General features: G+C 35.9%; 4 protein-coding genes, 1 long non-coding RNA gene, 1 other non-coding gene and 2 pseudogenes across 14 annotated transcripts; 4 read left to right on the top strand and 4 right to left on the bottom strand.

Moving 5' to 3' along the window:
- Nucleotides 1-1248: 1248 nt before the first annotated feature.
- Nucleotides 1249-1354, bottom strand: LOC146949630 (small nucleolar RNA R71). The gene has a single exon (XR_015029531.1). It is a non-coding gene; the product is annotated as a small nucleolar RNA R71 (small nucleolar RNA).
- Nucleotides 1355-16757: 15403 nt separating this feature from the next.
- On the bottom strand, nucleotides 16758-21238 carry LOC146949631 (uncharacterized; annotated as a pseudogene).
- A 1649-nt stretch (nucleotides 21239-22887) lies between these two features.
- LOC146949632 (uncharacterized) lies at nucleotides 22888-76552 on the top strand. 2 transcript variants are annotated; one of them, XR_015027349.1, is made up of 2 exons: nucleotides 22888-23284; nucleotides 23683-24372. XR_015027349.1 is itself a non-coding variant. In XM_085745574.1 (2 exons), the coding sequence occupies exons 1-2, from the start codon at nucleotides 23183-23185 to the stop codon at nucleotides 76535-76537; spliced, it is 366 nt and encodes a 121-aa protein (XP_085601700.1). In that variant the 5' UTR covers nucleotides 22888-23182; the 3' UTR covers nucleotides 76538-76552. The 2 variants fall into 2 exon arrangements, 1 of the variants encoding a protein (XP_085601700.1); XM_085745574.1 differs by lacking the exon at nucleotides 23683-24372 and adding an exon at nucleotides 76274-76552.
- Nucleotides 24533-25751, bottom strand: LOC146949633 (uncharacterized). Its single transcript, XR_015027350.1, has 2 exons — nucleotides 25643-25751; nucleotides 24533-24766 (listed from the first exon to the last, which is right to left on the bottom strand). It is a non-coding gene; the product is annotated as an uncharacterized LOC146949633 (long non-coding RNA).
- Nucleotides 76553-96429: 19877 nt separating the features above from the next.
- LOC146949634 (PKS-NRPS hybrid synthetase cheA-like) lies at nucleotides 96430-100210 on the top strand (annotated as a pseudogene). Its single transcript, XR_015027351.1, has one exon. The product of XR_015027351.1 is annotated as a PKS-NRPS hybrid synthetase cheA-like (transcript).
- A 418-nt stretch (nucleotides 100211-100628) lies between these two features.
- LOC146949635 (transcription factor TCP4-like) lies at nucleotides 100629-102298 on the top strand. Its single transcript, XM_085745583.1, has one exon. The coding sequence runs from the start codon at nucleotides 100996-100998 to the stop codon at nucleotides 101896-101898; it is 903 nt and encodes a 300-aa protein (XP_085601709.1). The 5' UTR covers nucleotides 100629-100995; the 3' UTR covers nucleotides 101899-102298.
- A 2114-nt stretch (nucleotides 102299-104412) lies between these two features.
- Nucleotides 104413-108065, bottom strand: IQD10 (IQ-domain 10). Of its 7 annotated transcripts, none has more exons than XM_085745578.1 (7): nucleotides 108030-108065; nucleotides 107627-107690; nucleotides 107307-107408; nucleotides 106658-106813; nucleotides 105267-105494; nucleotides 105049-105162; nucleotides 104413-104972 (listed from the first exon to the last, which is right to left on the bottom strand). In XM_085745578.1, the coding sequence occupies exons 2-7, from the start codon at nucleotides 107627-107629 to the stop codon at nucleotides 104628-104630; spliced, it is 948 nt and encodes a 315-aa protein (XP_085601704.1). In that variant the 5' UTR covers nucleotides 107630-107690; nucleotides 108030-108065; the 3' UTR covers nucleotides 104413-104627. The 7 variants fall into 7 exon arrangements, with proteins under 7 accessions (XP_085601704.1, XP_085601705.1, XP_085601702.1 ...); XM_085745579.1 differs by having other exon boundaries at nucleotides 107627-107703; XM_085745576.1 differs by having other exon boundaries at nucleotides 107966-108065.
- Nucleotides 108066-123431: 15366 nt separating this feature from the next.
- LOC146949637 (uncharacterized) lies at nucleotides 123432-126711 on the top strand. The gene is made up of 5 exons (XM_085745584.1): nucleotides 123432-124594; nucleotides 124705-124818; nucleotides 125528-125691; nucleotides 125785-125947; nucleotides 126256-126711. The coding sequence occupies exons 1-5, from the start codon at nucleotides 123923-123925 to the stop codon at nucleotides 126424-126426; spliced, it is 1284 nt and encodes a 427-aa protein (XP_085601710.1). The 5' UTR covers nucleotides 123432-123922; the 3' UTR covers nucleotides 126427-126711.
- The last annotated feature ends 6440 nt before the right edge of the window (nucleotides 126712-133151 follow it).

A 133151-nucleotide genomic window follows, 5' to 3' on the forward strand; every position in this document is an offset into this window, starting at 1 on the left:
CATATAACTTGATTTTGTGAGAACGAATGACCACTGACCATGGCTTTCGACTTAGACCTAATTGAATTGTTCTAATAAACAGGGTTAGTCTAGGAATAGATAATCGTTTGTTAGTGATAATAGGTTAACGTTCGGTAAAACCTTCAAGAATTATTAGACCACCTAAGGAATTAGGGGTTGTAGTTTAAGAAGAGGGTCCTAACTCAAGGGACTGATTAGGGCTATTTTGTTAATCATCGTAAATTAGAAGAGGATTCATAACAAATAGGTGCAGTAGACCAATTAGGGGAACTTAGAGGATTCGAAGGATCTGATCTCATCTTTCTCTCATATTTTCTTAATCAAATCTTTATTTTCTGCAACTTGATTTAATTAAAATCAAACCAAATCTTCTGCCTAGTGGCAAACTAAAAATAAACTTTACACATCCTATTTCTATAACGCAATTGAATTATTGAAGTTAAAAACAATCCTCGTGGGATCGATATTTTTACTACTTCGATACTATTTGGTGCACTTGCCAAACGTCTATCAAGTTTTTGGCGCCGTTGCCGGGGACTGTTGATTTATTTCAACAAGGCAATTACGTTATAATCTAGGATTTCTGCAATTTAATTTTCTGTCTTTAATTTTTATTTTTCTGTTTCAGTATTCATTTGATTACTCTTTATCGTGCAGCGCTACTAAGGTATTTTGCTGTTTATGCGAGGTAAACAGAGCTCTGACGACTTAGAGTACGATCCGAAATTGAAAGAACTGCTAGAGCACTTCGGAAAGCTGTCCGGTCGCAAAGGTTAGCTCAGTCCGTTCCACCGGGTGTTCGAGAACAAATATCGGAGCCACTCTCAACTGAATCTAAAACCATGGGAGACCCTGCACCAAGACCAAAGCTAGGAGATTATGGGTTAGCAACTCATCGCGGTCAACTGACCCACACTTTTCAACCAGCTAACCCCATAGCTTTCGACATCAAGACAACTGTCCTCAACGGTTTGAGGGACAAGCAATTCGATGGGACTGAAGCTATGAGTCCTCATGAACACTTGAGCCGCTTTGCTGAAACTTGCGAGTTTTGTGTGCAACCAGCCACCGTGATTGAAGCACAAAAGAAACTAAGGCTATTTCCTTTCACCTTGACGGGAAGAGCAAAAGATTGGTTGCTAACAATATCAAACGGGGCTGTCCAAACATGGGAAGAGTTAGAGCTGAAGTTCTTGGAGAAATATTTCCCTATGTCTAAATATTGGGAAAAGAAGATGGAGATCTCTAACTTCAAGCAAGGAGAAGGTGAATCTTTGTATGATGCTTGGGAGCGATTCAATTTGCTTCTTAAGAGATGCCCTAATCATAAGTTCACCGAGAAACAATACCTCCAAATCTTCACTGAGGGGGTAACACCAAACACTAGAATGTTCTTAGATGCTTCCGCGGGAGGTAGTCTCAAGAGCAAAACTGATCATGAAGTCCAGGCTTTGATAGAAAACATGGCTGGAAATGAGTTTCGTGCTGAAGCTAAGAAGAAGGAAAGAGGAGTGTTTGGGGTGAGTGAACAAACTGCTATCCTTGCTAACCAAGCAGCTATGAACAAACAAATCGAGGCTCTAACTAAGGAGTTTCAAGGCTTCACTTTGGCTCACAAGCAACAACAAGTGGCTGCAATCAAATGTGATCTATGTGGTGAAGAACATCCCAATGGTGAATGTGTTCCCGAAGGGTCTAGTGAAGAAGCTAACTACATGGGAGGATATCAAAGGCAAAATCAATATTACACTTCAGGTATCAACAAGCATCCAAATCTCAGTTACTCAAATAACAACGCTTTGAACTCTCAGATGCTTGCTCCTCCACAACAACAACAAAGAAAGCCTTCAGCTCTTGAGGAAACTATGATGAACTTCATGAAGATGACTCAAGGCAACTTTGAAGAGATGAAGAAGAGTCAAGAAGCTGAAAGAAAGAACAATGAAGCTTCTAGGAAGATGCTTGAAACTCAACTGGGGAAATTAGCTAAGCAATTGGCTGAACAAAACAAAGGCAGATTCTCAGGTAACACTAAAGACAACCCTAAGAATGAGTCTTGTAATGCTATTGAATTGAGGAGCAAAAAGGTTTTGACACCTTTAGTTCCAAAAGCTCCAAAGAAGGCGGATGATGCAGTAGTTGAGGAGGAAGAAGATGCTGTAGTAGTTGAAAAGATTAATGAGGGTGTAGTCGAAAAAGAAAATGATCATGGAGTAGTTGAAAACGAAAGGAAGAAAAAAGTAGAGGGAGAAAAAAGTGAGAAGTTAATTGATGAAGATTCAATCTTGAGGAAGTCGAAGAGTCAAATCTTGAAAGATGGAGATAAACCACAAGTTGTTCCATCATATGTGAAGCTTCCATACCCTCACCTTTCCAAGAAGAAAGAAAAGGATGAAGGTCAATTCAAGAAGTTCATGCAACTTTTCTCACAACTTCAGGTGAATATTCCTTTCGGCGAAGCTCTTGATCAAATACCGTTGTATGCTAAGTTCATGAAGGATTTGTTGACTAAAAGAAGGAAGCCTAAGGATGATGAGAACATAGCACTTTCAGAGAATTGTAGTGCTATTCTTCAAAAGAAGCTGCCACCTAAGCTGAAGGATCCTGGAGCTTTCACTATCCATTGTTCAATTGGACCGGTAGACATTGGTAGCTTTATGTGACTTGGGAGCAAGTATTAACTTGATGCCTCTTTCAATGATGAAGAAGCTTAAGTGTGGGGAACCAAAACCAACAAGAATGACCATTACTTTAGCTGATCGGTCAATCTCTTATCCTTTCGGTGTGCTTGAAGATGTGCTAGTCAAGGTTAATGACTTGGTGTTTCCAGCAGATTTTGTGATCTTAGATATGGCTGAAGATGAAGAAATGCCACTCATTCTAGGAAGACCTTTCCTTGCAACTGGTCGTGCTTTGATTGACATTGAGAAAGGAGAGCTAATGTTGAGATTCCATAAGGAGCAAGTCGTGTTTAATATATTTGAGGCCATGAAGCACAAAGATGAAAATCCCAAGTGTTACCGGATTGACATTGTTGAAGAAATAGTTGAAGATGACTCTTGTGAACATCAACCAACACAACCACTTGAACGTGCAATTGTGAATTCTATAGCAAGTTGCGGTGATGATGAAGATCTTGAAGTAAGTGATTGTGTCAAGCAACTAGAAGCAAGCAAGCAAGAGTTGGGACCGGTAAGAATAGAAGAATTAATGGGTAAGTACTCTATGGATGCATCTATTGTGAGTGGAGAAGGAGAGAAAAATCCAGAATTAAAAGAACTCCCTTCTCACTTGAAGTATGTTTTTCTCACTAAAGATGCATCTAAACCAGTAATCATCAGCAATACCTTGACACCTTTGGAAGAAGAAAAATTAATGAGGGTGTTAAGAGACAATCAAGGAGCTTTGTTGTGGAACATTTCTGATTTGAAGGGTATTAGTCCAGCTTATTGCATGCACAAAATACACATGGAGGCTGAATACAAACCGGTGGTTCAACCTCAAAGGAGACTTAACCCAACAATGAAGGAAGTGGTGAAGAAAGAGGTGTTGAAGTTACTAGACGCAGGTATGATCTACCCTATCTCAAATGGCTCATGGGTAAGTCCAGTTCACGTGGTACCCAAGAAAGGAGGAATGACGGTGGTGGCAAATGAAAAAAATGAATTGATACCCACCCGCACCGTCACTGGTTGGAGAATGTGTATAGACTACCGGAGGTTGAACACCGCAACAAGAAAGGACCACTTTACATTACCATTCATGGATCAAATGATTGAGAGATTGGCTGGCCAAGCCTTTTATTACTTCTTGGATGGGTATTCGGGGTATAATCAAATTGCAGTGGCTCCGAAAGATCAAGAAAAGACTGCCTTCACTTGTCCATTTGGAGTGTTTGCTTATCGAAGGATGCCCTTTGGGTTGTGTAATGCGCCGGCGACCTTTCAAAGGTGTATGCTCTCCATCTTCTCTGATATGATAGAGAAGAACATTGAGGTATTTATGGACGACTTTTCTGTTTTTGGTAAGTCTTTTGATCAATGCTTGTTCCATTTAAATGCTGTACTTAAAAGATGCACCGAAACTAACCTTGTTTTGAATTGGGAAAAATGTCATTTTATGGTAACTGAAGGTATAGTTTTGGGGCATAAAATAAGTGCTAAAGGCATTGAGGTGGACCAAGCTAAGATAGAGGTTATAGAGAAACTTCCTCCACCAGTTAATGTTAAAGGAGGGAGGAGTTTCTTGGGGCATGTCGGTTTCTATCGGCGGTTCATAAAAGACTTTTCTAATATTTCCAAACCCCTCTGTAACCTCTTGGTCAAAGAAAACGAGTTTAATTTTGATTCTGAATGTCTAAATGTTTTTTCTTTGATTAAATACAAGTTGGTGACTGCACCAATAATCATTGCACCCGATTGGGATTTACCTTTTGAACTTATGTGTGATGCAAATGATTATGCTGTTGGTGCAGTCCTAGGCCAACGCAAGAACAAATTTTTCCATGCAATTTACTATGCAAGCAAGGTTTTAAATGAAAATCAAGTTAACTATTCCACCACTGAAAAGGAATTGCTTGCCGTAATCTTTGCATTGGAAAAATTTTGTTCTTATCTAATAGGCTCCAAAGTCATTGTTTTTACAGATCATGCAGCTCTTAAATATCTCTTAACAAAAGGGGATTCAAAGCCTCGACTGTTGAGGTGGATCCTATTATTGCAAGAATTTGATCTTGAGATTCGCGACAAGAAGGGAGTCGAGAACGTGGTAGCTGACCACCTCTCAAGCCTGGAGAATGATGAGGTGACAAAGAAGGAGAAGGCCATCAAGGCCGAGTTCCCCGATGAACAGCTGTTTGCTATTGGAGAAAGGCCTTGGTTTGCTGACATGGAAAACTTTAAGGCCGGCAACATAGTTCCTGATGATTTGACCTACCCTCAGAGGAAAAAGTTCTTCAAAGATGCAAACCACTACTTGTGGGATGACCCTTATCTGTTTAAGGTAGGTGCTGACGGTTTGATTAGACGTTGTGTTGCAGGTGAGGAAGCACATAGTATCATGTGGCACTGCCATAGCTCAGCTTATGGAGGCCACCATAGTGGAGAAAGAACAGCTGCAAAAGTTTTGCAAAGTGGATTCTGGTGGCCCACCCTTTTTAAAGATTGCCACGACTTTGTCACAAGATGTGACAGATGCCAAAGGACAAGTAACATATCAAAGAGGAATGAAATGCCCCTAAAAGGAATCATTGAAGTTAAACCATTTGACTGTTGGGGTATTGATTTTATGGGACCATTCCCTTCCTCTTACTCTTATCTCCATATTCTAGTATGTGTAGATTATGTCACAAAGTGGGTTGAAGCGATACCATGTGTTGCTAATGATGCCAAAACTGCTGTCAACTTCCTTCAGAAGAATATTTTCACTAGGTTTGGAACCCCTAGAGTATTGATTAGTGATGGGGGGAAGCATTTTTGCAATAATTTTCTTGAAAATGTGCTCAAAAAGTATAACATTAAGCACAAAGTTGCAACTCCCTATTGTTACACCCTAATTTTGGACCAAAAAATACTAACTCAATTCTTCTTTTGCATTGTAAATCATTTGAACTGTCTCTGATCAATTGCATCTTTCTCTGCGTTTTATTTCAATATTATTTGCAAAATTCATGAAAGGGTATTTTAGTCATTTCCTATGCTAAAATTTCTTTCAATCTTTGAAAAATTGTTTGAGTCTTTTCAACTGGTTTGAATAAGTCCTTTTTCAATTCTATGTCAAAATCCATTTCAAAAATTGCATTTGAAGTCATTTTAAGTCAGTTTAGCCCCTAGGGGCGTTTTAGTCTTTTCATGTGTTAAAGTCTTGTCAAATCTCTTAAAATTGTCTCTGAGTCTATTAATTTGCTTGTATAAGTTCTTGCTTTAGTTCTCTGTTAAAAAATCATTTTTAAAATTGCGTCTGAGTCATTTTGAGTCATTTTAGTCCCCAGGGGCATTTTGGTCATTTCACATAAAATTTCTGACTCATTTTAATCTGCTTTGTTGCTTTTAATCGTCTCGCTTTACGTTAATTTTCAATTTACTTTTTCAATTCAACTTTAGTTTTAATTTTCATTTTGGTCCTCGTACTTTTGTTATTTGCATTTTAATCCATTTTTAAGTTTGTTAAAGTCAAAGTCAAGGTTTGTTACAAGTCAAGTGCCACATGGCATTATTTCATTGGTCCAAGCATTCCCACATCACCTATAAATGGGTCAAAGTCATGGTCAAGGTTCACAATTAATCATTTTCACAAAAATTCCACAAAAAATCATTTTTTAATTATTTTCTCTCCCATTTTTTTCTCATCTTCAACAACCTCTAACAAATCACCCTAACTAACTTTCAACCACCACCCCTAACCACCCTAACCAACTCTCTCCACCCTCCAAACCACCACAACAACCTCCTTCTTTCACCTTCCACTACCAATTTTCAAACTCAATCACCATAACCACCATATCCATTATCAACCTTAGCAAATTCGCACTTTCACCATCAAAATCACAAGATCATCATCATCAAACCATTCATACATTCATATAAACGCCAAATTTTCACCGTGTTCTCGTATTAGCGGCTGCGAAATTGAAACCAAGCGAATCGTGAACAGAAAAAGAACGGCAAAACAGATTCGAACATGAAGCAAGAGGATTCGTGACTCACACGAAATCCAGATCGTGGAACAGAGATTCATCGGAACCGAAGCCTTCAAGTGGCGAACAGCGGCAATTTCCGGTAACGACGAAGCTGCCAAAATCGTGAAACAGAAAGAAAGTGCAAGGACGATTGAGAAAGTGCAAGGGACGATTACGGTGAAGGCTTCCGTCACAATTTGCTCACCTCCGATCTGATTGAGGTAACGTTTCCATACATTCACCGCTCAATCTGATCTTGTGTGATGAGTTGGTATCGTTTCGAGAGCTTATGTGTGAAAGTATCTTTTGATGATTCGTAGATCTAGTGTTATTGAAGTGTGTTTTTGGAAAATTAAGAACAAATTCGAACAGAGGAGAAGAGCAGGAGCGGATTGGTATAAAAAAGTTTCCGAAAAGAATTAAAAATAGCTCCGACGCGGCGGCTCTCCGACCAACCACCGCGTCGGAGCAGCTCCGACTGCCATAGGCTCTTCTTCTCCGATTTGGTCCTGTTTGCAAAGAGGAGTTTGTTTCTTAAACATGTTTTAGAAAATGAATGAAGGAAGAAAATGGGAGCAGCAGCGCTGCTGGTGTTATGCAATGCCTATTGGACCGGTTCGGTTGAACCGACCCGTTCCTGAACCGGTCCAACTTTCCTTGGTCCCATCCTGCAGCCCAAATGCTTTCTTCTTCCAGTATTCTGTTTACACCCCCCTCTTCTGTACGTTTTATTTAATTCCTTGCTAATTGCACCCCTGCATGTTCAAAAAATCCTTTAAAAATTCCTAAAAAATTCCAATGTGTTCTTGATCATTTTCTTGATATTTTTGTGATGTTGTCATGTGTTAAATCTTGATTAAAAATGTGTGGTATTTTCTTGTCGATTGTTTACTATTTTTGTTAAAAATTTGTGAAGTTTTTATATGCTTTTGTGTCTAAAAATTCTTTAAAAATTCTAAAAATTTTCGTACACATTTCTTGATAGTTTTGTGGTATTTTTGTGATGATTTTTGCATATTAAAACTTGGAAAAAATAATGTGATGTTTTTCTCGCTATTTTGTGATTGTTTCGTATTGAAAATTTGTGAAAATTTGCTTGATTCTAGTTCCAATTTCTTGATGAATGTTTGCGACCTATACCATATGATTTTGTGAGGATTTAGCTACTGTTTGTATGTGTTTCTTGCTGCATGTGAATATGTGTAATTAGTTTCTTATTTTACAAGTCATAAAAAATGTTTGTTTGTGAAGATAAAGTGTTAAAGGTGTCTAGGACATATCATGATCTTTAAGTTTGAGTACGAACTTATAATTCTCACATTGTGGCTGCAATGAAACCTATTTGAAAATCGCTATAATGTGAAAATTATAAGGCATGTGCATCTTGAGGTATTATGGTTAATCTCTAGCATATTTTGCTACTTTATCTTTATTAATTTTGCTTTTTGTTTGGTATTTTTTTTGCCTATTCTTTTCTATATTACATCTTGTTCTACTAACCATCCTTCTTCATGTTTCATAAGCATCTCATCTTGCATCTTCATCTCCTTTCTTGCCTTTAAATTTCATGCAAAGACTTAGAATGTAAAAACTTAGGAACTTTTGTACTTTACTTTCATGCAATTTTAATTTCTTGCAAGACCATAGAATGTAATTAGGGCATGGTGTAATAAGAACAATGGACTCCAATAATGTACACCGACACAAGCACCGACACATGCACACACCTCACTTTAGATGTATGCTTAGAATATGCATGTTTAGATGTATGTTTAGGATTGTATGTTTAGATGAATGCTTAGGATTTACACTTAGAAAAATCAATTTTCCAAAAAAAACTTGAATAAATTTCACTCAAATCTTTTTCCTAATAAACTTTGGGATCCAAATTCCCATTGATTTTCCCTTTCTTTTCTTAAATAAAATCTTAATGAATTTTAATCATACTTTGACTTTCTTTTGCAAAATAACTAATTCAACCTCACAATTTCACAATCTTATGCCCTTGAGGCCTCTCTCTCTCATTCTTAAAAATTCCAATTTTCAAACTTAAAATCAACCAACAAAAACAAAAACATTTTTGGAAGAGAACTACGGTGGATTTGATCCCTTAAACGGGTACGTAGGCAAGGAACAAAATTCCTTCAATTCAAATAAAATAAAAAAATCAAACATTCTTCTCCCTCCAATTCTTCACTTAGAAATTCTTACATTTAAATAAACACTTTCAAAATAGCATTTAAAAATGAAGCGCGCGCGTAGAAATTAAAGACAGTTCCTATAGGATACTATAGTCGTTATGGGTGCCTAACACCTTCCCGTAGCGAAAACAACTCCCGGACCTCGATTCTCAAGGGTTTTGCTTATTTTTTCCCTTCCCAAGAAAAAATGAGATATCAAAGGTTAAAAGGTTCAAACGTAATCAATGTTTGACACCCGAAAACCAAGATAAAACACCTATCACCCACAAACTAGTGGTCAAGTAGAGGTTTCAAACCGACAGCTGAAACAAATCCTAGAGAAAACAGTTGCGTCAAATAGGAAAGATTGGTCTAGGAAATTAGATGACGCACTGTGGGCATATAGAACAGCCTTTAAGACTCATCTTGGGTTTTCACCCTATCAGTTAGTATATGGGAAGGCATGTCATCTTCCAGTCGAGCTAGAACATAAAGCTTATTGGGCCATTAAGGCCTTGAATTTTGATCAAGTAGCCGCTGGTAAGAAAAGAATTTTGAAACTTAATGAACTTGAGGAGATGAGGCTTAGAACGTATGAAAATGCGCTCATCTATAAAGCCAGGACAAAAAGGTATCATGACAAAAACTTAGTGCCTAGGGATATTAACTGTGGACAACTAGTTTTGTTGTATAATTCCAGGTTGAAGCTGTTTCCTGGGAAGCTCAAGTCAAAATGGTCTGGACCATTCTTGGTCAAAAGCGTGTCACCATATGGAGCTGTTGAACTAGTGACACCTGAAGGAGATCGAAGTTTCAAGGTGAATCGACAAAGAGTTAAACCATACCTAGGTGGCGACCTACCAAACGAAAGGGTGAGACTCATTCTAAAGGACCTCTAAAGATCCTTAGCAGTCAAGCTAGTGACGATAAAGAAGCGCTGAGTGGGAGGCAACCCACTAGATTTACTTTGTTTTCGATTCATTTTGTTTTTATTTTCCCTTCAATGTCAAAAGTCCGTAAACAACTTATTTCCCTATTGTAATTGCTCCTGCACTTGTTTAATTAATGAATTTGTTTTGTTTCATGTAACCTATTCCAGTTTAGTAACAGTTTATTGATGAAACGGTATTCCAAAAGTTCTAAAGGAGGGGTGACTTGATTCAAAGGCGAAGTGTACGACGTTGCTAGGTAGTCACATACTCCCAGAAATCTCAGCCATAAGGTTCATTGCCAAATTTTTTTTTTCAATTTACTTATATTTAGATTAGTTTTTCATGCAACTACATTTCTAGAACTTGCATTGTTTCTCTATTATTGATTGGTCTTTGTTAATTACACACTGAGGCAAAAGTGCTTGGTCCTGTGAGCCTTTTTGAAGCCTACCCTGTTTTAATTTGTTGAATTTATTCTTTCTTAACCAATTGTGAGCCGGTAGGATTAGAACTTTTTGTTCGGTGACAAACTACATTACAAGCCTAGAGACTTTTAGGACTTGTCCCTTAATATATTTTCTGAGTTAAGGCATTGTAGAATGTTGCTAAAGATTAAGTTTGGGGTTGCTATTGGAATTTGCAACCAACTAAGTTTGGGGTGGGGGTACTAGAGAATAAGAGAATAAAAATGAATGAAATATGAAATTGTCATGCGAAATATACACAAAAATGGTGTATCAAAAAAAAAGAAATTGAATGATGAAAAAGGGACAAAACATTGAAAATCCGAGTAACTTCAAACTCGATTGTCCCTAAATGTTAAAAATATTCTCTAGTACCTTTGCATTGATTGTTATTCCACAAGGTGAATGATTGAAGGATTGAATTTTGTGCTTTAATTTCCGTAGGAATGCCTAACTCAAATTTTGTGTAGCCTACTTATCCAAATATATCCCACCTTTCACCTAAGCCCCGTTATAACCCTAAAGACCTCAAAAGTGTGTAATGATATTGACTTTGATTGATGTTTAGAAACTTTTCAAGCGTATGGTAATATGTAGACCTGCATGTCGACTGGTAGAACCCTATTTCAATTTGATGCGAGGAGTTGTGAATTGGTGGATGCGAACAAGTCAAACTAGCTCATCTTTAGCTAGAAGGAGAATGAACTTTTGGGTACTATCGTTTTGTCAGGTAACTGTTATTTTACTGTCGTTTGTCTTTGTTGCAAGCAAATTCCTTGAGGACAAGGAATGGTTTAACTTTGGGGTTGTGATGACATGCTGTCATTACGTAATTTTTAGGACTTATTGTGACATTTTGATAGAGTTATCATGCAATTTATACTGTTCTGGAGTGCAAAAAGCTGAAATATTGAAGTCTGTTTGAAGGAAATCGCGCCACGCCAATTTCAAGCCGTGCTGCCAATTTCAAGCCGTGCTGCAATTTCAAGCACGCCAATATATAGGCGCGGCGCGATTTTGACGAGTCAGGCCCATGACTTCTATAAATACTGCACTAATCCTGAAGAACAAGGGTGACGATTTTGGAGAGCAAAGTGCGATTTTGAGACATCGGAGACAGCTAGAAGGGCGATTTCTTCAACCTTTTACCAATTCATGTATGTTTTAATTATTTCATTGATTATGCTATTTGTAAACTCGATTATGAGTAGCTAAATATCTTAGAGATTAGATCCGAGATGAATCTTTGTAACCCTAATTGACACATGTTGCTGTGAAACTCTATTTTGTTTATGAATTCAATTCTAGTTTATTCAATTCAATTGATCTTAATGCTTTTTATATCTTGATCACATATAACTTGATTTTGTGAGAACGAATGACCACTGACCATGGCTTTCGACTTAGACCTAATTGAATTGTTCTAATAAACAGGGTTAGTCTAGGAATAGATAATCGTTTATTAGTGATAATAGGTTAACGTTCGGTAAAACCTTCAAGAATTATTAGACCACCTAAGGAATTAGGGGCTGTAGTTTAAGAAGAGGGTCCTAACTCAAGGGATTGATTAGGGCTATTTTGTTAATCATCGTAAATTAGAAGAGGATTCATAACAAATAGGTGCAGTAGACCAATTAGGGGAACTTAGAGGATTCGAAGGATCTGATCTCATCTTTCTCTCATATTTTCTTAATCAAATCTTTATTTTCTGCTACTTGATTTAATTAAAATCAAACCAAATCTTCTGCCTAGTGGCAAACTAAAAATAAACTTTACACATCCTATTTCTATAACGCAATTGAATTATTGAAGTTAAAAACAGTCCTCATGGGTCGATATTTTTACTACTTCGATAGTATTTGGTGCACTTGCCAAACGTCTATCACTTATTCATAAGTTGAGAAATCATAAGAGTGACTACATGCTGATATATGACACGGAGGAGCGTACAAAATCTTGAATGGTTTACACCCTCCACAGACCACAATGTACAAGTGATATTGCGCCGATAGATAAGTGGTTGACCACTCCGGATATGAGTCACATTATTGCTACTTGCTACAATAGAATAGATAAGTGTACAACAAACATTTTACTGTAATTATGATGCAGGAGGTAGCTGTATAGGAGAAGCCGCTTGTGAGCTGTATGATTTTGAAAGAACAAATATTCAAAGAAACAAAGAAACAAAGAAAAAGTGTTATGGGCAAATTTATTCTAGAAATGGAAAACATAGAGATTCTTTCCACTATTTAAAGTTGGGTTTTAAAGTTGTCCCTTTATGTTGAAACTTCTTTTTTATCATTCAAGATCAAGTACTTCTTTTTCAATCCTTGTCTAGAATAAATGCCACCGATTATTGAACAGGTGGTCGGGGGTGGTACAACAATTGAAAACAACCGAACGAGCAAATTATGTGTGGTACATGATATTTAGCATTCCATTGATTTAAATATTGAAATGATGTGTGAAGTTTAGCATTCATCATCATTAGTTTTTTTCATAGAAAATTTTCTAGTTTAATTATTTTCTAGTTTTATTATTGAGATAATACGTTCCAACTCATAAAGTCTTTCACATACATATTACTCATTTGAAGTTGTTGGCTATTGTTCCTTGTTGAGGTCAATATTTATTTAAATGTATATACGTATATATCCTTGTCCTCAAAATTTTGCTAATAAGGTTTTAGCAATGCACTACTTTGGTCTTAAATATAAGTAAAAATAAAAATCAAATAAAATTGATGTATCTCATAAAAAATTTGAGTCAAATACATCAAGTTTTTTTTTTTTTTTATATATATATATATATATATATAATAAGTAAAAATAAAAATCAAATAAAATTGATGTATCTCATAAAAAATTTGAGTCAAATACATCAAGTTTTTTATTTTATTTTATATATATATATATATATATATATATATATATAAGATCGAAGAGAATACCGATTGTAAATATTTGATTAAAAGTTCGAGTCAAATATATCAAATTTGTTTAATTCATTTGTTTATATTTGAAATCCAAGAAAATATTAGTTCAAAAGGCATGTGGTCTTTTTTAATTTGTGCATATGCTTTATCAATGTTATGCCTTATTGAAAATTGAAAAGAAGGCAAAGTTGTACTACTAGCCATAGGACGGTTTATACTGAAAAAGTCACACATATCTTTCTTTCTTTTTAGTACCAGACTTGATTAAGTTTCCAATAGGGCTAATCGAAACCGAAAGGAGGTGGAAATTAGGACTCCTTCTTGATTGGTTTATTTATTTTGATTTTTAAATCATGGGATAGGATACATAAAACAAGGAGCATTAATGGATTAAAATTACGGATTATTAGTTGTTTTAGAGTAACACGTTGTGTTTAATTTTAGAATAAATTATGATGGAATAATTTTAATAGATTAGTTTAAGAAAAATGTTAATAGGTGCTCTGGGTAGTTAAGGAAGTAAAAATATAATTTTTTTTTCATAAAATACAACAACATTTTGACTTTCTTAAAGTTGTACATTCTACTTTTCACCACTTCTCAATGCAAAAATTTTATATTAGTTTTCTTTAACTAGTGTTTCGAGGGCACTAGTTAACATTTTCCTTAGTTTAACTCTACTTTATCTTTTAGTAGCAAGTTATTTAGAAATTTTAGTGGCCATTTTGTAGTTGTTATAGATCATAAGCGTTTGCTTTGCCTCATGTTGTTTTGTGATTCGAGTGAGCTTTTGGTCATTGGATGGATGTGGTCTATTGCAAATTTCATGTACTTTGGAGTTGTATTGAGTTGTCTGATTTTTCGAGGGGCATGTGGTGTCACATTTGCTGTATAAAGTAGTGCATTTTGTCGTTGCACATAATATTAGTACAAAATTTCCGTCTCATTTAATAATGACTAATCTCCGTTAAAAAATATGTAGGGCACACAAAGTATGTTGATAGATGTTTGGCAAGTGCACCAAATACTATCGAAGTAGTAAAAATATCGATCCCACGAGGACTGTTTTTAATCTCAATAATTCAACTACGTTGTATTTTAGGATGTATAAAGGTTATTTTGATTTGCCACTAGGCAGTAGATTGGTTTGATTGCATAAAAGTAATTGCTGAAAATAAATTGGTTTTCAAGAATAAGGGAGAGATGAGTTTAGGTCTTTCGAATCATCGATGTTCCCCTAATTGTTATGTTGCACCTATTCGTATGAATGATCTTCTAATCCCACGATAGTTAACAAAATAGTCCTAATCAATCCCTTGAGTTAGGACCCTCTTCTTAAACTACAGCCCCTAATCCCTTAGGTGGTCTAATAATCTTTGAAGGTTTAAAGCACGTTAACCTAATATCACTAATAAACGATTATCCATTCCTAGACTAACCATGTTTATTAGAACAATTCAATAGGTCTAAGTAGAAAGCTATGGTCAGTAGTCATTCATTCTCACTAAATCATATTTATATTTGATCAGGATATAAAAAGCATTAAGAACAATTGAATTGAATAAAGACTAGAATATCATTCACAATAAATAGAGTTTCACAACATAATATCTCAATTAGGGTTACAACGAATCATCTCAGACCTAACCTCTAATGGATTTAGCTACTGATAATAGTGTTTACAAATAACATAATCATTAGAGGTAATAAAACATACACAAAGTGGTTGGAAGATGAAGAAATTGTCCTCCTGGTCTTCCTTGCAGTTGCAAAATCGCACTTGGCTCTCTAGAATTCGTAACCCTTGTTTTTGGAATAGACTTCAGCATAAATAGGCACACAATATCGCCCAAATCGTGTCACGTTTTAAGTAAATCGTGACACGTTTTCACCTTGTAGAGCAAGAAAACAATTAGGGTTTCTCCAAATCGTGGCACGTTTTACCAATCGTGCCACGTTTTCAAATGTCGAACCAAACCTTTCTGAAGCTTCTCAAATCGTGTCACGTTTCATCCAAATCGTGACACGTTTTCATTCTTTGCCTTTTTCTTCAGTTTTTCTGCTCTTTTGCTGCATAAATCTCCTTGTGAACTCCATTTTTGTGCTAAAATACATCTAAAATTACGTAATGACAAGATGTCATCACAACCCCAAACTTAAACCATTCCTCGTCCTCAAGGAATTTACTTGCAAAGCTGACAATCGACAGTAAAATAACAATTACCTATTCAAGCAGTAGTACCCAAAAAGTTCAACACCTTACTAGCTAAAGATGAGCTAGTGTGACTTGTACGCATCCACCAATTCACAACTCCACGCAAATAATTGAAATAGGGTTCTACCAGTCGACATGCAGGTCTACATATTACCATATGCTTGAAAAGTTTCTAAACATCAATCAAAGTCAATATCATTACACACTTTTGAGGTCTTTAGGGTTATAACGGGGCTTAGGTGAAAGGTGGGATATATTTGGATAAGTAGGCTACACAAAATTTGAGTTAGGCAGTCCTACGGAAGTTAAAGCACAAATTCAATCCTACAATCATTCACCTTATGGAATAACAATCAATGCAAAGGTACTAGAGAATATTTTTAACATTTAGGAACAATCGAGTTTGAAGTTACTCGGATTTTCAATGTTTTGTCCCTTTTTTATCATTTATTTTCAATTTTTTTTCATACACCAATTTTTGAGTGTATTTTTTGCATTTTGCATGACAATTCTTTTTCTTTTTGTTCTCTTATTCTCTAGTACCCCCACCCCAAACTTAATTGGTTGCAAATTCCAATAGCAACCCCAAACTTAATTATTAGCAACATTCTACACTGCCTAACTCAGAAAAAACAATAAGGGACAAGTCCTAAAAGTCTCTAAGCTTGTAAAGTAGTTTGTCACCGAACAAAAAGTTCTAATCCTACCGGCTCAAAGTGGCTAAGAAAAGGATAAAATTTAACAATTAAAATCAGGGTAGGCTTCAAAAGGCTCACAGGACCAAGCACTTTTGCCTCAGTGTGTAATTAACAAAGACCAATCAATAATAGAGAAACAATGCAAGTTCTAGAAATGTAGTTGCATGGAAAACTAATCTAAATATAAGTAAATTGAAAAACAAAATATGGCAATGAACCTTATGGCTGAGATTTCTGGGAGTTGTGACTACCTATCTTTACTGCCGTACACTTCGCCTTTGAAAACCAAGTCACTCCTCCTTTTGAACTTTTGGAATACCGCTTGAACAAACATTTGTTATTAAACTGTAAAAAGTCAACTAAACAAACAAATTCATCAATAATAAACAAGTGCAGGAATAATTACATAAACGGGGGGTTAAACCGAGTTAAACATCACCAAAAGCAAATAAAATTGTTCGAACATAATAGTTAAAATTACAGAACCAAAGTGCTGAAATAAAAACAGAAAAATAAGAAAAGGTGGGCCATCAGTAGCCCACTCAATCCTGCATCTGATCCTCCAGAATCCATGTGCTGGGGTTCTCTTCCTCATAGGTGTCCTCCCCAAAGTGATATCTAGACTGGGCGCCACTAGCCCTCTCCAGCAAAAGTCTGACTCTGAGGTGGTGGTTGTGGCTGATGTGGTGGTGGTGGCTGTGGCTGTCCTGCTGCTGCTGCCTCGGCAACCTGAATGGCATGTAGGCGCTCATGGTAGTCTTTGATGAAGCCATCCATATAAGTATCTGTTATGGGCTTCATCATGGCTGCACTCAAATCATTTGCGAAAAGATCGCACTCTTGCTCCTCACAAAGCCAATTGATAAGGCTTAAGTGAGGAAGCGCCTTCTTAGTACCTGAAGCAAACATGTAAATATTGTTGGCAATTAATTCACCAACATTGATGGGTGTGCCATCAAGAATAGCAGACAGCGTCAATAAGCGGGGCAGCGGAATCTCTGAAGTACAAGAGGTGCCCTCAATAGTTTGCACCACAAAAGATGCCCAAGCTTTAGCATAGGGCTTGAAGTCAGCCCTTAGCAACATGTGTGACCCTCCATGCCACTTAGCTCCCTCCACACAAATCTGCAACAACAACTCCTCCCACCTCTCTCATCATCCCAACCTTTGCACTCCTCCATCCTCCTCTTCACATCACACGCCTCTGGTGGCACTATCTCCAGCAAGTCATTGATCCTCTTCGGGCTGTAATCAATCTCCTTCCCCCTCACATAGGACACATACTTCCTCCCCATGTACCGAGCATTCGAATAAAACTCTATACCCACCGTCTTGTTGGCCTGCTCGAATATCATACTCACAAGGGACTCCCACCCTCTCTCAGTGATAACTTGGTGGAACTCGGGGTTGGAGATGAGTTTGGTGAAATCAAAACCCCTTTCGGGAATAACCCGATAGCCACGGATGTCTTTGAAACAGTCTCGGGCAGCAGTATTATAAAACCGGTGGTTAACAGATGGTGGTGGGGTTGTGTTAGGGCTAGGTTTAATGGGCTGTTTGCGTTTGGGGGCTAACTTGGCCTTTTTGGATGGTTGGGATGTGGCTTGGGACTTGCCTTTGTTCCTTGTTTCCACCATGGTTAGGGTTTGGAGAAAAATGGATATTAGGGTTAGGGTTGGAATGAAGATGATGGATATGTTGGATTTGGGTTGTTTGTGGGTGATTATGAAGGTTGATGGTGATGGTTTGATGATTGGAAGATGAAAAGATGAAGATTTTTGGTAGAAAAGGGTTAGAAAATCGTAGGTTAGGGTTCTGGGAAAATTTTGGCAGAGTTTGGCTACTTTTGGAAGTGAATGGAATGAAAATCGTGTTGGGTTTATTTATAGGCTGGGAAAATCGTGTCACGTTTGGCCAAAAACGTGTCACGATTTGGTTTTGTAACGGTTTAATTTTTGAAACTGCAAAAATCGTGTCACGTTTGGGCGAAACGTGTCACGATTGCTCATTTTTGAAAAATTTCTTGCCCAGAAATCATGTCACGTTTTGGCCAACGTGTCACGATTTCCAATTGTCGAATTGCAGCAGTTTGAGACTTAGAAAAAATTTTAGGTGCCAAAAATCGTGTCACGATTTAAGTATCGTGACACGTTTTTGAAAATGTCGAATGGGCACCTTTTAACTTAGAAAAATTTCTGAGAGGAGCTTCAGAGGGAGGCAAATCGTGTCACGTTTTGCCTTAAATGTGTCACGATTTGCACAGTACAGGTCATGAAAGTTTTCGTTCCTCTGTCTGTTTCAGCTAAAATCTTTTTGTGTTTTTGAATACTTGAAAGCAATAAAAAAGAAATAAGAAATACTACCTGAAATTTAAATGTGGGTTGCCTCCCACCAAGCGCTTCTTTACCGTCACTAGCTTGACTTCTGATGACCCCTAAGGATTATTTAAAATAAGTCCTACCCTTGCTTTCGGTAGGTCGCTCTTGTTGTTTACCAGGCTTTCTCAGCTCCATTGCCTCATCAGTAGAAGTGTTCCTTACCAACCTCTTGTCATAATACCTCCTAGCTCTCTCTATTGTGTCCGAGAAGATGGAAAGCATACACCATTGATAGGTCGCAGGCCCATTACGCATTCCAAAGGGCATTTTTCTGTAAGCGAATATACCACACTGACCATTGGAAGTAGACTTTTCTTTTCCTTTATTCAAAGTTCCCGATCCCCGATACTTGTCATCCAGGATGTCTTCAGGTGGTGGCGGTTGCACCTGTTCTTTACTTGCTTCAAGGGACTTGACACAATCATTCACCTCAAGATCTTCATCAGGCTCACAACTCTCTATAGAATTTACAATTGCTCTTTCAAGAGGTTGTGATGGTTGAGGTTCACGAGAGCTGTCTTCTACTATTTCTTCAACAACATCAACTCGGTAACACTTGGGGTTTTCCTCTCGATGTTTCATTGCTTCAAAGATATTGAACACCACTTGCTCATTATGGAACCTCAGCATAAGCTCTCCCATCTCAACATCAATTAAGGCACGACCCGTTGCAAGGAAGGGTCTTCCTAAAATAAGTGGCATATCTTCATCTTCAGCCATGTCTAAGATCACAAAGTCTGCTGGAAATACAAGATCATTCACCTTTACTAGCACATCTTCAAGCACACCAAAAGGATAAGAGATTGACCGATCAGCTAAAGTAATGGTCATTCGTGTTGGTTTTGGCTCACCACATCCAAGCTTCTTCATCATTGAAAGGGGCATCAAGTTGATACTTGCCCCTAAATCACATAAAGCTCTTCCGACGTTTACCGGTCCAATAGAACAAGGGATAGTAAAAGCACCAGGATCCTTTAGCTTAGGTGGTAACTTCTTTTGAAGAATGGCGCTACATTTCTCGGAAAGAGAAATGTTTTCATCATCTTTAGGCTTTCTTCTTACCGTTAGCAAATCTTTCATGAATTTGGCATACAAAGGCATTTGATCAAGAGCTTCACTGAAAGGAATATTCACCTGAAGTTGTGAGATAAGTTTCATGAACTTCTTGAATTGTCATTCCTCCTTTTTTTTCTTCTTCTCTAGATGAGGGTAAGGAAGCTTCACATATGATGGAATAATTTGTGGCTTGTCTCCGTCTTTCAAGATTTGACTCTTTGACTTCCTCAAGATTGAGTCTTCATCTATCAATTTCTCACTTTTATCTCCCTCTATTTTGTTCTTCTTTTCATTTTCAACTACTCCTTGATCATTCTCCTTTTCAACTACACCATTTTCAATTTCTTTTTCAACTTCACCATCTTTTTCCACCTCCACCACTACTTCATCAACTTTCTTTGGAGCTTTTGAAACTAAAGGTGTCAAAACCTTTTTGCTCCTCAATTCAATAGCATTGCAAGACTCATTCTTAGGGTTATCTTTAGTATTACCTGAGAATCCGCCTTTGTTTTGTTCAGCCAATTGCTTAGCTAATTGCCCAAGTTGAGTTTCAAGCATCTTCCTGGAGGCTTCATTGTTCTTTCTCTCGGCCTCTTGACTCTTCTTCATCTCCTCAAAGTTGCCTTGATTCATCTTCATAAAGTTTATCATAGTTTCCTCAAGAGCTGAAGGCTTTCTTTGTTGTTGTGGAGGAGCAAGCAATTGAGAGTTCAAAGCATTGTTATTTGAGTAGCTCAAGTTGGGATGCTTGTTGATACCTGAATTATAGTACTGATTTTGTCTTTGGTAGCCCCCCATGTAGTTTGCTTCCTCACTAGATCCTTCGGGAACACATTCACCATTTGGATGTTCTTCACCACATAAGTCACACTTGATTGCAGCCACTTGTTGTTGCTTATGAGCCAAAGTGAAGCCTTGAAACTCCTTAGTTAGAGCCTCGATTTGTTTTTTCATAGCTGCTTGGTTAGCAAGGATAGCAGTTTGTTCACTCACCCCAAATACTCCTCTTTCTTTCTTTTTCGCTTCAGCACGATACTCATTGCCAGCCATGTTTTCTATTAGAGCTTGGACTTCATGATCAGTTTTGCTCTTGAGACTACCTGCCGCGGAAGCATCTAAGAACATTCTAGTGTTTGGTGTCACCCCCTCAGTGAAGATTTGGAGGTATTGTTTCTCGGTGAACTCATGATTAGGGCATCTCTTAAGAAGCAAGTTGAATCGCTCGCAAGCATCATATAGCGACTCATTCTCCCCTTGCTTGAAGTTAGAGATCTCCATCTTCTTTTCCCAATACTTATACATAGGGAAATATTTCTCGAGGAACTTAAGCTCTAGCTCCTCCCAAGTTTGAACAGTCTCATTGGGTATTGTTAACAACCAATCCTTCGCTCTTCCCGTCAAGGTGAAAGGAAACAGCCTTAGTTTCATCTGTGCATCGGTCACAGTGGCTGGTTGTACACAAAACTCACATGTTTCAGCAAAGCGGCTTAAGTGTTCATGTGGGCTCATGGCTTCGGTGCCATTGAATTGCTTGTCCCTCAAACCGTTGAGGACAATTGTCTTGATGTCGAAAGTAACAGGGTTAGCTGGTTGAAAAGTATGGGTCAGTTGACCGCAATGAGTTGCTAACCCGTAATCTCCTAGCTTAGGTCTTGGTGGTACAACTCCTTCGCCTTCCATAGTTTCAGATTTAGGAGAAGCAGATGTTTCAGATTCAGTTGAGAGTGGCTCCGGTATTTGTTCACGAACACCCGGTGGAACGGACTGAGCTAACCTTTGCGACCGGACAGCTTTCCGAAGTGCTCTAGCAGTTCTTTCAATTTCCGGATCGTACTCTAAGTCGTCAGAGCTCTGTTTACCTCGCATAAACAGCAAAATACCTTAGTAGCGCTGCACGATAAAGAGTAATCAAATGAATACTGAAACCGAAAAATAAAAATTAAAGACAGAAAATTAAATTGCAGAAACCCTAAATTATAACGTAGTTGCCTTGTTGAAATAAATCAACAGTCCCCGGCAACGGCGCCAAAAACTTGATAGATGTTTGGCAAGTGCACCAAATACTATCGAAGTAGTAAAAATATCGATCCCACGAGGACTGTTTTTAATCTCAATAATTCAACTACGTTGTATTTTAGGATGTATAAAGGTTATTTTGATTTGCCACTAGGTAGTAGATTGGTTTGATTGCATAAAAATAATTGCTGAAAATAAATTGGTTTTCAAGAATAAGGGAGAGATGAGTTTAGGTCTTTCGAATCATCGATGTTCCCCTAATTGTTATGTTGCACCTATTCGTATGAATGATCTTCTAATCCCACGATAGTTAACAAAATAGTCCTAATCAATCCCTTGAGTTAGGACCCTCTTCTTAAACTACATCCCCTAATCCCTTAGGTGGTCTAATAATCTTTGAAGGTTTAAAGCACGTTAACCTAATATCACTAATAAACGATTATCCATTCCTAGACTAACCATGTTTATTAGAACAATTCAATAGGTCTAAGTAGAAAGCTATGGTCAGTAGTCATTTATTCTCACTAAATCATATTTATATTTGATCAGGATATAAAAAGCATTAAGAACAATTGAATTGAATAAAGACTAGAATATCATTCACAATAAATAGAGTTTCACAACATAATATCTCAATTAGGGTTACAACGAATCATCTCAGACCTAACCTCTAATGGATTTAGCTACTCATAATAGTGTTTACAAATAACATAATCATTAGAGGTAATAAAACATACACAAAGTGGTTGGAAGATGAAGAAATCGTCCTCCTGGTCTTCCTTGCAGTTGCAAAATCGCACTTGGCTCTCTAGAATTCGTAACCCTTGTTTTTGGAATAGACTTCAGCATAAATAGGCACAGAATATCGCCCAAATCGTGTCACGTTTTAAGTAAATCGTGACACGTTTTCACCTTGTAGAGCAAGAAAACAATTAGGGTTTCTCCAAATCGTGGCACATTTTACCAATCGTGCCACGTTTTCAAATGTCGAACCAAACCTTTCTGAAGCTTCTCAAATCGTGTCACGTTTCATCCAAATCGTGACACGTTTTCATTCTTTGTTTTTTCTTCAGTTTTTCTGCTCTTTTGCTGCATAAGTCTCATTGTGAACTCCATTTTTGTGCTAAAATACATCTAAAATTACGTAATGACAAGATGTCATCATATGTCATCTCATTTCATCAATTATTTTATACGTGAATCGAACCCTGATCACTCATTTAAAAGGTTCAAATTCCTTAACACAAAGTAGTGCATCCTTTAACTCTTCTTAATTTTCCGCATTCAATTAATGTTGTTTTGTTTGGTGGTGACATTCAATGTTGTTTAAACACAACCCATCCATTTCACTTATATATTCCACTTCTTTCATCTCAAACTTGTAACCTTGCACGCTCATTCCCTTACTCACAAACAAAACCTTAAATTGTTTTTTCTTCATTTCTTTTTCTCAATTATTTCTCATCCATCTCTTTCAAGTCTATCACAACTTCATCTATCATTTATCTCCCTCTCACCAATCTTACAAATATATTCCCTTGTGATATATGCCACAATGTGAGAGACTCACATGGTCAAGTTATTTTGCTTCAACCTTTTATCTCAAGTATGGAGGAGCCTCACGACAAGGAGAACACAACACCGTTGGAGGCAAGGTATGCAATGGCCGTCAAGGCTGCAACCTTGGGCATGGGTGGAATCGGTAAACAGGTAGTGAATCTATTTCTGCATTTTGTTCATCACTTGCTCTTGCTTTCTCTTCTTAACTTGCTATATGTTTTTCTCTTCTCTTTATTGCATACATTTCTAAATTAATACCTTCTTAACCAAACACATATAATAGAGGATCTTTTAGACATGTGCTCTTAATATAGCAATTTTAGAAAAAATAAAACGAGGCATTATTACATTAGGAATAAATACAGGAAAGACTTGATCAAAAAACTTAATTTGCATTCTTTACGCCAATAGAATTGATGTTCCACCTTTATAATTGTGTCCATCGGCAATCAAATGTGAACCTTTACAATAAACATATTTATATATCACATTTAGTTAATACACTTCAATTATTGTGCAAAGCGTAATTATAATACTAACTTTTGAAGGTCTTCAGCATATGCTAAGTTTCATCTTCTATAATCAACAATACGTCTTCTTCACCGTTCCAAATGTCAAAAAAGAAGAAGTAAGAACAACAAGAATAATAAACATCTCACTAGCTGTTGGATGTAACAATTTTGCTTCTCTTAAGTCAAATGGGACAACAATTGGTGGTTGTACATCAGTTTGTGAGGACAACTACAACAATTTCGATTTGCCTAGGGACGGTTGTGAGGGAAGATATTGTTGTGAGACTTCAGTGCTTTTGCATCTTTCAGAGTTTAATGCAAGATTACAAGGTATAAGGAAAAACAATAGTGTTAAGTGTAGCTACGCATTGATGAGTTGAAGATCGTATGGAATATGTTGAACAATTCGACATTTCAACTTCCTCCAAATTGTTACGAGTCTAATGTTACATCTTTAAGTAACAAAATCACAGGTTGTCGATGTCGTTGCTCTCAAGGTTACACCAGCAATGCCTATGTTATTGGAGGCTGCACAGGTGGAGAAGAAGTATGTTACTACTTATTATGATGGTTCTCATACAGTGAAGAGGGTATGTGATGAAGCAGCAATCACAAAGTCTGTCCTTATTTTAGGCTCTTTTTCTTATTTTAAAGATACGATTCAGGATATATTTTTGATTTTTCAGAGCGATAAATAAAAGTTTAGAATGAGACTTATTCTCACAATATATATGTCATATAGATTCCACAAATCCAAACATTGTATCTCATATATTTCCACAAATACAAACACAAAGAAAACCTATTAATCACGAATTGAGAATACAACTTATAAAATAAGAAAATAAACTTATCATAATATGGAAGTGATTACTGATTACCAAAATTGATTAAAATAATAATCAATGTTTTTATTTTTCAAAAGTCGTAAGGAGAGTGAGTAAATATTATTTGAAATGGAAAAATTATCAATTGCAACAACATATACGCCTTGGAAGATTGCCAAAACACCCGCCACCACCAAATCCCATTTTTAAGCATTTATCAATACACTTGTCTATGAAACATGATGGTGCTACGTCGCAAGACTCAAATGGAGGTAACTGATTGATTGCTCTTCCTACAATCAATAGAATGTTGTTAAAAATTCCGTGCACATCAAATTTTGAATTCATAAAGGTATGAAATAAAATGACTATTTTTTTTAATTGTCGGTAAAATAAAATGCAACATTTTTTTCTTCAATGTTAGAACAAAAGCCCAAAAGTTGGAATCTAAAAAAAGAAAAAAAAAAAAAAACATAAACACATAATTGCTAAAACTTTAACAAAGTTTCAACAATATATTTTAAGATGTTATTATCTATTCACATTTAACCAAAACAAAACATTAGTGGCGTTTTGCAGGTAATCTTAATTTTAAAATATAAAACAAAATTATTCAGATAAATATTTTTGAAAAGAGATTATGTCTCTAAGATTCCCGTTGTGATAGAAATTTCATTAGTGGCGTTTTGCAGGTAATCTTAATTTTAAAATATAAAACAAAATTATTCAGATAAATATTTTTGAAAAGAGATTATGTCTCTAAGATTCCCGTTTTTTTGCACAAACTAAAATGAGATATATTAATAGCACCGGCAATACACCCTGTACAAGACGTACAAAGAGTGAATTACCAGTAAATATTTACAGGTACAAAGTGCCAGAATACAAAAACCTCCCGTTGTGTCTCTAAGATTATGTCTCTAAGATTCCCGTTGTGATAGAAATTTTCTTTAAAACATTATCCAATATTGCTTCTTTTATGTACTGATTGTCTAATATTACTTCAAAATTTATACATGTCAAACGCATTGTGCATTTTTTTTTTTATGAAACATATATTCTCAATATTTGAACGTAATTTTCATTTCAATCCCCTTTTGTACAAATAATTACATTATAAATTATCTATAAAAATACATGGAAAAATAGGCATAGAATAAAAATGTTACCTGTACACAACACAAAAGCAATGCAAAGAATTGCACTGAAAAATTGCACGCGGTTGATACCAATTGCCATGTTATGTTCAATTCTTTTTGATCAAATGTTATGTTCAAATTTCTTACCTGAATGAACAAACAATGCCTACAAGAAGCTATTTATTAAGTTTTCTAAGTATGACTATAATAATTTTGTTTGACTGCAATAAATTTAATTCCCTCAAAAAGAGAAAATTTGTTTGACTGCAATAAATTAAAATTAGATTACCTGAATCACTGTATCAATTTTGTTTGCCCGTAAATTTGTTTGACTAGTTTTTTTCTCATGAAATTAATTAATCTTCGTATGGTTAGACTTTCTTATACAATAAAAAAATACTAGGTTACCAATAATGGTATCATTAATTATAATTAACTCACATTCTGTTACATACCATTATTGGTAACCTGTTTTTTTTTTAAATTATAAAACTTTTAGAAAAAAAAATGAAAAAAATCACCTTAAATCATGTATTATTAAATAAATACGATTTTTTTTTTGACACATTAAATAAATACGATTAGAATAATTTTCTTTTACATTCCTATAATAATAGATAATAACCGAATAATCATTCATTTGTCATTATTTAGTGTGATAACTGATAAGTTCGGGAAGGATTTGTTGCTGCATATAGCAGAACTCTTTCTTTTTATCAATATTATTGTAACAAATTGCATGAGTTTAGCTCAGATATAATCATGCATATCAATTGAACCTAAACTTTAGGGTGTACCATGTATTTTGAAGTGTTTGAAACATAATTAGGATTAACAAATAAACATAAAGATGCGACATGTACATATAAACATTTGCGCCAGACAAATTTTTTTTAATAGAAAAAAGGTAGGGCAAATAAAGTGAGATTTTAGATATTATTTATTCATATTATTATTTGGTGCTTAATGTTATTCATATTTCCATCAAATAAATCACCTATACTATAAGGGTACACTATTTTCAATTATTGTGAATCGAGATTTGAATAAGATTGTATAAAAAATTATAGAACATTCCCTCTTAGGCATTTCAGTTTTTATAAATTAAACAAATTAAACAAATAAAAGTGCATTACTTGAGATGAGAAATGTGAAGATGTCACATACTTTTCATCGTCTTTTCCTTTATGGTATTTAAATAAAAATATTTCCCTTAAAAAATTACAATTTGCAATCCCTAAAATTCAAGCAAAACGGCTCAAGAAATCTTTGGTGAAAATGAATTCAACCACTGTACAATCCAAAAACTATGGTAAGAAAGCTTTGGCGATAAAAACGATGGGAGCACAAATTAGTATAGGAACGAAGTGCAAAAAAAGATGAAAAGGAGAATTGAAGATGCATAGAAAGAAAGAAAAAAAAAAAAAAAAACTACTGCAGGTTGTAAATTGACAAAGATTATTTGCATGTTGTTGAAATTCTTTGGTAAGTTGAATGTTACTTGCTGATCTTCAAAATAAATAATAACAAGATCGATACTAGTTTTACATATACACCAGAGGTTAGGGAATAAATTTGTTCCTAGAGTTCATTGCAAACAATTTCAAATCTAAATTTCTTAACCATCTCCTAGGGAAGTTATCAAAGTTCATCCATGGTTAAGATATAAGTAATATATCAAGCCCATGCAGTAACACAAGTATTTTTAGAGCTAACATTGAAGAGGAGTTGGCCAAACCCCTTGCATTTCAAGATAAACACTTCATTTGAAAGGTTTTTGGTGATCTAACATTTCTAGATCTGGTTTGTTATGTTTCCATGTTCAAATCCAGCAATTTCCTATATGTTTTATTTTGAATTTGTTTAGGGACTAATTGAAAACCATCTGTAGAGAATTGTTAAGTTTCACAGCTCGGTTTCTTCTCTAATACCCAAAAGCCTTGCTCTAGCTTCATCATCTTTCACTGTGTTTGCCCAAGACTAATTCAAAAACTCCATGTCTTTCTGAACTCTATCAGGAGTAACTTGTTTATTACCAGTATCAATCTCTTGATCTCCATCATTTGATATATTTTCCCCCTGGATTTGTTGATCAAAGGCTCATCCTTATCAACATTTCTTGCTTCTTCAGTAATTATAGGGTCTCCTACATTCTTCCCTTGTTCCTTCTTTCCATCTCTTTTCTGCACATGTTCCATTTTTGGTTCTTTGTTGAAATTTCTTGTTGGACCAACCTTTCCTGCATATTTTCCTTGCTAACATCCTTTCATATATCCATATAATGACCTATCTTTTTACAATGAGGGCAAAAGTCATGCAAATTCTCGTTATATTGCTCCACAAAAGCAAAAACAAAACTTCCTTTCCACAAGAACCTAATATCTCGGAATCTTAGTTACATCCATATCAACCAAAACTCTCACAAATTGACCAAAGGTCCTATCCACCATAGGATTTATTGAAGCATAGCCAATGCATATTGGGGTCCCTACGCTACTAGCAATGTCAAATAAAATCTTAGAACACCAATATTCTTGGGAAAGCCTATAGATTTTAACGCAAACTTGAGTTGTGGTACTGTTTTGCAAATTAGGGTTAAAATCCTTAGACCAAGCAAATAATTTCATGATACCAGGATTTAAATTCCATGAAAATTTTGGATCTCACCCTTTTAACGTCTTCTAAGAAAGAAAATGAAAATTCATAATAAGCTTTTCCCAATAAATTACACCCCACTTACCTAGATTTTTCCACATAGTTGATAGTTTGTTTCGCATGGTAAACACTATGACGAGAGTTACACCGTTTGACCAGATTATCCTTGCATGTACATTTTGGTTGCATACTTCAACTCCAGCAAGGTAATCCTCCTCTGGAATGGTTATTGCTAGCTTGTCACCTTCGAAAATGGGTTGAGGTAGTTGCGATGATGGGATATCGCAAAGGTTTTGGCTTGTTTTGGGTCAGTCTGAGGTGGTTATTTTTGTTGAATCTAAGTTATTAGTGGTGTCTTTTATGAAAATCCATGGTTCAACTGGCCGATTTTTGTTGGTTTTGGTTATGGGTTTAGGGTTAGCTTTTTCTGGGTTTGCTTGATCTTGGTTCTTTTGTGGATCTGTTTGAGGATTTGAGTCTTGATGGCAAAGCCAAGGGAGGTGATTTGGTAAAGAAAAACTAAGGTTGGTTATCTCTTTGTCAAATTTGTAGAACTTTATATAAGATTATAAAAAAGATAAAAATCATTAAAAAAAATTAGGAAGATTGAAACGAAAAGTTGGTATATTTATAGAGACCAAAAATATATTTAACCCTTTAATTTCTCCAAAAGAATTGTTAAGAAGAACATTATCTAAAAGTATGCTTATAATTTATGTTTGTATTTTTATAGGGAAGTATGCTTATAATACGTAAAAAAATAAAAATAAATAAGTGACTGCTCTTAGCCCAAAGTGACATGGAAATTGTTGTTCACATATATGCAAAGGCTAAAACATACATATAAATGACTGAAATACCCCCGCAGCAGTTAACTGCCGAAGAAAGGAACCGGCGGCAGTTATCTGCCGAAGTTTCTTCGGCAATTAACTGATGTGTCAACAACAATTAAAAAAGAAAAACTCCATCGGCACTTAAGTACCGAGGAGTTGTTTCATACTTTTTTAATTGTTGTCACTGGTTCCTTTCCTCGGCAGTTAACTGCCGCGGGGGTATTTCAGTCATTTATATGTGTTTCAGCCTTTGCATATGTGTGAACAGCAATTTTCAAGTGACATTAACAAACAAAGTTTAGTCACACAAACCTAATAAGATACTATGATCGTACCTGATCAGAAGGAGACTGCCGGTGCTTTGAATGCGGTGGTTGTGACGGTGGTGGAATGCGTCTGAATGCTTCTTGGAGCGGATGGGGGATGTGTACCTGCAGGCACTCCGACGCTCAAGTCAGTAGAGATCAGAGAGTGAGGGTTTTAGAGGGAGATAGAGTTCTACCTTGGGGACTGCGGTGAGTCCCCTATTTATAGAGGTGGAGGGCTGCAGAGCCATTGAGGAGGCACACCTGGCTCTGGCGGTTACGAAATCGTGGGAAGTGTAACCGCCAGAGATTTTATTGCCAGAACGTGCACAACGTGCAAGAGAGACGTTGGGGTTTGTTTGAACCGGTCTCTTTGCTTTGTGCACCCCCTTCAGGCGAGGGGGTATGTTGTGAGCAATAATGCCAAACGTGGAGTTTGGGCTTTGAATGATATTGGGCCTAAGTAAATGGGCCAAGAATCTCTTTGGCCGGTCCAGAACAGTAGCCCCTAAGTCGTTGCTCATGATAAATAGTGATGACTTAAGTGCGGGCGTTTTGCTCGTCAGGAGCCGAACTCAAGGAAAATTCAGTTGGTTCGTATCCTCGTGCTAGAGGGAGAGATGGATCTCGTTTTAGCGGACTTATGCCTGCATTGACATGGAAAATCGTTTGCGAGGCAGACTGAGAATGCTGAGACTTTGGGCCAGATAGGCTCGCTTGTCTCGAAGCGTTTGTTCTCCCTCTAACGATGTAAGCTCGCCTGTCAATGTGGCGGGGTCCGGCATACGTATGTCCGGCGATGAGATCGGATGGAAAGATTCCCTCGTATGGAAGTTTGGTCGGATGTCATTCCGTAATTAATGCCAACATCTCGAGGAAGAAGTTGAGGGGACATGACCTTTGGTTTCTGAGTGACACGTGTGTAGGCTGTTAGTAGCACTTGAGTGCCTATAGTTTCCAGCGTGTTCTCGGGTTGTATTTCCGAGGTGTCATCATCACCGTTGATTGGATCCTGACGTTTGGAGAAACGTAGTGAAGGATCATAGCCCTTGGATTAAGGGGTATGATTGAATCTGGGCCGTCGAAGCAGCGTTTTAGAGGAGGAGCAGCGAGTGAGGGGATGCACCGGATAGACTTTGTGACTTTTGGGTGGTTCGTGCAACGAGTATAAATAGCTCCACTGTTGTTTTGGAGAGCCATTGTATTTTCGAATTTCTCAGAGACTTAGAGATTTCCCAAAGTTTCCAGAGGCAAAGTTCTTCCGAGTTTTCGCATCCCAACCGCAACTTCAATCTCTTCTTCCTCACAGGTAGAGTTCTGAGACTCGTTTCTTTTACTTTTGTATTTTAGTTTCTGTTTTGCTCCTAGAAACCGTAGGAATGCATGCTTCTAGGGCAGAAGTAATTTGACTCGGTGGTTTCCGCCGTAGGTTCAGGCCTTTTCCACCGTGCATCAAGAAGTTTTGTAGGTATGCTGTCTGTTTTCTTTTTAGTGTTTAGAGAAACACTGGCGACATGCTTGTGCTTCTTCCATAAGCTTTGGGTCTGTTCGCTGAGGGTAGATCCCCTCGATGCGTGAGTTGATTTTCTAGACCTCTTAGCTTCTTTGTGGTAGCGATTTGATCCCTTCCTTGCCATGGCCGACCTGATAGGTGAAGGAAGGGTGGATCTGACTGTTAGATTCACTTTTTCCTTTGCTTTTTCCAGATCTGTCATGGCTGACGAGGGAGTTGCTGCATCCGTAGTTATGAGGCCCGGAGAGGAACCCTTAGAAACTGAATCGGTGTTTGCCACTGATGGTGTGAACGAAGCACCTTTTGACCTTATCGGTGAAGGTGGAGATTAGGAGCTGATTCTGCCAAGCACGTCCAACCGGGTGTGTTCGGGGTATGAAAATTACGTATTTCCCATGTATGAAGTGATTTTCAAAGACATGGGTTTTCGGCTCCCTTTCTCTAACTTCCAGCGGGAGGTGCTTCGCTGGACCAAGTTGTCACCTACTCAAATCCATCCAAATTCTTATGCCTTTATGGGGGCTTTTGAATTGTTGTGCAACCATCTTCGCATCCATGCCTCCAAGAATGTCTTTTTCTCCTCCTTCACCGTACAGCGGGGTACGGACTGGGTTTCTTTTCGCCAGACCCAAAAGATGTTTGAGGCCTTTGCCCGGAAGATCCGGGGTTTCAAAGAGCGTTTCTTTTTGGTTCGGCCTAAGAGTGCGGCCGCCCTGGAAAATCTCTTGGAGGCTGTTAAGGAAAGCGGGCAGGAGCGTCGTCCTTACTTCCCCCTATGCTGGTCTCAGGACCATTTTGCTTATGAACTGAGGGACTTCGGTCGGACCGTTGCCACTTTGAGTGATGAAGAGAAAAGCCTTCGTCATCAACTCTGGGCTTTCATTGAGTCCCTTCCCGAAAGGGTAAAGATTGACCGACGGGGGAACCCTTTGATGAACGCGGACGGGACCCCAGTAACAGAACCCCGCTTCATCAACACTTATGAGTTGTTGACTTCTGATAATTATGATGCATGTCTTGGTAGCTTATTTTCTTGTTTTGTCTTCTTGCTGTCCTTTCGTTTTGTTTCTCCTAACTGACAAGTTTCTTTTGTCTTGTGTTTGCAGAGAAAATGAAGAAAGACTTGGGAGCTCTCGTGAATGCGGCCAACAATAAGCTCTCGGCCAAGAAAAAGCGTAAAAATGTCCAGTCTCTGGAGCATCTGATCTCTAGGTCTGGTCCTAGCTCAACCCCTGGTCCTGTGGTGGATTTGGATAAGGAGGAGCCATCCGAGGAGCTGGTGCAGGATCCTGCCAAGAGGCAAAGGGTGAGGGTATCCTCTGAGGATCCAATCACGCCAATCGAGGCCGTTCCCGTCCGTTCTGAGAAGGGAGACTTCCTCCAGTTGCCGAAGGTGTGGTCCGAGCCGAAGCTGTGCGGTCCCCAGTCGACCCTTTTCTTGGATGATTCTGAGCTGAGGATTATCCAGGATCTGGGTCCAGCTGGCCGAAGTAAGGCAATAACTGATAGGGTTATTGCCACTATGAAGGCTTTGGAAGTCGCTGCTGCTATGAACAACGCTTCTCTGGACAGTGAGGTTCGGGTAGACGCTCTGGTGCGGGAGAGGGACGTTTTGACCGCCAAGGTCGCTGCTCTTGAGAAAGATCAAAGAAGCAAAAGGTCCGTCGCTGAGGAGCGTGACCGTGAGCTTGCTTCCTTGAAGGAGCAATTGTCCGGGGCTCAGATTGCTCTGGAGCAGGCGACCGCGTCCTCTCAGAAGCTGGCTGAGGAGAAGGCTTCCTTGGAGGAGACTCTGGAGAAGGCGGACCTCCCTGGGGAGGATGAGGCAGAAGACCTTGCTGTCCTGCGGCGCGCCGGCCTTGTGGACAGGATTGGTGAGCTGGAAGGAAGCTTGGTGGAGGCCCCTCAGCTCGGCTTTGATTGGGCGGTGGCCCAGTTGAAGGTGACGAACCCTGGCTTTGAGCTGAATGTCGAAGGAATCCATCCTCTTAGTGAGGTAAAAGACGGGGTGATCGTTCCTCCTCCTGATCCTGAAGATGACGGGCATGTTGATGAAGCCCAGGCCTGATGAGGCTTTGTAATTAATATCTTCTTCAAAATCTTGTAATGACATTGTGCGCCCTTATTGGTTTTAGCACCTTGTTATACCCTAATTTTGGACCTAAAAATACTAACTCAATTTTTCTTTTCTTGTATTTCAAGTCATTTGATATGTCTCTGATCAATTACATCTTTCTTTGCATTTTATTTCAATATTATTTGCAAAATTCACATAGAAGGGTATTTTAGTCATTTCTTATGTCAAAATTTCTTTCAGTCCTTTAAAAATTTGTTTGAGCCCTTCAAATAGTTTGAATAAGTCCTTATTTCAGTTCTATGTCAAAATCCATTTCAAAAATTGCATTTGAAGTCATTTTGAGTCAGTTTAGCCCCTAGGGGCGTTTTAGTCTTTTCATGTGTTAAAACCCTGTTCAAATTCTAAAAATTGTCTCTGAGTCTTTTAATTTTGCTTGAATAAGCTCTTGCTTTAGTTCCCTGTTAAAAATCCATTTTAAAATTGCGTCTGAGTCATTTTGAGTCGTTTTAGTCCCTAAGGGCATTTTGGTCATTTCACATGAAATTTCGGCAGAGAGAGGTTACTTTAAAGTACCTCATTTAAGTAATTGGTTCGTTTTAGTCCGTTTTGTCATTTTTTTTAATCGTTTCACTTTACGTTGTTTTCAAATTACATTTTTTACCAATTTTATTTTAATTACATTTTTAGTCCTTTTTTGTCATTTTTGCATTTTAGTCCGTTTATTTCAATTAATTGCAGATTGGTCCACAAGAGTTTGTTACAAGTCCAGTGCCACGTGTCATTATTCCATTGGTCCAGTCATCATACACATCATCTATAAAAGCCCAGTCATCAGTCAAAGTCAAAACACTACTCATTTTTTTTACACATCATCACAAACACTTTCATCTTTTCTCTCTCCATCAAAACAAATCAAAATCACAAAAATCTCATGAATATTCAAGAACATTCTTGAACATTCATCACCAAACCACCACTCTAACCACCACAACAAACTTTTCCGGCCACCCTAACTAACCACAACAACCACAAAAATCATCAAATCAACAATATCATCACAAAAGAATCATCCTAAGACCCATATATAGCAATTTTCGGTACTGTTCATCACTATTCACGTCACTGTTCATCACTATTCACCGCCGGAAAAATCATTTTCGGACTCATCTCCCTCCACAAGTGCAAGGCCGATTTCGGCCACCACAAGAAGAAGAGGAGGCGCGCGGCAACCACAAGGGGAAAAAAAACTCGCGGTCGGAGCTTAACCGGAGAGGGAAGAACACTTGCGAACCGGATTCGACTTAAGGTAAGGATTTAGAAGCTTTTTACCATCTTTTTTGTCACTTTTTCTTTCAAAATTTCTCAAACTTCAAACTTAGATCTACGCTTCACCGTTGATTTTCTTGAAAAACTAAGCCCGGATTCGTGATTAGAACGAAAAAGGATTGTTAAAAAGCTAAAAAAAAATTGGATCGGGCAAAAAAAAAATTCCGACGCGGTGGTGCCGCCACGTCGCGGTGGTCGGCCACCGCGCCGGACCGGTGGAGGTTGATCGGAGAAGAAGGCTGCATTTGTAGACCTTCTCTCACTAAAAATTTGTAGAGAGAGGAAGAAGAAGGAATTATGAAGGAAATAAACCGAAATTGTCTTTTATAGGTGTAAACAAACTGGTTCGGTTCGCTTGAACCGGACCGGTTCACTTGGTTTTCTTTTTCTTGTTCCTCAACCGTTAGATCTAGCTGGATCAATCCAACGCTCCTAACGCGTTTGGATGATCCAGGATCCATTTACCTTGGGCCTGGACTTTTGTTACTACTTTCTCCTTATTTTCTTGCTGTTTACTACATTATTTCTTGCTAAGCACACCTTCACATGCCTAAAATCTCTTTGAAAAATTCCAAGAAAATTCCTATAATTTTTCTAGTATATTTTGATCAATTTTGATATATTGCATGTCAAGATTGATCAAGAAATACTAGAAAATTATTTTCCCTTGGTTTAATGCTTTTTCTTGTACTTTTTGTTGAAAAATCTTGATGAAAAGCTTGTAAAATTTGGTGAATTCTTGTTGCAATTTTTGTTGAACGATTTAGGATTGTTTCTTGTTAATTTTGTATGCTGAAAATTGTTAGAGAAAATACATGGAGAAATTGTTTGAATTTTGTGTTGTTTTGTCCAATTTTGTGGAGTTTTTGCGCGTTTTAATTCCAATTGTTTGGTTCATAATAATTGTGGCTTGTTGAATAATTTTGGAGTATTGTTTGGTGATTGATTTGGTGTTTTGGTGCTGTTTAGATATGTGATAATTGGTTGTTTAGTTAGGAAGTTACTTGTTATTTTTAACATGTGAATTAGTGCCAAATTGGCTTAGTAGTATACTACGATTCCTTGGCTCATAATTTCCTTGTAACACTCACATTGGGGCTGAACCTAAAAATACTTGAAAAAGATCAAAATGTGAGAGTTATAGGTCTTGCATTCGCCTTGGAATTTTGGTGTTCTATTAGGTGCATTTTTGCTACTTTTTCTTGCATTTTTACCATGTTTCATGCTTTATTTCCTTGCCAATTTTTCTACTATCCTATGCCTATTATTACTAACCATTTGTTCATTGTTTCATACATCATGAGCATTCCATACTTCATTTCCTCCTTCACTTTATTTCTTGCACTTTAAATTTTACCAAGAGTTAGAATGTAAAAAACTTAGAATTCTTGTACTTTACTTTCATGCAATTTTTAAATTCTTATAAGACCATAGAATGTATCTAGGGTATGATGTAATAAGGACAATGGACTCTAATAATGTACACCGACACAAGCACACACATCACCTTAGATGTATGGCTAGGATATGCATGTTTAGATGTATGTTTAGGATTGTATGTTTAGATGAATGCTTAGGCTTCACACTTAGAAAAATCATTTTCCAAAAACTTGAACAACATCACTCAAATATTTTTTCTTAATAAACCTTGGGGTCCAAACCCCATTGATTTTCTCCTTTATTTTCTTAATCAAAATTTCAATGAAAATTAATCATACTTTGACTTTCTTTTGCAAAATAACTAATTCAAGCTCACAATTTCACAATCTTATGCTCATGAAGCCTCTCAATCTCCATTCTTTCAAATTCCATTTTCAAACTTAAAATCAACCAACAAAAAACAAAAACATTTTTGGAAGAGAACTACGGTGGATTTGATCCCTTAAACGGGTACGTAGGCAAGGAATCAAAATTCCTTCAATTCAAATAAAATAAAAATTCAAACACATTCTTCTCCCTCCAATTCTTCACTTAGTAAACTCTTAGGTGTAAATATCATTTTTTAAATAGCATTTAAAAATAAAGCGCGCGCGTAGAAATTAAAGACGGTTCCTATAGGTTACTATAGTCGTTATGGGTGCCTAACACCTTTCCGTAGCGAAAACAACTCCCGGACCTCGATTCTCAAGGGTTTTGCTTATTTTTTCCCTTCCCAAGAAAAAATGAGATATCACCGGTTAAAAGGTTCAAACGTAATCAATGTTTGACACCCGAAAACTAAGATAAAACAGCTGGCAACTTCACTGGGGAGATTCGAGAGTTACGCCTAGTCTTTATTTCCACGCTTGCGCTTTGTTTTTACTTGTTTCTTTTACTTGTTTTCCTATGTGAATAAATGTTTAAATTCTTGCAAACGTGTGGGGTGAGAATATCAAAAGTCCTGCACCCGGGCTGAGTGAACTTAGGATTTAGGAGGGATATAATCGACAATTCATTCCGGGGGTTGCCTCGTGTTTTGGATTATGCGATCAATCCCACATAGCTAAGGCATTTTGGGGGTGATGTTGTCGGCGCGTGTTGTCGCGTTTAGACACTTTGCTCCTAATTGTTCTATGACGCTATGAACCGTAGATAACCAAACCCATCCATGGCCATTTTCTAGGACGTAGTGCGGAGGCTAAACCGAGTGTTGTCTCGAGTTTTAGTCGTCACGCGATACTACACTCAAGTTAGACCTTCCTACGGATAATCATGGAGCGAGTGTTGTCTCGTGACACCGTGATATACGTCGGAGAGGTTGCAACTTGGGAACCTTTTTAGAACCCGGTTACTATTATCCTAAAGCCTTAGATTCACCGGACACCGTGTCCACCCATGACTCCTCGACTTTGAACTTCAACCCACCATGTTTTCTCCGAACTTGAGCATAATCATGCATTCGTGCATACATGCATACATGCATAAACTTTTTCCATGCATTGTTATCAAAGGGCTTAGACAAGTTGAATTTGTAAACATTGTAGGAATGGGGAAGACTAAGTCCTACAAGTTCAAGGAAGTGGATTTGGCTAGTTTGAGAGATTTGGCACTCAAGATTTGTCTTTCCACGACAATCCGGAGAATTGGTCTATTTCACAGAGGATTATGGCTCTCACTCCTAATGAAGTGGTTTGGCTCACTCCAGCTTCTAGAGTTAAGGATATCATCTTTGGTGGTGGGAAGTTTCTTAATGTACCTCTTCTTGGTACCCAGGGTGGAATCAACTATAACCCGGAGCTCGCCTTGCGACAATTTGGTTTCCCGATGAAAGAAAAGCCCATCAATCTTGCTACATCTCCCTACTTCTTCCACTATTCCAATGCTCCCACAGGAATAAGAGAAGATTTCATGGAAGCTTGGACCAAGCTCCGAAAGAAAGAGGTGAAGCATATGGGTGTAAGGTCCGGTGTTGCCCATGAGGCCTATACACAGTGGGTGATAAACCAAGCTGAGGAGATTGGTATGCCTTACCCCTCTATGAGATACGTGTCCGCATCTATTCCTACCATGCCTTTGCCTCTACTCCCACCTACCCAGGAGATGTATCAGGAGCATCTAGCTATGGAGAGTCAGGAGAAACATCAGTGGAAGACTAGATATTATGAGGCTGAGAACTTGATCATGACTTTGGATGGAAAGGATGAGCAGAAGACTCATGAGGTCTTGACACTGAAGAAAGAGCTAGCTAAGGCTATGAGAGAGATTGAAGAGAAAGATAGGTTGCTTATGAGAGACTCTAAGAGGGCTAGGGGTGCCAGTGACTTCTATGCACGATACTGCAGCTATGAGTCTGAGTCTGAGGATGATGCTTCCACTTCCCATGCTTGAGGATCTCCATTTCCTGTTGTTATTTCCATTTGTTTACGTTGTTTTACATTTCAAAGTCTATCCCTTGGCTCAACATTTCAAAGGGAATCGTCTTGTAAAACTATATGTTGGTTGTTTGTTTCCCGTTTATGTTAATTGTTGTTTAGTAATGTTTATAAACTTCTAATTTGTCTAAAACCCTTCGATAACACAAAAAAAAGTCTTTTTTGCATATGCATTTAAACATTTCATGCATCATATGCATTCATTGGTCACAAAAAGCTTCTCTCGTGCTCATTGCCTCCTGGTTTTGTCCGCCGCAGTCTGAAAAGTGGCTCGTGTTCGCAAGGTTTACCAACCAGATAGAGTTCATCAAACAAGATTTCACAAGAGAAGGATTATGGCTAACTTTGAAGAAGAAAATGCTCAGCTCCGTGCCGAATTGGCTGCTATGAAAGAAGACTTGGCTAAGGCTCATGACACTATGTCTGCTCTGATGGCTGCACAAGAACAACCAGCCACATCTGTTCCAGCTTCTACTGAAGCAATTCCATCTATCCCACTGTCTACTGTGGCTACCGATGCTCGTTTTGTTATGCCCAATGGGCGTCCTTATGGATTCTCGGCTTACTATTCTCCTAATACTGCTGCTGGTATCTCTGGTTTTGCTGGTCAAGGACAGATTCCCGTATCCGCTGCTATGCCCCAAGTAACCACCGTTGTTACCGACCCTATTGTCCACACTATGCAACGGGTGATTGATGTCGATACTCCACGTGGACAAGACCCTGTAATGGAAGCTATGAAACGACAGTTAAGAGAGTTGGCTGGAGAACTCCGTGAGGTCAAAGCTAGCCGTGGAAACAACGTCTCTGCTAAGGCTCGTGATCTATGCCTAGTATCCCGATTTGAGATCCCTAAGAAGTTTAAGGTGCCAGATTTTGACAAATACAATGGATCTTCCTGTCCACATAGCCATGTCATTCGGTACGTCCGAAAGATGGCCAATTATGCAGATAATGATGCACTGATGATACACTGCTTCCAAGACAGCCTAGCAGAGGATGCGGCAGATTGGTACACTGGTTTGAGCAAAGACAATATCCATACTTTCGAGGATCTTGCTGCTGCTTTTGAAAGTCACTATGAGTTCAATACCCGCTTAAAGCCAAATAGGGACTCTCTTAAGTCCTTGTCTCAAAAATCAGATGAAACCTTCCGTGAATATGCTCAGAGATGGAGAGGGGCAGCTGCCCGTGTTTCTCCTCGACTCGATGAGGAAGAATTAACACAGACATTCCTAAAGACTCTAAGAAGGAATATAAGGAAAGAATGATATTCTCTGCTCCAAACAACTTCTCCGACATGGTTACCATGGGAACTCGTCTAGAGGAGGCTGTCAGAGAGAGTATCATTGTTCTTGAGAAGGGTGAATCTTCAGCCAGTGCACCAAAAAAGTATGGTAATGGCCACCATAAAAGGAAAGAATCCGAAGTAGGGATGGTGTCTGGTAACCCATCTACAACTGCTACACAATTACCTCTGCCCTACCAGTACATGCAGTACTCTCAACATCCTTTCTTCCCGCCATTCTACCAGCAATATCCTCTACCACCGGGTCAACCGCCAGTGCCCGTTAATGCCATTGCTCAACAAGTACAACACCAACCTCCTACTCAACAACAACAACAGCAGAAACAACAGGGTCCTCGGCCCAAGACTTATTTTCCACCAATACCAATGCGGTATGCTGAGCTGCTCCCAACTCTACTTGCTAAGGGCCACTGTGTCACTAGACCAGGCAAGCCTCCGCCTAATCCTTTACCTCCCAGGTTCCGACAGGATCTTACATGTGAATTCCATCAGGGTGCTCAAGGCCACGATGTTGAAGGTTGCTATGCTCTGAAGTATATTGTGAAAGATCTGATAGAAAAAGGACGGTTGACTTTCGAAAATAGTGTTCCTCATGTTCTTGACAATTCACTTCCAAACCATGCTGCTGTTAACATGATCGAGGCTTTCGAAAGAATCCCCGTTCCTCAAGAGGATCCCATGTTGGATGTCCGCAATGTTGTTACTCCTTTGGTGCCACTACATGTCAAACTCTGCCAGGCTTCCTTGTTCAATCACAATCATGCTTCTTGTTCAGAATGTCTGCAAAATCCCATATGGGTTGTTGTGTGGTGCAAGATGATATACAGAGTCTGATGGATGACAAACACTTGATTGTCAGTGATGTATGTGTGATTGTGCCAGTGTTTCATGATTCTCCTGTTGAAACGGTATCTCAGACAAGAAATGTTGAACCTTTGGTGATCAGGTTACCTGGTCCTGTATCTTATGCCTCTACCAAAGCAATTCCTTACAAATACAATGCAACCATGATTGAGAACGGAGTAGAAGTGCCTCTGGTATCCCCAGCTACAGTTGATAACGTTGCTAGTGAAATTACAGCTTTGAGAAGCGGGAAAGTCCGTTCACCCTTGTTCCAAAAGAAAGTGGTTACACCTATTGCCACAGTGACTCCACCAATTGCTCCTCCTGTTGACAAGAACCCCAGCCCATCAGGCCAGTCTATTGAAGAGTCAAATCTGGATGAAATTCTGAGGCTTGTTAAAAAGAGTGACTATAAGATTGTTGACCAGCTGCTGCAAACTCCATCAAAGATATCCATCTTGTCTCTACTCTTGAGCTCAAAAGCTCACAGGAAAGTGTTGATGAATGTTATACCCCAATTTTTGACCCAAGATATTACAGACACGTGTCTTTTGAACCCGATCAGTCTTTTACTTTTCAGTGAAAAATTCGGCAGAGAGGTATTTTAAAATACCTCATTTTTGGTTCCGAGTCGGGCCCTCTTCTCTCAATTTTTATTACTTTTAATTTTTATTATTATTTTTATTAGTGTTATTTTTATTATTATTATTATTATTATTATTATTATTATTATTATTATTATTATTATTATTATTATTATTATATCAAAAGTCCAAAACTTTGTCAAAAATATCGGCCAGCTATTCACAGCTCTTTCACAAACAGTGCCTTGTCCCCTCTAAACCCAAGCCAAGGCAGTATTGTTGTTGCTTTAACAAACCACATGTTTCAATTCTTCTCTATATAACCAGCAACACACAACAAGGAATAAGAGAGAAAAAAATGTCCAGCAAGCTAAAACACACAGAAGCACAATTTCAACCTGCAAAAAAAAATTCCAGCCAACACAAATCACAGCCGTAACAACAACCTCCCACAACCAAATTCATAACTATTATAAATCCGAACCGTCACAAGCAACACACACCAGTAATCATCAAACCACACAAGTCCATCGTAACAAAGCCAAAACACACAACACAACCAATTACAATTCATTTTCTAACAAATCCATTCACAAATTCCAGATGAAACCAGCAACATAACCCCCAAAAATCCATCACTGTAAACATTTTTTTTAACATCAAAATTCAATAACCAGTTCATCAACACCTGCAATCACAACACAACCAACATAGCCGTCACCACTATCACAGCAAAACAAACCAAATCACTAGTACCGCATATCGACAAATCCATTTCAAAAGGTAGTGTTTAGATTTAGTTTCTTTATAATTTCTGTTTTGATAAAAAAAAAAATCAAAAAAAAAGAGAAAGAAGAAAAGTAGGAGGGAGGGGAGCCGAAAAAAAAATGAAAAGAAAGAGAAAAAAAAAACAAGAAGAAGAATTATGAGAGAGAAGAGAGGATACGGGAGAGAAGAAGAGTGAAGAAAGAGAAAAGAAAGGGAAAAATGAAGAAAATGGGTTTACAACCCTATATATATTCCCTAACCGGTTCGGTTTCTTCTGGACCCGACCCAGGGATTGAACCGAACCGGTCCCAGCTTCCTCTAAGCCCAATCCTGCTCTTTTTATTTCCTGCACCCCCCACAATACTGCCTGCAACCCCCAGCATCTATTTTTTTATTTCTTTTTTCATGCATTTTAATTCTCTCTCGCATCTTTTATTTCCTCATGCATTTTTATTTTATTTTTGCATTACATTCTATTGTCTACTACTATTATATGCATATTTAAATTTTTTCATTAAATGCACACCTCAATCCAGAGTGTTCTGGTCCTAAGTAACTGTTAATATTATATTTCTGTCTAATTTAATTATTCTCCAGAACGATCTGGTCCTTGTTTAATTAAATTAATCCAGAGCGCTCTGGTCCTAAATCAACTGTTATTTTCTTCTCATACATTTTTATTTATTTAACTTTTTTGCTTATATAACCATTCTCCAGAGTATTCTGGTCCGTGTTAAAATAACCTTATATTTTCAGCTTAACATTATTTTTTTTTCTCTCATTCTGCTTATATAATTTTCATTCATCATTCCAAAATAACAAAAAACATGCAAATAATCAAAAATCACAAAAAATATTTTCATAAACAAACCTTGATCTTAAATCAAGCGATCGTCTTTTTATTTCATTTTCTTTAATCAAATTTCAAATCAACTTTAATCCTACTTTGAGTCTATTATCTTTCAATATAAAAAACACAAACCAATTCTCATTTGCCATTTGGCTTTTTATTTCAAACCTTTTTCAAAACCAATAAAAAGCACAAAAACAAATCAAACGTCAATTTCTACCCCGAACTACGAGGTTTTGATCCCTCACGGGTACGTAGGCAAAGGACATGTGTCCTTCCAAATCAATAAAAACATAGATAATTTAGGTCTCTAATTTTCTTTTATCATTGCTAATTCCATTTTTTAAGCAAGCAAGTTTATAGCACAAAAGTTAAATAAAATCAAGAGGTTCTCGTAGAGTACTACGAATATTTAGGGTGCTTAACACCTTCCCTAAATATAACCAACCCCCGAACCCTTAATCCCTAAAAACGTGGTATTTGAACCTTTTTCCACTTTCTTTTGAAAAGAATTAAATGTTCAGTCGTGAAATCAAAAGCGGGTCTTTGACCGTCCGAAAAATGACGCGACAGAAATGGCGACTTCACTGGGGACATTTGAGAGGGTTGAACCTAACTTGGCATTATTTAAAATTTGTGTTATAAATTTGCTAAAAAAAAATGTTTTTTAAATAAAAGATGGAAATTACGTGTATATTTGTTCTCTTTCTTCTTTCTCCTTTGTAAACGTGAGTGGTGAGATAAGTCCTACACCCGGACTTGAGGGAAATATAAGATAGGCGTGGTGAACTCATAGTGGCATACCGAGAGTATACTCGTGTCTTGGCACATGTGAGATGATCACACTTAGCGGAGGAGCTTGAAGTGATATTTGTCGGCGTGTGTTTTCACGTTTAGACTTTATTGCTCTTAAGTTTCCGTTTGCACGCTAAGGACCTTTAGTAACCCTTAACCCATCTTGGCTTTTTAGGACGTAGTGCGGTGGCTAACCGGGTGTTTTCTCGGAATTAGTCGACACGCGATACTACACTCGAACGAGACTTTCCTACGAACGTTGTTGGACCGGGTGTTTTCTCGGTATCCAATAAAATTCGGAGGGGGTTGGACTTTGGGAACTTGGTAGAACCCTTGTTACAAGTGCAAATTAAACCATAGTCCTTACCAAATGGCGTTGTTACCCTTGACTCCAAAATTATGGACTTATACTTCACCATGTTTTCACCGTTTGTGTAGCATAAATCATGCATACATGCATTCATCCATAAAATTTTTTTTTCCATCCATTAAAATATCAAAGGACTTATATAGGATTTTCTTTGTAAACATCATAGGATATGGAGGGTGTTGGAAGAAGAACTCATGGGTATAAATTCAAAAGTCCGGATGTAGAGAGTTTAAAGAGTCTGACAAAGATGTTGAAGGATCCGGATCGTTTTCAGAAACAGTTTGGTAATTTACTCGATATTCTCAGGACAAAAGTGGATGTGGTACTTCTCAATACTTTGGTCCAATTCTACGATCCGATCTACCATTGCTTCACATTCCCAGACTTTCAGCTTGTCCCTACTTTAGAGGAATACTCTCATTGGGTTGGTTTACCCGTGCTCAACGAAGTACCCTTTCATGCCTCTGGACCCACTCCTAAGATCCCTACCATCGCAAAGGCCCTTCACCTTGAGGTAGCCGATATAAAAAACGAATTCACCCCTAAAAATGGTCTCCAATGCCTACCATACAACTTTCTTCACCAAAAAGCCACCACTTGTTTTGAGAAATCCCAGACCGTTGCCTTTGAATCTATCCTCGCCCTGCTTATCTATGGTATGGTCCTCTTCCCAAATGTTGACAATTTTGTTGACACGAATGCCATTCGGATCTTCTTAACCCAAAACCCAGTTCCTGTTTTGCTAGCTGACACCTATGTTTCTATTCATGAACGCACTCATAAAGAAAAAGGGACCATCGTTTGTTGTACACCTTTACTCCACCGCTGGATTACTTCACACTTACCCCGTCCCAAGCTTAGACCAGAACGTCTCCCTTGGTCTCAAAAGCTCATGACTTGGACCCCGAAGGACATAGATTGGTTTAACCCAGTTTGTGACCCAGAGTTTGTCATTAATAGTTGTGGGGACTTCAACAACGTACCTCTTCTCGATACGCGTGGAGGAATTAGTTACAGCCCGGTTCTTGCTAGACGACAGTTTGGGTATTATATGAAGATGAATCCCGTGTACCTCATCCTAGACAGGGATTTCTTCCTCTATAAAAAGGATGATGGGAATCAAGGAGCGCAGTTCGAGAAAGCTTGGTATTCCATTGTCAGGAAGGATAGAAATCAGTTAGGAAAGAGGTCGGTTATCGCTCATGAAATTTATGTCCAATGGGTCATCGATCGAGCTAATAAATTGAAGATGCCTTACCCTCGACAGAGATTGGTGACCTCAACCATTTCAGCTATACCTTTACCTTTACCTCTCGAGTCCTTGGATGGGTATCAGAAGCAGTTGGACATCGAAAGACGTGAGAAGTCCATGTGGGAAGGGAAATACCGCGAGAGGGATCGAGAATTAGATACTGTGAAGAATCTATTAGATCAGCAGATTCGGGCTAATCGCAAGGAAAAAGATGAAAATGCTAGATTGAAAGCCTTTATCCAAGAAGACCAGGATTTGCTGGACAAGATTTGTCCTGGGAGAAAAAAGAGACGCATGGATCTCTTCGCAGGGGCACACCCAGACTTTGAGGAGTAATATGCTTCAGGGGTTCAAGAATTTCCCATTTGTTCTCTTTTCTTTCAAGCTTTCCATCATGTACTTTGGAGTCTATCCTCGGCTCGGTTTTGTTAAAAGGAAATTACCTTGTGTTTATTTCAATGAAATTTTTGAATCATGATGTTTACGGAAATTGCTGTTATAAGTCCTTCGATAAACAAAACAAAAAAAATAACATATCTGTTTTTGCATAAACATATCATGCATCATCTTGCATTTCATAAATTCAAAACTCGAGTCTCACCAAATTTTCTTGTCCAAAAGGTCAAAAGTGGTCCGATGTCTTCATCCAAATTCGGCTCGCATATGCAAACACTCGTGCAAACACATCAACTTGATCAGCTGGAGCAAGAAGTCCATGAACTTCGTGGAAAGGTAACAACACTTCGGGTCGAGGTGGAGAAATTAACTAGCCTAGTATCTTCATTGATGGCTACAAAGCAATCACCGTTTGTCAAACAAAGGCTTCAGCCACCCTATCAACCAATGTGCATACAACAACCTCGACAACAGGCTCTGCATCAGCGCACTCCTCCGAGTCCGGCCCCTCAGTCGGTTACTTCTCAGAATCAGGCTCAGGGAGTATCGCAATTCAACCCAATTCCTATCAAGTATGCGACTTTGCTTCCTATCTTGCTTAAGAAGAGACTTGTTCAAACCAGGCTACCGCCTCGTGTGCCAAACCCCTTACCATCATGGTATCGCGTTGACCACACATGTATTTTCCATCAGGGGGCGCCGGGTCATGACACGGAACAGTGCTATGCTTTGAGGGATGAAGTGCAGAAGTTAATCAAAGATGAATCATGGTCCTTTGAGGACCCAGATATAAAAGTACTACTTCAACCACATCATCTGGCTCCTCACTCTATTGCCGCTGTTAGGCCCACCATGGATGCTGTTCAAAATCTGGGTCATCAGCCCCAGTTTCAACGACATCAACAACAGCCTCGGCAACAGGCTCAGAAAGCTCCGCAATATGACCCAATCCCTATGAAGTACGCCAAGTTGCTTCCGTATTTGGTTGAGAGGAACCTTGTTCGGACAAGGCCACTTCCTCTAAAACCAAAGAAATTGCCAGCTCGATGGAGACCTGACCTCTGTTGTGCCTTTCATCAAGGGGGACTAGGTCACGACACTGAGCAGTGCTATCCTTTGAAGGAAGAAGTCCGAAAGTTGATTGAAGACGATCTCATACCTTTTGAAGAGTTTGAATTGGAATGTGCAAGTTAATCCGCTATCGGATCTTGGAACCTGATGTTGATGCATTAGCTGCAATTGGGTTTTTGTTGATGTTTATTTCTATTACTCATTTGTTCAAATAATATGTTTGTTTGTTGCTTTATGTTTTTTCAAAACAAAAAAAAAAAATCCTCCCGTCCCACCCGAAACGGAAGTGAACTTGTTTAGGGCCTTCTGCTTTATGTATTTTCATCATTAATAAAAAGTCGCTTCGATCCCGACTTTGTTTTATTTTTGTGCTTTTCTGGAAAAAATGGTAATACAAAAAACCAAAAAAATATTTTCCTTTAATCATCTCCACATATCTGCATAATCATAATGTTTATATCAATAATCAAATCATGCATTATTAAACCCGTTGAACACTTAAACCTTGTACTCTCTCTCGACTTTGAGTTCCTTATATCCAAGACTGAAGAGGAGGATGATGAAGAAATTTCCAATGAGATTTCTCGCATACTGGGGCATTTTGGTCGTCGAAGCCGCAATTATCAAGAAAGATTTGTCCAGGAGAGGACATTCATGTACAAAGACTGACACAATTTGCCTCACATGGGTATTGTACTTCAGTACACACTTCAACAGGGGCAATCCCCCTCTATCCCTCAATATACAACGTAAAGGCAGTGCTTCTCGTGGAAGTCAAAGTCCCGTCAACAGAAGTTCCAGTGATATAAAAGTGTTGCCACTGTATGTCTTGGACAGTTATGTCAAAAGGATAAAGCAAGTATGCGACAAATAAAGTTCGTCCCCGCGAATGTCAAAAAGTGACTTTGTGCTCAAAAGTGTTTTACCCAATTCCGGGGGCAAATGGATGCCAAATTACAATCCATGGTAGCAAACTTGTATGTCCAGATGCAGTCAAGAAATACTTTGTCAAAAAATGAAAGCTCGATGAGTCACAAACATGATAAAGCGACTCAGGCAAAAATGAGCGTCTCGGTGGATTGAAAACCTGAAAGGGCGGTCCAGGCAAAAATTAGAGACATAAACAAAAATGATTATCCTGATAGATTGAAAACCTAAAAAGGCGATCTATGCAAAAATTAAGGATCAAATGACAAAGTAACTACATCCAATCAATAACAATCCGCTTGGGGCATGCCTGCTATCAAAGAACATCCAATTCGAAGCTTGGGGCATTTCAGTCGTAAAAAGTCCTCCAATTTATGGCAAGATAACTGCATCAAATCAGACATGGTTCATCTGGGGCATTTTCAACTGTCAAAAGGATCTCCGCTATGAAGCATCTGCAAATCAATGACTCGGAACAGTGGAATTCAAAGTTGTCAGGGAGTATAACGGTTATTGTGTTCAACGTACCTTTCCCTTTATAATTACCATTTTCCAAATTTTTTAAAATCTGTGGAGCCACGCCTTTGGCATGCTACCACTCCATTACATTAATTTGAGCCTATGCCTATTTATTTGAAATTCTCGTTTATTTGGTGTGCAAAAGTTTTCTTCTATTTTTTGATATGAATACTTAAAGCAAAAAAAATTTTAAACTTTTTCATGTCTTTTGGAATGCATAAGCAACTTGTACGATTTCTTTGAACTTATGAGTAGAGGAAACATACATCAACATCCATCTCAAGGACATTTAAACTCTGCAAGTCTGACCAAATGTTGGATGATGCCTCTGTAAAAAAAAAAAAAAGAAAAAAAAAAGAATCAAAAAAAGAGAGAGCTCGCTGAGTCGAAAACCTGAAAAGGTGACTTAGGCAAAAATGAGCATCCCGGTGGATTGAAAACCTGAAAGGGCGATCCAGGCAAAAATTAGGGATTTTCAAAGCAAAAAGCATGACTGCTGAAGCATGCCAATGAAGGAACACTCTGCGCTGGTCTACAAATGACAACTTCTTCCAGACTTCTCGTCAGCAATGGGCTTTATCCCCAAAAGGCATCAGTTGCTACTTTGTGCCAGATTTTACACCGTCAACGGCTCTATTTGCTCACAATAGTATCATCTTCAAGGAAGTTTGCCGAGTGTTTGTACTGCGTCGTCAGTCCACCTCCCATCTTACTTGTCTTGTCTCGTTTCACCGAGTCACCTGTCATATACAGTTCATGCATGCATACATTCCTACATTCATAACAATCATATATTCATACATTAATATTTTCACATTTCATTTATTCATGCATACATAACACGTATACAACATCATTCATACATAACTACATCAGTCACCTAGAATCTCATTTCGGTCGTGTCTCCTCAGTCCGGTCTTTACTTATCATGGTGTCAAGCCGCAAGTTTCTATAAATGAACATCTTGCATTTACCTTCTTGTCATCAAAAGTGTCATCCCCAGTGTGTCTGGTCCAGAGATGTCACTCGTTATGAGCCCGTTGGATTCCGGCGAACTCTTACCAAGCCGGGTGGATTCTCGCAAATTCCAGCAGCCACACCAAAAAAAAAAAAAAAAAGAAAAAAATACATTTCATAGCAGAGATTATTATTCTAACCGCGATTTCTACGAGAACAAATCTCCATAGTCCAAGCCAGGATCAGTAACGGTAAACCAAGCAATACCGCTATTGCGACTTCAATCTCTCTTAGAAACGCCATTTCTTCATCTATTTCTTCATAATGGAAGATGTCGATGAGTAGAAGAACGAATGCAAGGAGAGTGATGACAATGAGAAGGAATATAGTCATTTTAAGAAAGAATGAGGATGGAGGTTGTGAAAAAATAAGAGATGAATGTGAAGTATTTATAGAAGGAGGGAGGAATGTAGCCGTTAGGGGGAAAGAAAAAGGGGTTACTTTTCACTATTCATGACCGTTAAAAGAGGGAATATAACCGTTTATTTAGACGCTGGAAGGCTCGAACGGTACACACAGATAAATCACCTCATGGTAATGAACAAAGATTAACACTTCACATATCAATCACGTCAGGCTGTCAGTTCACCAACGAACGCTTGAGTTTACTTTTTGTTTCAAGTCACAAAGTTCACCAACGGACGCTTGGGTTTACCTTTTTATCTTGTTTCAAGTCACCAAGTCCACCAACGGACCGATCAGGTTTACTTTCATCATGTTTCAAACGGCCAGTTCCAACTAATGAACAGTTTGGAATCACAATTCAATTTCAAAAGTGTCATCCCCAATAGGACTGATTCAAAGAGCGTCACCAATCAAATTTGTTTCAAGTGGCAGGTCCCACCAAATATTCATCTTTACCAATGTCTATCCAAATCTCCCCAGTAATTGTTCAAACCTTATCTTAAGTGTCTTTTGTTAAACACACACGTCTTTACTAATTCAAAAGTAATAGACGGTTTCATTTCTCATTATGTTCGTCTTTGCCATTTCAAAGGTAATAGACACGTCTTTACTACTTCAAAAGTAATAGATAGTTTCTCTCCTGCATTGTGGGTCTTCACCTAATTCACGGTGACAGACGCGTCTTTACTACTTCAAAGGTAATAGACAAATTTATTTCTTGTTCGTCTTTACCAGTTCAAAGGTAACAGACATTGTCCTTTACTAATTCAAAAGTAATTGACAAATCTACTTCTTGCACGTCTTTACTAATTCAAAAGTAACAGACATTGTCCTTTACTAATTCAAAAGTAATTGACAAATCTACTTCTTGCACGTCTTTACTAATTCAAAAGTAACAGACATCGTCCTTTACTAATTCAAAAGTAATTGACAAGTTTACTTCTTGCACGTCTTTACTAATTCAAAAGTAACAGACATTGTCCTTTACTAATTCAAAAGTAATTGACAAATCTACTTCTTGCACGTCTTTATTTTTTTCAAAAGTAACAGACATTGTCCTTTACTAATTCAAAAGTAATTGACATTGTTCTTTGAACTTATGAGTAGAGGAAACATACATCAACATCCATCTCAAGGACATTTAAACTCTGCAAGTCTGACCAAATGTTGGATGATGCCTCTGTAAAAAAAAAAAAAGAAAAAAAAAAGAATCAAAAAAAGAGAGAGCTCGCTGAGTCGAAAACCTGAAAAGGTGACTTAGGCAAAAATGAGCATCCCGGTGGATTGAAAACCTGAAAGGGCGATCCAGGCAAAAATTAGGGATTTTCAAAGCAAAAAGCATGACTGCTGAAGCATGCCAATGAAGGAACACTCTGCGCTGGTCTACAAATGACAACTTCTTCCAGACTTCTCGTCAGCAATGGGCTTTATCCCCAAAAGGCATCAGTTGCTACTTTGTGCCAGATTTTACACCGTCAACGGCTCTATTTGCTCACAATAGTATCATCTTCAAGGAAGTTTGCCGAGTGTTTGTACTGCGTCGTCAGTCCACCTCCCATCTTACTTGTCTTGTCTCGTTTCACCGAGTCACCTGTCATATACAGTTCATGCATGCATACATTCCTACATTCATAACAATCATATATTCATACATTAATATTTTCACATTTCATTTATTCATGCATACATAACACGTATACAACATCATTCATACATAACTACATCAGTCACCTAGAATCTCATTTCGGTCGTGTCTCCTCAGTCCGGTCTTTACTTATCATGGTGTCAAGCCGCAAGTTTCTATAAATGAACATCTTGCATTTACCTTCTTGTCATCAAAAGTGTCATCCCCAGTGTGTCTGGTCCAGAGATGTCACTCGTTATGAGCCCGTTGGATTCCGGCGAACTCTTACCAAGCCGGGTGGATTCTCGCAAATTCCAGCAGCCACACCAAAAAAAAAAAAAAAAAGAAAAAAATACATTTCATAGCAGAGATTATTATTCTAACCGCGATTTCTACGAGAACAAATCTCCATAGTCCAAGCCAGGATCAGTAACGGTAAACCAAGCAATACCGCTATTGCGACTTCAATCTCTCTTAGAAACGCCATTTCTTCATCTATTTCTTCATAATGGAAGATGTCGATGAGTAGAAGAACGAATGCAAGGAGAGTGATGACAATGAGAAGGAATATAGTCATTTTAAGAAAGAATGAGGATGGAGGTTGTGAAAAAATAAGAGATGAATGTGAAGTATTTATAGAAGGAGGGAGGAATGTAGCCGTTAGGGGGAAAGAAAAAGGGGTTACTTTTCACTATTCATGACCGTTAAAAGAGGGAATATAACCGTTTATTTAGACGCTGGAAGGCTCGAACGGTACACACAGATAAATCACCTCATGGTAATGAACAAAGATTAACACTTCACATATCAATCACGTCAGGCTGTCAGTTCACCAACGAACGCTTGAGTTTACTTTTTGTTTCAAGTCACAAAGTTCACCAACGGACGCTTGGGTTTACCTTTTTATCTTGTTTCAAGTCACCAAGTCCACCAACGGACCGATCAGGTTTACTTTCATCATGTTTCAAACGGCCAGTTCCAACTAATGAACAGTTTGGAATCACAATTCAATTTCAAAAGTGTCATCCCCAATAGGACTGATTCAAAGAGCGTCACCAATCAAATTTGTTTCAAGTGGCAGGTCCCACCAAATATTCATCTTTACCAATGTCTATCCAAATCTCCCCAGTAATTGTTCAAACCTTATCTTAAGTGTCTTTTGTTAAACACACACGTCTTTACTAATTCAAAAGTAATAGACGGTTTCATTTCTCATTATGTTCGTCTTTGCCATTTCAAAGGTAATAGACACGTCTTTACTACTTCAAAAGTAATAGATAGTTTCTCTCCTGCATTGTGGGTCTTCACCTAATTCACGGTGACAGACGCGTCTTTACTACTTCAAAGGTAATAGACAAATTTATTTCTTGTTCGTCTTTACCAGTTCAAAGGTAACAGACATTGTCCTTTACTAATTCAAAAGTAATTGACAAATCTACTTCTTGCACGTCTTTACTAATTCAAAAGTAACAGACATTGTCCTTTACTAATTCAAAAGTAATTGACAAATCTACTTCTTGCACGTCTTTACTAATTCAAAAGTAACAGACATCGTCCTTTACTAATTCAAAAGTAATTGACAAGTTTACTTCTTGCACGTCTTTACTAATTCAAAAGTAACAGACATTGTCCTTTACTAATTCAAAAGTAATTGACAAATCTACTTCTTGCACGTCTTTATTTTTTTCAAAAGTAACAGACATTGTCCTTTACTAATTCAAAAGTAATTGACAAATCTACTTCTTGCACGTCTTTACTAATTCAAAAGTAACAGACATTGTCCTTTACTAATTCAAAAGTAATTGACAAATCTACTTCTTGCACGTCTTTACTAATTCAAAAGTAACAGACATTGTCCTTTACTAATTCAAAAGTAATTGACAAATCTACTTCTTGCACGTCTTTACTAATTCAAAAAGTAACAGACATTGTCCTTTACTAATTCAAAAGTAATTGACAAATCTACTTCTTGCACGTCTTTACTAATTCAAAAGTAACAGACATCGTCCTTTACTAATTCAAAAGTAATTGACAAGTTTACTTCTTGCACGTCTTTACTAATTCAAAAGTAACAGACATTGTCCTTTACTAATTCAAAAGTAATTGACAAATCTACTTCTTGCACGTCTTTACTAATTCAAAAGTAACAGACATTGTCCTTTACTAATTCAAAAGTAATTGACAAATCTACTTCTTGCACGTCTTTACTAATTCAAAAGTAACAGACATCGTCCTTTACTAATTCAAAAGTAATTGACAAATCTACTTCTTGCACGTCTTTACTAATTCAAAAGTAACAGACATCGTCCTTTACTAATTCAAAAGTAATTGACAAGTTTACTTCTTGCACGTCTTTACTAATTCAAAAGTAATTGACAAATTCTACCATGTCCATTTTTACCAGTTCAAAGGTAACATACTTCGTCTTTACTACATCAAAAGTAATAGACGGTTTCTTTCCTCGTAATGTTCATTATTACCACTTCAAAGGTAATTGGCATTCTCTCCTCCCCAACAATCATTATCCGTTTGTCCCTCAGTCGGCATATGTTCATCTTTGTTGCATTCATAATTGCATCGCATACATACATACCATGATATTCATAAGCATTGCATTCATAACATCTTAGGTCAAAATTGGTGCACTTTCGGTATTTAAGTCTCTTCGGCCCGTCAAATCAAATATTTCATCTTCAAATCGCCGGACGAAGAAAACTTAAATAGGGGCATCTGCTATACCCCAATTTTTGACCCAAGATATTACAGACACGTGTCTTTTGAACCCGATCAGTCTTTTACTTTTCAGTGAAAAATTCGGCAGAGAGGTATTTTAAAATACCTCATTTTTGGTTCCGAGTCGGGCCCTCTTCTCTCAATTTTTATTACTTTTAATTTTTATTATTATTTTTATTAGTGTTATTTTTATTATTATTATTATTATTATTATTATTATTATTATTATTATTATTATTATTATTATTATTATTATTATTATTATTATTATTATTATTATTATTATATCAAAAGTCCAAAACTTTGTCAAAAATATCGGCCAGCTATTCACAGCTCTTTCACAAACAGTGCCTTGTCCCCTCTAAACCCAAGCCAAGGCAGTATTGTTGTTGCTTTAACAAACCACATGTTTCAATTCTTCTCTATATAACCAGCAACACACAACAAGGAATAAGAGAGAAAAAAATGTCCAGCAAGCTAAAACACACAGAAGCACAATTTCAACCTGCAAAAAAAAATTCCAGCCAACACAAATCACAGCCGTAACAACAACCTCCCACAACCAAATTCATAACTATTATAAATCCGAACCGTCACAAGCAACACACACCAGTAATCATCAAACCACACAAGTCCATCGTAACAAAGCCAAAACACACAACACAACCAATTACAATTCATTTTCTAACAAATCCATTCACAAATTCCAGATGAAACCAGCAACATAACCCCCAAAAATCCATCACTGTAAACATTTTTTTTAACATCAAAATTCAATAACCAGTTCATCAACACCTGCAATCACAACACAACCAACATAGCCGTCACCACTATCACAGCAAAACAAACCAAATCACCAGTACCGCATATCGACAAATCCATTTCAAAAGGTAGTGTTTAGATTTAGTTTCTTTATAATTTCTGTTTTGATAAAAAAAAAATCAAAAAAAAAGAGAAAGAAGAAAAGTAGGAGGGAGGGGAGCCGAAAAAAAAATGAAAAGAAAGAGAAAAAAAAACAAGAAGAAGAATTATGAGAGAGAAGAGAGGATACGGGAGAGAAGAAGAGTGAAGAAAGAGAAAAGAAAGGGAAAAATGAAGAAAATGGGTTTACAACCCTATATATATTCCCTAACCGGTTCGGTTTCTTCTGGACCCGACCCAGGGATTGAACCGAACCGGTCCCAGCTTCCTCTAAGCCCAATCCTGCTCTTTTTATTTCCTGCACCCCCCACAATACTGCCTGCACCCCCCAGCATCTATTTTTTTATTTCTTTTTTCATGCATTTTAATTCTCTCTCGCATCTTTTATTTCCTCATGCATTTTTATTTTATTTTTGCATTACATTCTATTGTCTACTACTATTATATGCATATTTAAATTTTGTCATTAAATGCACACCTCAATCCAGAGTGTTCTGGTCCTAAGTAACTGTTAATATTATATTTCTGTCTAATTTAATTATTCTCCAGAACGATCTGGTCCTTGTTTAATTAAATTAATCCAGAGCGCTCTGGTCCTAAATCAACTGTTATTTTCTTCTCATACATTTTTATTTATTTAACTTTTTTGCTTATATAACCATTCTCCAGAGTATTCTGGTCCGTGTTAAAATAACCTTATATTTTCAGCTTAACATTATTTTTTTTTCTCTCATTCTGCTTATATAATTTTCATTCATCATTCCAAAATAACAAAAAACATGCAAATAATCAAAAATCACAAAAAATATTTTCATAAACAAACCTTGATCTTAAATCAAGCGATCGTCTTTTTATTTCATTTTCTTTAATCAAATTTCAAATCAACTTTAATCCTACTTTGAGTCTATTATCTTTCAATATAAAAAACACAAACCAATTCTCATTTGCCATTTGGCTTTTTATTTCAAACCTTTTTCAAAACCAATAAAAAGCACAAAAACAAATCAAACGTCAATTTCTACCCCGAACTACGAGGTTTTGATCCCTCACGGGTACGTAGGCAAAGGACATGTGTCCTTCCAAATCAATAAAAACATAGATAATTTAGGTCTCTAATTTTCTTTTATCATTGCTAATTCCATTTTTTAAGCAAGCAAGTTTATAGCACAAAAGTTAAATAAAATCAAGAGGTTCTCGTAGAGTACTACGAATATTTAGGGTGCTTAACACCTTCCCTAAATATAACCAACCCCCGAACCCTTAATCCCTAAAAACGTGGTATTTGAACCTTTTTCCACTTTCTTTTGAAAAGAATTAAATGTTCAGTCGTGAAATCAAAAGCGGGTCTTTGACCGTCCGAAAAATGACGCGACAATGAAAGTACTGGAACAGGCCTATGTTGATCATGAAGTCTCTGTGGATCAGTTTAACGAAATAGTGGGTAACATTACTGCTTGCAATAACTTGGGGTTTGGTGACGATGAACTCCCCGAAGCAGGAAAACACCACAACTTGGCTCTGCATATCTCAGTACACTGCAAGTCTGACATGATATCCAATGTGTTGGTGGACACTGGGTCATCCTTAAATTTAATTCCTGAGTCTACACTGAGACAATTGAGTCATCATGGAATTTCTCTGAGGGGAAGTAGCTATCTGGTTAAGGCTTTCGACGGATCTCGCAAGGATGTTCTTGGGGAAGTAAACTTGCCAATTACCATTGGTCCTGAGACATTTCAGATTACTTTCCAGGTCATGGACATCAATGCTTCTTACAGTTGTCTCCTCGGAAGACCGTGGATTCACGATGCTGGATCAGTAACTTCTACTTTACATCAAAAGCTCAAGTTTGTGAAGAACGGTAAGATTGTCACTGTACATGGTGAAGAAGCATATCTGGTTAGCCAAGTGTCATCTTTCTCTTGTGTGGAAGCAGGGTCCGCTGAAGGGACGTCATTTCAAGGCTTGACTGTTGAAGGTGCAGAACCCCGAAGGGCTAGTGCTAGCATGGCTTCACTGAAAGACGCCCAGAGAGCTGTTCGAGAAGGGCAAGCTGCCGGCTGGGGCAAAGTGATTCAGATTTTGGAAAACAAGCGTAAAGAGGGCCTTGGATTCTCCCCGACCTCCGGTGTTTCAACGGGAACTTTCTACAGTGCTGGGTTTATCAATGCTATTGCTGAAGATGCTGCTGAAAGTAGTTACGTGTCTACATTTGTTGTACCACGAGGCACTGTGAGAAATTGGGAGGCCATTGATGTTCCTTTAGTCATGCATGCTTCCATGTAATGTGTCTTGTTGCTCATGTTTTTCTTTGTTTTCAAAATAACAATCCTTTCGCTCTGCCCAAGGCGAAAGTGACATCATTGTAAGGGCATGTTTGTTTCGGCATTGCCGTTATCAATCAAAGCTATCGTCTTTCTCACGACTCTTTATTTATTTATTTTTTACTTTTTAGTGCCTTTTTCTTGGAAATAATGGTAATGCCAGAAAAAACCAAAACATCTGTATTTTCTTATTAATTTCAAAAATCTGCATAGAAATCATTTTTCTAAAATCATCCCAATCATATTATGCAGATTGAACCATAATAAACCCGTTGAACACAGTGACCCTATGGTTCCTCCAAATTTTGAATTCCCTGTATATGAAGCTGAAGATGAGGAAGATAATGAAGAGATACCGTATGAGATCACTCGACTGCTTGAACAAGAAAGAAGAGCCATTCAACCTCACCAGGAAGAGATTGAGCTTATCAACCTGGGTACTGAAGAGAACAAGCGAGAGGTCAAGGTCGGTGCTGCACTTGAGCCAGAAGTGAAAAAGAAGATCACTCAGCTTCTCCATGATTATCCAGATATCTTTGCATGGTCCTATGAAGATATGCCGGGTCTAGATCCCAAGATTGTTGAACATTGGATACCGACAAGACCTGAATGTCCTCCTGTCAAACAAAAATTGAGAAGGTCTCGTCCAGACATGGCTCTTAAGATCAAGGCTGAAGTACAAAAGCAAATTGATGCGGGTTTCCTCATGACAGCTGAATATCCTGAGTGGATTGCCAACATTGTACCAGTACCAAAGAAAGATGGGAAAGTTCGAATGTGTGTTGATTACAGAGATTTGAATAAAGCCAGTCCAAAAGATAACTTCCCATTGCCTCATATTGACGTGCTTGTTGACAGTACTGCTCAGTCTAAAGTGTTCTCTTTTATGGATGGTTTCTCTGGCTACAACCAGATACGGATGTCTCCTGAAGATAGAGAAAAGACGTCCTTCATTACTCCATGGGGAACATTCTGCTATAAAGTGATGCCGTTCGGCTTGATAAATGCTGGTGCTACCTATCAAAGGGGTATGACAACTCTATTTCATGATATGATTCACAAAGAGATTGAAGTATATGTTGATGATATGATTGTGAAGTCAAGTGATGAAGAGCAGCATGTTATGTATTTGAAAAAGATGTTTGAAAAATTGAGAAAGTACAAGCTGCGGTTGAATCCTAACAAGTGTACATTCGGTGTAAGATCTGGAAAGTTGCTAGGTTTCATTGTCAGTCAAAGACGCATTGAAGTTGATCCTGATAAAGTCCGAGCCATCAGAGAGATGTCGGCCCCTCAAACTGAAAAGCAAGTCAGAGGTTTCCTCGGACGTCTGAATTATATTGCAAGATTCATATCTCACATGACTACTACCTGTGGTCCAATTTTCAAATTGCTCAGAAAGAATCAGCCTGTTGTATGGAATGATGAATGTTAGGAAGCTTTTGATAGCATTAAAGAATACCTGTTAGAGCCACCTATCCTTGTCCCGCCAGTGGAAGGAAGGCCTTTGATTATGTATCTATCAGTGTTAGATGATTCAGTGGGTTGTGTTCTCGGTCAACAAGACGAGACCGGAAAGAAAGAACATGCTATCTACTATCTGAGCAAGAAGTTCACCGACTGTGAGACTCGGTATACAATGCTTGAAAAGACTTGTTGTGCTTTAGCTTGGGCTGCCAAACGCCTGCGTCATTATATGGTGAATCATACAACTTGGTTGATATCCCGAATGGATCCAATCAAGTACATCTTTGAGAAGCCTGCTGTCACTGGAAAGATTGCACGTTGGCAAATGTTGTTGTCTGAATATGATATTGTGTACAAAGCTCAGAAAGCAATCAAAGGAAGCGTCATTGATGAGCATCTTGCTTGTCAACCTCTTGATGATTACCAGCCGATTAAGTTTGATTTCCCTGATGAAGAGATTATGTATTTGAAAGCGAAAGACTGTGAAGAGCCACTGATCAATGAAGGGCCGGATCCCAACAGCAAGTGGGGATTGGTGTTTGATGGTGCCGTTAATGCTTATGGTAAAGGAATTGGAGCCATCATTGTAACTCCGCAGGGGCACCATATCCCTTTCACTGCTCGAATAACCTTTGAATGCACAAACAACATAGCTGAATATGAAGCATGTATCTTGGGTATTGAAGAAGCCCTTGATCTAAGAATTAAGCACCTTGACATCTATGGAGATTCTGCACTTGTTATTAATCAGATAAAGGGTGAATGGGAGACTCATCATGAGAAGCTGATCCCATACCGTGACTATGCAAGACGTCTGTTGACATACTTTACCAAGGTTGAGCTGCACCATATCCCTCGGGATGAAAACCAGATGGCTAATGCTCTTGCTACTTTGTCTTCCATGTTTCGCATCAATCATTGGAATGATGTGCCCGTAATCAAAGTGCAGCGTCTTGATAGACCCGCTTATGTGTTTACTATTGAAAATATGCCAGATCAAGCTGATAAAGATGTGAATAATGGAAAGCCTTGGTATTACAACATCAAACAATTCTTGCAGAATCATGAGTATCCACCTGGTGCCTCCAATAGGGATAAAAAGACTTTGAGAAGATGGGCTAGCAAATTCCTTCTGGACGGAGAGATCCTATACAAGAGGAACTATGACATGGTCTTGATGAGATGTGTTGACAAGCAAGAAGCTGAGAAACTGATGCATGATGTACATGACGGTACCTTTTGGACCCATGCTTCGGGCCATACCATGTCAAGGAAATTGTTAAGAGCCGGCTATTACTGGATAACTATGGAGCGTGACTGTCACAAACATGCTAAAAGATGCCACAAGTGTCAAATTTATGCTGACAAGATTCATGTGCCTCCACACGCTCTCAATGTTATATCTTCCCCATGGCCTTTCTCAATGTGGGGCATTGACATGATCGGAAGAATTGAACCAAAGGCTTCCAATGGACATCGTTTCATTCTAGTGGCAATTGACTACTTCACCAAGTGGGTTGAAGCTGCCTCCTATGCAAATGTGACCAAACAAGTGGTAGTGAAGTTTATCAAGAATAACATCATCTGTCGATATGGTGTTCCCAATAAAATCATCACTGACAATGGTTCCAATCTGAACAATAGCATGATGCAAGCTTTATGTGAAGAATTCAAAATTGAACATCACAACTATTCTCCTTATAGACCTCAGATGAATGGTGCAGTTGAGGCCGCTAACAAGAACATCAAGAAGATTGTTCAGAAGATGGTCACTACTTACAAAGACTGGCATGAAATGCTACCTTTTGCCTTGCATAGTTACCGTACTAAAGTACGCAGTTCAACCGGGGCAACTCCTTTCTCTCTGGTATATGGTATGGAAGCAGTTCTCCCTCTGGAGGTGGAGATTCCATCTCTTCGAGTAATCATGGAAGCAAAATTAACTGAGGCTGAATGGTGTCAAAGTCGGTATAACCAGTTGAATCTGATTGAAGAGAAACGTATGGATGCTATGACTCATGGACAGTTGTATCAAGTGCGAATGAAGAATGCTTTTGACAAGAAAGTCCGACCTCGTGAATTCAAGGAAGGTGAACTTGTATTGAAAAGAAGGATAAGCCAACAACCCGACCCAAGGGGCAAGTGGACACCTAACTATGAAGGTCCTTATGTTGTCAAAAAGGCTTTCTCTGGTGGTGCTTTGATTCTTACACACATGGATGGTGTTGAACTCCCAAATCATGTTAATGCCGATATAGTTAAGAAATACTTTGTCTAGAAAGAAAAGAACAGCGTGGTAGGTCGAAAACCCGAAAGGGCGGCCTAGGCAAAAATGCGCTTCCCGGTGGATCGAAAACCCGAAAGGGCGATCCAGGCAAAAGTTAGGGACAAAAAAAAATGAATATGAAAAGCTCGCTGAGATTGTACGCAACTCAGGCAAGAGTGAGCGCCTCGATGAGCCGAAAACCCGAAAGGGCGGTTCATGCAAAAATGAGGTTGACAATAAAAGACAAATAACTATATCTGGCAAATCACCATCACCCCTTGGGGCATCTGCAACTGTCAATGATCGTCTTCATCCGAAGCTTCTGTACTTGTGAATTCAAAATTTCTATGAAATGTAGCGGTCATCGTGTTCAATGTATCACCAACCAATAAAATTACCATTTTCCAAGCTTTGTAAATCCGTGAAGTCATGCTTTTGGCTGACTTTCACTCCTCTACATCAATTTGAGCATGTGCTATTGTTTGAAACTCTATTTTTCTTTCTACTTTCAGTGCTATATACAAAATATTTCTTTTCTATTTGATAATGTCAATATCTGAAACAAACATTTTCGAAAATCGAAAAATCTTTTCTGTCTATTTTGAAAGCAAACTTGAGCAATAGGGTACATTTCGATAAAACATGCATGAATAAATGAGTGTCAATGTCTATTTCAATACATGTTACGAGCAGGTTACTCCCCAGGATGATCTGTGGTCAATGGCAAGAATGAAAGAAAAAACAGAATGAAAAATTGAAAAAAATGCAAATGAAAAGCTTGCTAAGTTGAAAACCCGAAAGGGCGACTTAGGCAAAAATGAGCACCCCGCTTATTGACAACCTATGAAGGCAATTCAGGCAAAAATGGGGCAATGAAAAGAACTTTACTCCCCGATGAATCGAAAACCCGAAAGGGTGGTTCAGGCAAAAATGGGATTGAAAATGAAAAATGAAAATGAAATAAAAGCATTGACCACAGATGCGAACATCCAGTACTGACACGCCTAACAACGGCGACCTGTATTCAAGAATCTTCCAAGGTTCCCTCTTCTACAAGTTTATATTGCCCTCAGCCATGGTTTTGATGCGTCTTTCAATGACGGTCTCTCCAAAGAGGTTTTCCCCTGTGAATATGTTGCAGCACGAGCCACTACGTGCCCAATCTTCCAATGTTTTGTCTATCTCTGTGAAACTTTCTTGTCAAGTTATAAACCAATCATGCATTTCAAGCATTCATACATGCATAATCATACATTTTATGTGCTCATACATTCAATAACCTTGTCATACCATACATACATATTGCATTTCCAATTTCAACTTTCAATCCAACTCAGTTTCCACTCTCAATTCAGTTCAATCTCCACTATCAATTTGAATCAACATTCAAATTCCAAATCAACTCAATCTCATTCTCCCATTTCAACTCAATCTCCAATTTCAATTCAATCTCAATCTCAATTCAATCCAATTTCAACTGTCAAATTCAATTCAATTTCAACTTTCAATTCAATTTCAATCTCCAATTCAATTCAATTTCAATCTCCAATTCAACTCAATTTCAATCTCCAATCCAATTCAATTTCAACTCTCAATTCAATGTCTATGTCTATGATCAATCTCAACTTTCAATCTCTCTTTCAACCTCAAACTTTCGATTCAATGTCTGTGTCAATGTTAATCCACTCCCTGTTTGCTCTTGGGCCAACAAAAATGGTCATGTCTATCCTCAAATCAAGTCAATATCAACTTACTCTCAATTTGCATCTTTCCAAATCAAATTTCCAATTTGTATCTTGTTATCGGTCAAGTGACTAGTTCGATTTAAAGAACAACTTGTACCTGCTTATATACCTATATTTCTGGACAAACAACAAGTTCGATCCAAAGAACAGTTTGTACCCAGCTTATGCTTTGTTATCAGTCAAACGACAAGTTCGATCCAAAGAACAGTTTGCACCTACTTACATGATGTGGTGATGATCCAGCGGCAAGTTCGATCCAAAGAACAGTTTGTATCTACCCTTTTGTCTATATCTCCAGCCAAACAGCCAGTTCGATCCAAAGAACAGTTTGTGCCTGCCTATCTGTTTGAATATTCAATCAAGTGTCAAGTTTGATCCAAAGAACAGCTTGTATCTGCCTATATGTTTGTGTTTCCGGTCAAGTGCCAAGTTCGATCCCAAGAACAGCTTGCACCTATCTCTTGTTTTGTATCCCTTGGTCAAGTGGCAAGTTCGATCCAAAGAACAGCTTGTACCTCTCTTTCGTCTCTTGGTTATTCTACCCTGTCAATGTCTACCTAAATCCCCAGTGATATGACATGCTCTGTAGACTCCAGTTGTTTGTCTTGCATTCATAATCAAAAGATTGCATGGCATCCATGTTTTGAAAATCTAATAACGTATTTTTATGTCCAAAAATAGTGCAAATGTTAATATTTAAGTATCTTCGTCCCGTCAAATCAAAGACTTCGTCTCTTGACTCTCCGGACAAAGAAACTTAAATAGGGGCAGCTGTTATACCCTAATTTTGGACCTAAAAATACTAACTCAATTTTTCTTTTCTTGTATTTCAAGTCATTTGATATGTCTCTGATCAATTACATCTTTCTTTGCATTTTATTTCAATATTATTTGCAAAATTCACATAGAAGGGTATTTTAGTCATTTCTTATGTTAAAATTTCTTTCAGTCCTTTAAAAATTTGTTTGAGCCCTTCAAATAGTTTGAATAAGTCCTTATTTCAGTTCTATGTCAAAGTCCATTTCAAAAATTGCATTTGAAGTCATTTTGAGTCAGTTTAGCCCCTAGGGGCGTTTTAGTCTTTTCATGTGTTAAAACCCTGTTCAAATTCTGAAAATTGTCTCTGAGTCTTTTAATTTTGCTTGAATAAGCTCTTGCTTTAGTTCCCTGTTAAAAATCCATTTTAAAATTACGTCTGAGTCATTTTGAGTCGTTTTAGTCCCCAGGGGCATTTTGGTCATTTCACATGAAATTTCGGCAGAGAGAGGTTACTTTAAAGTACCTCATTTAAGTAATTGGTTCGTTTTAGTCCGTTTTGTCATTTTTTTAATCGTTTCACTTTACGTTGTTTTCAAATTACATTTTTTACCAATTTTATTTTAATTACATTTTTAGTCCTTTTTTGTCATTTTTGCATTTTAGTCCGTTTATTTCAGTTAATTGCAGATTGGTCCACAAGAGTTTGTTACAAGTCCAGTGCCACGTGTCATTATTCCATTGGTCCAGTCATCATACACATCATCTATAAAAGCCCAGTCATCAGTCAAAGTCAAAACACTACTCATTTTTTTTACACATCATCACAAACACTTTCATCTTTTCTCTCTCCATCAAAACAAATCAAAATCACAAAAATCTCATGAATATTCAAGAACATTCTTGAACATTCATCACCAAACCACCACTCTAACCACCACAACAAACTTTTTCGGCCACCCTTACTAACCACAACAACCACAAAAATCATCAAATCAACAATATCATCACAAAAGAATCATCCTAAGACCCATATATAGCAATTTTCGGTACTGTTCATCACTATTCACGTCACTGTTCATCACTATTCACCGCCGGAAAAATCATTTTCGGACTCATCTCCCTCCACAAGTGCAAGGCCGATTTCGGCCACCACAAGAAGAGGAGGAGGCGCGCGGCAACCACAAGGGGAAAAAAAACTCGCGGTCGGAGCTTAACCGGAGAGGGAAGAACGCTTGCGAACCGGATTCGACTTGAGGTAAGGATTTAGAAGCTTTTTACCATCTTTTTTGTCACTTTTTCTTTCAAAATTTCTCAAACTTCAAACTTAGATCTACGCTTCACCGTTGATTTTCTTGAAAAACTAAGCCCGGATTCGTGATTAGAACGAAAAAGGATTGTTAAAAAGCTAAAAAAAATTTGGATCGGGCAAAAAAAAATTCCGACGCGGTGGTCGGCCACCGCGCCGGACCGGTGGAGGTTGATTGGAGAAGAAGGCTGCATTTGCAGACCTTCTCTCACTAAAAATTTGTAGAGAGAGGAAGAAGAAGGAATTATGAAGGAAATAAACCGAAATTGGCTTTTATAGGTGTAAACGAACCGGTTCGGTTCGCTTGAACCGGACCGGTTCACTTGGTTTTCTTCTTCTTGTTCCTCAACCGTTAGATCTAGCTGGATCAATCCAACGCTCCTAACGCGTTTGGATGATCCAGGATCCATTTACCTTGGGCCTGGACTTTTGTTACTACTTTCTCCTTATTTTCTTGCTGTTTACTACATTATTTCTTGCTAAGCACACCTTCGCATGCCTAAAATCTCTTTGAAAAATTCCAAGAAAATTCCTATAATTTTTCTAGTATATTTTGATCAATTTTGATATATTGCATGTCAAGATTGATCAAGAAATACTAGAAAATTATTTTGCCTTGGTTTAATGCTTTTTCTTGTACTTTTTGTTGAAAAATCTTGATGAAAAGCTTGTAAAATTTGGTGAATTCCTGTTGCAATTTTTGTTGAACGATTTAGGATTGTTTCTTGTTAATTTTGTATGCTGAAAATTGTTAGAGAAAATACATGGAGAAATTGTTTGAATTTTGTGTTGTTTTGTCCAATTTTGTGGAGTTTTTGCGCGTTTTAATTCCAATTGTTTGGTTCATAATAATTGTGGCTTGTTGAATAATTTTGGACTATTGTTTGGTGATTGATTTGGTGTTTTGGTGCTGTTTAGATATGTGATAATTGGTTGTTTAGTTAGGAAGTTACTTGTTATTTTTAACATGTGAATTAGTGCCAAATTGGCTTAGTAGTATACTACGATTCCTTGGCTCATAATTTCCTTGTAACACTCACATTGGGGCTGAACCTAAAAATACTTGAAAAAGATCAAAATGTGAGAGTTATAGGTCTTGCATTCGCCTTGGAATTTTGGTGTTCTATTAGGTGCATTTTTGCTACTTTTTCTTGCATTTTTACCATGTTTCATGCTTTATTTCCTTGCCAATTTTTCTACTATCCTATGCCTATTATTACTAACCATTTGTTCATTGTTTCATACATCATGAGCATTCCATACTTCATTTCCTCCTTCACTTTATTTCTTGCACTTTAAATTTTACCAAGAGTTAGAATGTAAAAAACTTAGAATTCTTGTACTTTACTTTCATGCAATTTTTAAATTCTTATAAGACCATAGAATGTATCTAGGGTATGATGTAATAAGGACAATGGACTCTAATAATGTACACCGACACAAGCACCGACACATGCACACACATCACCTTAGATGTATGGCTAGGATATGCATGTTTAGATGTATGTTTAGGATTGTATGTTTAGATGAATGCTTAGGCTTCACACTTAGAAAAATCATTTTCCAAAAACTTGAACAACATCACTCAAATATTTTTTCTTAATAAACCTTGGGGTCCAAACCCCATTGATTTTCTCCTTTATTTTCTTAATCAAAATTTCAATGAAAAATAATCATACTTTGACTTTCTTTTGCAAAATAACTAATTCAACCTCACAATTTCACAATCTTATGCTCATGAAGCCTCTCAATCTCCATTCTTTCAAATTCCATTTTCAAACTTAAAATCAACCAACAAAAAACAAAAACATTTTTGGAAGAGAACTACGGTGGATTTGATCCCTTAAACGGGTACGTAGGCAAGGAATTCCTTCAATTCAAATAAAATAAAAATTCAAACACATTCTTCTCCCTCCAATTCTTCACTTAGTAAACTCTTAGGTGTAAATATCATTTTTTAAATAGCATTTAAAAATAAAGCGCGCGCGTAGAAATTAAAGACGGTTCCTATAGGTTACTATAGTCGTTATGGGTGCCTAACACCTTCCCGTAGCGAAAACAACTCCCGGACCTCGATTCTCAAGGGTTTTGCTTATTTTTTCCCTTCCCAAGAAAAAATGAGATATCACCGGTTAAAAGGTTCAAACGTAATCAATGTTTGACACCCGAAAACTAAGATAAAACAGCTGGCAACTTCACTGGGGAGATTCGAGAGTTACGCCTAGTCTTTATTTCCACGCTTGCGCTTTGTTTTTACTTGTTTCTTTTACTTGTTTTCCTATGTGAATAAATGTTTAAATTCTTGCAAACGTGTGGGGTGGGAATATCAAAAGTCCTGCACCCGGGCTGAGTGAACTTAGGATTTAGGAGGGATATAATCGACAATTCATTCCGGGGGTTGCCTCGTGTTTTGGATTATGCGATCAATCCCACATAGCTAAGGCATTTTGGGGGTGATGTTGTCGGCGCGTGTTGTCGCGTTTAGACACTTTGCTCCTAATTGTTCTATGACGCTATGAACCGTAGATAACCAAACCCATCCATGGCCATTTTCTAGGACGTAGTGCGGAGGCTAAACCGAGTGTTGTCTCGAGTTTTAGTCGTCACGCGATACTACACTCAAGTTAGACCTTCCTACGGATAATCATGGAGCGAGTGTTGTCTCGTGACACCGTGATATACGTCGGAGAGGTTGCAACTTGGGAACCTTTTTAGAACCCGGTTACTATTATCCTAAAGCCTTAGATTCACCGGACACCGTGTCCACCCATAACTAATTCGTGTGCTCTTAGTTGTTCAACTTCCGAACTTGTTTGCTTTTGGATCGCAAAGCTCTTTAAGTTGAGTGTAGCGAGGTGGGCTACCCCCCGCAGTCATTATTTCGACGAAGTGACTTAATGACTGGAGAGTCTTGTACACTCGCCCGACATTTTGTAGCTTTGACTTGATGAAATCAAAGTTGTGCCTTTTGCTTTCCAGGTAATAAGTGCCTTTGCTTGGAAAGTTTTTACCTTTGCGTAGTTTGCAAGGAAGAGCTCAGGCAAGAAGTTTTCTAACCGTTTACGCGGAGTATTAGTTAGAAGTGTTTGCACATCCAAGAGATTGTTTATCTGGATGTGTGTCCAAAGTTATGGACGTGTAACAGCGGATGAACGAGAGAAAATTTTTCTAAGTTCCCTCCACTGAGGCGTGAAACACCCATCGCGAGCTGGGGTTCTACCTAACATGCCGAGCAGTGATGTCACAGCGGTAAGCGTACATACTGAGGAGTAAGAGAATTTGTTATGTAAAATCCTCTCATCCTTTTTCTTTTTGGATTCGGAGTGGCACGACTTTCCTCTTCTGTTTATTTGCTCGACGGGGAGCGAAGAGTTCGTTGTATCGAACTAAGTACATACATTAGAGTGAGTTGGCGTTGTTTGCCATCTAAGTGTAGTACTTTTTGAGTTTTCCTGCATTCCAAGTCCTTGGAATTGCATTCTGATGAAGGTCTTCGAGTCTGTAAGCTCCTGTCCCGGTCTTCATCCGGATCCTGAAGGGGCCGTCCCAGTTGGCGGCGAGCTTCCCTTCTTCGGAGTCCTTCTGGTTTCGCCGGAGGACGAGGTCGCCTACTTCGAATTCTCTTTTGATGACTTTCTTGCTGTGGCGAGCTGCTATTTTCTGTTTTAGTGCTGCCTTTCGCAAGGTTGCCCCTATCCTGACTTCGTCGACGAATTCGAGTTCTTCACGTAGGTTTACCGTGTTGGCCGGGAAGTTAGTGTTGGCGTTCGTACGCCATGTGAGTTCGGTTAGCTCAATGGGTAAGACCGCTTCCGTCCCGTACGTGAGTCGAAAAGGTGACTCGCCAGTTGTGGAATGAGGAGTAATTCTATAGCCCTAGAGGACTGCGTGTAATTCCTACGCCCACTGTGTTTTGGCCGCGTCTAGCCTTCTTCGTACTCCTCGCAGAACTACCCTGTTTGCAGCCTCAGCGAGGCCGTTGGCTTGAGGGTGTTCGACGGAGGTGAAGCTTTGCTTGATGCCGATATTCCTTAGGTAGTCCTGGAACCGTTGGTCCGTGAACTGTGTACCATTGTCAGATATCACTAATGCTGGCACTCCAAATCTTGCTAAGATGTTTCTCTTGAAGAAGCGGAGTACGTTTTTAGCCGTGATTTTGGCCAATGGTTCTGCTTCGATCCATTTGGTTGAGTAGTCGATTGCGACGACCAGATATTTTAGTTGCCCAGCGGATTTGGGGAATGGTCCCAGAAGGTCGATGCCCCACCATGCGAAAGGCCAAGGTGAGACCAAGGACGTTAGCTCAGCAGGGGGTGCTAGGAGCATGTCCCCGTGTCGCTGGCATTTATCGCAGAGGTTCACGTAGTGTTGGGCGTCTTTCAGCATGGTAGGCCAGTAGTATCCTACTCGTAGGGCCTTTTTCGCGAGAGCTTTTGCACCAAGATGTTGTCTGCAGATGCCGTCGTGGATGTCGGCGAGGACTTCTTGGGTCTCGTTGGGTCCCAGGCACTTGATTAGTGGAATGTTGAAACCTCTTTTGTACAAGGTTCCTTCCACCAACTTGAATGAGCAGGCCCTCCGTTTCAACCTTGTCTGTTCTTGTTGATCGGTGGGGAGCTCGCCATTCTCTATGTATCGAGAGATGGGTCCCCTCCAATCTTCCAGTCCGATGATCGAGTTGACCTCTTGATGCAGAGTCCCTCTATTCTGGATGCTTGGCTCGCCGAGGACCTCTTGTATTACTGTCTTATTTCCGTTCGCAGTTCGTGTACTTGCAAGTTTTGAAAGAATGTCTGCCCGAGTATTCTGTTCGCGGGGAACTTGAATTACTTCTACGGCGTCGAATTCTTTCATTTTCTCTAGTACTAACTGGACGTACTTTTGAAGGTGGTCTTCTTTTACCTGGAACTCTCCTGTGACTTGGGAAGCCACTAGTTGTGAGTCGGTAAAGATTTTCACCTTTTTGGCCCCCATGTCTTTGGCGGTTCGCAAGCCAGCTAGGAAGGCTTCGTACTCTGCAGTGTTATTGGTAACAGGAAAAGACAAAGCGAGGGAAATTTCGACAACGATACCTTTGTTGTCTTCGATGATTATTCCCGCTCCGCTTCCTTTGGCGTTAGATGACCCGTCTACGAAGACGGTCCATTCTTCAGGGCTTTCCTCAGCTGGGAAAGTCATCTCAGCGAGGAAGTCGGCGAACACCTGAGCCTTTAGTGCCTTTCTGGATTCGTAATGAATGTCGAACTCGGATAGCTCGAGTGACCATTTCATCATTCGACCAGCCACGTCTGGACGACCCAGGATCTGCCTGATGGGTTGGTCCGTCCGGACTACCACCGTGTGCGCTAGGAAGTATTGCCTTAGTCTTCTGGTTGCGGTGAGGGGTGCGAGGGCCACCTTTTCGATCCTTTGGTACCTTGTTTCAGGTCCCAACAATGCTTTGCTGGTGAAGTATACTGGTTTCTGCCCCTCTGCCGTTTCTCTGATGAGGACGGCGCTTACCGTGTCATAAGAAACGGAGAGATATAGGTACAGTACTTCACCTTGATCTGGTCGTGATAGTACTGGTGGCGTAGAAAGCGTTTCTTTGAGGTGTTGTAAGGTAGCTTCGCACTCGTCAGTCCATTCGAACTTCGTTTCTTTCCTCAAGAGTTTGAAGAAAGGAAGTGCGTGTTGAGCGGACTTGGCCACAAACCTGGAGAGAGCGGTCAGCATTCCGTTGAGTGTTTGGATGCACTTTTTGGAGTTGGGTGTTGGAAGCTCAGTAAATGCACGACATTTGTCTGGGTTTGCTTCAATTCCTCTTTCTGTAAGATAGAAACCGAGGAATTTACCCGCTTGGACTCCGAACGTGCATTTTTCTGGGTTGAGTCTCATGTTGTATTTCCGGGTTTGCTCAAAAACTCTTTTGAGATAAGCGGCATGATCCACCTCTTGTTGGGATATTACGATCATGTTGTCCATGTAAACCTCTAGAATGTCGCCCAGAAGTGCCTTGTCGTAAACTCTGTTCATCATCCGTTGATAAGTAGCTCCCGCGTTTCGTAGACCGAAGGGCATTACGTTGTAGTAATAGTTCCCTGATTCGGTCATGAAGGCTGTTTTCATTTTATCTTCTTCAGCCATGGGTATCTGGTTGTACCCAGAATAGGCGTCCATGAAGGATAAAAGTTTATAGCCAGAGGAATTATCAACGAGTTTGTCGATGTTAGGAAGAGGATATGTGTCTTTAGGGCAGGCCCTATTAAGATTGGTATAGTCAACACACATACGCCATTTTCCATTAGATTTTTTGACAAGTACAACATTGGAGAGCCAGATAGTGTATTTGGCCTCGGAAATAAACTTTGCCTCTAGGAGGTCTTTTACAGCTTTTTCTGCAGCCTCTGACTTTTCAGGAGACTGCTTCCTACGACGCTGGGCCACAGCGCTAACTCCGGGATCCACCGTAAGTTGGTGATAGGCGACGCTAGGGTCGATTCCGGGCATGTCAGCCGCGCTCCAGGCGAACAGGTCAGCGTTTTCCCTGAGGCAGGCGACCAGCTGGTTCTTAACAAGTTCGGGGAGATCCTTGCCAATCTTGAAGTTCTTCGAGGGGTCGTTGCCGAACGGGACCAGCTCGAATTCACCATCAGGAACAGGTCGAAGAAGTTTCGCGTTGAGCGGATCCTTCTTCTCCCGTTTTCGTTCCTTCAGGTCTTCCTTGGTGAACCTGGGGTCAAGTTCGACCAAGTTGGCATCCAGGGTACTCGCAGCAGCTTTCCCTTTGTCCTCAGCAGGTTTGTTGGGTCGGGAAACCGAGTTCTGGGTTTCGTTGGCTTGGAGGAAACATCTTCTTGCAGCTTCGATGTCTCCGTTGAGTGCGGCGATGATGCCATCTTTTGCATGGTATTTCAACTTCAGATGAGCGGTTGAACATGCTGCCCCTAGCTGGGCGAGCCCAGTTCTCCCTATAATGCAATTATAGAGAGAAGGGAAGTCGATCACCATGAACGGGATCTTTATTGTCTTTTTGGCCTCCTCTTCGCCGAAGGTGACCAGTAGCTCAACGTATCCCCATGGTTGAGTGGATGAGCCGTTGAAGCCATAGAGTTCATCCCCAACGTAGGGAGAAAGGTTTTTCTCCGTCAGTTGGAGAGTTTTGAACAGGTTGGTGTACATGATGTCGCATGAGGCCCCTGTGTCTATCAAGACTCGTCGGACATCTGCATTGGCCATCGATGCTCGCACAAGCAAAGGAATGGCTGAATTTGAAGCTCCACCAGGCAGTTCGGAGTCATAGAAGGCCAAGGGTGGCCTTCCTTCTCGGATGGATGGGGCCATGGTGTTGACGTCCATGAGCTCCTGGAACTTCCTCTTCATGCTGCCCATGGAGATGTTCAGCGTCCCTTCAGTGATGATGTTTGCGGTAGGGAACTGTTCCCAGGTGCATGAATAGGGGGTGATTTCCACGTTGTCTGGGAAATCACCTAGATGTTCCACGGACATGGCGATGGTCCGGCCAGGTTCAGAACTGTCACCGATGAGATCGACAGCTTTCCTTTCTGATTCTGGATTTTTGACGTACTGCTTGAGTCGACCCCTTTGGATGAGGAGTTCGATGGCGTCCTTCAGATGGATGCAATCGTTGGTGGTGTGTCCGTGGCACTTGTGGAACCGACAATATTTTGTTTTGTCGATTCCCTTCCTCTTCTGAGGTGGAGCCTTTGGCGGCTTGATGCCGACTTCTGCTAGATCGGCTACAGCGATCTCAGCGAGGATTTTCTCCCTTGACATAGCCAGCGGAGTGTACTCGGTGAAGTGACCGTTTGGTCTCTTGCTTTCGCGAGCAGCTTTGCCATCCCTTTTTTTCTCATGGAAGGGCTTTTTGGAGGATTCAGCAGTAGGTTCCTCCTTCCTGACCTTGTTGAGGTTGTCCGCGTACAAAGCCTCTTCGTAGGCGATGTAAATCTTGGCGATCGTTAGGAACTCGTTGAGAGTCCTTGGGCGATCCAGGAGGACAGCTTTCTTGACGTCCGTCTCGTCACGTAGGCCTTTGGCAATGAGGTATAGCTTCATTGTCTCATTTGCACCCCAGACCTGGACGACTTCTTTGTTGAACCTCTCGATGTAGTCTCGGAGAGGTTCGCTTCTTCCTTGGACGATGGCTTCGAGGGAAGCCACCGTTTTTGGTTGCGTCCTTGACGCGGTGAAGTGGGTGGTGAACTCGTTGCAGAGGTCGCTCTAAGAGTCGATGGAGTTTCTCCTCAAGTTCTTGAACCACGTAACGGCTCCTCGCCTCAGAGTAGTGACGAAGAGCTTGCATTTGACGGCGCCCCGCACCGATCGGTAAGTGAGAACTGCTTCGATGTTCTCAATGTGCTCGTCCGGATCGGTAGTCCCGTCGTATGAGTCCATCTGCGGCGGCTTTTCCAGTCCGCGAGGGATAGGAGCTTCTCGGATACGCCGTGTGAACGGACCGTAAGCATTACGATCTGTTCGGGTATCGCGAGTGTCCAAAGAACTAGAAGGTGACCGTGAGAATCTACTGTGCCTGGGTGGAGACCTCCTGGGTGGAGTGCGGCGCACAGGGGATCTTCGCGACGGGGCCCTTCTAGGAGGGGATCTCCTTGGTGGAGACCGTCGGGGGGACCTTCTTGTTGGCCTACGGGAGTAAGATGGAGACCTGATGCTCGCCGAATGTCGGGGGGATCTAGAACGTGACCGACTGGGGCTCTCTCCTCTTCTGTTACGTATTGGGGAGAGAGATCGCCGGGTTTGGACGGTTGGACGCGCTTGCTCCAGATCCATCAGCCGGCGGTTCTGTTCCTCGATTAACGACGTTTGTCATTGAACCGTGCGGATCAGGTTGCTGATGAGTACGCCGGTCGATGCTGCGTCTTCTGGCGTCTCTGTAGGGCGCACGGGACCTAGCAGAGGCCTTTGTTGGATAGGAAGCACCTGAGTTGGGTCCTCCCCGGGTGTATCCACAGGTGAAGGTGAGGATGTTACACCGTCCCGTAGAGGAATGTGCACCTCACTTCGTAGCTGGGATTTGGCACCGTTGGCAGCCATGGTAGTTTTTTGTGAAAAGCTTTGGTTTTTAGGGATAAAAACGGGGAAGCTTGTGATTTCCCACAGACGGCGCCACTGATCGTACCTGATCAGAAGGAGACTGCCGGTGCTTTGAATGCGGTGGTTGTGACGGTGGTGGAATGCGTCTGAATGCTTCTTGGAGCGGATGGGGGGGTGTGTACCTGCAGGCACTCCGACGCTCAAGTCAGTAGAGATCAGAGAGTGAGGGTTTTAGAGGGAGACAGAGTTCTACCTTGGGGACTGCGGTGAGTCCCCTATTTATAGAGGTGGAGGGCTGCAGAGCCGTTGAGGAGGCACACCTGGCTCTGGCGGTTACGAAATCGTGGGAAGTGTAACCGCCAGAGATTTTATTGCGGGAACGTGCACAACGTGCAAGAGAGACGTTGGGGTTTGTTTGAACCGGTCTCTTTGCTTTGTGCACCCCCCTTCAGGCGAGGGGGTATGTTGTGAGCAATAATGCCAAACGTGGAGTTTGGGCTTTGAATGATATTGGGCCTAAGTAAAATGGCCAAGAATCTCTTTGGCCGGTCCAGAACATACTACTCCCTCCGTTTTAAAATATAAGAAAAATTCACTTTTTTGGTTCATTCATTTAATGATGTATGTGGTTCATAATATGGACCACATACATCATTAAATGAATGAACAAAAAAAGTGAATTTTGTTTAGAGCAATGCTATATATGAAGAAAGATTTTATCAAGAAATTGTCTCGAAATTAATGTTAGCCAATAAAATCTCAGTCTGGCCGGAAATCATGGGGTGGTGGGTGTTATGTATTTCTTTTTTTGAAACTTTAATAAATAAGATTGAAATCTAATGGTGATTATTCTGCCATGTCATTCTTGAATTCATCAAGAAAATCCATTCTTGATATCTAGCATTTTCCTTTTGTTTATATTTTGAAACGGAAGGAGTACATACATATCCTTACTTATTTGCGGCTTTAAAGAAAAGTAGCCACCACCGACGTCCTTCATCTTCTTGTCTCTAGTTCATTTCTAATTTTCTACTCCTTCTCCCACCTCTTCTTCCAACTTGTGAACTGCCAATTGAATTTCACTTTTTATCTTCATGGTTTTGTTTCTTTGGGAGAGAAATAGTGAGCTACTCCCTTCGGTCACATATATAAGCAAAAAAGTACTTTTTAGATTCATTCAATACTTAATGTATTTGGACTATATATAGACCAAATACATTTTGTATTCAATGAACCTAAAAAATATTTTTTTGCTTATATTTGTGACCGGAAGGAGTACGATACAAAAAGTAATTTTTTACGTGTGCAAGGTGCAATAAATATAAAATTACATGTGCAAATTTTGAAACTTAAAGGTAGCACACCCTTGCCTATATATAGGTCTGCCCCTAACGAAACTAGGGTTTCTATAGAAGGGATGGAGGCTCAAGAAGAGTTGTAAACAAATGAAAATCAATACCCAACTAATACTCTCTATCTTATTACGAATATCATTCATCAAGTATCCGTGTATTCTACGACATCGTAAATTCAAAGTGAAATATGTATATTAATTTAAGAATGAAAGACATGATATTAATTAGAGGACGGAACTGAACAAAATTGAAATTCACACAACTCATTTTACAAATGTGGTGTGACATTCATAATAAGACAAAGAGTCACTATATAGGAGTTCTGTATATTCTATTGAAGTGCATGGGACTGATATTGATCGATGTTGATCATATATAACTCTTAAAGACATCAATGCATGTGGAATATATATGTAATCCCACATGAGAATATATACGACCAAGCAAAGCACCTTTGGTACGAAGTACGAACCCCACATGCATGCTATTTATGTTATGATCAAGTCCTTGTACCTTGTCCTAACGAAAGTTTGTGTCTGAAAGCATGCAAAACCACTCCACAAAACCATCCAACCCAAACTCCTTGGGTCCTAATATGAATCAAAGTGGGACCCACATTTGGTTTAATTGCTTCTACACCAAGCATAATCAACTTGATATTGATACCATCAAAATAGCATCACCACAACTTGATGTTGATCTCACGTATTTAATGTCCAATTAACGGTTCTTCAATCAATGTCATAAAGAAAGTTTGTACCAAATTGAGTCGTCAATTCACACGCAAAATACTCTTCTCCTGGCTCATTCCCTTTTGAAAGGCAAATACTTAACAATTTGAGTTTATTGATACACCAAATCATTAAATTAATAGTTTAATGTGTTTTTTTTAAGAGAAAAATCATTTTCTATCACCTATAATTATAACTAAATCTTATTTACCAAAAACGTCGACAAAATAAAATTTAATTTTTCCGAATTTTTAGTACTCATAATAGAGAATTTTGATTATTTTTTACAATTAAATGTAAAAAAAATTAGTAAGATTTTTATAAACAATAAAATGATATTTTTTTCTTATGAAATGATATCTTTTAAAATATAAATATCAACATGTAGCTCTTTATTTCATAAAAATGATAGTTAATTTATAGATTTTTGAAGAAGAGTACCGGTACACCTTAATTTGTAGATGTACCGTAGAAGTTCCCTTCGGGAAATGGATTATAAAGCTACTAGCTAATGATTTAGAAATTAGAGAGTATGTATGTACTCAAACATTGAAACAAATTAGAGTATGATGCCCACAGTAATATTCGCATTGTATTGTATTTTATTTTATTTTGTGGGCATTGTACTAGCCTTGTATTTTTAATATTATTAACTATTAAATTGTATTTGTTATGAAGAAACACTAATATTATACACTAATTAATTAAAGGTTGGTCCAACAAGAAATTTAAACAAAGAACCAAGAATCGAACATGTGCAGAAAAGAGATGGAAAGAAGGGACGGGGGAAGAATGTAGGAGACCCTATATTTGTTGAAGAAGCAAGAAATGTTGATAAGGATGAGCCTTTGATCAACAAAGGAAAACTTCCTGTGGAGATTCAAAATGATGGCACCACTGGTACTAAAACAATGGAATCTTTAGAGCAAAACAACAAATTTGATGCTTTGCTGGATAATGAAGAAACAAATTAATTTTGTGGGTTCTAACTTAATGAGTCATGTACACAAGAGTTTCTTTCACACAATGTAAAAGCCAACCGATATTTCAATCTCTCGTCCTAAAAAGAACATACGTTATCAGAGTGAAGAGATATAGAATATGAAACTCAAACTGCTTCTTTATTGATAGAACTTAGGGTGTGTTTGGTAAAAATAAGCTATAAGCTAGCTGATAGCTGATGGCTGATAACTGATAGCTTATAGCTGAAAAAACTAGCTTATTAAAATTAAAGTGTTTGGTAAAGGTAGTTGTCGAAGTAGCTGATAGATATAAAATGACATAAAAGATATGTTTATTTATTTTTTTATAAAATATATATGTAATTTTTTTTACTTAATGTATTTGTTTTTATTTATTTAATTTTATTTGAAATTATTTTCATCTTCACAATGATAAATGTGTTTTATGAATTCAATTGACATTTTTTATTCGACGAATTTTCATTTTTTAACGAATTTTATTTAACTAATTCACTATTTATTTATTTATTACATGCTTTATTTAAAATTAAATATTATATGAATTGAATGCAAGCTCATTAAAAAATAGTGAACAATAAAACACTACCAATATATAACTAGTTGTGAGGTGGGATGCCGTAAGTTATAAAACGTGGAACGTGTGGGTGGTTTTTTTTTATTTTAAAAAAATAAAATGAAATAAACAAGGTCAAAATTGGAAGAAATTATAAGAAGCTATAAGCTATAAGCTAAAAAGCTACTTGAAATAGCTTTTCAAAAACAGCTATAAGCTCACGAGAAAAGTTTGTTACCAAACACGACACATTTTGATCCAACAAGCTTATAAGCTAGTCCAACAAGCTATAAGCTAGCTTTTTTTTGTTACCAAACACAGCCTTAGACTATTAAATAGTCAAAACAACTAGAAACTGAAAAGCTATAAAATAGCCCACTAAAACAATACTCACACGACTTAATAAAATGTGAAACTACTTCCTAAAGACTAGGACAAATGAAGACAGCAATAACATAATTCCTAACATGTGGCAACAGACTAATATCAGTAACAAATATCCTTTCATTCCCTCCCTTAAACTAGTAGCATTTTGAACCTAGTTTACTTCAGTGTAATCAAGCATTCCCATCTTCATTCTAAGCTTCTGAAATGCCTCAAGCTTCAAAGCTTTTGTCATCAAGTCTGCAACTTGCTCCTGAGTTACACAATGCAGTAATTCAATTTCTCCATCCTTTACAAGATCTCTTAAAAAATGAAAACGAACTTTGATATGTTTGCTCCTTCCATGCATTACTGGATTTTTTGAAAGTTTAATTGTTGAGCTGTTATCACACATGATAACAGTGCTACTTTCTTGAACATGACTCAAGTTTCTCAAAATCTGTCTCATCCACACAGCTTGACATGCACTTGCTGCAGCAGCCACAAATTCGGCTTCAGTTGTTGAGAGAGTAACAATTGGTTGCTTCTTGGACATCCATGACACAGCTCCAGAACTTAACAAGAAAACATAACCTGATGTGCTTTTAGAATCTTCTTCATCTCCTGCATAATCAGAATCTGTAAAACCAAACAAGTCTTTTTCTCCTCCCTTCCTGTAGAATATCCCATAGCTAGTAGTTCCCTTCAGATATCGTAATATCCTTTTAGCAGCTTGTAAATGCAATTCAGTTGGCTTTGACATATACCTGCTAATTAAGCTGACACTGAACATTATATCGGGTCTTGTAGCGGTAAGATACATTAGACTTCCAACAATCTGCTTGAAATAAGTATCATCAACAGCAGTCCCGTTAGCATCTCTATTAATTTTGAAACCCGGAACAATTGGACTATTCACCGGCTTGCTTTCAGACATCGTAAACTTCTTTAAGATATCAGTAGCATATTTTCTTTGACATATGAAAATTCCTTCTGGTTTTTGTAGAATTTCAATGCCAAGGAAGAATCTCATCTTCCCCAGATCAGACATGTCAAAGGCTTCCATCATAGACCTTTTGAACTCAACCATCATACCTTTGTCATCTCTTGTATAGATCAAATCATCGACATAAATACTAACAATTAATATTCTACCTTCGGTACTTCTTTTAATGAACAAGGTTTGTTCATTTGGACATTTTTGAAAACCTTCCTTCAAAAACTGAGACTCTATGCGGCTGAACCAAGCTCTAGGGGCTTGCTTTAAGCCATACAAGGCTTTATGTAACTTGTAAACCTTGTGCTCTTTTCCTTTCTTCACATATCCCTGTGGTTGATGAACATACACGTCCTCCTTTAATTCTCCATGAAGAAATGCAGATTTGACATCTAACTGAAAGATGTCCCATCCTCTGCATGCCGCAAGAGCCACGATCATTCTTACTGTATCCATACGAGCAACAAGAGCAAATACTTCAATGAAATCAATTCCATGCTGCTGGGAGTACCCCTTTGCCACCAATCGAGCTTTATACTTGTTTACTTCACCCTTCTCATTTAATTTTGTCTTGAAAATCCATTTGACTCCAATTGTTTTTGCCCCTGTTGGTAAATCTGAAAGTTCCCAAGTTTGATTCTTTTCAATTGACTTTATTTCACAATCCATAGCTTTCCTCCATTTATCATGCTTCACTGCCTCCTCAAACATAATTGGATCATCACCCATGTCATCTTGTACCATGTAGGTTTTTGCTTCTTCTTCACTCAACTCATCACCACTTACATAATCTTCCATCCAAACTGGTGTTCTCCTTTCTCTCCCTTGAGTTACATTTTCATGAGGACTCATTTCTTCATTATCATTATTGTCATCATCACTGTCACCATCAGTTTCAACTCTGTGACTCCCCTCACTTTCATCACTACTAAGATCATCATTACTCCAAACAAAATCTGCATCTATTTGTTCTTTATAATTTGGACCCCGATCCCAACTCTTTTCTTCCTCAAATATTACGTCCTTGCTCACCACAACCCTCTTTGTCTTAGGATCAAATAGTCGGTAACCCTTTGACTCATCACTCACACCCAACATAATACAAGGAAAGCTTTTATCATCAAGTTTACCTCGTTTTGCATCTGGTATATGCACATGAGCTATGCAGCCCCAAACTCGAAGGTGTTGAACAGAGGGCTTAACTCCACTCCAAGCTTCTTGAGGAGTGATTTTCTTCACAGCATGTGTTGGACATCAATTCAACAAGTAGAAAGACAATTTTGCAGCTTCGGCCCAAAACAGTTTGGGAACTCTTTTCGCAGATAACATGCAGCGCACCATGTTCATCACCGTTCTATTTTTACGTTCTGCTACTCCATTTTGGTGCGGTGTATATGATGTGGTGAGTTGCCTTTTAATTCCTTCCTTTTCACAAAACAAGTTGAAATTGATAGAGTTAAACTCTCCTCCTCTGTCTGTCCGCAAACACTTGACTGATTCTTCTGCTTCCTTTTCCACTAGCTTTTTGAAAGTTTTGAAACATTCCAATGCTTCTGATTTTTCAAAAATAAAATAGACCCAACCCTTTCGACTATAGTCATCAATGAAGCATAAGAGATACCTTTTTCCGCTACTTGAGACTGGTTCTATTGGTCCGCAAATGTCTGCATGTATGAGCTCCAAGTCCTTGCTGGCACGCCATTCACTCTTCTTAGGTATTGGATTGCGGTGTTGTTTTCCGATGAAACAATAAGCACAAGTGACACTTGAAGCTTCCAGTTGAGGCAAGCCACGCACCATTTTCTTTGTCTGCAGCGTCTTTAAGCCCTTGTGGTTCAGATGGCGATACCTTTGATGCCAAAGATAGGTGAGTTCAGAGGAAGTGTGAAGACATTCTTCAACTGGAGTAGTGATGCTGGAGGTTTTGTTGAAGAGAATAAACATGCGATTAGCGCTCATACTGGTTTCTGCAATCAATCCTTTGTTCGGATGATAAATTTTGCATATCCCATTTTTTATGAGAATGGTGAGATCCTTTTCTTGCAACTGCCCCAGACTTAATAAATTATTTTGAAGCTCTGGGACATAATATACATCTTGAACGAGAAAAGTAGTGCCATTAAACACTAGCCGGACACTACCTTTTCCAGCTACCGACATTCGGGAGTTGTTTCCACATTTAACAAAGTGCTTATGTCCTTCCACCATGTTTAAGAACATACCTTTGTTTCCACACATATGATTAGAGCACCCTGAATCCAATAACCATGCATCATTCCTTTTTGCGTCATTTTCTTCTACAAGAGCCATTAGAAGGATCTCTTCTTCATCATCCAATTCTGCATAATTTGTTTCTTTGTTCCATTTGGGACATTCATATTGAAAATGCCCCAAATTATGACACTTAAAACACTCCACTGTGTCCCTTGTGAAAGATTGTCTCCCTCTTCCGCGTCCTCTTCCACGATATGTTCCTCTCCCTCTACTACTTTCCACCTTCAGAGCTTGCTCACCGTCACGGTTAACCCTTTTAAACTTTTGCTCATGAACTACCAGAGAGCTTTGAAGCTCCTCAACGGTCATCTCTTCAGTGTCTTTTGACTCCTCAATTGAAACCACCACATAGGTGAGTTTCTCCATCAACGTACGAAGAATTTTTTGCACCACTTTTGAGTCAGACATAACCTCTCCATTGCTTCTCATTTTGTTAGCCACCGTCATTACTCTGGCGAAATATTCAGTGATGGTTTCTGCATCCTTCATTTCTAGCACCTCAAACTCTCTTCTCAAAGAGTTTAGCATTGACTTCTTCACACGGTCATTCCCTCCATACTTTCTTTTCAGGGAATCCCAAACAATCTTAGATGTTCGCCTATCCAAGATCTGTTCGAAGACTGACCTATCAATTGCCCTGAAAAGATAGTGCTTGACCTTGTGATCATTGGTTTTGGAATTCTGCAGCAACTCCAATTGTTCTTCAGTAAGCACAGTCGTTTCAATAGGTTCCTGGTAACCAATTTCAATCATGGACCAAAGACCTTTGGCACGAAGAAGATTCTCCATCAACTCACTCCAATGATCATAGTGAAGACCATCAAAATGAGGAATTTTTGCTGAAAGCTTTGTGTCACTCATTTTTGTGTTTCTCTATGTTTCTTAGCTAAGCTGCGGCTTAGTTTTTTATCAGGCCCAGTGGGGGCTCTGATACCAGTTTGAAGAGATATAGAATATGAAACTCAAACTGCTTCTTTATTGATAGAACTTAGACTATTAAATAGTCAAAACAACTAGAAACTGAAAAGCTATAAAATAGCCCACTAAAACAATACTCACACGACTTAATAAAATGTGAAACTACTTCCTAAAGACTAGGACAAATGAAGACAGCAATAACATAATTCCTAACATGTGGCAACAGACTAATATCAGTAACAAATATCCTTTCACAGAGGAGCATAATGATGAGTAGCTAGAACCCCAAAGATCAATGTCGTTTGAGAATCTAACTCACAAATGATGTCTCTAAAACAAAGATTCCAAATGATCTGCACCAAATAAAAATAGCACGAAACTTAAGATTAATATTAGTTGTATGACCACATCTTCCCAAAGATCACGTGTTATCAGAGGAGCATAAAGATGAGTAGTTAGAACCCCAAAGATCAATGTCGTTTGAGAATCTAACTCACAAATGATGTCTCTAAAACAAAGTTTCCAAATGATCTGCACCAAAAAAAAAATATAGCACGGAATTTAACATTAATATTAGTAGTACGACCACATCTTCCCACAAAATCAGTAATTCAACCACCAATTGAGTTCCTAATAAGACCCCCAAAATCTGATTGACCAAAATTACCAATCGAACTACTAGTGTTCATGATGAAATTGAACTTTCACTTAACATTAATTTTGATCATCATCTAACTCACGGATATGTATCCACATAGTATTCAAATTAACTATTTTAATTTAAAAATATATTTTATTGGATACTTATAGGATACTTCACAATTATGTATCCTAAAATACGAAACTGTGATGTGAAAATTCAATGGAGATGTATATGATTCAATTTAAGATATGAATTAGTATAATTGTTTTTATGATTATATAGTAATGAAGAGTAATCAATTTTTTTCCAAGTATTTTACATGCATATGAGTTTTAGTATAAATTTTTTGTTAACGTATCTTAGTCGTATCGTATTCTAAATTTTAAAATTTTTGCGTATCCGTATACCCGTACAACGTATTCGGGTTTCATTGGTTTCAAGATTACATTGATTGTTTATTTTTATAAAATAAAATAAAACTAAAATGTGAATGATCCTGTTTCAATCAAACGACAGAGATTGCATAACCGTGTCAACTATGTTATTTTGTAGCGCCTATAAAAATATAAGATACATAGAGGATTATAGAAATTCATAATCCATGTGGAGGCGACAGTAAATTATTGTCTCCACGTGGATTGTTCTTTTCTACTATGCAGTTAACTAAAATTATAATTAAAACCAGTTCATTGGGGGGGGGGGGGTTGCAAGATTGTTGATTGCGATAAAATTCAAAAGGGTTTCAGACTGAGATTTGTCGTCGATTAGGATTCTTAGAATTTCCTTTATGTCTTTGATGTATTAGCGCATGTTCCTAGATCAAATATCATCTATGGTTTATATTCACGAAGTCTAACAAATCAAGGACTACTTTGTCTCTTGTTATAGGCCCCTCCTATGAAATATTGCTCCGCAACGGTTAGCATGGACTTATATTTTCATGGGTAGTGTTTGAGAATGTTAAACCTAGTCATACAAGAGGAATTCACATTCTCTCGATGAACGGCTCTAGTAAATTATACATAACGGTTCCAGTTAGAAAGACAAAATGAATCTAAAAAAGTCTAACCTAGGATTAATTCAAGATCAAATGAATTGAAAGGCATTATGGACGATACATATAAAAAATATAATTCAAATAGTATTGATAAAGGAAATTGTTATTCACTTGTAGAAAAATCCAATAAATAATGGAGATTCATCTCTGAACCCTAATCGAAAATGTTTAGCTACTCATGGTAACTAAATACATAATAAAAGGAAAAAAGAAATAGTAGCATACACTAGAAAAAATGAAAGAGGGTTAAAAAAACACCTATATTTGATGCTCTGCTCGCACTTCTTTGTCTCTAAAGCGTCAAGTTTTTGAATGAATATTTTTTAATCAAAACATACTTTAAATAGGCAAAACTCCGCACTGGAGCACGTGGAACCATACATGGAGCACGTGACCAAAAAATAGCAAAACACTATTTTTTTTATGTTCACGATGCGGGGCGGGCGGGGGCATGAGGCAGAGAGCAAAAGTGCTCTCTGAGAGTCCCGAGGCATAGGGCTCATAGGTATGTGCCTGGGGACCATGGATCAGAGGCATTTTTTCTAGTTTTTTTTTTGTCATTCTTCATGTGTTTTTCATCTTTGATATGTGCTTGGGACTTGAGACATAATTTCTCCAAGTTGTTTTGTCTTCAAACCTTCATTACACTTGATTTTTTAGCTTCCATAACCTGCATGAGGTGTCTTAATTTGCCGAATTACATTATTTGTACCATAAAAGACTCAACAAATCTGTGGAGTTTTTTGGTTAGAGAAGAAATAAAATTACAACGATTCAAATCAAAACATTACAAAACATTTTCTAAACCATGACCTACTCACTCTAAAACCTCTATAATGTCTTCATATTCAGATGCATAGAAAAAGACTCCAAAACATATCTAAAAACATCATATGATGAAGCATCATCGGTATATATCATCGACCACTCTATTCTCCTCAACGAAAGTAGGATTAATAAGCCTCGAGAAAGGAATCTCAGAAATTTCAAGAGTTGAATTTAGATTTGTATCACTATCATGTGGTACTCTTCCTTGTAAATTTACTGACCACATTTTGCTTAAAGGATCATTGACATAAAACACAATGTCTGATTTTGAATGATGAAAGGTTCATTCTTATAACTTATCTTGTCAAGATTCACCGATATAAATCATAATTCATTTATTTCTACATCATTTCTGATATTTTTTTTTTAAGAAATCACCCATCAAAATTGACATCGAGGAGAATCGAACTTAAGATATTGAGAGAAACACATTTCAAAATTCCAAGCTAACGCTATCAGACCGACATAAGTGGATTACATCACGAATAATGTTAAACCAGTCAACAAAAGTTTTATTATGTTATTTCAACAGCGTTCATTCAAGGATGTATTTTTTTCCCTTCAAAATGTGTTTGTGAGCAGAAATATAAGGTCCACAATGTCCATCATGTCTTTGATCAAAATCGAAATTATATCAGGCTTGAAATGAAATCCTTGACACCTAAGTATATTTCATTATTCATGGTCCTAAACATCATTAAGTTGTGTGGTCTTGATAATCCATGTTGTTGTGAATCCTCACTATAGGTGGATTATTCTTTGTTGCTACCCTCGTGAGACTCCTGAGTGTTCTGTTCATTCGATTGGTGGTCTGCGTGAAATAGCACACTTACGACGACCCTCACTCCTATTTGTCAAGATCCTTCGATAGTCCCTTCGATAGTTCTGTTCACCAATAAAGAATGCTTCATTTTATTTAATAATAAAAATCATGATATATAATATAAGTTTAATAAATGCAAACCTTAATATAATAATAATTATTAATTTTAAGTTAAATAACAGTGATAAGCACAAAAATAGTGTCGTAAATATCAGAGATAAGAAGGAAAGAAACTTTTTTTTTTTTTTTTTTACGCTAAGAAGGAAAGAAACTTGATGCGAGAATGATGATGATTGTCGCAAATGAGATAGACAAGCTTGATAATGAGTCTTGCAACATAGAATAATAGGGACACCTGTGACGGAGAAAATAGAGGAGCATAGGGTTCATAGTAAGGGAAATTGTGGAATTTTTGAGCGATGTATTTCTAATTATAAAATATCGAATTAAGAACAATTACTTTGAAGTTAGTTATTATGTAAACAAGTATCTTAAAATGTAGCATAATTGTACAAGTTTTCATCTTAATTGTAAATTTTTTATCGCGTCTAAGGTGTTATTACTTATTAGTTGGTTATTTGAATAATTTGCTTACAATATTTTATTTTTGCAAATGCTTACGATGTTTAATTCTCATTAAAACCACAAGTTTTAAGTTTAATTTCTCAGTAAATATATTCACTTTAGTCTCTATTTTCATTTGACACGAACTATTTTAGGAACTAAAAGTATCAATTTTTTGTAATTTTTTTTTAAATATAGACTATTCTTCCAAACCACAATATTCACTACTAAAAAAGCAATTAGTGAGAGAAATTTAGCGAGGGAAAACGTGATATCCTTCTCTAATTCTGTCACTAAATTTTGTGACTAAAAAATTTGTAAGGGATTTTATTTTTTCCGTCACTAATTTCCCTCTGTAATTTTGCTTTTTCTAGTAGTGATTATGGAGCACTGAAATTGTTGGTGTAAGTTTTAGAGGCCAACAATTTTTAAGTTAAACTTATGTTATGTATCATGACTTTTATTATTAAATAAAATGAAGCATTCTTTATTATATTTTCTATAGAATTAATAAAGTCCCTAGAATAAATAGTTCAAGTAATTGAACATTAAGTGAGACTTAATCATGAGATTACGTTAACATAAAGAACATAATTCTTAAAAGTATATATAATCAAGTTTTAATATAAATTGGAATAGTAATAAATCGTAGAGACTATTATGTATTTAGACTGATGACCACGTCTCATGGGTCATAGATATGAGATATTAAGTCTATACATAAATGTAAATATTTAGAGTAATATTTATACTGGATTGATCCACCATGAGAATACTACATAGTATGTTATGAAAGTGTCATAAGATATTCTCATAGTGATAATGGTGTATACCACTCTTAGACATGAACCACTATGATTCCTAGATGTGGACTCATGTTTTATTGTCATTCAAACATTATCTGTAATAGAATAACAATAAAGTTGATTAATGGGTAGTTGACGAATCATGTTGAGGAACATGAGTGTTCTAGATAGGATTTGTCCCTCCGGTATAACATAAGAAATATCTTTAGGCCTTTTGAAGAAATATGATGGTAAAATTGCATGGTCATGCTGAATTAAGTCAATATGAAATATTGAGCTTATTTGTTACTCAGTATATTTTTAGCTATACAAGGGTGACACAATCTATATATGTCTTGTGTTCAATATAGATATAAGGGAAAATGGGTAATTATACACATGATTGTTATCACGGAAAAAAGTTAACAAATTCGAAAAATAGGGAAATCAAAATTACATTTAAACCTTTAAATTTTTGTTGTCTTTTCTTATCATGATTTCTTCATAAATATCAATCAAAATTTAATATATATTAAACTCAAAAACTCATTAATTTTGTAGGGACTTAAATATTTAATCTAAAAGTTAAACCCATTGTAAAGGAAACAAAAAGATTTATATTTTCAATTTTGAAGTTTTGTATGGTGTATGAATAATTTTTTATTATTGCACAACAACTTGCTTATAATTTAATGTACGAATACTTGGTGTAGTCCATATACTCATGAACGGTTTTGTGGGGTACTTTTGTTTAACTGATTAAGTCATTTCTATAATTAAGGGAGTTAACAATTCAAATTTAATATATCAGTACCATAAAAAATAAAAAATAAAAGACGAAATAGAAAAATATGAATCATATATGAGAATATATGAGAACATTCTAGTTGTCTTTATAACTAGAAAATTAGTCAAATAAATAGCTATGATATAGGCTTTGGCTCTTTGTATCATCTAAAAAACAAAATCCAGATAATGATAACAGGTACTTTGCCTAAATATTAGCAATAAACTTGTATGATTAGCTTCTAAGGCAAAAAAACAAAATTATAATATATTATCTTTTCAGTATTAGTTATGTTTTCTGTCTATTTGGCAATACATACATATATTGAACTCTCATAAGTATCAAATAAAAAAATCAGCAATCATGGTTAGTTTGTAGGTCATCTAGAAAACAAAATTAAGGCGATGTATCATAATATATGTAGATAAACTTTAGTCTCCGTGAGCTTAGCTCAGTTGATAAGGACAATGCATAATATATGCAAGGTCCGTGGTTCGAATCCCGGACACCAAAAAAAAATCATCTGAAAAAAAATACAATATTTTATTTATTCTTATATAATTGAGTGTTTATAGTTTTTGTGGTGGCTAGCATTTAAACCCCAGACTTTGCATATATTATACATTGTCCTACTAAATGAGTTAAGCTCACACCAATATTTTATTTATTCTTATATAATTGAGTGTTTGTAGTTTTTTGTGGTGGCCAGCATTTAAACCCCAGACTTAGCATATATTATACATTGTCCTACTAAATGAGTTAAGCTCAAACGGATAATTGAGTGTTTATATTATAAACTACTAGCGGGGTGTGTCCATCTATCTGTCTTTTTTATTGTATTTTGTTGAATATATATTTGACTATATATTTTAATTTGATTTGTTTTTTTATCTGTAGTATCCATGTTATATATTTTATTAAAATTTTACTTTGAATATTTAGTTTATATGTTTTTAAAATTTGAATTCAAAAAATATTGTAATAACAAAAAATCCAACTAAAATAGGTAGTTAGTTTTCGAATTTTCTATAATTACGGTGTAGTTTTTTAATTTTAATTTGAAAAATAATTGAGGTGTTACGGGTGAATTTGTCAAGAAAAGGGTCAGGCCCAACGGTACTTAAACATTAATTAATTTTAGAAGATTGTTGTTCCCACATCAAAGGGTGCTAAAAAACGCCAGAAAAATACCAATATAACTTCATCGGCAGTTAACTGCCGATTGTTTTTAACCAACGATAGTTAACTGCCAATGAAATTTCAAATTAAATTCTCATTTACTAATGTTTCTTAGCATTGTTTGGAGTGTAGTCATCAATCATCTTAATTTTAAAGTTGTCTTTGTATAATGATATAAATAGGGAGAAACCCACTTGATAGTGGCGTGTGGGTCATGGCCTACACTTGGTTTTGGAAAAATAAATTGTAGTACTTAATACAATAAAATGAAAAAAAAGAAATGATAGATTGTGCTTTTAATGAGTTTGGTATTGTTAAAATAGTCTTTTAATGTATTAAAAACAAAATTAAGAGTGCATTTTATTAGTCATTTTGATCTTTAACTGTGTCTTTAATTAGTTAATTGGGTCATATAGTTTTTACTAGTCAATTTGATCGATAAAATTACTAACAAAAGAGACATTTGAAATGTGTATGTAATTTTGATACATTCATATATTATAGCGACAATGCATCATAGGTTTATGGGCTAAAATGATTATTTACTATTTAAAACTCTACTTGCAACAACAATTGAAAGAGATTCCCTAAAAATAATTGAAAGAGATATATGATGCCCTAACTTTTCAAAATTTATGCGCTAGTCCTTGGGTATATATAATTAAATTTATCCAAAGTGTTTTTACCATCTCAACGAACAAGATGGAATTATTTCACTATAATCTCCAATCATAGTATTCAAGGTATCCACCCTAAGATTTTACGAAACATCAAACTTAGTAAGTCCATTACCTCATCACTACCCGGTCACGAACAATGATATTGACATCACTTATCCGGTGGCACAACCATGATGACCTCGTTCCAACCATGATGATCTTATCACTTACCTAATTGCATACCCATGACGAGTTATAGACAATGATCCTGACTTAGCAATCTACTTTGTCTTATAACACCTATGATGTGCAGTGTTTAGAGCCTATGAAGACTATCTGTAGTGTGATAGTCACTCTTGACTTTTATAAAGTCCCATTACTTGGAAGGATGCAAATAGGGGTTGAGTTTGTATCTGAGTGATACAAAATCATAGGTAGGATGAAAAACTCTCTATAAGAGGATAATACATTCAATTCTTATATCAATGAAAGAGTACTTCAGACTGCTTGATTGATTTACAAATAATTTAGATAACTCTCACATGAGATGATATTTCTATAAATTCCTAAATCATGTTCTTGGCTTTTATTTGATTTCATTCTCAAAAAAGAATATAGTCATTTTTTAAGTGTGGCGTTTTGTACAGTCGCAGTGGTTGTCGGTCTTTACATGGAATGACATGGTGATTGCAACACTAGCGTTGAAAGCAGCATCAACTATTTTGCGAACATGAATATATTCTATTTATATAAAATCGAGACTACCACCATTGGAGAATATGACAAGAGATGTATTCGTTATAAGGATATGTACGATAAAGTACAAGTATCTGTTATATCTCTTTATCTTGAAGTGACTTCTTTGATCAAAGAGCTTGGGATAATCACTCATTTGTACTTGAAGATATTAATAGCTATATATAGAACCATGTCGGAGCTATGTGTGTGATCTTTATTAATGTGTCTAGATGATTATCTTGATATTTGAATGCATCAATCATCCAGATAATTGATTGGTAGCATATTGCGCTAGGCATGAATGTTGTTGACCAGTAGATGATGATCAATTCCAAACGATGACTTGAACTTCTTGGCACAGATGATGCATTTGATGACAATGTGTTAACCAAAGTATTTTCTGTCTTGCTTTGAACTTGATCAATTTGTCTTGTGTTTGATGTCCATTTGTTATTTCCTCAAAGATAGTTGCATGTCTTCTTTGTTTTAATGTTCAATTGTTGCGTCAAGACCAGATGATTGACTTTGTTCTATTATTTGTCTTCTATTATCATGCATATTCACAGACATAATTAGTAGACAAATTATCCATTCATCAATAGTCTTATTACCATCCAAACATAATATATATAAATTGTTCTTTGAACCTACGTGGTTCTAACAATTTTATCTATATAATATAAGAAAACAACTTATTACATCCCAACTTTAAAAAGATTATTGGCCGTCAAGAGACCCCTCAGTAATTACAAGTAGAAAACGTGATCACATAGTGTAAAATCCAAATATGTTAATATTATCGGTGGAAAAAACCCTTAAATAGAAAATGTTATATATGTTGAAAAAAAGCTCTCGCAACATGTATATGGACTCAGAGTAATGTTATTTGAACAACCAATAGTTGTCAACTTTTGGAACACCTTCTTTTTTTGAGATAAAAACAATAGAGTGATAAAAAAGAGTAAAAACATAATGAGAGTATGAAAGAGTTGTTCTAAAAGTTGTCAACTTTTGATTATTGATTATTCAAATATCATTACTCAATAATACATTTATGTCATATGCAAATGAGAAATAATATTTATACAATCATTTTATGATAATTTTTAAAACAATTCTTTCTATAATACTCTCATTGTGTTTTTATTTTCTCTGTATTGCATTGATTTCGTTCCAATATACATATATTTATTCACATACATTTAGTTATCTAATAAATTGTTTTAAAAATGATAGTTGAAATAAGATATACATCATCTATGCAAATATATGTACCTTTGATGTCAAAACAATATTTATATACACTTTTGTTGTCAAAACAATATGGCGATTATAATAATGATCGCGTATAGAGAATCAGATTTGATGTGCTGAAATTTATAAAATATTACATGTGTAGTACCTTTTCTCTTTGGATATTCTTTGAATATATGTACATCTTATTTGTGAGTATAGTAGTACAGTTTTTTGACTCACGCAGCAAAAGTTTATGAAGAAACGACATTAACCGCTAATCAACATCCCTAAATAGTATAAATTAATGGCTTGTGCATGGTGACTGGTGAGAGAACATAAAAACAATTCACTTTGTCTAAGAAACCGTTGACCGTGAAATTAAAAATAAACGGTACAAAATCAGATCTTTTTAGATTTGGATTTGACAAGGCTGGCTTTTGCACACGGTCAAGACATTAATAAGTGTCTAATCTTGATCGAACGATTCGAAAAAGAAAAATATTTATTTTCATTTTATAGTTTTAAAATATCAATCTTAAATTAGGACGATGCGATATTTATTGAACGGACACAAAAAAAGTAAATACATGCATTCGACAAGTCTTCAATTGTCGTTAATCACATTCCATCTCTTTTGGATTATCAGTTTATAGGTATGAAGTTTACATCATCAATTATAGATGATAGATCTTCGTCGGAGAATATGTTGGACGTACAAAATGAATTCTTTCGTTTCAACTGATATTTTTTATTACGATAGAAGATAGTAATTGATCAAATTTTTTACCACTTAAGAGAATCCAAATTTTTTACTAAAAAAATAGTACCGACTACTTGAACTCTTCAAGTCTTTTCTCCTTTTTAAGAAATTGATTGAGTCCCTTAACACTTAAATTGACTGCACGTTGATAGGTATACGCCAATTAATTTAAACTTAATTTTATGAACTCTCAGTCATGTTATAAAAATTTCTTAAATAAAAATCATGTTATAAAAATGTTATTTTTTTGTAAAACTCAGACAAAATTGATCTACAAATCAGACATTTTTGCATACTTGTGATTGCATCCATAGTCGAATTCTGCTCTTCTCCTAGTAAGTTTCACTAGCGCCCAACTGAAATACCTAAACTACGCATGCGTTAGTTAACTAACGCAAGTGTAAAAATTTGCGCAGCAACGTGAGTTAAGTCACGCAGAGTGACTTAACTCACTTTTTTTTTAATTTATTTACTAGATTCAAATTATTTTATTTACTTTATTGTAATTTATTTGTTCACTTTATTCTAATTTATTTATTTTCTAAATTATTTGTTCACTTTATTCTAATTTATTTATTTACTTTATTCAAATTAAGTTATTTACGTTATTCTAAATTATTTATTTGCTTTATTCTAATTTATTTATGCACTTAAAATAAATATTTATTCGAATTTATTCATTAAATAAATACAAATATAAATAAAAAGAAATGAACTAAATTAATATTTATTCGGATTTATTCATTAAATACAAAATCAGAAAATAAAAGCAAATATAAATAAAAAGAAATGAACAAAATTATTACATATAACAACATCTCATTTTATTTATAGAATTCATACAATAATTGATACATTTATTCGAATTCACTAAAGTAAATAAAAAGAAAATAAAAGTTCTTTTTACCCTCTTGGGGGTAAATAGTGATCAGTCATAGGATAAATAGTGAGCAACCTTCTTGGAGAAAATACATCATCAACCCTTGGGCAAAATCTAAATCTGGTTCTTTTTATACCCCAAGAAGATTTTTTTTACCCACGATAAAATGTTTTTGGGGTAAAAAGAAGCACATTTAATTTTGTGGTGACAAAAATGGCAGTGATGAAAGTGGCTACGACATCACGATTCTCTTTCATTATGCAAGCACTCGTGGTTGGGGAAAAAAAATCAAAATTATAAGAGATTGCAAGAAGATGAGTGAAGAATCGACATTGGTTCACTTGGAGTGTTGTATTATGAAGAATCGACATCGGTTTACTTGGAGTAATTGTTTCGAGTAAACCACAAATTTTGTCCCTCTCTTTGTAAGTCACTCTCAAATTAGTCCCTGACTTTATTATTATTTCAAAATAGTCTATGTCCTTGTCAAATGTTTCTCAATTAATTTCGTGTCTCTATGTTTTTGTCACATGACGAGACACTTAATTGAAAAACTTTTAACAAAGACAGAGACTATTTTGAAATATTATCAAAAGTTTCTCAATTAGATCTCTGTCTCTATGTTTTTATCGTATGACGAGGGACTTAATTGAGAACCTTTTGACAAAGACAATGACTATTTTAAAATATTAATAGAGTCGGAGACTAATTTGAGAATGACTTACAAAGACATAGATCAATTTAGTGCTTTACATTAAGGGTGTGTTAATATTTGGATTTAGGGTTTAGGAGGGGAAGGGAGGAGAGTGTTTATTTATTTTTTTTAAATTACAAATTATATAACATGTTTTTCTAAAATAAATTAAGTGTGATTGAAATATTATATGATTATTTATCATCTTAATATGTTAACCTTTTAAAAAACATTTCACAGTGTCTGTAATTTAAAAATAAAAAGTAATCTTCCTTCCCTCCCCCTCTTAAATCCTTCATCCAAGCACATCATAAATTTTTCTATTTTCTTATGCAACTCATGCAGATTCAAGAGGTGGAAGAATCATGACACAAGATTAATTAACTAACTAAGTTAACTAAGTTTGCAAGGATTTTTAATATTACTCCCACGTTTAACTAAGTTTGCATTTGTTTATCTTCGTGAGCTTAACTCAATTGGTAGAGAGAATGCATAATACATGTAAGGTCCACGGTTCAAACCTCATCTATCACAAAAAAAAAAAAATCACAAAAAAAAGTTTGCATTTGTTTTTGTGAACTCGTTTTAGATATGCACATGTGAGATCAATTTATGTACAATCCTACAACATCAAAATAAAATAAAATAAAAAATGACGTCAATTGACAAGAAGATAGGGATTTTTTGTTAAAAAAAAAAGATAGGGATTTCTTGTCAAAAAAGAGAAGATAGGGATATTTTTGTCTATCTATGTTGTAACTAGAAAAATCTCAACTTTTTTTAAATCATATAAATTTTAATATATTCTTTGTAGGAAAATATTTTGGTATCTTCTTTAGATACTATAAATTTGTGTAACCAAAAAAGATATTATAAATTTTATTATTTAAAAATCTCGCGCTTAGGGGTGTCAAAATGGACCCAACCTGTCGGACCGGTTCGTTTAGTCAGTTATTTTTGATGGGTTGAATTAAAGTTTTGAACTCGCTTCCTATAGTTGGCTCGTCCCGCTTAACTCGTTGGAAAAACAAGGCGGGTTCGTGGCGGGGCAGGCCAACCTGCTTAACTCTTTTTTCTTTAAGACTTATTTTATCCTTTTAGATTTATTTTGGTTGTTGAATTTGTTTTATGTTGACATATTTTTAGTATTTTGCTATTAAGTATGATGTTGAGTTTGACAATTTATTAATTATATTGTTTTTACCACAAATTTAATCGTTGCATATTCTTTTATATTTTTTATGAGAAAAGCAACATATACTTTAAAAAATGATAAAAGCAACATAGTTTTTTTTTAACAATTAAGTTGTAAAAAAATGCATTAAAAAATGTTGTTTTTTTCTCTCTAAAAAACAAAGGTTTTTGTTTGGCCGGCCCGCCAACTTGTTTATCCGCCACTAAACAGGACGAGGTGAGATTTGGGACTCGACCACCTAATTTGACTCAGCTCTTCTCATTCCATTTTAAATAGGCTTAGACGAGACGGGCCTAAACGGAGTGGATCCGCCCGCTTTGCCATCCATACTCGCGCTTATATGCACACCAGCACAAATGTGAAAGAAAAGAGTAGTACTTACATACATTAATAATGCACTTTTTTTATTGATTGAAATTCAAATGAATGATAATTTAATTTTTTTTATGAATCTATATACATTTTAAAATGGGTATTACCGGTACTTTTATACTATGTAAATTTGCATATGATAGAATTTTTTTTATCTATATTTTAAAATGGGTCTTACCAATACTTTTATACTATGCAAGTTTGCAAATGATAGAAAACCCTTTATTAAAAATCAAAATAAATTTTGATGTAGATTTCACATATTTAGTGATATTTAGAAAAATTTGAGTCAATAAAAGACCAAGAGTGTTAGAAACACTAAACACTCACTTTAATGTTTTGTTTTCAACATCTACACTCTTATTAAATGTAATTATACGTGTTTCACCGCTTAATTTGAGACTTATTTTTAACGCGTGTTAAAAAGAGAATGTTAAAAAGCGTGTTATAAATTATTCTATTCGGTCAACTATTATAAGCAAAAGTTAACCTTTTAAGTTCATTTAATAAATGATGTTTGTGGTCTGTATACAGTGACCAAAGGTACTACTCCCCCGTCTCACAATAATTGTCTCTTTACCCATTTTTCTTTTTCTCAAAATAATTGTCACTTTAGAATACCAATGCAGCATTCATTGTTTTTTTTTTCTCCATTATTATACCCTTATTTATTAAATTTCATCCAACTTAACTACTCCACTAACTACAATTAATAAGGGTGTTTTAGTAAATGATACTAATTTTACCATCAAAATCAACACAATTAATCATTTCCTTAATAATCGTGCATAAATCTTAAACGACTATTATTTAGAGACGGAGGGAGTACTTGTTAGCATCTTTTGAAATTCTATACACTTAAAAAGAGAAAAGTGAAGACCAAAACCAAATTGATGGGAAAGGGAAGAGTGAATAATAAGTGAAGAAAGGGAAGAGTGAATAATAAGTGAAACTAGAAAGAGAGAGTTTAACATCAGTTTTAGTGATTGAATGAATTATAGATGAGTTGGTATAGTACCATTATGTATGGAAAATTGCTGTTGACACATTCCATTTGGCTGGGACACACATGTAAAATACGCTTTTGCCCCCTCGGCAGTTAACTGCCGAGGAATTTGAAATCCGGCTGCAGTTAACTGCCGAGGAATTCCTCGGTAGTTAATTGCCGAGAAAAGCTGTTTCATCAGATGAAACAGTCACCTGCTCCCCCTACACACTATTTTCTCATCACCTTCCATACAACTCCAATCCAACCCAAAATCCTAAATTTTTTTCCATCAAATCTTGCTCCAAAATGATTCAAGCATCAAGCATAGGATGATTCAACACACTTTTGACGTAAAAAAACAGGTATTGTGCATTTTATTCGGTTTATTTTTTGGAAATGTTACACTGTCATGGTTGGTTTACAACGTCAGTCACGTAACACTGGCATGGGGAATCTCGGCAGTTTACTGCCGAGGAAATCTTCGGTACCTTACTGCCGAGGAAAACTTCGGTAGTTAACTACCGAGGAACTCTTGGGAAAAAATTTTGGTGCGAAAAAATGGCAGCTACTGCCATTTTTTCCAAACTTTTTTTTCTTTGTTTTTTTTTTTGTTTTTTTTGTTTTAGTTCATTATGGCATTGATGTTTATGCATTAGTTAGTTGTTAATTCATATTTATGTGTTGTTTAATTATAGTAATGACCGAGAACGCGGAAGATGTTTCGGAAGAGACAAAACATAATTTTGTCCAAATTTCCGGAGATGTCAAGCCGCCTAAGGTTGAAGTCAAACCAAACATTGAACAAGCTTCTAAATATGTTAGCCCCGGTGTCGTCCCACTTCAAGCCCACGAAGTGGACACGGCTAGGTTTTTTTCTGACGACATTAAGTTTCAAGATAGAGAAGAATTGCTTGGGTGGGTACGGTGTCAAGCAAATAAGGCGGGATTTACAATTGTTACACAAAGATCAAGCTTGATCCATCCAATATTGCGCCTAGTGTGTGAAAGGAGTGGAGCTCACAAAGTGCCTAAAAAAAACCAAAGCATGCGACAACGGGCTCAAGAAAATGCGGGTGCTTGTTCATGATTAGTGGATATCAAAGTACGCAAACAAAGGAATGGGGATTGAACATTCTTAATGGAGTTCACAATCATGCGATGGAGCCGGCTTTAGAAGGACACATTCTTGCCGGTAGATTAAAGGAGGATGACAAGAAGATTGTACATGACTTGACCAAGAGCAAGATGCTTCCAAGAAATATTTTGATACACTTGAAGAACAAAAGACCACATTGCATGACAAATGTGAAGCAAGTGTACAATGAACGTCAAAAAATATGGAAGGCAAATAGAGGTGACAAGAAGCCGTTGCAATATCTAATCTCGAAGTTGGAGGAGCACAACTATACTTATTACTCAAGAACACATGGTGAAAGTAATACAATCGAAGATATCTTTTGGGCTCATCCAACATCCGTTAAGTTGTTTAACAATTTTCCAACGGTTTTGGTTATGGACTCCACCTACAAAACCAACTTGTATAAGATGCCAATGTTTGAGGTAGTTGGGGTAACTTCGACCGATTTGACATATTCGGTTGGGTTTGGATTCTTGATGCATGAGAAAGAGGAAAACTTTGTTTGGGTTTTAAAAATGTTGCGTAAACTTCTTACTTCAAAGATGAATATGCCTAAGGTGATTGTTACCGACAGAGATGGGTCTTTGATGAAAGCGGTTGGAATTGTTTTCCCGGAAAGTTATGGTATGAATTGTTACTTTCATGTGCAAGCAAATGTTAAACAAAGGTGCGTCTTAGATTGTAAATATCCTATGGGAAAAAAGGATGGGAAAGAGGTGAGTAATCGCGATGTTGTCAAGAAGATCATGAGGGCATGGAAAGATATGGTTGAATCGTCCACTCAAGAGTTATATGCAAATGCATTAGTGGAGTTCCAAGATGCTTGTAGTGATTTCCCACCTTTCCTAGCCTATGCCATGACCACCTTGAATGAAGTGAAGGAGAAAATAGTGAGGGTATGGACAGACCGTGTGTTGCATCTTGGTTGTAGATCCACCAATAGGGTAGAATCGGCTCATGCTTTGGTGAAGAAATATTTAGACAATAGTGTGGGTGATTTGGGTACTTGTTGGGAGAAAATACATAACATGTTGTTGCTTCAACACACTGCGATACAAACAGCCTTTGGTCAGAGCGTTACCGTGTTGGAACATAGATTCAAAGATGTCACTTTGTACTCCGGCTTAGGTGGTCATGTGTCTAGATATGCTTTGGACAACATTGCTATGGAAGAGTCACGTTGTAGGGAAACGTTGTGCATGAACAAGGAAATTTGTGGTTGTGTTCAAAGGACATCATACGGCTTACCATGTGCATGCGAAATTGCAACTAAACTCCTTGAAGAAAAGCCAATTTTATTGGATGAGATACACCACCATTGGCAAAGGTTACGCATGGGAGAAGAAAGTGATGAACTTGGTTTTTCGGTGGATGATGAGTTGAAGGGTATTGTAGAACGTCTCAAGAAACTCCCTTTCTAAATGAAGCTTGAAGTCAAGGAGGCTTTGCGGCAATTGGCATTTCCTGAAACCACCATGATGTCTCCACCACCACAAAAAGCAACAACCAAGGGAGCCAAGAAAAAAGTGGACATTGCGAGGTCTAAAGGAAGAATTACATCCACTAGCCGGATCCCTTCTTCTTGGGAGGTTGTTGATTCCCAAAATCCGGATAGTCAACCGTCACCATCACCAACAACATCATCATATAAAAGGAAAAAAGGTGCTCGTCTTGGTAAAGCACCAATTTCCCCACTTCCACCACCTTCTCGGTATCCAAAGCCTAAGGCTATCCCGGTTATGAGGCCTATTGATTATATGCCACGCTTCATGCTTCCATTTATTGAAAAAGTGGTGGATGTTATTGGCGATGGACATTGTGGATTCCGGGCTATAGCCGAGTTCATGGGCTTAACCGAACAAAATCATCTCATGATTCGTACACATCTTATTCAAGAATTGAAAGATCATAGAGATGATTATGTTGAAGTATTTGCGGGTGAGGATCGTTATAACTACATTTTAAATGGCTTACATCCTCCCGCAAATACAAAAAGTTGTGCACATCTTGTTGATAAGTGGTTGACTTTTCCGGACATGGGGCACATTGTTGCTAATTATTACAAAAGGTGTGTGGTTGTGTTGACAAATCTTGAAGTTGGTAACTCAGAATCTTTTTTCCCACTAAGAGGGCCACCACCGCCGGGCAAGCAAAAAACTCCCATCATGTGCCTTGGGGTAATTCCTAATCACTTTGTGCTTATTTACTTGAGGAATGGTTGTCCACTACCTCCATCATCTACGGAGTGGCACAATCACAAGAAACAAGATGCGGTGACTTGGGAAGATGAGTATTTGGATCAACATGAGTTGTTCCGAAAGCTCATGGCTATTGAAAGTGGGAACAAACCGCCAAAACCACAAAAGGAATCAAACAAAGCGGCGCCTATTTTGTTGGACACTCCCGAAAAACCAAAGCAACAATTTGAAGTTATTGCGGAAGATGAGGAAGATTTTATGTCACTTGATCTTCTCCAATCACTTGGCAATTAACAAGGGATTTTTTTGTCGGTGTTAGTCCTTTTTTTTGGTAGAAATTACACCGACGTATATTTTGGGGTCAAAATTGTAATGCCAATTTTTTGTGGCCAATATATAAGTAACATTATGTAATTTATATTGATATATATGATAACATGACTTTTATTGACTTGAAACTAGTGCAATACTTATTTATAGCTTATTAATGTTTGTGCATTTGATTTATTCGTTATTACATTCCATTTAATTTTGTTCTAATCTATGATTATTTTGTTAAAGCTTTTGTCAAGTGAAACATGTCAGAGGTTGCAAGAATTGAAGGGCGTGTTAGGTATTGCGCGTTTAAAAAGACGGTTAAGGTTATGATAACACCGACGGACTCTATTGATGATTTGAAGACACAACTTAACACTTATTTTGAGCATCTTGGTGAAAATCAATATACACGTCACTTGTCTGCTCTAATGCCAATGATAGACCTAGGAGAAGATAGAGATGAATTCGCATGGAAAACGGCAAGCTATATGCCTTGGCTTATTAAAGACGATAGCGACGTCGGATTTATGTTTAGGAATATGGTGGAAAATAATGTATTATATATATATATGTTCGTTCCATATGCAATTGTAATGAATGTAAGTAGGGATTTAATTTAATGATGTGTAATGATGTGTAATGACTTGTAATGTGTTGTTTGATTATGGACACTATGTTCCGTTTTGATGAATTTCAAACTTTTGTGTGGTTTGAACCAAATGTCGGTTTGATTTAATTATGGACATATGTAAAAGATATTGTATTTTTCTTGTTTATGACCGAGTTTCATTGTTGTATAATTTGAATTGCATATGGAAATGCTCTGGTAAAATTACAGGTAAAAACTGGCCGAAAAATGGCTTGGAAATGCTTAGCATTAATGCAGAACCTGCTGTCTGCATAAATGCTTTCCTCGGCAGTTAACTACCGAGGAATTCCTCGGCAGTTAACTGCAGCCGGATTTCAAATTCCTCGGCAGTTAACTGCCGAGGGGGCAAAAGCATATTTTACATGTGTGTCCCAGCCAAATGGAATGTGTCAACAGCAATTTTCTTATGTATGAGTACTAGTAGCATCCAGCTTACACATACCAATACAATACAATACAAGAACAGCAGTGATGAAACAAAATTACACACAGAAACTTTAACCCTCTAACCAAACACCACTGCCACCTCTCATAATGATTTCCTCATCCCTATACACCTTTCTCTTCACTCTGACCTAATTGTACTTCAAACCTTTCCATTTTGGCATGGAACTTGCAAAATTGTATGACAATAACTTTATTGAAAACAAGAAAAAAGAATAATCAACAACACTAGAGTCTGGATCCTCTAAGCAACAACCACCACCACCATCACCAACACCCTCATCAAAACGATGTCGTATTATTAAACCAAAAACATGTAGTAAATTTAACTGAAGGAAACGTTCTTCCGTTAACACAAACCAAAAAACGGTGTCGTTCTAGTTCTAGTGGTTTGGATTATGGAGGAATAATGAACGGTGGAGAGATAGTGGAAGTTGACGGAGGTCACATTATAAGGTCAAGAGGTCGAAAAGATCGTCATAGTAAAGTTTGCACGGCGAAAGGGCCGAGAGACAGACGCGTCCGTCTCTCGGCCCATACCGCTATTGAATTTTACGATGTTCAAGATCGACTGGGCTTTGATAGGCCCAGTAAAGCACTTGATTGGCTCATTAATAAAGCTAAGCCTGCCATCGACCAACTCGCTCATCTTCCTCCATGGAAACCCACTCTTTTCAAACAGCAACAGCAAAAGCAAAACGACGACGTTTTAGAGAAACAGAATCAAAACGAAAACGAAAACAACGAGTTTCGTTTTCTTCAGAATTTTAGCAATAATAGTAACAGCAACTGTTTCATTCCGTTTCAAAATGAAATACCTGAAACGGTGTCGTTTAGTAATGATTTGAAGCTTTCGCTTCAACAGAATCATAATCAGAATCAACACGTGCAACAGCACGTGCTTTTCGCCGGGAATTTTGATGGAATGGTGACGTGGAATTCCGGTGGTGGTGCTGCTACTATTGATACTGGTAGTGGTGGCGGTGGCGGTGGTGGTGATGGTTTTGTGTTTCGTGGTTCTTCGCCGTCGCCGGTGGTTTTTCCGGCGATGATGTATGGTCAGAATCAGTATCTTTCACAGAGGGGACCCCTTCAGTCCAGTTACAATCCTTCAGTTCGTGCTTGGATAGATGCGCCGGCGACATTTGTTGCGGCTGATTATCGACGTCAAGCGGGTGGTTCGGGTGCCGGATTTGCTTCTGGTGGCTTTTCTGGTTTCCGTGTGCCGGCACGAATTGGAGGTGATGATGAGGAGATGCATGGCGGTTTATCTGACAGGCCGTCGTCTGCTTCCTCTGATTCTCGCCGTTGAATTTGGTAGCCTGAATTTCCTTATCCTCATAGCTCTTGCCTTGGAAACCCTAATTTGGTATGTGAATTGTGAACTTGCTGTGTTTCTTGGTGGATCAAGGTGGGGAGTTGAATTCGGATTTGGAATGATTCGGTTCGGTTCAATGGTTTATGCTTAAGGAATGAAGAAAATTTGGAGTTGAATTTTCAGGTTTTCCATTCCTCAAGTTTGTTATGTTAATTTTCATGTTAGTGTACTATGTTTGATGTATGTTTGATTATCTTTGTTGTATTGATATGTTTGGTTATCTTTGTTGTATTGCTATGTTTGATGATGTTTAAACTTTGTTACAATTTGTAGTGACTATATATCTATTATCTATTATGTAATTTGTTATCAAGTCTTAGTTTTGGTATGAAAATATGCATCAAAGCTATAGTTTGCTTGATTTATCTTTATATACTTTCCATGTTTGTGAAGAGCTGGATGAAGTTGTGAGCTTTCTCTCTGTTACAAAACAGGGAAAATTCCTGAATAAGCCAATATATGAACTTGTAGTGTATGCTCAAGGTTTAGTTTGGTTGTTATGTCATGTTTCAAATGAGGGTAAGAGATGAAAGAGGGTTCTTTTTAGTGAGAAATGATTGTTTTTTTACTTTTTTGTTACTGTTTTTATTGTGACCCTTCATCATCCTTCTATTGCTTCTTCAATACTGCTAAAGGGAATTGAAAGATCAATCTAGTTCTATAGTTTTATTATGTGTATGATCTATCTCTTTCGTACTTGAGTTTTTGAAGCATTTAGATGAGAAGTCATTGTCTATGAACAGTGGAAGCTGTTTTTTACTAAAGAAACTAGTTGGGTAAGAGTTGATTCTGAGTTTGCTATAAGGAAAAATTTCCTTGATTTGGTGTGGTTTTCTTCTTTTCCTTTGCCTTATCATATACGTAGTTCCTCTTTAGCATGTGATGGTTTATGATTGTGACTGAGGAGTTGATTAGGGGTCATAGTTATAGCTTATAGGCTATGGTAGAAGAGGAAAAAAAAGGAAGGGAAGCGATCCAAATTATTTTGATGAATGGTAGCTTTACCTACTACTCAGCTGATTTGGAGACCTAGATTCTCTGCTGTAACAAATTCACAGTCATTGCAGTTAGGTAATTATAACCGTTGGATGAAGATCACACAACTCATGGTTCAAATCAGTTGATTCAAACATGAGGTTGGAAAATTGGTCTTCGGATCCTTATCTAATGGTTGTGATTTTCACCTTAATTACACTGACTATGTGATTTCACTGTTTTTTGAATATGAACCCAGTATAGTCCCCAAAGGAAATTTCAACTTCGGGTTCTGAGAAGTGGTTTTTATCATTGGGTTTGGAACTTCATCTTCCCTCTGGGAACCAAAAAATTAGATGCATGTTTGGATTCACGGTGAGTTTGGTAGAATCACATTGTGATTTTGGCAAAAACTATATACTTTAGAACTTCAACAAATTCACAGTGTCATCCTGATTTTGTCAAACTCAATGCAATTTCAAATACACACTAGGCACACCTTTTCATTCAAGTTCCTTAACCTTGCTTAAGTCAGATGAGGTTTTAAGTAGTGGAGGCATCTGCAGGTCACAGTATATACTCAATATGCAATGAATTTGGGTAGATTAATTCTAGTAGGTAGAACAAGTGGGGAAAGTGGAAGACATCTGCAGGGGATGAGCACATTGAATTTCAATTATGGAAGAATTTCACACACATATAGGTGCTATGAAAGTATGGTTCTTTTTTATCTGTCTATGGTCCCCTACCCCCTGAGATTTCAGTGCCTAAAAATATATTTTGGCCAGCTGGAAATGCTCTTGCAAAAGAGGGAAATTAAATAAAAGGAAAATTAAAATACTGGCTTCTACAGATATCGTAGTAATTGTTTTTTGGGTTGTTTGTTGGTTCTTCTAGTCAGTTGATAAATAACATTACTTCAAAAGGTTGAATTGGTCATTATACAGAACACAATTCTGGATTGCCATATTTGCAGAATAAGGCTATAATTAATGAGGATGTTTCCATAAAGAAGCCTATCATGCCCTGTCTTTATCTGACTGAAACTATGCAATAACTAGAGCATAGTTTGCAAAAGAAACTAAATTATAGACCTTCGCTACAGATTTTGTCATGGGAAGGGAAGGAATTATCTTTATTGTTTCAATGTTTCTTCAAAACAATTGGAGGATTGTAGGTAAAAAAAAAAAAAAAACCAGTGTGTTTTATTTGCTCTTGGCAGTTGTAACCAATGTAGCATTCACTTTTCAGATTTAAGTGAGTCGGGTGTTGGACACCAACATGACACCGAGACATGGGTTCTCATTCAATAACTTTCATTTTCTCATATTATTGCTGATGCCATAGAATCAGTGTCGTGTTCAATGTTCGTTTGTATTAGTGCTTCATAGATTGTAAAAAAAAAAACTATTTGAACTCTGATGCTTAATACATTAGAATAAAAATATGTGTGAAGAATCACTGCTCCTGAAATGAAGGGAATAATAGTAGACCATTACGATGTTTCAACCAAAACTAGCAAATTCATGATCATACAAAAGCAAATAACAAGTTAAAGTCTTCTAGTGATACACACTACACACCCAATGATAGATTCTCACAAGCCAAATATGGAAAATAAACCCCAATAGAAGATGAAGAAACCAAGAGCCATTCAATTTTTCTGCCTCAGCATTTTTTGGCAGCCCTCATGTTTTGTTTTTCTTTCCTTTCTCAGTCTCCTTCGCATTTGACATGGATGCTTTAGCCAATGGTGATTTTAATGGCGATTTTGTTTCATTCTCCTTCCCATTTGACATGGCAGCTTTAGTCAATGGTGATTTTAATGGTGATTTTGTTTCATTGTGGTTCATCTTATCTAATTTGGTCTTCTGCTGCTGGCCGTTGAGTTTCTTTGTTTTGGGGGACTGAACTTGAACCCGTACCTCCCAAGGACGCGCTGCAACCCAACGCTCCATCCAGCTCCAACCCCAGCTTTCTTTACCAAGGCTATAAGAAGCCTGACCAAAATACTGGTTACAGTTTGGCCTCCACTGCAATATTACCTTGACATTAGTAGTCAAATTTTGTTATCAAGAAAGGATAAATCAAGTGGAACAAGGTATGCACCTGATGAGAGAAAGCATATGCCATGGCTCGCTCTCGTTTGATTGCTGCTTCTTCTCGCTGATGTATCCTGGATAGTATCTCTTCCATTGTTTCAGAACCGCTGCACCATTCCACCTGGGATACATTCACAAAACGTCATGCTTTATTGAAAGCGACAAATATAATAGAGATAACACTTTAAAAGGCTAACTATCACAGATAGATTATGTTAACACCACCTCGAGCTCATTAATCTTAGCCTCAATTTTCAACTGACTTTCCAATCTCTTTTGCTTAATCCTGGCTGCTGTTATCATACACATTCTACGAGCTCTAATTTGATCTTGTATTCTGCTCCATGAATGTATGTAGTTAAGTGTTGTTCCTGTTTGGTCTCTGGCCATGTGGTCTTGAATTAAAGCTTCAAAGTTCTCTGCTCCCCTTAGATGTTGAAATGTTCTTCTTGCCTGCATACATAGGTATGGGGGCTAGTAGTAAGTTTCATCATGTCATTAAGCTTATGTGAAAATTGCTAAATTTTGTAGAAAAGCTTCAAATCGACATTTCTAAAGATAGGGGCATGTATAAAATTATCTGACATATTATGGGATATTTAAAACTAAAAAATTAATTAAATTAACTTGTTGTCAAGAAGGTAAGTATAGAAAAAACAGATGAGGGAAATAATTGCTTTCCAACAGTTATAAAAGAGGGTGATAACTGCATAACAGAGAATATCATCATAACCCAAGACTTAATTCCCCTTCCAAAATCAGAGAGCTGTGCCTGAACATAATTGCTTTCAGTTTAATTCTTTCCGGTAGTAATAAAAAAAAAGTGAAGACACTAGTGGTCCATGTTCTAAAGTCATTATCAAAGTAAATGATACCTTGAGGAAATACAAAATATTCAGTGTCATTTATTCCATTTAAATTTGATTTAAAACTAGACTATCACTAAAGAAGGATGTCGATAGTTATTATATTTTTAGATTTTGCAAATAAAGACATCATATCAAAGTATTTCATTCATTGTAAAAAAAATAAAAATATAATGTTTCCTTTGATAGTATAGAACTTTATTTTCTTTTAACGAATCAAAATATAACCTCATGTCACTTTGTTAAGTTGACAAAAAGAATAATGAATTGTTGACAGTTGCAGCCATGTCTATGATTGCAAGGAAAGTTAGAAGGTACCACTTAAAGGAAATAGAATTTTTGCTTTAGTAGACGAAGGTGAGTGTAAAGCAAACTTAGTATTTTCATAAGGGTTAAGCATAGGTTTGATTATAAGAATCAAAAGTCTAAGTGCATGACCTAGATTCCCTATGTAGTTAAGGAATCATGGATTTGATGCAATCATACGATCTGGACCGTCGGATCAAGTTTACACAAACCATTTTTTATTTTTGTATATTAGTTCAAAAAACCAAAGTTAGGAGATGAGCTTTTTAATCTTACGGTTCAGATCATTGACTGCATGATTGCATGGTTAAAAACCTAAAAATCGCGAAATGCATAAGGCGCATAATGAATTTTGACATTTTGTTCTAAGCTACAAGCACAAATACTGTGAAAATTGTAGTAAAAATGGAATAAAAAGAGTCTAGCATCACAAAGATATTGTACCATAAATGAACGAAATGCATTTTGAATGCGAGTAGCAGCAATGTTGTGAATCAACCTGGAAGGAACTGTCCTCTCCATCATCAAACCTTCATTGGGAGTGTTACTTGATTCTTCATGAGGGCTATGGTTCCCATTGGAGGGTTCAGTAGATTGCACCTGTTCAAAGAGTGCTAAGAGAACAAGAAACAACACTGGATGTGCCAAAGCAAGGTTCATAATGAGACGAGTCATATATGTTTTTGGTCCCTTCAAATTTGTACTTTTCGCTTTAATTCTTCTAAAAAATTTGTTAGACTTTTAGTCCCTCAAAAGTTTTTCACCACTACTTTTGGTCCATACTTTTTAGTCAACTCATGTCTATTCATATTTTTTAATGAAATTTTCCAGAAATTTGTATTATGACAATTTCTTCCCAAAATATTATAATCTTTTAAAAACATAAATTAAATATGAATTTGTAAACACCAAGAACATATTAAAACCCTAATGCAACTAAAACAGAAAAATGAACTATACAAACCCAAATCCTCATTAGTCAACTAATCCTGAAAGAAAATCTAAATTAGGAGCAAAGAAATTCTCTCCAAACTCTCATCATGTTTGCAAATTTTAAAGTTAAAGGACTGAAAAGAGAGAGAAAGGAAAAAACCTTTTCTTGGTTTGATTTATCTTCTTTCCGTTTCTTCCTTCTGATTATAATTTTAAACCATTTCTTTGGACCCATTCTTGTTGAGAAACAGCTAAAACAAGCCTGCATATCATCAATATTCAAATAATTTGCAGTAATTCTTGTTTGAAGAAAAGTGTTTAGAAAATCATAAACTCCGTTAAGAGTTCATCAAACAAACATTAAAAGGGATTTTTTTTTTCTTTTTTTGTGTAACAAGCTCAGCTTGATTTCAACTTTCAGTTTTAAAGTTCCCTCAAAAAAATAAACTTTTGAAGTTAAAATATGAAAGTCTATCATACCATCAAGTGCACCTTCTAATAGCAAGAACATGAAACAGCTATCTTATTTCAAGGCCAAAACTATCTGAAAATCAATCCTAAACCAAGTTAATGCAGTGTAATTCTATTTGAGGAGAAAAAGAAACACGTATATACCCAAATTAACTATGCACATATACATAATTTTTTTTTTGACAAAATAGACACACATATACATCATTATATATTTATATTTAGACTAAAAAAATAGCACAGCAAGATAATCACAATTAATAAATGTATTCATCATGAACCAACCCCTTTTCTTCATATATGAAATGGCTAGATAAAATTGCATCAAAATCCAAGGAGTTCCAATACCTGAACTGAAACAAGGATGCAAATGAAATGAAATGATAATTAGGAGGATATACAAGAGGCTTACAATTGTAGAGGATGATTAATGATGGATAGTAATGGTAAGACGTGGTACATTGTAATACAACACATAAAAAGAAAGAGCTAGAGAGAGTTCCATAATAGTGTGGAGTGACAACTTAACCGTAGTGAGGTAGATGTTTGATCTCTTGTAGGTTTAGGAGTCTATGACAAAGGTGAGGGAAGGTAGTAGTGGTATTCAATATTTCATGTCTAATTGTGTTTCTGAAAATGATTTTTACTTTGATTTCATCATTGAAACAAAAAAAACTAAATGAAACACGTACCATTAAAAAACAAAGCTCCAACTTACGAAAAAAAATAATAAGATGGTATGAAAAACCAAAAAGGTGAGGATATACTTACACTTTTTCTTCCACATTATTTCTGTTTTTATCTCTTGTTATATTTGTACCATACATCTTGTACCAAATCGCAATTAGTTAGGGAACTATTAAATCATCTAAAAATGAGCTATATATTTTAAGGGAGATATCTGTAAGAAAATATGGTTCTTTGAAAGCCAAAAAAAATATGAATCGTTTGATTAGGGAATCATTTTTATCCTTCCATGTTTTCCGTTTTGTTAACCCTCTAATTAAAATGAGATTTTAGTGATTCAGAGTTTGGTCGGGATGTAAGTAAAAGTCTTTCGAAGGATTCATCCTTATTGTTATGGCAAATGCGAGTGACAATCCCATAATGGATGAATTGATGCCTACGAGTTTAGGATAAGATGTGGTATCCAATCTCACTTGTGTAGTTACTCACCTAACCTTGAGACTCACCTCTACGCCAATTCATCTCTCAATAATTTTTTTTCCTCCACAAGGCTTGAACCTTATACCCTATTTAATGAATCTGAGTCTGTTGTGAATTTAAACCCTTGTGCAAAACTAACAAGACAATATGCGTAGCAAATAACAATGGAGCATAACAACCAAAACATCAAATATAGAAAACTAAGTATTTAGAAAATTCATAATCAAAACAAAGAACAAAGATAAAGAGAGCAGAGTAGCAAACACACCAAATTATTTGCCCAATTCGACTTAAAGTGACCTATGTATAAGGGAGAGAACATATCCCCAATCCATTATCAATGGGTCATTACAAGGGATACAAAGAATGTTCAAGAAATAAGCTTCAACAATAAGCCCTAATTTTCACCCCTTTGTGTTCCTTCTCTTAACCCACAAAAGACCTCTCGAGAAATCATGCGAGAAAACTTAAATCCTTCCTCTAATAAAATCTCTCAACCATTAGCTCATAAGATTCCCTAAAAATTCACACTTTTTGTGATATCAAACAATAAGGTAGGAATATAGCCTCTCCATATTGATTATGAGTATTCTTAACACCACCTCTCTAAACTTAGATTAAGAATTCTTACCACCACCTCTCTATAATGGTCTTGAGTATTCTTACTATCGCCTCTTCATGATGAAGTTGATTATTCTTACCACCGCCTCTCTAGGATGATGATGAGTATTTTTACCACCAACTCTCCAAAATGAGATTTAGTATTCTTACCATCGCCTCTGCAGGTCGAGATTGAGTTTTACTTGCAGCCTCTCTAGACACTCCTTGGGCTTGAGGATCCATTTTCATCCAACTAAAGGGATGTTTGAAATCTCAAGTTATTTCTTTATCAAATTCAAACTATTAATTTGTTTCTCAATTTTCTTCTTCATTAAATTTAATTTAGCTAGCTTTTGTCAAATTTAATATATAATTCATGTTTTAAATATAAATTGATTGAGAAAATTTTAATCGATTATTTAATTAAATTATTTTTTTAATCAATTTTATATATATTTATAAGAAGTTAACTTTTATGCTTACACGTGCTAATTCTACTCATATTAGACATATATACTTAATTTTTTTTTTTTGTGAAGAAAGACATATATACTTAATTATTATTTTTTTGCCAAAATATATACTTAATTATTATTTAAACTTATACAAGTTTTATTCATCTAATAAATATTATACATAAATACCGGACAATAATCTTATATTTATCTAACTCGGACAACGTCGAAGATATACACTTTTTTTAAGGAACCAGAGAAATATACTAGTTTTACATAAAACAAACACACACATACATCATCACATTTTATTTTATTTTTAAGTAAGATCACATATCTAATTCTAATAAGGTGCAATATATGGTAGGTGCAAAATCCAACCAAACATAGCGCATGAATGTGAAAATTCAGGTAACGAATCTTATCAAAGAGACCTTGATGAAAGCCTTATATATTGTGTATCTAACAAAATCTTAAGCTCCTTACATAGCAAACAAAATTTTGATGTCACACTTTACTCATATGTATGGTCCCAATCTCCACTTTCCCCATATTTCTGCCTCCAGGACGGTGGTTTGTGTCTCTTTTTGTTGGTGACAAAATCTCTTGTTCAATCTTGCATCGGTTATAACTTATAGGTAATAGGAATTTTGTTTATTTGACTTTTCAACTTTTGGACCCTCTTTTTGTCAAAAAAAAAACTTTTGGACCCTCTTATTTGTGAGCAAAAGTGGGGTCCTTAGAGAAAAGGTAGAGATAACTTTCCTAATCAGCATATGACATAGAGATACAGTCAGATTTTAATTAAAGCTACCATATACACATATTTATAATGACATCTCAACTTGTTTTCTGCACACAAAGATAACTTTCGCTTTCTTTCCTGTGTATGATATCTAAAGTTGAGAAACACTTGTGTGGACCAGGACCAAAAATTTTGATTTGGTCACACACAAAGAGAGAAGAGAGAGAAAGAGAAGAGAGAGAAAATAGAGAAGAGAGAAGAGAAGAGAAAGAAGGCAAATTCTTGTGTGTGTAACCAAACCAAAATTTTTGGTCCTGGTCCACACAAGATTTTCTCTCTAAAGTTTTCTTTTTGTGGTGAAAGTTTTCTAAAATTAAGAAAATGTGACAATTGATTGATTGATTACCCTTATCTAATGTACATAGTGAGGGACACCCATTGGAATGATCCAAGTAACCAATTTTATGAATTGGATGTGCTGCGGTGAGTAATACACGCGGTCCAAAATTTTAACCGTCATTTGATCGAGATTAGACGGTTCATATTTAAAAATTTAGTATTTTAGTTTTCTAAAATATCGAAACATATTGAAATATATACGATTTAATTCCAATCAAACTACCATGACGCCCTTTTTTGTTTTGAAACGGACAATTCTACTAATTAATTGTTAGATTAATATTTTATGGGTCTTGTTAACCAGTGCTCCCGGGGCGGGGGCACTGGTAAAGGAAACAAAAAAAGAAATACTTGCATTGAAAACATAATTTTTTACACTTTTCAAACTTTGACTACACAAGTTCCAAGATACCTATACTATATTTGGTGTCCTTAACTAGTGCCCGGGGGCACTAGTTAACATTTTCCATATTTTATTGTTTGACCATGTATAAACTCAGGTTCTCCAATTTCTTTAACTTATTGGGATTGGAGACGTGGGTAGTTTTTCTTCATTGGGATTAAATTATAGTTTTTTTTTTAGTTTGGTTAAATTGGATAGCACACGAGTTCTTATTTATGATAAGATTTTTTTTATCAAGTAGTTTAGTCGTTGAAATTCATTCTTTAGGTGAACAAACGGGATGTTTGGATTCGAACTTCAACTCTTATATATAACAATGCATTGTCCCCTACCAACTGAGCTATGATCACATGCACATTTCACTTCACTAACATGATTTATATTGCTACAAAAAGGATTTATGAAAGGCTTTGTGTCACGGTCAAAGAGCACTTAAATATGTAGCTACAAATTTGATAAAGAAAATGTAGCTACAAATCACATACTCCCTCCGTCCCTATATGTAAGCACCCTTTGCCTCTAATAAAAGGGTGCTTACATATAGAGACGGAGGGAGTACTATCGATGTGTTCACATCACATTGAACTCGAAGTACAAGTCATGCACTTGTTGGAGGACTTTGAATCCATTGCTTACATAACTTCTTCTTTTTTGTTTCTTTCTTATGTGAGCATATCTTCTTTTCCTTTGTATAAATAAATGATTATATTATAAAAAATGAAAAAAATGTCAATTATCTAAGAATATTTTGTACCATGCTCTTTAATGATTCAAACATGAGGTTTTATTTGGTACTTTGAGATTTATAATTTTGATGATTTTGTCTCTATCTTCCTCTTTTTGACATGATCTTTATCTCTTAATCAATCATTTTCTTTATCAGAATAAATTATTTTAATACAAAAATATATCAATTAAATACAGTAAAATTATCAAAGTCGTCACAATTCAAATTTATCGAAGTATTTTTCCATGACACACGCCTTACGTGTGTTTCACCAAATTAAGAATCCATTAATCTCATTCGTCAATAAAATGTGAATGACATGTACTTATGACTCTTTTTTTTTTTTTGAAGAGGCTAAAATAAATTTTATTACCACAGCAAAAGGTCTTCCTAGCACAAGATGTGCTAAAGAAGAAATACCAAAATCCAAACAGTGTCAAGATTATGACTCTTTAAATTAATGCTTTTTGACTTCTGAAAATTTGCTTCTAAAATTGCACATTGAGTGCAATATTGTTAATTTGCTTCAAAATTGTTGATTGTCTATCATGAAACAGCAATTTACTAACTATACCTCAAGTGCAAACTGAAATTACTTGCTTCCAATAATGAGATGAAAAACAAATCCGCCAAAGTGCAAACTGAAATTACTTGGATTTGTTCTAAAGAGTTTGGTAGTTCTCTTTTTTGACAAATAAAGATTTTGAGAGTTGGGTGTAAAATAAAATATTTAATCCGTATTTAAACTTTAAAGATTGTTGATGGCCTTGCTAATATAGGATTGACCTTAGATCATCTAACCTGCTGGTACTCAGTTCCTACATTCATCCAGCAGCCTAATGTTCAAAACAAGAATGATTTGTCCCTTCTTGAGGAGGCTTTGACTTGATCCCCTCCTCTTTTGTTGTTTTCTCTTTGTTTCCTTTAACAGGCTTCTACCAATAGTGATAATCTTATTCAAAGCATTGTGGTACACTATATGTAAGCATTGTGAAAGTATAATTTATTTCACTAAACTCAACTTTGTTGAAAAGAATTTTTAAAAAATTGTTGTTAATATTTGTTATGTTCCACCATCTAGTATGATATACCATGTTTTGAGGTATTGTCTGTTTTGGATCGTTGAGTGAGCATCGTAATTTAAAAAGTTGTCGCTAATATTTGTTATGTTCCACCATCTAGTATGCTATACCATGTTCTGAGGTTTGTCTGCTTTGGATCGTTGAGTGAGCCCTCATGATTTAACCATTTAAAAAGATATTACTTTATCCTTATCTATATCTTATTCTATAACAATATATAAAAGAAACACATCAATTTGGGATGAATTTTTTTCGTTTTTACCTTTCATTAAATTTATTTACTATATCCTTTATATAATAATATTTAAGTTATTAATTAAAAAACAATTAAGTCTCATTATAACAGGAACAACTTCACTACAATATGTCCTCGTGAGTTTTGCTTAGCTGGTAGGGACAATGCATAATATATGTAAGGTCTGGGGTTCAAACCCCGACCACCACAAAAAAATTCCACATCAATATAATAAACAATATTTTTTTTAATCTTAATTGTCAAAAACATTTGATCATAGCATATGTCAAAATTGAAATATATTTCTATATATAATTAAACATAGTAGAAAAGCGGATGGTAATGATAATGTTGATAGATATAACTCAGGTTTATCTTTTTGTATTTGCACAATCGTAAATCTTGGTCATTATATGAAAATTAAACCATTTCTATTTTTATATAAATTTTAAAGTAGATTCAATAAAATTAGAATATGAACAATATAATCCTCATTCAACTACCGAGAATCCTCAACCACAAACTTTTTCCAACTGCGGATGATAAGGAAGCGGTGTAGTTCATTTTTTTTCTCCCGTTTCTTCTGGTAAAATTGAATGAAAAGCAATTTTTTTTGTTGTTATGCGGAATATCATCCGATCTGAGGTGGATCAGGCTCGGTATAAAACGACAACTATATAACTCTAAAGACTAACCCTTTCGAAGAGCAGAAGCACATTTAAGGGTTACTTCTCTCAAATAATATTTTTTTATATAAAATAGTCGTTGAGAAAATATGAAACCATATACATTGGTAATCCTCGCTTTTATTTTATAGATGAAGTACTTAAAAGAGTCTTTTACCTGTCTGAAATTTAAACCAAACCAAGTTAGTTTAGTTAAACGAAAGCAATAAGTCATATGCGGTATGCATGTATGTGTGGTGGGTCATTATCATCTTTTGTTGTTGACAAAAAATGAGCTTATAGCATTTCATATAATCATTTTTTCCGATATTTTATAATCTGATTAGAGATTAATTCGGTCAGACAATTGTATCATGGTTCAACTATAGTAATTTTAATGACAAATAAATATTTATAAAAAAAATTAAATGCAATTTTGGTCTCCTAAATTTCACAATTGTATGATTCTGACTCCTAAGTTTCAACTACTAGATTTTGCCCCACAAAATCTAACAATTGTTTAAATTTGATCTCTCAAGTTTATCTTTTTTGCATTAATTATCCCCTGTTGATATTTTGACTTAAAAAATTAATATTTTTTTTGGTAGTGGCCTGGGTTTGAACCCCGGACCTTGCATATATTATGCATATGCATTGTCTCAACTAGCTGAGCTAAGCTCACGAGGACAAAAAAAAAATGATAATAATTATCAAAACGAAAAAAATTATATACAAGCAGAAATTTATAAAGAAAAAATTAGAGTGTCGCATGACTTTTCTTTTTGTTGACAAGAAGTCGCATGACTTATATTTTATAAAAATGAATATTTGTTATTTTGAAATTAGGGTAACAAATTGGGATAACAAAATTGGGGTTCTGAATGATGAAAAGCAAATGGGACAAAGAAGGCACGGGAAGAAAAAAGAAGATGAAGAAATAGTCATTTAAAAATGAATTTTATATTAATTTTCTCTATTAATTTCCCATTTGAAAATAAATTATATATTAAACTTGACAAAATCTAGGTTGAATTAAATTTAGTAAAGAATAATATTGGGAAACAAATATATAGTTTCAATTTTAATATAAGATAATCAAAATAAAAAATGAAATGAATATATATTGAAATAAAAAATCAAATAAATATATATAATTTAAAAAAATTGTAGTAATGCATTTTTATATAAAATAATGATATACATGATAAGATGTTTTTATTATGCGAAAGAAAAATAATTTTTTAATTAAAAATGTTAATGTGTTAGTAGTTCATAATAAAAAAAAACACTACATTCTATCAAACCATAAAATAAAAATGATAAATCTGCGAACAAACTCACAACGTCTATGTTAATAGTATAAAATGGTAGAGTGCATATGCATACAAATATGACTATATTCAAGTCTTTGGAATACTCATGTCTTCTGATCTACAACGCTAACAATGCAAAAGTCATAGATTGAATATCCACTTGATCAATGTCATTCTTTCAACATGAATCAAGCAAACACCATAATAAGACGAGAAATCAAAAACTCGCCGCACAAAGACGGAAAATCAAAACAAACAGAGTCGTGCTAAGACGATGAAGTCACTTGTTTAACTAAAAGAAAAAAAAAACAATTTGGAAGGGAATTCATGATCAAATAGGTCTTAATCGCCCCTCTTCAATACATTAAGAAGAAAAATGGTGACAACTAGAGTTTAGGAAGGAGAAATGAAAGAGTATTGGTCAAATTGCTTGATGACATGACAACCTTTTTTACAATAAAACTTTTTTTTTTACAAATTTATAATAAAATTTATATGTATTAAAGTACATGAAAGAAATGTGCATTGATTATACATCACTAATATATAATTATAAAGCTCGCAATTTAAATATATATATATATATATATATATCAGAATATAACGTGTAGAGTTTTCGTGGAAATCATAATCTAATTTCATTCCTATGATAGGATATTAACGAAAGTATCACTAAAAGAACTTAAAATAAGTTTTGTTTAGTGTTGACCGATTCAATCTCCTCTCTAATTACATTCATCCACATAAATCATAATTTTTAAGTATGATTCATTAAGAGACAATTCAATAGATTCACATCTTAAATTGACTAACATACATCTTCATTGAATCTTGACAACATTGTCTCATGTTTTTTTACCCTTCATCTGTTATATGTTTAATATTAGTGAAGTATCTTATAAGTATCCTATAATTATCAGCGTGTATTGTGAAGTATCATAAAAGTATTTGATAAAATAAAGTTAGACAAAAATTCCAAAAGATCAAGATCTACCAATATTCTAGCAAAATATATAATCTTTTTTCTTTTTTTCCAGCTAGTGGCTTCATCTAAGGTTAAAGGGATTCCAATATCCCTTGCAACCGTAAAAGAATTCCAGGTCTCCAATATTCAAGAGGACGACAATAAATCCTAATTCAACATTGAACATTTAGTGTTCCTTGTTGTATCCGAGTTGGCTTATGGCGTCCACTAAGACTTTGTTTGGGAGTTTAGAGGGAAGGGAAAGGAAGGGCTTTGAGGGATAGAAATATAGAGGAAAATTGAGAAATATTTCACATTTTTTGAAAGAGTATTTTTTTAGAGAGTGATAAATTAATGCTTATGATTAATATATTTATAATTTTAAGAATATTATAACATATATTAAATTTGAATAATTCATATAAACCCTACCAAACCTCCCAAAACCCTAATCCAATACAATTTTTTAGTTCTCAAATGAGAAGGGTTTCATATTTTGAAGAAAAACAAGCCCCCCAAAGCCTCTCCTCTCAATGTCTTCAATTTCTTCAACTTACCCATTCCTTTTTTTAAACCCTCTCATCCCTTTCCCTCTAAACTCACAAACAAAGCCTAAGACAACCTAGGCAATGTTTGTGAATGCATTCTCGTTGATTAAATACCGTGCAACACATAATGCAAAAAAATATATTTGATTTTGTGCAGTCATTGATGTTGAGCAAAAGGTTATCAAAGCTTTTCAAGCACATAGGCTAATCAATGTTGTTTATGATTTAATTTGTGCAATACGACACATGTTCGAGACACGACAACCAGAAATTGAAGTCATAATACCAACACACTTAGAAACATGAAGGTGCACATACATGAAATATTGTAAGTCAAAGTGGCGTTGTTATGATGGAAATGATCGATTATGTGAAACGATTGATATGTCCACAAATGTACGGGATTGTCGTCGTGATAAAAAGCGTATCGAATCTACATGGACTTGTGAATCTCAAGACTACCTTTTCTTCTAATTTATGCAATTGAAAAGTGTTTTTGGATTTTTTTTTAAGATTGAAAATATACAATTGATTAAAAACGATTCATAATCATTGGAGTTCGTCACTACAACAAACATTCCAAATCATATTCCTTACGAGGGAAAACAAGCCTAAGGATAAGAGAATCTCTAATGTATTAATTAATCTATTTATAGAATAAAAGAGGTGTCTCACCAACATGGTCCCCTATTCTCATGGTTTTCATGCCGGCTTGAGCCGTTAAGTCTGATTACCCATGTCATCGCGAAAGTTCATAGTCTACTTATCTTTCGAATCTTTAGTCTTAGCCTTATATTTCCATCAAATTATCTTTGTTAGATTATCAGTAGTTGCCTAAAGTTTTACATAAACACAATAAGTGTAGATTAGGTTTTTGAATTCCATTAACAACAAAAAAGAATGAGATTATGAAAATGTTATCATATGACTACTTTCGATGATCCCAAGTCAAAGAAGACTACTCATTCATCATAGTAATTGATTTACCTAAATAAAAAATAGTAAACGAAACAATAAACTTATTGAATAACAATTTAAAATTTACAAGAGTTCTATGCAAAGAGTGGTACAAAACCAAAGCAAACTAAACCTATTTATATTCTAGGTACTACTGAACTCGTGCATTACTCAGTGATTATACAAGGCTTGTGAATGACATTTACACATGATCATTTATGGTATAAAAAAAATAAAATTGAAGTCCATAGAATGTCACGGTCGTAGCCTGGGGTTACAGTTGGTCGTAATAGCCACAACTTTTATGGTTTTGATCATTTGACTTCCTTAATCCTTTGGTAATGGTTTTTAAACTAAATTCCATGAATTTTGAAGTGTTGTTGAGTTAATATCCACTTCTTCATCATTGAAAAGGGTCTTCATTGCCCAAAATTTTGGCTTGGTCAACAAGATTTCAACATTTGAAAGGTTTACCAACATTGTTCTTCCAATTTTACTCTCCGTGTAAACTTTTTTTTTTTTTACAATTTTATCCTCCCTTAGTAATTAGATAGCTTATATTTTAAAATAATCAGGTATATCTTAGAACCACAATTATATTTTATTGATATAAGCGAAAAGATGTGTAGTTGGTGCCCGTCTCGACACTAGTGTGTATAAAGAGAATACCGACTTTTGGTATAAACCGTTTTTCTTCTAACTTTACCTTTCATTTAAACTATTTTATTTATAATATTTTCATTCATTGTCGTCTAATCAAAGAGAAAATAGGAGAAAAATAAACACGAGAGCTATACAAAGGTGATCAGACATATGCATGTTAGTATTGTCTACACGCTAATCTTTACTATCTATAAAAACCTTTTTCTATTACTATTTTATTTTTCCTTACGAACTTAATTTTTTTTTAAATAATCAATTTACAACTTCTATTATTTTGATAAAAAAAAATCAGAAAAACATGTTAGTGTCCATCATGACGTTATACTAATAATGACAACTGATGTAACTCGGTTTAGCTTTTTATATTCGCACAATCGTAAATCTTGGTCATTATATGAAAATTAAATAATTTCTATTTTGAGATAATTTTAACGTAGATTCATATAATTACAATATGAACAATGTAATCCTAATTAAACTAACAAGATACCTCAACTGCAAACTTTCTCCGATTGCGGATGACATGGAAGTGGTGCAGTTTTTTTTTTCTCCCTTTTCTTCCGGTAAAATTAAATGAAAAGCAACAATATTTTTGTTCGTATCGCGTAATATCATCTTATCTGAGGTGGATCGGGCTCAGTCTAAAACGTCATCTGTACATAACTCTAAAGACTAGCCCTTTCAAAGAGCATCTTCCGGTAAAATTAAATGAAATACTAACTAGCCCTTTCAAAGAGCATCTTCCGGTAAAATTAAATGAAATACTAATAATGACAATGGATGTAACTCAGTTTAGCTTTTTGTATTTGCACAATCGTAAATCTTGGTCATTATATGAAAATTAAATAATTTCTATTTTGTGATAATTATAAAGTATATTCATATAATTACAATACCGACAATGTAATCCTAATTAAACTACCAAGATTCCTCAACTGCAAACTTTTTCCAATTGCGGATGACAGGAAGCGGTGTAGTTTATTTTTTCTCCCTTTTCTTCCGGTAAAATTTAATGAAAAGCAACATTTTATTTGTTCATATCGCGGAATATCATCTGATCTGAGGTGGATCGGCTCAGTCTAAAACGTCATATGTACATAACTCTAATGACTAGCCCTTTCGAAGAGCATCTTCCGGTAAAATTAAATGAAAAGCAACATTTTTTTTGTTGGTTTCGATGAATATCATCTAATCTGAGGTGATCAAACTTGGTCTAAAACGTCATACATACATAACTCTAAAGACTAACCCTTTCAAAGAGCATAAGCGCATTTAAGGGCTACTTCTCTCAAATAATATTTTTAATATATCGCCGAATAACTTCTAACCAATGTAAGTCATCCTTATTTTTTTCTTTTCCTGGTGAAGTGCTTAAAAGAATCCTTTACTTGTCTGGAAGTCAAACCAAACCAAGTCAGTTTAGTTATATGAAAGCAACAAGTCATAAGTCAATTTATTATACCCTTTCAAGTTTATTTTTTTTAAACAATGTTTATTTTTTGTTATGTGTAAATTTAAACTTTTGTGAAACTAAACCATGTTCCCTATGATAATGGTTCCATGATATAGAAAAAAATAGTTACTAAACAATAAATTTACTTAATACCTTAAAATTGAAAAATTAATCAATTAAAAAGATAGAGTATGAGAAAAAATAGGAATTTATTGGAAAGAGGGAGTTTGTTTCGCACTTGTTTGTTATATAGAAGACATCAAATTTATTAGAGAGAGAGAGAGAGAGAGATTTTGTTTTAATAAAATAGAAATTTTTTAGAGAGAGATAGAGTGTATGTTGAGTATTTGGAAATATAGAGTAGATGATAGTGTTTTTTTTTTTTTTAGGAAATAGAGTAGATGATAGTTTAAAATTAAGGTATAACATAAAGAAAAATGAACTCCGAAAATCCACTGCCATGGTAGTTTTGTAAAAAAGTCTCTCCGAAAATCCACTGAATATCATCTAATCTGAACTACAATTTTGATTGAAAAAAATACAAATGAATTAAAAAAATAAATGGGTGTTTAAAAATTGATTTTGAAAATATTTTGTTTTATATTTATTTATGTTGAAGTTTTATATTTTTGTACACGTTTAATCATTTATTTTGTACGTTTATTTTCCGTGTAAATATCTTCTCACAATTCCATATTATTTGTGTGAAAAAACATTTGTTTCATGTTTTTTTATTTTATTTATGAGTCACAAATAATTGTCTTGTATTTCTTTTTTTTTGAAGGTTATGTCTTGTATTTTCTTTAAAAACAACTGTCTCATTTTTTTTATTTATTCGTGATAAATATTTGTCTTGTATTTTTTAAGCTGTCTCGATTTGGTTTTAAAACGGACTAAAAGTTATTTGTATTTTTTTCAAAGACTAAATAGAGTCTCACAATTTTTATCAGGATTTAAAGTGGACCATCACTCAATAAAACTCTTACTTCTATGATGATAAAAGTAATTCCCTTAGAAAAAAGTATTGGAAATTAATAATATTCTTTCTTTGGTTATTTGAATTTCATTTCTATAATATTAAATTATTTTTACTTTAATTAAGACAAGATATTAAATATTTTTATTTATTCTAATTAAATTTAAACATTTATATTACTCTAGTAGTGTTTTAAAAATAAAATTATTTTAGGAAAATTTACATTTGTTGTCGCTTAACTTAATTTCAGGTAACAATTTTGTCTTTTTATCTTCTTTTTTTACTTTGTTTTTGTATTCTAGGTCATTTGCATATGAATTTCCAAGCTTCAAATCTATGGTTTTATTTTCTTATGATCTCCCAGCCTTCAAATCTATGGTTTTTCATCCTTGTTTGCATATACATACATATACATATATATACATATATACATATATATATATATATATATATATATATATATATATATATATATATATATATATGCAGATGGATCAAAAGGGAAAAAATAACGGATAAACGGATCAATTTTACTTTTTTTTGGTGGTGTCCGGGGTTCGGACCTCAGACCTTGCATATATAATGTATTATCCTTACCAATTGAGCTAAGCTCACGGGGACGATCAATTTTACTTTCAACTTACTATTAAAATAACAAATTGAGTTAAAAAAAATAACTAATTCTCTTACAAAAAGGAAGAAACAAAACACAAAAATATCTATATCTTCTTCTATAACAATATATAAAAGAAACACATCAACTTGGGATGGATTTTTTTTTTTTGTATTTACCTTTCATTAAATCTATTTACTACTTTATCCTTTTTATAATAATATTTAAGTTATTAATTAAAAAAAAGGTAAGGCCCATTAAAATAGGAACAACTCCACTACAATATGAACAATATTAGCCAATATTTTTTTAATCTTATTTGTAAAAAATATTTAATCATAATATATATCAAAATTGAAATATATTTCTATAATTAAATCTTGGTCATTATATGAAAATTAAATAATTTCTATTTTGATATGAATTTTGATGTAGATTCAATATAGTTAGAATATGAACAATATAATCCTCATTCAACTACGGAGATTCCTCAACTGCAAACGTTATCCAAGTGCGGATGAGAGGGAAGCGGTGTAGTTCATTTTTATTTCCCTTTTCTTCCGGTAAAATTAAATGAAAAGAAACATTTATTTTGTTGGTTTCGCAGAATATCATCTGATCTGAGGTGGATCAGGCTCGATCTAAAACGTCATATGTACATAACTCTAAAGACTAAACCTTTTGAAGAGCAGAAGCACATTTAAGGGTTACTTTTCTCAAATAATATTTTTTATATATCACCCAATAATTTTTAATAATGAAAGTGTCATTGATAAAAGGGAAATGTTAACAAGTGCCCTTGGGGCACTTGTTAAGAAGTTTAAAAAGGAAATTTTATCTTGGGAGTATTCAACACATTGAAAGTTTAAAAAATAACTTTATCTACTTAAAACTTGTAAATTATTTCTATATTTGAATCCTTAACTAGTGCCCTAAGGGCATTGGTTAACAAGACCCTTGATAAAATATGTAACCACCTAAATAAGTAATCATCTTTATCCTTTTTTAGATGGAACACTTAAAATAGTCTTTTACTTGTCTGAAATTCAAACCTAACCAAGTCAGTTTAGTTAAATAAAAGAAATAAATCATATATAGTATATACATGCGAGTGTGGTGAAAGTTGAAAAACCAACTTGTTTACCCTTCATCTTTTATATGACTGATATTAGTGTAATATCTTATAAGTATCTATGTGTGTCCGTGAAGTATCCTATAAGTATTTGATAAATTATTTTGATTTAAAATATTTTGATTTACCCTTCTTAATATGTGGGGTATTAGGATCCGATGCATATCTAATAAGAATACATTACTATGTTTGAAGTATCCGAACTTCATATGATACATTGTTGTTTTAGTAGTGGTTACATGTAGGAAACGTGTGCCAGTATATCCTATACAACATAGTTAAATATAATAATGAAAATTTTTAATTAAAAATAATAAACAATGTTATGTTTTTTTTTTTTGAAAGAATTATTTTTAATTGACTGGTTATCTTAAAATATTAATTTTTCCAAAAAGAACTAAATTTTCCCTCAAAATATAGTATCACTTTCCCTTAAAAAAATAATAAAGGATCACAAAAAGTGGAACCCACAGTTGGGCCCTACTAGCCAACCAAGGTCCACTCCCTAAAATGAAATGAAACAAACAACCTAAGATGACACTTTCTAGTACTACCAAAACTGTCTCTTAGCTACTTTTAGTACTAAAAAAAATGATTTAGAGAGAGAAATGTGATCTACACAAAAGACTTGAACTACATCTTAGGATTGAGTGTGACAGAAAGAAAGTTAATATGAGAGTAACTCTAGGAACAAAAGAAGGAGAGTGGAGCAAGAATTTGGGCGAAAAATGAGTGAATATTACTCTCATTCATAGTTACTTTAGATTTGCTTGCATGGTTTGAATTTTCAAAATATATAGAGCTTTTAATTTATTAATTTATTTTATATATACTATGTTGTCATCTCAGACAAGCAACATATATTTCAGATAAATCTTATAGATTTTTCAGTCTTCAGCTACACACTTTTTTCTGCTTAATTGTTGCCTTGCTTTTTGGATTATTAGGTAATTTTTAAAATAACCCTTTTAGATTTTAGTCTCAGATACTGTTCCGAATTTTAGGCTTTTTAGATATCAAAATTAAATTAACAATTTTTTACTCTCTAATCTTTCTCTATAAATACTAGAAGGGTTTCTGAATTTTGCTTTAAAGTTTCCATCTTGATTCATTGTCATTGCAAACAATTAGGCCATAGTTGTTGCATCTTTCTTTCTTTGTTTTTTTTTTCTTTCTTGAATAGTTGTGTTTTGTTTTTGATTTTCTTGATGGAAGATGAATCAAAAATGTCTCAAGAACAAGAAGATCAATCAAGAAACAATTGTATCAATGGTAGATCTATTACTAGGAGGCCAAGACAAAGAAAGGTTCCTCAAAGAGGTCTTGGTGTAGCACAGCTTGAAAAAATTCTTGAAGAACAACACATGAAAGATGGTGTTGTAATTTCACCATCACAAAATTCTACATCATCATCACAAAATTCTATTTCAGCTTATTTGCCTCCTCCAATTAAAAATTATAATCACTCAAAAGATGGTACTATAATTTTACCATCACCAAATTCTGCATCATCATCTACATCACCATCATCCATATCAAACTTTTTACCTCTTCCAATTACCAATTTTAATCTCATGAACCAAAATTCTTCTACAAAGCCTTTACCTTTACCATCATTAGATGAGTTTAGATCTTCAATTTCAATGCAACATTTTAATGGTAAAGCTCCTAGTACTGTTCCATTGCCTAATAGTGGTATGTTTGGTAATGTGCCTAAGTTATGGAACTCTCATGAGTTAGATTTTGAGAAGGAAAATTTTGGTGTTCAACATGGATTACCATTTCTACCAAGTTTTCCTTTTGAATCAAATCAAATTTGGCCTATGCCTAATTGGGTCCAGAGACCACCACAGTTTCATCATCAACATTCTTCACAAGTGGTAACATACATTCTTCACATGTGTTAATTTCTATGATTTAGTTTAATTTGGTATCATTTTGTGAATTTTGTACCTATGGAATATGAAAGATTTGATTTTGATACATGTAGGTGAGTAACAGCATATCAGGAACTTCATCAACACATGTGCCTCAATTGTCAATTGAGCCCCCTTCAAACCAAAACTGTAGTAGCAATGGTATGCCGATGAGGCCGGGGGAGAAGGTATTTTTTTTACTTGCAAGAGTTTCTCTTAACCGAATTCACAATCCATCTGCATAGTTTTGTTTGATCTGTATTTTAGTACATGTCAGAGGTTTTAGATCAAGGTCATGTCACAGTCCTTGACATTGCTTAAAATTGTGGTCAAGCACGGCAGGTGAAGCCATAATTGTGTTTACATTACTACCGAAGAGACCTCAAACACATTGACGTCACGGCCAAACTCGCGATTGCGTATCACATTTAAAATCCTTGATGTGCATATAACTTTTTTGTTATTTAATTGGAAGGTAGCTTTTAATTGGATTTGTTGCGGTCACAAATTACCGCAGTAAAAACATCAGTGTAGAAAGCTAGTAGATTTTGTATTTTGTTTTTCTTCTAAATTCTAAAATACCGAGCTTGAAATTCGGACTGTTGATCTTAATCAGTTGATCCAACAGCCACAGTGTGCTGACTGCGTATATGTGATGAAGTTGTGACTGCAGCAAGTCCTATTGAATAATCGTGTTATTAATTTCCTCATTTATTATCTATATGGCTATAATTTTTTGCTCGTTCGGTTAAAATGATCACATCTTATCTTAATCACTCATGTTTTCAATGAATTCAGTGAAATATTGATGTCATATTTTGATAGAAAACATTTTTCTCATGATTTGCTTTTTATAAGTTTATGAAATTTAGTAAAGGTGTTTTGAACTTTATGCAGATGATGATTGGCATGAAAAGGCCATACCCTTTCTCCATGGATTTTTCACAAGCCCCTGCCTTGAATTATAGAATGCCTCACTCTGGTGAAATAAGTACAAATGCAAGAATTTCATATGATAGAGGAAGTGGATTTCATTTTGATGCTGGCAGTTCAACTTCCAGGTTATTTTCAGTTATAATAATTTAAGCACTTTCGCGAGGGAGTATATTGAAACGGTTGTCGTCTCACACCATGTGTTTCTGATTTATATGCAGAGAATCCCAATCTTGTTCAGCCTCAAACTCTGATCCAAACTCAAAGAGAAGAGATAAAGGGATTAAGGATTTTGATGCAAGTTTTCTCACTTTGGCTCCACCTACTCCTACTTCATGTCCACCTTCAAAACCCCTAGCATTGAACAACCAAGAATCCCCAGAGGTTTGTGTAACACTCATTAACTAAAATAGTTTTTTTTTTTTCCCATTTCATCACTGTGGTTTTAGGCGTGGACAACTTAAATGCAATGCTATAGGTAACAGTATATTGTAGGAACAGTTCTATAATGTGTGCCTTGGAGGGGAAGGAATTAAGAGAAATGAGAGAATACTTATGAGTAATTTGATTGAGTCGGATAGCGTATTGGACCGACCCAAATTGATGTAATTTGATTGAGTCGGATAACGGGTTGGACCAATTTTGCTAACATCATTATAGCTCATTCTTAACTTCTATTTTACATGCTACAGGAAAATATGGAAGATCAATTCCATGCTCCACCAGGGTACAGATTAGTCAAACAACAAAGGCAACCTTTGTACAACTTCATCCCACCAGCAGAGATACAAAATGGACAAACATCCAGAAATCAGAATGGTCATGAAATGGGAGATACTCTTGATCTCAATTTGAAGCTGTGAAACTTGAATATTCATCTTTAATTTTTTATTTTATAAGTGATATATATTCCTAAATCTTCACATGTAGAGTTCTTAGTATGAAAAGGACTATAAATCCTTGTCATGTGTGAAATAGGAGAACATGTGTTGATTTGTTTGTTTGAGTTTGTTTCTTAATATTAATAACTATGTACTTTGATGGGACCGAACTCTAAATTGTGTGCCATTGGGGCTTATGTCGCATCGCGCAGTTTAAAATCTCTACTGTCTGATTTAAATCAATGATAGTGATTGTTTAAAATCGATTTTATTAGTGTATAATTTGAGTCGTTCAATCTTAAACTAACGATATCACGTGTAAATGTGTGATTCTCTTACAAAATAAAATCTGGATCCGTGAATTTTCCTCATTCTTTTGCGACAATTGCTTTTCTCACATTCATTGTTTCCTAGAAACACATGGAAGGAAATGACTAAAATACCCCAGCAGTAGTTAACTACCGCTGGTTTGTAATTAGAAAACCGGCAGTAGTTAAGTACCGCTGAATTTTTATTGTCATTTCCATGTGTTTTTAGGAAACAATGGTGTTTGACTTGGTTTGGTTTTTCTTTGGTGTACCAGGGGTGAGGGGTGCCCTGCTAATTGGGTTCTATAGTCTGGTGGGCCGATCATTTTTGATTCGAGATCGGGAGTCAGTTCTTGGACTTTTGGTGGTTTTTGGGCTTTGTTTGTGCTCTCTCGGTGGATCGGAGGTCGCAAGGTTTATGTTAGCGGCATGTTAATTCGGTTAGGTGCTATTCTATATGTGACTCTGCTTGGGTGATGGTGTCTGGGAGTTCATTTTGAGGGTGTTCTTGGCGGGTGAGTAGTGACGATGGGCGATGGTGGATACCGTCTTTACAGTGCTTGTTTTTTTGGAGTTTATTTTAGGTGATGATGTGTTTTGGTAGGTTTATCTCAAGGGTGTTTTTAGGTGGTGATGAGCGTTGGTGGGTTTATCTCCAGGTGTTTTTAGGTGGTTATGATGTACCGTCTATATACGGCACCATTTGTATTTTGTTCCGTCCATACCTTGCGTCTTGCGGGGATGGCGTTTAATAATATTTGCCGATTCAAAAAAAAAAAAGGAAACAATGGATGTAAAAACATCAATACTCTTCTTTTGCTGTTCCCTTTTATTGGATTTTGCAATCTGTGGTCTCTATATCTACTGGATGAGTCAGGAACTGGAGTTGTAACAAACTTATGCATGTGGGCTGTGGAGGAATCTGATTGTTCTATGTTATGTTTCTCTCTTTGTGTTCTGTGGGTCCCAAAATCTGATATCCATTATTATGGCTCTAAAATAATTGGCAGAAACTGTCATAAAAAATTGACAGAAACTGTCAAAAAAATTGACAGAAAGAGTTGTAGGGCCCTTACCATCCAATAGCACGTGTGTCAATAATGACCTGTTGTACTGGACTCCAGTACTAACTCAGTCTCCGTTCCAACTAGTTTTTCTCCCTTCCTATAGATCACCTGATCCCCAAGGATCTTACCAAAAACTACATACTTCTTCGATAAATTGTTGAAGTGATAAATTGTTCTGAAATATATATGTATGGTTATTATCAAATCATCTTTTATATATAATTTCATTCGATATTACTATTTATATTTCAAAACAATTTGATAATATTAATAAGGATAATATTTATAAAAAAAAATAGTAACTACGTCAAGAAATTTGTAAAGGTCTTATATTTAAGGATAAACAGTTTTTGTAAACAATATATATGATAAAAAGATGATAAATTTATATTTATATTGATAAGTGTTGTGCAATTTTTTTAGAATACTTGGTGATCTTCTAACTTAATAAAAATAATATAAATTTTAAATTACTAAATTACATTTATAATATGAGTTAGGATTCTTTGATATGAGGTGGTTAAACTTTACAAAAGACAAATTAAATCAATGTCCTCGTGAGCTTAGCTCAGTTGATATGGACAATGCATAAAAATATGCATGGTCCGGGATTCGAACCCCGGCCACCACAAAAAAAAAAAAAAAAAGACAAATTAAATCAATCAAACTTGGTATGCCACTTGTTGTAACTTTTAAGCCCAAATATACTACTTTTTTGAAATGATCAATGTTAATATTTAGTTCCGTTTATTTTTTTTTTCGTTTAAGTTTGGATCTGAGTTCTCGAACTTTTTATTTCTTAATTCAAACCAGTTAAGAGATAAATATTTTTTATCTCAACATGAATCAGCTCATACATACGATGAATGAAATGGTTAACATTTGATCATTTTACCATGAGACAAAAATATTTTTTAGATTCAAAGTTAAAAAATGACATTATTTTCTACAAAAATTTAAACATTTAAACTAGATTTCATAATTTCAAATTTCAACATTCGAACTAAATTAAAACACGTATAGATTTAACAAATTAAAAAGTCCAACAACATTCGCAAAAATAATAATAAATAAATTCACAATTTTTATTTTTATTTTTCTTTTAAGAAAAATTCACAATTTTATTTGAATGAGTTGGATTAGCGGATTAGAAATATTAAACTAGATATCTTGTCCTCGTGAGCTTAGCTCAGAGTTGGTATGTATATGTAAGGTTTGGGGTTCGAAAAAAAAAAAAAAAAAACTAGATATCTTAACAAAGTCACTTTGGATATCAAACAAGCTACCCGAATAAAACAAAAAAAAAAAAAACCAAACCAAACGCTTCGGGTTGGTTGGAATTGGATAATCTCAAATCTAAATAAATGTGTATCAAAGGATGATAGTATCTACTTATTAGATTAGCTTAATGTTTATAATACACAACCAAACATAGCCTATATATTTTCTCTATCTAGTTCATCTTTTTCTTTGATATTTTCTTCATTCTTCTTAGTCTCTTCCTTGATCATTTTCTTTGCTTGGAGGAATTTGATAAGGTCTTGTAGGCATTCTGTAGCATCACAATCCTTTGTTAGCTCTTCTCCAATTTCAGCCGGAGTAACTTGAACTTCTCCTAGAAGCTGTTCAATCTTTTCAAAGAGTTCATGCTCAGTAATGCAAAGGTAGTTAATAACCAATTGCTTAAAAGCAGAAAAGTTGCAATATGACAAGTGAATTTGCTTGTCCATTCTACCAGGTCTTAACAGAGCAGGATCAAGCCTTTCTTTGTGATTTGCTGTGAAAATAATTACGTGTTCTTCGCCACAGCATGACCAAAGACCATCTACAGCATTCAATAGTCCTGAAAGTGTCATTTGTAGAAAAATTATCAACAAACATTAGTGTAAAATAATGTCCTCATTATAACTTTTTTCTAATAAATTTGACATGAACAAATGAATATGATGTAATTTCATTCAAGTCATCCCTCATCTTATTGAAAACCTGACATAAGTTCTTTATTTTTTCCTTAATAGAAAATGTTTTAAGTTAGTTGGATCTTAAGGGTTCTCCAGGCATAGTAGGTCTTAAAGCTCAGTTAGTACCGACAAAGGTACTTAAAGATTACTATTAGAGAGATTCTTACGTCGGTAGCAGAAATATTCCTTTATATACAAAACTTTAGGTGAATTGGATTCCAGAGGCTCGCTATGATTAGGTCATACCTCACGGATACAGGTAATTATTTTGAACCTATGTCCTCATGGAATAAGTCCTACCTTAGCAGCTAGATTCACGCACGCCATATTATTCTTCTTAACCTTTTCTAATGTTATGCATCCCTCTGGAATTTCAGTATAAATGAAACTTTATATGATATATTTAAAGAGAAATACATACCTTATATTAGTTTCTTTATAGATATATATTTTCTATTATTTTCCTTTTTATTGTTTTTTTTTAAAGTCTCATATTTTCTAAGAAAAATGTAATTTCAAGCAAAGTCTTGGATTAGAAATTCAGGACGTTACAATATGATAAAGGCATGTAAAATACAAATCAAAACTGCAAGAGAAGGAAATGTTATCACTCACGAAGATCGATCAAATATTATTGATGTGTTTTGATTTCTTTAGTTGCTTGAGTTCTCATTCATTTTCTTCTTCTTGTTCTTCCACTCCTCACACTAAACCCTGCTTGGGTTCAAAATTATACTACTAAAAAACTAGCTTAGGTCTTCCTTCCAAAAAAATTAGCTTAGGTCTCTTTTTTTATTGGTGATCAGTTAGGTCTTTTTTTTTTTTTTTTTTTTAGGGAAGTTAGGTCATTTTCTATTTCCTAACTAATCTTCTTAACATTTCAACACATTATTGGCGTGGCACTTTTGAATAGAGTCAATACCGAGGAAAGGGTTTTTATTAACACGCCTCTTAATTTGTTTTTTTCCTTTAGTAATAAAGTTTTTTTATATGGTAAAATTTTCCTTAATAATATTTTTTTTTGAAGGAAATATTTTTTTTTTTGTTATTTATAAAAATTTTCCCTTAGCATGATGTTTTTTGTTATTTATAAAATTTTCCCGTAGTAAATCTTCCCATGTTTTTTGTACCTAGAAACTTCGCTACTTGACTCTTTAAATATGTATGCTTCAACAATATTGTTTGTTCATCTTCCAAGAAAACATGGCCACATGCATTGATCGTGTACTTTTTTTCATTGCAATCTTATGCATTGCTTCGATTTTGACTCCAGGTAACAAATTTACTAGTTTGATATACTGTAGATCATTTCAGTTTTACCTCTGGGTTTATATATATTTTGAGAAAATATGAATTTTATTCTTGAATGTTTTAACAATTCCATTTTTAAAAAAGTGATCAAATTTTGAATGGGTTAATCATATTCAATACTATGATGCATCCAAAATTTCTTATAACCCTCTCTAATCTATTGATTGTAGGTGGAGCAACAAATGAAGACAAGTTCATTCCTAGTCTCACTCCCAAGCTGATTGTAGGTGGAGCAACAAATGAAGACAAGTTCATTCCTAGTCTCACTCCCAAGCTTGTGCATTGCTTTGGTGGCACGATGTGTCCAACTGGTTGCATACTGAAGTGTGCAGGTCTAGATTTAGGTCAACCAGGCCATTGTCAAGGCGATCAATGTTGTTGTGCTGCAATATAACACTATATATAGTTTATGTACACACTATTTTTATGGCTTCCATCAATAAAAGTTAGAAATAAATACTAATGGAAAACCGTATCTTTATGGTGTTCTATTATGTATGATATGAACAATCATGTATGAATTAATATATCACTGCTACTTTGAGAAATCTACATGGGTGATTGTGTTTGTCGTATGCTAGGTGTTTATAACTCGACTTTATCATCACGTAGGTAGAAAAATTATTTTATGAATTATGAATATGGTAGGGACGGATCTAAGAATTTTGATTAACGGAGACGAAATTATATACTATAAATGTTTTGTATAAAAGATACAATATACATGTTATAGTCAATATTGTTAAGTCGTAAAATAGACAACTCAATTGAGGAGTTGAGTGACAATGAAAGAGTTCTAACTGGAATATTTGAGACTCAAACCTTGAAGACAAACACAATCTACTAAGTTGTTAAGTATGTTATCCGTAAAAAAACGTGTTTAAACTAAAATTTAGAGATTACAAAAACTATATCATTATATATAGAAGGCATATCAAGTGAGAATGCATTATGTATGTGAGAATGATAAGAATAATTGTCGGCCCTTGGATTAAATTTAGATGGTGGAGATAAAAAACGTCAATTTAAACATAACCCCAATTGTATTATTTCGGGTTACATTTCGGTGACTTTGAGTTCGGTGACTTTGTCTCTATCTCTCTTTTAACAAATAATTTTCTTTCATCAAAATTTCATTCATCTATCATTCTCTCTCATCTAAAATACATTAAAGTCACCCAAGGACTTTGAGGTTGAATGACTTTGGTGACTTTAATGTATTTTAGATGAGAGAGAATGATAGGTGAATGATTAAAATAAATTATTTTGATAAAAGTGAATTACTCCACCTATTAATAGTACAATATTCTTATTTACTTTTAACTATCAATTGCATGGAGAGAAAACAAAACTTGGTGTTGTCTTCATTGATATATGCAAGGCTCAAGGGTGATAATATAGGAATGTAAAATAAAAATAAAAATTGCAAGAGAAGGAAGTGTTGGGAGAAAATGTTACCATCGATCAAATTTTGTTGATGTGTTTTGATTTCTTTAGTTGCTTCTCTTTTTCTTCTTCTTCCACTCCTCACACTAAAACCTAATATTTTGAACTAGAAAACCTACCACTCCTTTTTTTTTTTCTTTTCAAATTTATACTAAAATTTTTTGCTTAGCTCTCTTTTTTTTTATTGGTGATCAGTTAGCTCATTTTCTATTTCCTAACTAATCTTCTGAACATTTGCATCACATTTTTAGCGTGGCTCTATTGAATAGAGCCAATACCGAGGAAAGGGTTCCTATTAACCCGCCTCTTAATTTGTTATTTTCCTTTCTTTTGTTTAAATTAAACTCGGCTTTTTTAGATATATTTTCCATTTTTTATTGGAAGACAAACGACAATAAGTTGTACCGTTAAACTTTTTTAGATGGCAAAATCAATCATCGTAAACATAATATTAATGGTCTTTGGTGCTATGAAAGCAACAGTGTCAAATGCAATTGGTATTAAAGCATATTGATCGTAAAAACACACTTGTTTGACACAACTTTTAAAGCTACCTATCTTCAATACATTTTTTTAAAAAAATGTATTTATTGAAGAGGATAGAAATAAGTACG

This window comes from Medicago sativa, chromosome 2, assembly GCF_051527215.1.
Source record: "Medicago sativa cultivar Bolivia chromosome 2, Bolivia_mono, whole genome shotgun sequence".
In the NCBI taxonomy this organism is placed as follows: domain Eukaryota; kingdom Viridiplantae; phylum Streptophyta; class Magnoliopsida; order Fabales; family Fabaceae; genus Medicago; species Medicago sativa.

Coding starts and splice junctions, on each gene's coding strand:
- LOC146949635 (XM_085745583.1), top strand. CDS start 100,996: ATGAACGGTGGAGAGATAGTGGAAGTTGACGGAGGTCACATTATAAGG.
- LOC146949637 (XM_085745584.1), top strand. CDS start 123,923: ATGGAAGATGAATCAAAAATGTCTCAAGAACAAGAAGATCAATCAAGA. Junction 124,595..124,704: donor ATCAACATTCTTCACAAGTG/GTAACATACATT, acceptor TGATACATGTAG/GTGAGTAACAGCATATCAGG. Junction 125,948..126,255: donor ACAACCAAGAATCCCCAGAG/GTTTGTGTAACA, acceptor TACATGCTACAG/GAAAATATGGAAGATCAATT.
- LOC146949632 (XM_085745574.1), top strand. CDS start 23,183: ATGGAGGAGCCTCACGACAAGGAGAACACAACACCGTTGGAGGCAAGG. Junction 23,285..76,273: donor TGGGTGGAATCGGTAAACAG/GTAGTGAATCTA, acceptor AATTAATTAAAG/GTTGGTCCAACAAGAAATTT.
- IQD10 (XM_085745578.1), bottom strand. Junction 105,163..105,266: donor CTAAGATTAATGAGCTCGAG/GTGGTGTTAACA, acceptor AATGTATCCCAG/GTGGAATGGTGCAGCGGTTC. Junction 104,973..105,048: donor CATATGCTTTCTCTCATCAG/GTGCATACCTTG, acceptor GTAATATTGCAG/TGGAGGCCAAACTGTAACCA.